Here is a 125,060-nt window from a genome sequence, read left to right as displayed (position 1 = left end):
AACATATTTCATGAATTGGCTGTATGAATGACTGCTCTCTGAGATACAAACAAATAATTTGAATTGTAGGAAATAGAGTGTTTTACCCTTTAATTGATTATATCAGTCAGACATTGCCAATATATTTTGGCTTTTTTTCTTTCTTTTTTTTTTTTGACAAAATCACCTCTTTATTGTCAAAGTGACAACTGATTTCAACTAAGTAATATTGATTTTTGATGATTGTTTTATAAAATGAAGAAGCGAGAGAATCCTTTATGTAGGCTCTGTAGTTAGCTAAGCTAGCATGCTGTCCTACAGTCTCCTGCAACAGTTGATTTTTTTTAATACACCTGAGGGAAAATTAGACTTAAGTATGACATAAGATTTGTGTTTTTTAGAGGCACATTAGATATGGGAAATCTTCGAAGGACTGTCTGGACTTGCAGTTGAAAGGTTGCACGTACGAAAGTGGACATGAAGTGTTATCTTTCCCTGTTCTGTTCCCATGTCTGCTTTTTGATTTGCTTCCCTATCTAATGTTGCTCCCTTGTTGTGGTACAAGCTAGAGTCCCTTTAAACAAGATTATTGTATCAGTGTTGAAGTTTATAAAAACAGGATTACGGATTATGACTGCACAAGTCTTGTTATTGAGCGCTGGTAATTCATTGTTTTATGACATTCTTGTTTTCAGCACACAAGCATTCAGAAACAATTGTACATTATTTAAAGCTGCATTAACTGGTATAGCTCCAGTGAAGTAATGTATGCATAGTAACCCCCTCAAAGAGATGATGGATTGTTGTCCTACCTCTAAATCATTTAGTATTAACTGTGTAGTAGTGAATAGCTACAGTAAATGTGGGGCACGCATCTTAGCTCTTTATGCATCTGTGCCTCAGTGACATGCTCCACTGCTCCACTTTCCCCCCGTCTGGAGCCCCTTCAGTAAACCTGTCTTAACACAATGACACACAAACACCCTCCATGTCCACGTTGCTCAGTCTAACAGTCTATTTCCCTCTCTCTCTTTGTCCTGATGTTGTTTTAGGTCTTGTGTTTGTATTACACTATTTTCTTTTAAAGTACTGCTTTTCAAAACTAAACTCCTTTATTATGAACCACATTCTTGGTCAAATACAGCAGGAAATACTAAAACACTGTTAGCCTAAACGAAAATATTGAATTTGATGGGGGCAGCTGTGCTGTGTGACCTCTGTGGGAAGAAAAGCCAGTGTAGTGGGAAAATTACCCTTGATGCCATCATAGGCTTTGCCACATTTGACTTTGGTGAACCTGGTAATTACATCAGTGTTTGACCTCTGTACACCTCCTGATTTACATCTATTACCAATGGCCAGAGCTACGTGTCCTTCAGACCTTAAAGAGATTACAATTCAATGCAGTCAGAGGTTTAGATGAGTCATTTTTTAATCTGAAAGGGTTATCTCTTGTTGGCCTAAGGGACTTGTTGAAATTTCCTGAAAACTTGTATCCTCGTGTAACTAAACAAGACTAGGTTAAAACCTAGTATATGGCTGAAATGCCAGACTGAATTGTGTGTTCTGGCAGAGTGGTGTGTGTTACTGTGTTGTCCCTAATATCTGTGGGTTGAGAATTGAAGGACCCTTAAAGTTCAAAACATAAAGCCCTGTCAGCAGGAAACAGCTAACCGGACACACCAGATTGACTGAATATATTTCACACTCATCTGGGAATGCACACATAGAAAGCGCTTGGGAAGGGCAAAATTTTTCAGAAAATCTTCAGAAGGCAATTGGAGGAACATTCTGCCCGCCACATTCATGATGGGCTATCAGAGTGACAAATGACGTAGTACACTCTCTCAAGTACGGTTCAGGACTTGCTACCTTAATGCCAGACCTTTATGTACAATTGATGCAGAGACGTGCAAAAACAACCTCTGTGCCAAGGCAAGCTTTTGATGTGACGCTTTTAAGCTTGTTTTAAAAAGAAATATAGCCATTTCCGATTAAACTACTGCTTTACTACAACTACATCAGAGCTAACAGCTACCACTGTTGCAGCCCCTGGATAAACTGACAAACTGGAACGATCGCATGCCCATGCCGAAACAGAGCAGGAGACGAGCAAAGAAAAAGAGATGTTGTCCAGTTCTGACAAAACTGCCTCTGTGGCTAAATCTGAGCTAATCACTCCACTAGCAGGCTGTGTACACAAGCACTCACAACTAACTCTTTCCACATAACTATCACAAACTCATGCTGAAGCAGGTCGTCAGACCAACGAAAACACCTCTGTCACGAAAAACTTTCAGTGTTGCCCTCAGCTCTTGTTTTAAAAACACATGTTGTTCAGTGTGGCTAAGTCTGAGCTAATCACTCCACTAGCAGCCATTATATACAAGTATTCACACAAGAAGTGACCCTTTCCCCATAACTATCACATAGTTATGCCGAAGCAGGTCAGCAGTAGAGCAAAAACACCTTTCAAAACATATTTTCATTCTGTATTTCACACAGAAACGAGGCCCATTTCCAGTAAAATTTATGCTGTGCTAAAGCTATATTTGAGGGAACCACCACGGTGGAGGTAGTCAATACATTGAAACCCTCCCCATAGGGCAGCTCTGTATGTATGCCTCTATTTACCACAGTGGAAGCAACCATTACAGACAACCTTCTGTACCATGAAACCCAGTCCATAGCGCAACTCTGTATGTATGGCTCTGAAAGTAGCGTCACTTAGTCTGTCAGTCAGAGACATACAGAACCATGTAAAGGGCTGACCTCAGCAGTAAGCCAAAAATGCATATTTGGAATCTAATGCTGTGTTTCAACCTCGGAAGTTGGATGCCAGAGCTGAGAGTGGCATTTCATCTAAATCAGTTGGGTTCCAGTTAGTATAAATGGGCTGCTAAGGGTACTGAAGTTCCATTGAGCTTCAAAGTCGTGATCCAGTCTCATGGGGCATTTGAGATGATGTGTCCAACTTGCATCTCAAAATTTCTGAGATCCAAGATTGATTGGAACATACCATAAAACCTCTAAAATCTTAGTGTAAATATCAGTCGAGCACACAAATTTTTCTCCAATAACAAAAGAAGTATAGAGTTAAATCCTCACAGAACTGTAAGTGTTATTTAGTTGCTCAATTACTATCAGAATTGCGATTGGGCTACAAAAGTGGCTGCTACCCAAAACTGCCCATTTTACAAACTCTGAGCTCAGAGTTTCTGAACTTTTGAACTTTATTACTTGAGTCAAAGATACCCTCACTAAAATATTTATCCATCTAAGTTAAAGCTGCTCTGTCATACTATTACTTTAGTTAAAATACTGGAATACGTGCTACTAATGTGTTACACTTGATCTATTAAGAAAGCATTATTGGTCGATTTTTCACACCTCAACGTTCAGACCAAGGTCTGGACCAAGGTGTTTTATTACATTGTATATATTTAGTTCAGTTGGTTTTTGTTTCACTGTAATCATTGCAAACAGACTTGACATGGCAAACCTATGTGGCGTCGTCATCAACTGTTTAGGTTGCATTTCTCTATAGTTACATTGATCATTGATTGTTAGTTGTCCAGTGGGCATCCTTTTTTTTTTTTTTTTTTTTTTTTTAAGATTTATTTTGGGCGTTTTTGTGCCTTTATTTGATAGAGGAGGACAGTGGATAGAGTCGGAAACAGGGACAAGAGCGGGGGAGAGGCATGCGGCAAAGGGCCCAAGGCTGGATTCAAACTCGGGCCGTCTGCGTGCATGGGGCGCGCCTTAAACCACTCGGCCACCTGCACCCCAGTCCAGTGGGCATCTTACGTTTTTCTTAAAACAAGGTTGATATCTTGCAAACTTTTGTCTTCTACAAGAGCATACACCATTGTTTCACTCTGAGGTAGCTCATGGTATGTCTAGCTTGGATACGTCTGACAATATGGCTAATAACTAAATCCAACATGGAGAAAATGAATAGGATTTTGCTTCCTGAACCACACTGTTGGGCCTTATAGACATTCATCTATATTTTTTGACAACGAATTGGTTACTTTAATTAGCTAGGGAGTAGAAAAATGCTAACTTCACCATTCCATGCAATACCATAAGAAAGGCATTGCTGTAGCTAATGGTCATGTTTGCTAACAGTAGTGCTACGATTGGTTAACTGTTAGTTAGCTACCAGAGATGTATGCCTTTCCTTTACCATTTAATGAGAAGAGTGCCTTTTTTCTTTCTTCTAAAGGCCGGCTCAGACTACAGGGATTCAGCCAGATTTAAGCCTGACTGCGACGTCGCAGCTCGTCGTCGAAACTCGGGCCGATTTTGAGAGTCGGGAACGTCAAACTGTCTTGTAGTGTGACATAATTAACGACACGTTCAAGACTCCTTACGACTCCTCACGACCATGATTCAACAAGACTAGCATGTCAGAATTTTTTGTACATCGTCGTCTAATTTGACACCCTGACCTGACATCAACGACGCGAATCCTGACGTCTAACAACAGGAGAACATTTGCTCTTTATCTTTGCATCATCATTTACAAGATTTACCACTTTTATCCCCTTTTATTTCCTAAAACCATGTGAATTTTGTTTGTTTTTTTCATGTTATCACATGCATACCTTAAGTTCTATCTGAAGGAGAGCCAGTCCATATTCTCCTCCTTTTGATACATCCATATTTATTATCCATAATCCAATCCATCATTGCTTCTTATTTTAATTTTTTGAGCAAAAGACCGCTACAATCACACGTTGTAGAGGGATTGACACTCTTTGGCCCGCCCCCCGACAACCTGTGATCTCGCACTCAGTTGCGGAGACAGTGGTGACGTCAGCACACGCTGAGCGGTCTGGATCACTCTTGTAGTGTGGCCAGGCTGTCGGCCAAGATGGGACAAGATTTTGGTCGCATAGTCTGACATGGTGCCGTCGTGAACGACCAAAAAAATCGTGTAGTCTGAGCCGGTCTTAACTTTTTGGCAAAGTAAATATACAATTTAATTGTTACATGATGTTACCATTGTTGATTTATTTTGTCTAGGAGAGCTAAATGCCGCCTTGTGTGTGTACACAGGGCTTATAGAAGTGTGGTTGTGAGATATAACCCATGACGAGAGGACTGAGCCTTCTTTTATGCTTTGTTAATAACAAGGTAAGCCATATTATGTTGCTTTATTAGCTTGGTAAAACATGAAATATTGAGGAGGCTAACACGCTAAACCTACAGTAGCTTATGCTAGTTATGACTCAGAATTTATGTCCTTACATTTCTAATCCCAGTGAAACTCAAATATTAGCTAGGAAGTTACATAATGCTAATGTGAGTTTATGTTTGTGACAAACGGGTTATAAAATATGACAGTTATTCTCACCTTTGTCTTATCCGAAGCTAATTTGTCAATATGACAGAGGGCTGTATTTTTCAAATGTGACTGTATTTACCCGGTGTGACATGCAGGCTAGCTAATCATGCTATCTGGCAGCAACAGTTGAATTTTGTTCTAGCATTATACAAATACTTAAACTCAGTATTATTTTAACTCTTTGAGCATTGGGTACAACCATATTTGTTTCAGTGACTTGAATGTGTTCTTACCCATGATGCTTGGTCATTCTGGGTTTTTCGTTGCTCCATTTCTCTTTATGTACGGCATCTCTCTCTCTGCAGGCTCTTTCTGCCTGTAATGGAGGATATGATCATTCTTATATTTATCATGAAAAGGTTCAGGATCAAAGAAAAATGACAACAGCAGTTTATTAGCTTGTGATTGTGTAAGCTAGCTGTTGCCATGCTGTTTAAGGTATTGTTTGCTGTAGCTGCGTGAGTGGCTTAGCACGGCTGAAGGGTTGGGATGGGGGTTGCTGAGAAGACTGCACTTAGTGTCAATTAGCAGCCGTGAACTGAAGAGCTCCATCACTTTCCCTTCCATTCATTTCTCCATTTAAAAAAGGGCTGGAATACACTGTTGTTATGTATCTACCACTTAATCCACACACTGCCGCCTGAGGCGAACCCTAAAATAATCACAAGAGTGATTTCAAATCAAAGGCGCAGATAAGACTCACACTACCTCCCTCACTCTCCCACACATGAAAAACAGACATGCTCTTGTTTATGTGTTGATATTTGTAGACTGGCTGGAAATATTTCTTGTGTATTCAAGTCTTTTCTCACCAGCCTCTTGTGTCTTTTTTTTTGAAAACTTAAGAATCCAAAGTCTTGAGACTGATGAGAAGTGGACTCTTGTTTTTGTTCTATAGTTGAAACACAGATTTAGTCCTTTTAAAACTGAAGACTTCATGGTGAGTACTCACGGCTTGATTTTGTTGGAGAATCTCTGGCGCAGGACGAGAGCGATGGTGGTGAGGACCACCATTGTGGTACACATGGTCCTCAAATCCACCCAAGGATCTCTGGCCTCGGGACTGATGGTGGTTCAGAGCACGGCGACTTCTCCCATTGAAAGGCTTGAGTGGTGAAAAAAGGCAGAGTGTGTGGTGTAACACTCCGACTATTCCTGTATTTCCTCCTGGCTGTCACTCACGATTGGGGAGATTAGCTGAGAGGATTAGCTTGGATCAGGAGCGGGTTGGAGCTGGCGGGGAAGGACTAGGAGGTAAACAGAGCATGCTGTGTGCTTCTGTTTTGGAGACAGCCCAATCACATCACATTACGTCAACTTGATAAGATAAATAACCTTAAGATTGACTTTTATTGGAAGGAAAATGTCAGAAATTTGCCAAAAAGTGCCTTCAGATTTGAAGATGATTAACTAAAGTTTAGAGTTAGATAAGGAAAAGTGAGAGCATGGTGGAAAAATGGGGCTGTAAATAGGTACCTCCAGCATCTGAGCCACTTATACTTAGCACTGCTGACTCAAGCAGACAATACAGAGCACTAGGCCAAGAACCAGATTAGAGCAGATATACATTTAAAAGGATTTGGCATTGCAGAAGTAAACTCACATGGTTTTCTAAGTATTTTATTTAAAAATGTAATCAAACACAGATACAAAGGTGAGTTATGATGAGAAAAAATGTTAGATCATCCGGATTAACTTTGAAAAAGTAAAAATGTGTCATGGAGAGGAATGACAAAAGAAAACATTAAATGATTTTAAGAAAGTACATCATCATAATGGCAGTTTCCAGCTGTACACATTCAGTAGAAGGCACATCCAAGTCAAATGTGACCTCTTAAACTCTGCTAGGTTCATGATTGTATTCCTGTCTTTGCTCTACTCTCTAAATGGTTTGGTCCTTTACAAGAGTATAAAATACAAGAAGAGCCTTGATTTACACAGCTGTCAAAGGGCATGGTCCTATCTATGATCCACAGCTCATGATTATCTTAGATTACACTGACCTGTATATTTTCAGATAACCTCTGTTAAGACACATCAGAACAGTCAATCCCTCCCTTTCAAGGCCAGAAAACTTTAAAATCTCTGGATATTCATTGTCCAAAAAAGCCCGACTCAAAGCTTCACCCAGTTGAAGCCGGCAGCTTGTTCCAGCCCACTTCCTCGTAGACGGCTGTGATGCTGCAGCAGACTGTAGCCAAGAGTTTCGTCCACGCTGCGGCCACCTCTGGTGTTACGACCTCTGAAAACGCTTCTCCCAGGACTTCCAGTATCACACCGCTGAGGATCTGGGCGAGACACAACAAAATGTCGAACTTCAGACACATTTCACTAAAGGTAAAGTCTGGTATTTAGGGTTCTGCAAAATTTGTTTTATAGTGAGAGAATAAGATTGATACAACACTCTTATATTTATGGTTTATATGAAACAAAGGCAACCGTGTGTTGGTAAGCTTGGCCCAGCATTAGGCCTTAAAAATAAAAAGTAAACACTACTTTCTGATTTGAGGCCTAATTTGAGACAAAAATGCCTCAAACGGTAACATTACATGCCTTCAGGTGTCCATATCAATAGCTTAGACCAAGATGAACATTGTGAAACATGTCCACACTGTTGTTTTTTATTTGGACTTTCTAAAGTGTGTTCTATTGAGAGGAGTCTGGCTGCAGACCTCACACCTCAGACTCTTACATGCCTCTATGGTAACAGGCAGCATCTGTCAAAGTAGAAGGGACATAAATTGCCTGTACAATGTTTCAGAGGCTGTTTTTTTTAAATTATTAATAAACAAAGTCTGGCAGTTACATTTACCAAATCAAAACATTGCAAACATTACAGACTAAGCAACATTTCATAGATTAAAAGGAGGAAAAAGGTCATGAAGTAGACACATTTTAGAAGTAGTTATGCCAACGGTGGCTTGATTTAGCTTTAGCTTTAGCTTTAGCTAAGTGAGCTCAAGCAAACATAGACATAGCTAATGTAGCTTTGGTTGCTTTAGCTTTAGCAGTCTTAGTTATGTAGCTACATTACTTTTTTTTATTGCAAGACATACAATACAAAGACCAAGACATGTAACAGGACAGGATTTACCACTTTTGGGAAAGATGAAAAACAAAACAAAAAGAGGCTGTTCTTTGTGTTTGTGTGTGTGTTAGTGTGCTTGCAGATTTTCTTTGTGAGAAAGTTATCAGGATAGTCAAAGTGATTAAAGGTGGTCAGGTAAGAAGGTGAGAAATAAAGAAAGATATGGAAAAGAGAGGTTGCAGCTATGGTGAATTTCCAGATAATAGAATGTAGCTACATTACCAACATAGCTAAAATAGCTTCGTTAGCTGTAGAATTAGCTACTTTGCTATGTAACTGGCATAGCTTACATAACTAACATAGCTTTGTTTTCTTGAGCTATATTAGTTTCTAGCAGCATTACCTATGTAGCTAAAGTTGCGTTGTTAGCTTTAGATTTAGCTTTTTAAGCTTCACAATATGTGCAGCTTACTAGCTAATTTAGCTTTGTTGGCTTTAGAATAAGCTGCGTTAACTGCATTAGAAGGTTTTCATGAACAGCAACCTTTTTTCCAGTGAGCAGACTGTTTATGTGGCTTTAATAATCAATTTTTTATTTTTTGATAAGGTTGTGCTGGTCAGGGTTTTGACTTTTAACTTTTGGTAGTCCAACCGTTACCTTAACCCTTACCCTAACACTAAGCAAAGTTCAATCCAGTCTTATCTTGAAAGTTTTTGCGTTTATTTCCATTCTGACAGCTGAGGCGTCTCTCTGTAGTAGTCTGAAAGGGGGGTTGTCTGAGCTTGGTGGTCTGCAGCCGCACTGTCTTGTATCTATCAGGGATGCATGCATGTGATTAGCCAGCTAAAGTTGGGTACCTCCATAGTTGGCACCAGAATTACTTGTTGGTTGACTTAATTCTTAATAGATTTTGTTTTTTATCAGTGCAAGCCCATGAGCCCAGTCAAATGCTCTAGGAATGAACGATATTGGATTTTTCCAATATCTGATATGTCGATTAAGTTTAGCCAATATCAATACCAATATTTAGAGGAGAGTTTAGAGTTCAGACCTAACATTTCAGCCCTGAAAACACACAATTTAAAGTTAGAGGACAAACAAGTTAACATATTTTAGTCCTTAAAATGCATTTTAAATTGTACGGAATGATGATCAACAAAGAAAAGAACACTTCAGCTGACAGAGGTTTGTTGGTCCAGCCAAAAAATCCACTAACGTATTGGTTTGTATGGCAACTGTTTACAGCAGATATAGGCCCATTTTATAGCCAAATATTGGCAGAAATTTTCATATTCGCAGACATGACTATCCTTTTTTTGTAATTGTTTATGGAGATATTTTTCCGACCCAGCAGTTGTTGAAAGTAAGCTAAAAGCAAGACACGTGTGGTCCTTGTGCTCTTGGTTAAAGTTAGCAGCACTTTGGAAACAGTTGCTATCTAGCAGGACTTGTGTGTAGGTTCAAACTTAACTTTAACAAGGCTGTACATGGTCTGCTCACAGCTTTAGTGTCTTGTAAAAAAAAAAAGTGTATTAATAATGCTTCATTAGTTTTTGTTCACAGCTTTGGTTTGTGGCACATCTGTGGATCATTTGTTGATATTCTTGACTGCAGTGTTGTCAAAAGTATGCCCCCTGGTGGTAAAAAGTTTGTAAGCAGCCTTAACTGTTAAATATACATTTTCTAATTTATTATTTAAAAGACTTATATAAATGCATTTCACTCTTTTTCCCCAGCAGACTTTACCTTAAAGTACACAGGATCCACCTTGTGTCGGAGTGCGTGGGCCTTTCCAACCAGCTTCAGCACTGAAGCCACCCTGTCTGAGTTGTCGAGGCTCTCCACAAGAGTATTGATTGCACTCATGACCCTGTGAGCGTGCTTCCTGAGCTGGGCACTGCGCTCCAGCTCCTCCGGTTCCTCGATGTGCTTGAACTGGCTGAAGTACTGCTTGGATGAGGGGAAGTTCACAAACAGCCTGGAAGGGAGGAGAATGAGCGATATGAGTACAAGCAGCTGCTGCAAAGCTCCACTAATCTCACCGCCCTCTAGCCTGCCACAGCTCCATCATGCAAAACCCACATTCATTTTTCTTTTTTTTGCTGGCAAGATATCAAGAGTAAACAGCAGCACTGGCATTTGAGTGTGGCATATTTGAGCTTGAAATGTTTGCTTTTAACTTTTATCTTTGTATGAAGTGGTATGTTGTCAATCTGAAAATCATGGAGGGGAGAACATCCAGCTGCAGAAAAATTATGACACAATATGACAGAATGATAACAGTTATTAACCATAATAGCTGTTAAAACTACAAATTTATTGTGTAGAGATAATGAGGTGGGATTTCCTAATTATCTCGTCGATACTTTTGCACATCTATAGAACCGAGCTTGTTAAGAACCAAGCTAAAAGTGCAGTGAGGCCTGTGTTAATGGAGGAACACCTGCAATAATCAGTAATGCTAATGTGACTGTGCTAATGATTAAATATTTTAATGCTGTTTTTCCCATTCTTTAAGCATATTGGTGTGCTCTACCCTACAGTTTCATTTTCCTTTTGCTGCCCTGAATATTGAACCTTAAGTTCTTGGCATATTACATTTTCTACACTTTTGCAGTCTGATGCTACAGTCATTTCAATTAATTTTTTCTTTCATTAATCTACACTCAGTACCCCATCATGACAAAGGGAAAACAGAATTTTGGAATATTTGCAAATAAAATAAAAAGACAAAACTACAATATTAAAATGACTTAAATAGTACTTAGTTGAAGCACCTTTGGCAGCTTGGAGTTTTTTGAATATGACACAAGCTTTGCACACCTGGACCGGGGGAATTTCCACCATTCTTAAGACATTCCCAGAGTCGTCCCTAAACCCCTCCTGCAAAACATGTTTTCACTGAGGATATCTCTGGACTTTGCTCCATTTAGCTTTCCCTCAAACCCAACCATTCTCCCAATCCCTGCTGCTGTAACACCCCCACAGCATGATGCTGCCACCATGAGTGATGCCTGGTTTCCTCCAGACATAATGTTTAGAATTGAGGCCAAATAATTCAGTCTTGGTCTCTTACAGTCTGAGAGTTTTCAGGTGTTTTTTTTCCATCTTGCCCAGATCGGTGGAGGGCTGCAGTGACCGTTCTCCTTCTGGAACTTTGTCCCATCTACAGACAGGATCTCTTGAGCTCAGTCAGAGTGACCATGGGGTTCTTGGTCACCTCTCTTACTTCGCTTCTCCTAGATTGTTCAGTGTGGCCGGGTGATCAGCTCTTGCAAGAGTCCTGGTTGTGCCGAACTTCTTCCACTTGAGAATTACGGAGGCCAATGTGCTCTTTGGAACCATCAGTGCAACAGAATTTTTTGTAGCCTTCCACAGATCTGTGCCTTGCAACAATCCTGTCTCTGGGCTCTGCAGGCAATTTTTGCTCTGATATGCATTGTCAGCTGTGAGGCTTTCTATGGACAGGTGTGAACCTTTCAAAATCATGTTCAGCCAGTTAAATGTACCACAGGTGGACTCCAATCAAAGTGTAGAAACATCTTAGCAAAGATCAAGAGAAACAAAAGGGGCCTGAGCTAAATTTCAAGTATTAGTGAAAGGTGTCTGAATACTTTTTTGAAGGTAATGTTTCAGTTTTTTCTTTTTAATAAATCTACAAAAAATTCTACTTCTGTTTTCCCTTTGTCATTATAGGGTACTAAGTGTAGAATAATCAGAGAAAACATGAATTTGAGCGACTTTATCGTCAGGCTTCAACATAAGAAAATTGAAAAGTAAAGGGGGTCTAAATACTTACACTGGTTAACCCTGATGTTTATCAAACAGGGACAAAATCTCATGAAGATAGCTGGAATTCCTTCTGATTGGCCAATTTTTGAGTATGAATTTTTGTTGCTTAAATCAGGCTGCCTTTTGCAATGCACTTCACATCTCTCCATATTGCTTCAGTTACAATTTATTGTGCAGCTGTATTCACAGCATCAGATAAAAGACTGTACCAGATGTTTCTCCTGAGGGCCGATGTAGCTCACAGCACTAACAGTTTATGCTTTGGCTTTGAGAAGCTTGTCATGGTTTATTCAATGTAATCTTGTGTTCCTATATTTGTAAAAGTTTTGTCAAAAGCAGGTATCTTAGAGATAATCCCTTCTGTGTTCGTTGTAAACAGTTAACAAAATGTATTTCTAGAGTTCCTGTAAACCCACTGTTTGAAAATCTGCTTATGAATTAGAATTAAAGGAGATGTTTTTGTGAATTAGATACACTCTGCAAGTTATCTTGGCTTTATTTTTTCCTTCCTATACCTGAAATGCCTGATGTGCCAGCTGATCACCAAATCTTTAATATATTCTTGATCAATCTCATACAAGGTCAAATATTTCAAGACATTTTTTGTGTCAGTCTTGCGATGTGACATGGAGCCAATCAGCCCATGGCACTGCTGGGGTGCTATGAAGCCCCTCAGACCAGTTGGCTGGCCAATCAAACACAGTAACACCATGTTCAGAAAACTAGTTTATGGTAGTTTTGGCTTTGCTGTGGGCAAGCCCTGCCAGAAAAGGAAATCAGTATCTCTGTAAAGCTCAGAAGATGTAAGTAAGAAGTGCTCTAAAATATCCTGGTAGACGACTGACAGCGTTGACTCTGAACTTCATGAAACACAGTGGAACAAGAGCAGTAGATGACATGGCACCCCAAACCATTACTGACTGTGGAAACTGACAACACTGGACATTCCATCGTCTTGGATTCTGGGCCTCTCTGATCTTACTCCATCTGAGACCCTGTATTTCGAAATGATATTCCAAATATACTTTCATCTGAAAACAAGTCTTCGGACCACTGAGCGTGACCCCAGTCTAGGCGAGACACTTAAAATGTCCGTGGTCCAGGATTGGCTTGACACTGAGAAGAAGCCACTTGAAGCCAGTTTCCTGGACACTTCGACGTGGTGGCTCTTGATCCACTGGCTCCAACCTCAGTCCACTCCTTGTGAAGGTCCTCTAAGTTCTTGAACCTGCTTTGATAGTTCTCTGAAGGCTGGAAAACTTAGGAAACCTTAGCAAGTAGGACTTTTCTACAATATTCTAATATTTTGAGTTAGTGGATTTTAGATTTTCATCATCTAGATTGAAACAAAAATGTGTCGGAATATTTGACTTCTCTATGAGATTAACCTAGAATTTATGAAAGTTTAACTTTTTGAAGAAAATCACATGATATTAAATTTGTTTGAGATGCACCTGTATATGCCTGACACAACAGAACAGCTGGGCAGAGATCAGCTGAACTCCAGTTAAATGGCAGCAAAAAGAGATGGTACATGTGAATCCTGAAACATCCATTCCAGTCCGTGGGTGGATATGAACTGTAATGACTACATCCTTTGAAATAGTGTCTATTTTCACAGATAATGGAAGCATGAATGACCTGTCAATATAATTGCAATGTATGAGATATAAAAAAAATCACACTCTGTACAGTGTAGCTGAGAAAATTGCTCAAGACATTCTTTAGATCTCTTACTTGCAAGGGATTAACATAAAGCCCATCAGTTCGAACTTTGACCTATGACCTCTTAAGTCCAATCAGTTCGTCCTTGAGTCAGAGTGGACGTCTTTGCAGAGGTTAAAGAAAGGCTCTTAAAGCATTCTTGAGATACCACATTTACAAACAAGGGAAAAAATGAGGTCCGTGACTTTGACCTATGACCTCTTAAATCTGCCTCTTTCTTAACTCCAAATAATTCTATTCTCATTCATATGAAAAGAATGAACATGAGGTCCAATGGCCTTGGTATGTGGTCTCCAAAATCTCATCAGTTCAATCATCCCTGGGTCAGAGTGGACATTTGTTCCAAATATGAAGACAGTCCTATTGAGATATCTCGTGCACAAGTTGGGTACAGATGGATGAACGGAATGTGAGGAAACATAATGCTTCCAGCTTTAGCTTCCTGAGGGCTTTTGTTACCAGCCTCAAGTAGACATCAAAGGCACAGCAGCTTTATAAAATTTCCGTATTGGCTTAATTTTTTGTTGCCCATTCAGCTCTGTCACGTCTCTGTACTTCCTTGTAGCGAAATGACAACACCCTACCAATCCTTTGAGAACCTTTTTACAGACTCAAAGTCTCAACAGCAATGCGTTAAACTTGCACTAAAGAAGTTCCAGAGAAAAGCAGAGTGGTCCTTTTATACTGTCTGTGGTGTTTCTTTTGGCTCATGTGTTTGGGTGGTTCTGCTCTGTGGCTCTTTTCATACTGCAGAAAAGAAATTAAAAGACGTTAAGGACCATGCATGACTTGTAAAATTCAACAAAAGCTGAAATTACAGCGGGCGAGGTGAAGAAAGAGGCATGTCACTGCCTACTCAGGCCACCTTTGGCCAACTTGATTACTTTTTATTATTTCATGCCTTTGATTGCAGTTATGGCAACTGCAAAGATTTTTTTGTTCAAGTTCCAGGTCAGATATTATTTTTTCTGACTCACGCTGTGGGAACAAATGTCCCCGTTTGACCCTCAGAGGTGTCAAGGAGAATTAGCAAAAAGGAACTTAAAAAACTTGCCCCCTCCCTCATTCTGGGAAGGAGGCCAGTGCATCTGGTTGCTGCCTGCCTATCTAATCCTGGCGTCTCATCTCCCGCTGTCTCTGCAACAGCGAACACAAAAAGGAAGCAAATATTTCTCTGTTAGCGCTCAAACATATGGCTGGATTTTTGGAGGTTTCACTTGCGAGTTTAAACATTTGGAAAGGGGAGGATGATGGATGACGAGGAGGTGTCTTAATCTCTCCTCTCGGGGGTGGAGCAAAGTATTCTGACTTTCACTGCTCCGAACTAATGAGGAGCTGCGGCGTTTAATCTCCCAGTAGTGTAATTGCGTGACCTGTGGTTGCATATAAATAGCCTCATTACTATTTGATATGGTCATTGGAGTCTTAATCCTTTCTTATCTATTCTACAGGACTCATTGAAGAGCAAAACCCGGGGAAAGTTTCTAATTTTCAGAGCTTTAATTTTGGATCTTATCTTGCACCTTTGAGTGCCTAAAAGCCAAATTTACCATGGCTGTCTTATCGATCCATCCTCATTCCTCAAATTCCTCAAGGTTACAAGGTCTTCGTGCAGGAATGTGAAGGAAGGAAATATGAGGACATGTTTATCATAGAAAGAAGAGTAGTGAATTAAAGATCTTTAGCTGCAAATCCCTGATAGTGAGACATCTGTGGGACATACATTATTCTGCTGATGTCAACTGTGTAAGCTCTGAGTTTTCTATGCTACCCTCCCTCTCAACTTTCACCTCCTGCAATCATGAAGGATTATTCAGGCATGCGGTGTCATGCGGTGAATCTCATCACTTGTGAAAGAGCGTAAAAACCTCCATGGCAATGTCTTCGCATCCCCTGAGGATATCTGTTTTAGGGAACAGTTTCCCTTCACTGCAAGAATCTTGCAACATGTTTAAATGACTATTGAAAAACATCCTTACTGTAATAACACTCTGTCATGTCTTTATTTCAGAGAGAAGTGATGTAGACGCACTGCTGTAGGTAACCTGGCTTTGGAAACATGACTTCGTCCAGAGGAGTGAGCCCTTTATGTGCCAAAGATGTCAGCCTGATGGATTGTAATATTTATCCTTTTGACTCTATCACTTGACAAACAAGATTTAAGAAAAGGGAGGTGGGGATATCATATCAGATTATATGCCTTAGGCAGTCCAAAAATTTGTCAACTTAATGGGATTATTCAAATATCAAAGAGCCAAAGTTTGGGCTGCAATGAAAGATTTTTTAAAGGTCCTAGGAGGAGATTTTAGTTGGCTATCCAACCAACCAAAATTGATAGTGATGCTGCAAAAACAAGACCATTAGCGAGAGGACTTTTTCATAAGTATTTTTAATGGCTGTAAATGCTGCCACAGGGTAGGTGTTAGCGAGGGAATTAGAAGCCTTGTTTACACTAGTTATGAAACAAAGTGAGATTCATAGTGTTGCTGCTATTTGACCTCATAAAAGCAATTAAAATCATAAGCAATTATAACTATAATTTATTAAGTGAAACTCCTGCCTGGGGGTAGGTGTCCTAGAAGTAGACACACTATTTGGCCACACCTGGTAATTATAGAATCCAGGTGTTTCAATCAGACCTGTTAGCACAGGTGTTTACAGTCAAACACCTAGCCATGCAGTCTCCATTTGCAAACATTTGGGAAACAAAGGCTGTGTCCGAAACCACTCACTCCTTCCCTACTCCCTATCCACTCTATAGTGAGCAGCATATAGTGGACGATACAGTAGACTCAACTGCAAAACACAAAAATGATTTCGGACACTACTCCGGCCGCATGCAATGATGTCATCGCCATCTCACAGTTAAAACGTTCAGCAACAACGGTTCATAGGTTTCAATGACAACGGCCGAGGATCAAAATTAATGGTATAATTTCACTGAAAACTTATACTAAATGTGATGTGTTTTCCTCCAAAAAATAAAAATACCAATAGATAAAAAATCTTGTGTCTTTAGTGGCAAAATAGAGTACATTTTTGTGTGTAATGTAACTTATTTTTGCATAAAGATGATGATCTCATGTGTAATCCTCAGAGTTAACTCCGTTTTAAATCCTTAACATTTTCTTACAGATTTTGTAAAAAAAACAGCCACTGATAAGTCATCAAAGGTCTCACAATGGAGAAGTACACCAACAACAAGAGAGTGACTTTACATGTTGTGGCTTATTTTGAATTGTTCTGGTCAGATACTGCTCTCCAACACTCTGCTGTTGTTTAAGATGACTGTTGAAAGGCATGGTCATATCAATTATTTATCACATGTTGTGCACCCATGCATGTGCATGAGCAATCATATCGTGCCAAAGCAAACCTCCTCCATCTGTGCTCAAGCCAATGCTCATATAAGTCAAACAAACTGCACTTTAGTGCTCAAGCGTGCTTGGGCACGGTATGGACTACCTGGTGTGAGTGTGTCCTAAATTGCCCACAGGTGCCTGGTTGTTTGTCTCAATATGTCAGCCCTGTTACTGACTGGCAACCAGTCTGGGTTGCACTCACCCAGGGACAGGTTGGATCAGCTCCAGCCTCCGTGACCTTAAATAAGTCGTGTGGATGATGGAAGGATTGTTGAGGCACTTTCTGTTCTTGGTGTTCCCTGTACACATAGCCTGCTATAACTGTGTTTAAAACCAAATCCCATCCTGTTTTCCCTCCACATTTTTGCTCAGAAAATGTGAAAATCAGACAATAATGGCAGCACGTCACTTCATCTGACATTTACCCCTCATTGGCACCAGATTGAGATATCAATAACAATACAGAGGAAAAAATGATCTTGTTGCTGATGATCTTATTTGCTTTTTTAAGGTCAAATTAAAGTATCACTGTTCATTTTAGTCTGTTTAATAACCCAGAGAAAAATCCCCACAGGAGCTTTAAAGAGGCAAAGATGTGATAAATGTTGATGAAAAGTCACAAAATATATATTTAACTCTATCGTCACAGTTTTGTGAGATGTCCTGCCTCCGATCAGTGCAAAGGTGAGAACAGACTGTGTGTTAAGATGAAATAAATGTGTTTACTATGGTAAAAATATCATTAGTGTCATCCTAACTCTGTGTTCTTTTCATTTGAAACATAAACAGCAGAGTGGAACTTAAAGAAATACCTGACTAGGATGGCCACCCCAGCATCATCACAGTTCTCGTAGACTTTGGCCCAGGAGTCCTGGATCATCACCTTCTCCTTGTCCGTCAGTGGGCTTGGTCGCTCCAGGTGGTCCACCTCTCCCTCTCCCTGCATCCTCTCCATCTGGGAACACAGCTTTGCCTTACTGAGCACGTGCAGAAGCCAGGGCTGATTACAGTAACCCCCCCTGTGCTCTGCTTTTAAAATAACACTCTATTTCAACCCTTTTTCCTTGTTTATGCCTCTTTTGTTGAAAGGAGAGGAAGCGAATCTGTTTCCCTTCCCCCTTTTCCCAGTGAGAATATTTGCTCTCCACCTCTGAATCTCTGCTGAGCGAGAGTGTGTGTGAAGAACAGGCGGAAAAAAAACACAAGAAAACACACGCAGCAAATGAGGAGGAGCTTCTGTATATTCTCTCTTTTACACTCTCTCTTCCCCCTTCTTCTCTCCCTCCTTCTTCCCACCTCACCTTTGTAGGTGGTGTTTGATGAAAAAGGAGACAAATCCTTATTAAAAAAGAGACTCAGATATGTAATACATGCGGTGGATAAAATGCAAGATTATGACGTTTAAATAAGATAAAGAAGCCCATCTCTCTGACCTTTTCTCCCTCCATTGTCACCTTTCCAGTTCATCAGGGAGATTAACCTGTAATGATATTGAATTTCTCACAAAGCCTTGCAGACGTAAACGTTAAATACACTTCAGAGACTGCAAATTAAACAGCATGACGTCCATCAGAAATAGGGCAGGCGTCATTTGCTTTTGATCTGTGCGTCTAACAAGATAAAGGTCGCATCAGGGAGTTTTAAGTCCATTTAGCTTTACTTTACCTGTTTTATAACATGCACAAATCCTAAGAGAAAGCCGCACTGCACTTTTTCAAACACATATACTATCAGTGGACCTTTATCTCTATTTGGACAGTGACAGTATGACTTCTTAGCCAGGAATTTTGGTGTACAACTGTCCAACAGACAAGGGCACAGTCTTCATATTGTTATCAAAGTGAACACTGAGGGGATATTTATTACCTGTGTGAGGAGGTGCAATGTACACCAGGTGCCAGCAACATACAGAACCGTGTGAAACATTGACAGAGTCTCTGGGAGTGACCAGAAAGGGGAAAAACAGGGAGTAAGGTAGACACTTGCCACACCTGCTGTTCAACATTTCACCTGATTAAGGGGTTAACGTTAACCACAGGCCAACCAAGGCCCTCTCAGTTCACACCAACAATGCTACTGTTGGTTTTGTTTTACCACGCATAAACATGCATCAAACCTGTTTACAATTAGAAAAACATAACGGTTAATGATTAAAGATCAGTTGACTGCAGGCTGACTGATGCAGTTTGCAAAGATTTATGATTGTTTCTTCTGTCTACACTCTCAGAAGCATGCCCCGACTGCAGTAAATATGAATCATGGTACCTTTAGATACTCCTCAGAAGATCTGAGCTCCCATAAACATTAGTTTACTACATCCAAAGGCATGTATTTCTACTGTAGTTGAAGGGTTAATGAGTAATGACATCTAGTGGGTGTCTGTTGTAATAGCCTGATGCTTTAAAGGGAATCCTGCACATTAAGACATTGTGCAGGCCACTCACTAACATTCACTCTGGGGTTCTGGAGGTAGTTCTTCACCAGGAACCACATACACTATACTGCCAAAAGTATTCACTCACCCATCCAAATGATTGAAATCAGGTTTTCCAATCACTTCCATGGCCACAGGTGTATAAAATCAAGCACCTAGGCATGCAGACTGTTTCTACAAACATTTGTGAAAGAATGGGTCGCTCTCAGGAGCAAAGTGAATTTCAGCATGGTACTGGGATAGGATGCCACCTGTGCAACAAATCCAGTTGTGAAATTTCCTCGGTCCTAAGTATTCCACTATCAACTGTTCGTGGTATTATTACAAAGTGGAAGCGACTGGGAATGATAGCAACTCAGCCATGAAGCAGTAGGCCATGTAAAATGACGGAGAGTCAATCGCTACATACCTCCAAACTTCATGTGGCCTTGAGATTAGCTCATGAACAGTGCGTACAGAGCTTCATGGAATGGGTTTCTATGGCTGAGCAGCTGCATACGTGTTCTCTGGAGTTACAAATCATGCTTCTCCATCTGGCAATCTGATGGACGAATCTGGATTTGGTGGTTGCCAGGAGAACGGTACTTGTCTGACTGCATTGTGCCAAGTGGAGGGGGGATTATTTTGTGGGGTTGTTTTTCAGGAGCTGGGCTTGTGAAAGGAACTCTGAATGCTTCAGCATACCAAGAGATTTTGGACGATTCCATGCTCCCAACTTTGTGGGAACAGTTTGGGGATGGCCCCTTCCTGTTCCAACATGACTGTGCACCAGTGCACAAAGCAAGGTCCATAAAGATATGGATGAGAGAGTTTGGTGTGGATGAACTTGACTGGCCTGCACAGAGTCCTGACCTCAACCCGATAGAACACCTTTGTGATGCATTAAAGTGGAGACTGAGAGCCAGGCCTTCTCATCCAACATCAGTGACCTCACAAATGGGCTTCTGGAAGAATGGTCAAAAATTCCCATAAACACACTCCTAAACCTTGTGGAAAGCCTTCCCAGAAGAGTTGAAGCTGTTATAGCTTTCAAAGGGTGGACCGATGTCATATTAAACCCTATGGATTAAGAATGGGATGTCACTTAAGTTCATATGCCAGTCAAGGCAGGTGAGTGAATACTTTTGGCAGTATTTTGTATGTTTTAGGTCGTTGCTGTGTTGGAAGACAAAGCGACAACCAAGACCCAGTTTTGCTGCTGACTGCTTCAGGTTTTCTTGAGAAATCTTTACATTTCCTCCTTTCATCATGATTCCTTCCATGTTTACCCTGTCTGAGATGCAATGAAGCATCCCTAGATCCCTTCTATCTCCAAACTCAAGCAACGTCTCTATGGTAAAGAGCTCTAGTTTGGTCTCATCTGACCAAAGGACATGCTTCCAACATGCATAATCTTTCTCCAGGTTGTCCTCCGCCTTCTGCAGTGTGGCTTGTCGGTATCTCTTCTGCAGAAGTAGAGCTTTTCTTGGTCCATTCCTGTGCAAGGCTCTTGTGATTGTCTTCTTTCAGGCTACAATGCCTGACTTGGCTAAGTCATTCTCTAGGGTCTTGGCAGTTGTTCTGGGGTCTTTAGACACATCTCTCACTAGTTTTCTTTCCAGAGTCTTTGAAATCTTTCTCTTCCTACCTCTGCCAGGGTTGCTCTGTACTGTGTTGCTTGAATTTTTTGATGATAACTCTCACACAAGTTCTAACACTTGAAAACACTGGGATAACGTAGATCCTTCCTGCATTGTAAGCATCAACATTTCTTTTTCTCAAGTCTACACTGATTTCTTTTGTTTCTGCCATCATGTTTTTTCAAGTGACAGCTCAAAACCCTGACTGAAGTTTTTATACTGTGTGTATATTAGTAACCTTGCAAAGCAGATGGATTCGCCCGTTTCCGTGTTTCTCACTGGCGAATCCATCTTGCAAAGCTCCTGTCTGAACTGTTTGGGCCTGGTGACGTAAGCAATCAGCAACAAGAGGCTGGTGCAGATATGGCGGAAGACATTAGCGTGGATGCTGCTAAAGCGCCAGTTTATCAGAAATTGACAACATTTCTTCTAAAAAGAGGAACAAAAAAAGAGTATTGAGTTGTTTTCTTTTCAAAAATGACAAAAGTCATGTACTGACATGTTTACAGTTGCTATGGTTTGTGTTTAGTTCTGTATGGAGTTTACTCCTCGGTAGTGGCTATGTCACTTGTTTTATTGCTCTGATTGGCTCGTAAAGATGGGACAGACAGAACGTTCATCCAATCACCCTCATAGTTTTTTTTTCAAAGCCTCTGCCCTTTCCCAAATGCTGTGTATGAGAGGTTTTCCAGATGGATGTGTGAAAAAAATCCATCTGGCGTGCCAGGTTAGTAAATTAGAGGATAACCCTCAGTTTTAACTTGATTTTACTAGCTTTGAGCATTACACAGTGTGCTATGGCTTGACAAAAAGGTAGGTTCCAAAGGGGGATAATAATTCTGACCCAGTGGTTTTGAGTTTTTGTGTAATAATAATGTTTCTGTGTGCAAAGTAAAATAATGTTAGTGTTGAAATTAAAACCAGAATATTTTGGGAAGGCTGTGTTGAAAATTCCATGCTCTGTTTATCAGCACTTTGAATAATTTTTAAACCTCCCTGTCACAGTAACTGGGGTAAATGTGTTACATAACATTAGCGAGAAATCTAGTTTATTTTAGCCTACATAAGCTGTGATTGAATGCAATGGTTCCTTTTCTTTCAAGCCCCCCTTACTTGTATCTAAGAATACTGTCATAAAGTCAGTTTTAGTGCTGAAAACATAACGAAACATATATCCAGTGTGTCAGATGACACCAGAATTAGAATAAAAACAGCTACCTGCTCTACTTGAAGGAAGAAAAGAAGAACATACATAACACTGGAGGGGTTGTATCTGAAAGCTTGTGAGAGTGAAGGCAAACATTCAATGTCATAAAAAAGACAGGCCTGCTGTGACAATATAGCCAAAGTTATTTTAATGAAACTAGAATAACTGAAAATGTTAGGATCTTTCCGTCTTTTTCGTCCTTTCTGTCAGTTGGTGGCAGTAATGAGCCTCGTAGCTGCTGAGCCAAGCGTCAATGAACACCAACGAAGAAGAAAGAAATCCTGTGTTGTGTACAAGCCAATCTTCAGGCTGCAGTGCTACCTAACGGACAGTTGTCTCCTGTTTGCCCGTGACTTATTTTTAACACGAAGTATTAATTGTAGTGTCTACGTCTGGCTAGCATTTGTACTTTAGCTAACTCATGCAGCACGCCGTAGATATACAGGTATAACTAGCTGATCTACCAGGCTAGTGAGCGGTATGTATAGCTAGCTAGGTAACAGACCATAACGTCACGAGAGGAAAATCGACATCAAAGGCGGTATTGGGCTGATTAAAGGTGTCTTTGCTTTACCTGTACCGGGGATAAACCAGCAGCAGTGACAGGATGAACGTGGCTAAAAGTGGATACCGCGTTTTTTCAGCAAACTCCTCCGCAGCATGCACAGAATTGGCAAAGAAGATCACAGAGTAAGTGCTGCGTTTCATTTCTCATATTTTATGACTAGCTGATAGCAGGTAACCAAGCAGGTGGCAGGTGAAAGGAGAGCTTTGTTCTCATTGAACAGACTAACAATAAGGACGTGTACCCTTTTTTCAGTGACGCGCTGCTGCAGTTGTTAAAGCCTTTGGGAATATCAATGAGCAGCAACTTTTTGGTGCAATGACAACTGCATCAGGTAACATATGGTGGACTATTTCTATGTTACATATAATAACGACACGTCTAATTCCAATAAATATAATGTAAACATATTGATTATAGAGGAATGCTTAAAGTTGCTTTTATAGTTAGAATCAAGTGACACTGGTAAGTTAGTGTTTTTGATTGGCAAAAATTGCAGAAAAGCATGTGCACACTGTCTAAATTGCGCAAATGTTTAGGAATGTTGCTGACATTCACATCCTTAGGCCATTTAGACAGGTTTTCTCGCAGTTATGATTCATTTCTCCCCCTCGCACCGGTTTTATGACACGGATGGTTTTCGTTTCTGTTTTGTTGCTCAGGTCATTTTAAAAACTATTTATCTATCATAATAAAAACAGATAAAATAATTTTGAACACGTGTATCAACAAGTATTGAACCTTTGGACAACCCTTTATGATTGAATGATCAATTTGATATGTGAACGGGTTAAACTTTGTTTTTAAATGGAGATCAACTCCTGTGCACTGTATAAATTACCCATAAACATTGGCCCATGTTCCTAATATTGAAATGCAAGTTAGAAAGGGATCCTGTGTTTTCCAGAACATGTTTCATGGACTTAATACTCTAATCTGCACCTTTAAAATAAAGTAGACGTGTTCTTATAGCTTCCATTATTTCGATACTGTTAATTAGGGCTAAAAACCTTGTCATGACATTAAGTGAATGGTGATACATGATACATAACTTGGTGCCGAGCCAAATCTATGTGGGCCAAATGCTACACAGCTGCTTTTAACAGCCAGCTGCACAATGTCAACATGCAGATGGCCTTAAAAATGTTTTCTAAAAAGTATTCTTGAATCAAATGAATGAATGTTAGTCCCTGTTTATTATGTTTAAATCAAATAGGTCATCTTGTGGTTAGCAAGCATATTACTGTTTGTAGTTCTCACTGTAGACTAGGGCTGGGCAATTAATCGAAAAATTTGATGACATTGCCATATGGCCTGCTGCAATTTTCAAATTGCGAAAGGTGCAATAATTCTTTAACCTGAAACTTGGGCCAAAATACCAGTTTTAAACTTTTTTTTGCAGCAGAGATGTTATGCATGACATATTATGTAGTCATTCAGGTGCCATTTTTTTAGATTTGTCAAAAAAACAAAAAAAAAAACCCCTACCTTCTTCATTTTTGTACTTTTTTTCTTATTAAATATAAGAATGACTGCAGTCAATGCAATAGTTGATATCCAATTTTCAATATGATGTAAAAATTATCAGAATTAGACACTTTTAAAGAATTTTTCAGCCCTTGTTTAGGAATAAAAGAAAGTCAAGGAAAAATCATATATGAAATCGCAATTGCAATATGGGGGAAGAAGAATTGCAATTAGATTATTTTACAAAATCGTTCAGTCCTACTGTAAACTTTAACCAAGTTTTTTAGCCTTGTGACTTGTTTTCTTTTTATCCAAATCAACACAAACTAGGGATGCAATAGGGCTGAGCCATATGGTTAAAAAATTGAATCTCTTATTTTTTTTCACACAAAACTAAATTTACTATATTAATCTTGTTTTTCTCTTTGTTTTCAAATGAAAAAGGAAAAAATTCGAACATGTTTCTTTCACTTTTATCAACAACAACAACAACAGCATAATAATAATAATAACAATGTTTTTTAATGTTTATTTGTAACAAAATTGAACTGAATGTTCCTTTAAAGGTCAAAGTGTAAGCTGTGAACTTGTCTTTAAAAGTGCACTACACAGGGTTATTTAAACGAACATTCAGACTCTGAAAGTTTTTATCAGCTTAAGAAGCAGACAGAAAGTAATGCTAAAGTCTCTCCATGTTGTATGCAAGTAAACAAGAGCATCAGAGGAATATTGATTATTGTATTTGATTTCTTGTCATCTCTACTACAGAACCAGTGTTGAAAAAGAAAAAATATGTTGGCAAGCATACCAAAACTACTTTTAATTTCAATTTCTACTAAAAGTATTCAGAATGAATATGATTATTAAAACTGAGCTGAATGTTTTTCTCTTTTTGAGAACACTGTTGTTACACATTAGCAATATGTAAGGAAAAAAATGGATCATTTTGTTTACAGGGTTGCCAGAACTAACATAAAATTAAAGCTTCTTACCGTAGCTTTAACTTTGGTATAACAACAATGAAGTTTAACAGAAAATCTCGATTTTCAATTTTCAAAATCTTGATTGTCCAAAAACCCAATTTATCGATTTAATTGATTTATTGCCTGGCTCTAGGATGCAAGATATTTGGAATATTGCACGTATCCAATATGCCAGTATGAACAATTGTATTTTATCTGGTCAGAGGTTGCACAAGACTTGAGTTTTTGATGGACAGGGTTATAAAAATTCTGTCATACCGTTTTACAATCCGTCGTTAAAATGTTCTTTTTATTCTTCATGTAACTAAGTAAGATGACTTTATAAGAAACATTCAACCTATGGGTGTTTTTTATAGACTTCGAAAGTAAAGATTAGCACAGAAGCACAGTGTTAATTTCTCATGCCATCTTTTTTAATGCAGTGACAGTGGTACACAACCCCATCCTCAAGCAAGCAGATATTGAAGTGTGCCTTTTAAGATATCATTAACTGTTTTAAGATGTTTTCAAAATCAAGATGCAGTAGTTTGAAGACCATAGCTGATTTACAAGTTATTAAAAAGCTGCACTTTAGAGAGCTGCACGTTTTTTGCCTGTTCTGCAAGATTTCTGACCATTGGTGCAAGCTGAAGCAACGTGTGCCAAAAACTGACCGCCTTTGACCTATCTACTTCCGGTGTTAAGATTAATAATGAAAAGTGTTGTTTGTTTAGGTAAAGAATAATCTATCATGTCAGACCTCTGATCACTGGAAAGTTTGTGTGTGCAAACTCATAAATACTTCAGAGCATTCACCACTCTCATCATCATCAATGTTTTACTCTGTACGAGGCTGTCACTCTTTTTGTAATAAGGTAAATTGAACAGAAAGAGGACATAGGAAGACATGGTCCAAATAGAACCAGGATCAGATTTCAGTCCAGCGACCAGTGCATTGAGGACTCTAGCCTCTGTACATGTGTGCCTGCTCTACCAGCTGAGCTAGACTGATCCCAGTAATGAACTTTTTAAGCTAATATCTGCAGGTACTGATATGTTGTGTTTCTAACATAAACTGTATAGGTAAAAAAAATCCTGTCCTCCCCTATATCTTACTTGAAAATATATCAGTATGTCTTAAAAACTTGATATATTGTCTAGCCCACAGGTGTCAAACTCAAGGCCTGGGGGCCAAATGTGGCTCGTGGTACAGTTGTATCTGGCCTGCGAGATCATACAATCTTTCTCTTATAACTGGCCCACCAGTATGAGGTCAGCAGATTTCCTCCAGCAAATGTGTAAACTGAACCTTGATGATTTAAAGTATCCTTGTTAAACTATAAAGATCTGAAAAAGTGAAACGTAAAAGAAGTTACATAAAAAGTCAGGAAGGTGGGAAAAGAAATTAATGTTGTCATTTCATATTTTCAATTTTGCATCTCACAATTCTGACTTAAACTTATGATTTTGACTTTTTTCATGTTTTGACGTCAAGATTTACAATTCAGAATTCTAAGTCATATTTTTACCTTTTAAACGTGTGATTTTGACTTTCTGTCTCATTTATTTGCCTTTTGAAAACATTATTTTGGCTTTACATTTCATGTTGAGGTTGACAGTTTATGTGTAAATGTTGGCCTTGTTAGGCTCTTAGGTAAGGCCTACATTCAGAATCTCCGACTGACTTTCACAATCCTGGCCTAACTAGTCCCCAGGAGTTCTCATCGGAGCAAATCTGGCCCTGGACTTAGTATAGTTTGACTCTCCTGGTTTAGCCCTACTATTAATCATTAGAATAAAAGAGATTGAATTAAAACAAGTATTTGCTTATCAGAAATTTAGCCAGCTTACCTGGTTGCCTGAAAAGACAATAAAAGAAAGGTTTGCTTAAAGTCATATTTTTATGTGTGGAAAAGTGTACAAGTCACATTTTTTTCATCTTAACATTTATTTTTTTTCTCCTCTTCACAGGCGGCTGGGAGTTGAACTGGGGAAGTCTGTAGTCTATCAGGAATCTAACAGAGGTAAATTTTGACTACACGGGAAAAACGCACAAGTTTTACCATCAAAGGAGCATAGCAGATATTCTTTTGTGTTAACAGGATATTTTTAATCAATATAGGCTGCATAGTAGACTGCAATTTCATTGTCACTGAAGTAAAAAGAGGTGATTTATAAGTTTATGTATTTAGTGGTGAGGTAGACGTTGAAGATGTACAGTTACTGATAATGTATGAATAACCAGAAAATGAGCATGGAAATAACATTAAGCTTTTCTAAGTTAACACATTACATCCTAATTGTTCCTTTCTAAACAGAAACACGAGTTGATGTGAAAGAATCCGTCCGTGGACAGACTATCTTCATCATCCAGACCATACCACGGTGAACGCAGAAAAGCATTTTTTATTTGCACTGCAGCAGGAGTATTAAACTTAAATATTAAATGTTCTTTTTGTTCTTCTCTTATACAACCAGAGATGTCAACACAGCCATCATGGAGCTGCTGGTTATGGCCTACGCCCTCAAGACATCCTGTGCAAAGAATATCATAGGAGTCATTCCCTACTTTCCCTACAGCAAACAGTGCAAGATGAGGAAGAGGGGGTCCATTGTTAGCAAACTGTTAGCCTCAATGCTTGCTAAAGCAGGTAAGGAAATCCAAAGAAGTTTTAACCTCTTAATTTTTGAGCGTTTAAATCCATCAGCGACTGTGCTGTAGTTTGTTTGGACTTAGTGCCACTCATCTGTTTTTCACCTTGAAGGATTAACACACATCATCACCATGGACCTGCATCAGAAGGAGATCCAGGGCTTCTTCAGCTTTCCTGTTGACAACCTGCGTGCCTCCCCGTTCTTGATTCAGTACATCCAAGAAGAGGTGATTGTTTGATTCAGATGTCTTAAGCTTGGCTAGATTTGAGTCTGATTCTAGCCTGATATTTTTAGCTGCAGTTGCAACTGATTACACATCATTGGTCATGCAGGGCACAGGGGGCATGAATGCCAATCCCAGCACGATTGACTGCTCCTGACTAGTCGGATGAATTTCTAGCATGTTTGAAATTTTGGTCCTGTGACTGCATACTCTGATACGAAGGGAGCAAAGACATGAGCTGATTCCCAATCTTCAGGACTTTTTTTTCTTAATTACACCCATTTAAACTGTCAGCACTTTGACAACAGCAGGCATACCTGATCACAAACTATGGATAAGACAAACGTTGCTGTGTATAATTTTTTTTATCCCCTTGAGATGAAAACATCTGGGTTCATCAATTGTAACGTGCTGTGCTATCAGTACAGTATGTTGTTAAAACGGCAGAAATCCTTATTTTTGCACCAAAATATGCACAATTTGTTGTCAGAGTGGAATTTGAGGGCTAGATCAGCTGATAGCCAGATCTAGTTTTCACAATTCTGTTTCAATGAAAACAATACAACACAGGCTCTTCAACATATGTTTTATCGTGATGTTGTTCTTGTTTTTTCTTTCATAAAATTCCACGATTACTAGTTAAGTTAGTTAGCTACTTGAACTGAGACTGCTGATGTAGCTTCTGCTGTTATGCAGCTACCTGCCCCAAGATTGGAGAGAAATCAGAAACCTTCCAGATGATTCATGGATTTTTTCATTTTTGCCCATAAAAGGTTATGGGAAATATGAGACGTTTTTCCAGTCACGGATGACTTTTATCATTAAACTTTAATTTCAGAACTGACCTACATTACTTGTTTTGGCGTCTTTAGTTTTCAGGGGTGTGAAGAGATCCTCAGCCATGAGATCTTGCGAGATTGAAATGTCTTGAATCAGTCACTCATCTATCAACTGTTGGCTGCATGCATCATCAATAAAACTTTATCTATGTCGCGCAATGGGCCGTTGTATACTGCAGTGGTTGTTCTTAGCAAGTCAAACTAGGGTTGAAACAATTCCTTGAGTAATTTGAGTCATGGTATGACAAAAATTACTTGAGAAACTTAGCTGTCCTTGGTTTAAGCATGGATATCTTGCTGTGCATGGCTCAGCATTTTATACAGAGCGTTATTTGTGTGGCACAATACACTTGCTTTCACGGTTGCCAAACTTTTTCTGTCATGCCCCATTTGGCAGGTGAAAATATTTTCAGGCCCCCCCTGCCCCGCACCTTACATATCAACATGTAAAAACGTCACAATATTTGCAAATAAATTACTGGGGTTTTTTTTAGAATTTACCACAACACTAAACCCTAAAAGTTTCAGTCATCAGCTGGTGTTGTTTAGCCTTGCTGCACCCCCCGTCATGACCCCGCGGCCCCCTGGGAGGGCCCGAGGCCCACTTTGGGAACCACTGCCCTAACGTAATATGTAGTAAAGATGATGTGCAGCCATCATCATGACATGGCTATCATGAAAGAGGAGAGAGAAGGTGTTGCAGCGATCCTAAAAGGTCCGTGTGCTGCATCTTTTACGCACTGTCTGTGGCGTTATGGCAATTATAGCATTATACTGACATTGTGGTGCAGTGTTGGTAAGTTAAAGATGTGGCTCACTATAAAATGAAAGGAGATTTGATTTTAAGGGCTGTTAGAATGCAGTTTGAGTCAGAGTTAGACTGTATGTATAGAAACTGTAGTGGTAATTAGTTTAAGAGGGTTAGTTTAAACATTTCTGAATGGACCTGCATTGCTTTGCATTTGTGATTTGGAGAAAAGACACATTTACCCATGTATTTGTAAGCAAAGTTAAAAGTAGAGTAAAATGTCATCTCATCTCGTGTCGTGAGCTGAGTGTCCCGTCACACCCCTAGTATTTGCTGGGTCACAAATTTTTGATGTAAAATAATAGATCCTACACGGCTATCCATATGTTTACGTTCCCTGGTTTTCCTGTGAAAGTGAGTAAATTTTAGTCTTTTATTCTAGTTTTGAACTTACTTAATTCCTGTACTCATTGTTACAAAGTTAGTTTTCCAAGATAATGAGTTAATTTCTCAAGATATGAATTTTCATGTCATCTTGAGAAAATGGAGTAAAAGGAAACGCATGTTTAGACGTCCTTCTGTAATGATGCATGCTTCAAACAGGTTTGTTCTGTCCTTTCATTTTGTTCTATCATTTTTTTGTTCCACCTGAGCTCAAACCTGCAAAATTTTTCATCTATTTAATTTAAAAGGTTGAAAATGTTAAAAAGTTTGCCTATCTCTGGGCCCTGGTGCAAAGTTGAGCACCACTGCTCTAACAGACTGCTTGGCAATGCTTCACCTCAAACACTGGTAAACAGCTAATATTTTTGTTTTTGCAGGTAATCTTTCCTGTACTCTCAACCCATCTGTCAGATTGGAACACTTAAACAACTGTTTTCTCTGTCTAACAGATCCCTGATTACAGAAATGCCATCATTGTAGCAAAGTCCCCAGCAGCAGCTAAGAGGTAACTGATGGATTAAGAAAAAGACATACATCCTTTGGCTTTGAAATGATGTAATTAAATGTTAATGCAGTCCTTAAAGACACCATTAAACATTTTTTTGTCATGAGCGCTATCTGTCTTGTCCAACTAGGATGACTTAGTTCTCATTTTCTTCCAGGGCTCAGTCATATGCAGAACGCCTGCGTTTGGGTCTGGCTGTGATTCACGGCGAGGCTCAGTGTTCAGAGTCGGACATGGCCGACGGACGACACTCCCCACCGTGCGTACGCAACAACACAGGACACACAGGCCTGGAGCTGCCTTGTAAGAAAGAAAACACATCCTTGTGTTGTTTTTCATATTTTCTTTGCAGATTTGTTGATCCAGATTTAACCTCTTCTGTTCATATCTCTCTGTTGCTTTTTATGTGTCACATCATGATCCACTTTAACGACTTCACTGCATTCATAATTCAAGCCTAACACAGCTCTTCTTTATGCTAACCTGTTTGAGGATTCTGCTGTTTTTCACTCACGCTATGAAACCATCCTCCGAGAAGTTGTTTTTTGTGTTACTGCATGTTTTTAGTTCCACAGACACTTCCTCTCTCGCTGCATCATCCACAAGCTGAAACCTCCTCGCTTACAGAGAGTGGCGTGCTCAGTCATCATATCATTGATTTAAGATATTTGTTTACTTAAAGTAGCTTTGTGATCTATGATAGTTTTAACATTTGCAGTGTTTTAACCTGGTAAGACCATTTTGATACAAAAACATCAATTAACTGTGTCATTGGCAAATGACTCCAAAAGTATTTACGTCCAGTATTCACTTTATTATTTAGTAAATATATTTCTATCCTTACTTGTGTTTCTATTCTCACCCTTGACTTAAAAAATCCTCTTTAAAAATCCTCTTTTATGGCATCAACATTAAGAAAATTTAACTAATTTTATATGTAATGATGTAGATTGTTTTGATCTTATATATGTTTACCTGGCAGGAGGATTTTCCAAGTCTTGGCATCATGTGTTTGTCATGTCAAATATTTGTGCATTTTGTGTTAACGTGGTGTTTATTTGTTGGTAATAGCAGGCAAACAACAAGCTCCGTTCCCTGGCATAGAGCTCCCAAGTACGACCGTAAACTTAACTCCACACCTGACTATCCAATGAATCCTCTTCAAATGGCTCCTCAATTTGTGCATGTGAAGAAAAAAAGGGGTTTGTGTTGCATCTTGTAAAAAATTCAGTCTGGATTCAGAAGAGGAAGCCGGTTGAAAATGTGTTACCTACAATCAGCTACTATTTCCCCTGTATTAAACGCTTTAATTTGCATGGCATACTTGACTTTCTCGTGTTTCTGCACCTCTTCAAGATTCCAGACCGATGCTTCTACAAGATGTCCAAACCGCTCTTTGTTTTGTTGTGTTCTGATTTTATTTTAAAATCCATAAATCAAACCAGAACCATGCCAAACATGTTTTTATGTTTTCAGTTTAATATCTGGACTCATCTTGCCAATCAACACATGGTGCACCCATACCAAACCCGCTCTTTAAAACCTGATTAACATTTGGTCATAAGTGCATGTGAAGAGAATTTAAAGCATGCTACTGAATCTAACATGAAATGAAAGAAGAAACACTGAATGGAATGATTTGTATGTTTCTGCATTTAATTCAAGCAACACAAAAAATCAAAGGTTTAGATGCTTCTTCAATGATAGTTCCATGTGTAAAAGCAGAACTTATTTAATCTGAATAGTGCTATTATGCCTTCTGGAAACCTGGTTTGCTGATAAATCTTTAAAATGAATCATATATCAGAGAATAATTTCAAATATTTGAGTTTAAATTAAGCTCAAGATATCTGACCAAACATTTCTCAGGTAGCTTCTTGCAATTTGGCAGAAATTAAAAAAAAAAAAGAAACACATTTTTGATAAGAGTGTGTACTGCTGTCAACATGGCTTCTCGCTGTTTTTGGTTCTAAGTGATAACAGTCTGATTGTGACTCTCCCAGGTGCTCTGATGCCGTGCGACTCACGGTATTCAGCAAAGTGTTCTGCAAGGCATGCTCCTCTTCTCTGCTTCTTTCTACTCTTTTCCTTCACAATCGGCTTCGCTGGCTGATTGTTCACCTGTTGATTGTTTCCTTATACCCCTTTGGATGACTACATTTACATGCACTATGATACTGAAAACACAGCTGCGTTTTGGTATACTCAGTTCAAATGCCAATGTTTGAATTTACAACACAGTGCTTTTTATATATGATTTTAAAATTTAAAATATGGTGATATAAGATTTAGAAGCTCTGAAAAGGCAGAGTTTTCACCTGCACATGTATTTAAAGCTCTCCGGAGGAGTTTGAGGCTAGATATGAAACAGACACTAATGAATATTTAATCATTTTTCAAAGTTAAGTGTCAAAGTTAATCTAACAGTACGATCACTTACAAAAGATGGAACAGGCATATCCTCAATTATTTTTTAATCTTTCATGGGGCTACAGTCAAGATGAGCTTAACATAACAAAAATAATTAATTAATTTTTTTACTTTTTTACTGTTTAGTTCCTTTAGTTGAGTTTGGTGCCTTACAAGCCTTCTAACTAGCTTGAATTAAATTGCCTCTCCACTTCAGCCATTTAGCCACAAACTATAGACATCATAGTGCCAGCAGAATACATATAAGCATACTCTACAGCCCGTTTTTATAAACTGTTTGTATGTAGACACTAGCAGTCATATTTATGCAGAATTCAGTAATATTACTGTGAGTTGACGTGAGTTATTGGCTTCTCACGTTGTCTTTGCCATTTGAAGTGCTCTCTGATTGTCAAGAAATGTGTGCTGCCTATGAGGGGAAGGGCAACAGCTCTCTATGTATATTATGATCGTGCCCTCAGAGACCTTAGCCAACCAAACGATGTGATATTCCTTTAAGGATACAAAAAGTAACCCAGAGTAATCTAATTTCTTAGTTATTGTCATTTTAAATGCTGCCAGAGTAGGAGTCATACGATGTGATTTTCACCAAATAATCTTTATTTATGAAACAAATATTTACATTAAGTTAAACATTTGACTTTTAGAAGAAAGTAGGATGAGTGAAGAGATAACTGCTTAGAGAAGATTAGATGATAGGCACCACTTTCTCAAAAATCGACACACACTAATAGTTCCTCACAGGAGCTTTAAGTTGCATCATAATATTTAATTTTACACCAAATTCCAATACAGTTTATTTAAACTGAAAAGCCTGCCTACATTTGAGTTATGACATTATTTTTGTTGGACAAATGCAGCTGTTGTTAATCAGATTCTTGCGTGCATGTAAACTTAGTCCTCGGCAGCAGTGATGTTTCGACTTGATGACCGACCCCAGAACGTTGGCAAGTGTGTATGAAGAAACCCTCATCAGTGCTTGTCGGCCACTGTCGTCCTGTGTGAAATCCGATCGTTCTGGTGCATATTGGTTCATATGCAGACTGCTGCCACGCTGCCTGAGGGCCTGAGGTCGTGTGTGTCCAGGCAGTTTTTAATCCTGATTGGGTATCCTGGGCAGAAAAACCCTGTGCTTTGATTTTGCATGGCATGTGCTCTACCAAGTTTGGCATTTGAGTTTAATCTCTCAGGGGTAGGTGGGGTACAATGGGGGGAAATACTAAAAATGTTTCTCTTTTTAAATGAAACAAAGCTGCATTATTTAATCTAACACAGTTGCTTCAAATAATTTACACCGTCTGATGATTTGGCTTGCAGATTTGCCTAAATTGCAGAACATTTTCTCAACCCATTTTACCCAATCTACTGTTTAATTAGGTGAAATGAGCACACATATTCTCCTCATGGTGCTCCTAAAGGTGACCAGATCTGCTCTCTTTTTAGTGATGATGGCCAAGGAGAAACCTCCCATCACTGTAGTCGGAGATGTGGGAGGCAGAATTGCAATTATTGTGGTAAGATGATATGAATGCTCTTTATAGCCTTCTTGGTTTTGATATGTCTGTGAGCTGTCTTCTGCCTTTGCCTATTGAGGATGTAATTCATTTATAAGGCTAATAAAGGGATTAAAAATGATTTGTTCATTCAGTGTAATACTGTAAACAAACACTTGCAAGATTCGACCCAAGTATGCCTAGCATTGCTGAGAGAAAGTTTAAAAACGCCTGATTATTTTTTCATGTCTTCAAATGATTTTAGTAATGTGTTTTCTGCTGTTTATGCCTGTTGCTTTTCTCTGTTTTTCTGTTTTTCTGTTCTTCTGCAATAGCGCCCAACTGAACCAAGACACCATGAACCAAAGAGAAAAGAGGGTGGTGTAATTTTGTCATTTTTACCTATAATATCCCCCCCTCTCTTCCTCAGGATGATATCATCGATGATGTTGGAGACTTTGTTGCAGCTGCAGAGATCCTGAAAGAGAGAGGAGCTTATAAAATTTATATCATGGCCACACACGGCTTACTGTCAGCTGACGCTCCACGTCTCATAGAGGAATCCGCCATCGATGAGGTTAGACCTGATCATGAATATTTTGTGCTTCTTACACAAGTAAAAGTGATTATTGTTGAGTTTTAAAATAAAACTTCCTCGCCATCAAAACTGAAAAATATCAGAAACAAAAACTCTTCTTTGTGAAAAGGCAGCACTTCCTTTTTTTAAGAGGAGGAAATAAGTTGTACCTATCACTTCTGTGACTACCAGATTCAACTTTCACTTCCTAAAGGCTGTCTAAGCTTTAAAAAAGAGTGTAGATAAAGGATTACTTTATCAAACACAGTATTGAGCAGAACTTTCAGGCATGTTTGAGCCAAAACTTGAGGCATACAGTGAAGAACTATCAAGGCTTTTGAACGTCTGACCAAAAAAACGAAATAACATTTTGGACTTGTTTTAGTCACCCTGAGGAAAACCAAACTTACTTAACAGGATTTTGTGCAAAAGGATCAATTTAGGCACCATTAAGGCACTGGTGCAGTTTAAAAAGTATCGATTTAGCACCGGCACTGGAGGAAACCCAAACCATGACTAACCCTGGTCTCAGTAGGTTAACCAAATTTCTGATACTTTTTGATACTAGAGTTTTAGTTTTAAAATGCTAAAATCTGTGTTAATGTAGAGGCATTAAGACTAAACTGTCTCTCTTTCAAGATACCATTGTTTGGAAGAGGAATTAATAAATTAAAATTCACAAGCAATTGCCAATACATAATCTAAATTGCAGAGAAAATGTGGGCAACATTTTGGTGCAGTTTAGAAAGTTTGCAGATGTTTGCTTGCAAGTTTGCAAACAGCAAAGTTCCTGAAATTGGCTGCCAAGGGCTTGTACTTTTATTGTCATTACATATAAACAGACTATTATTATTATTATTATTATTATTATTATTATTAAATTGTTTAGTTTTATTACTTGTTCAGAGTTTTATTTGATTACTTTTTAAAGACTTATGTTTTAGCCTCTTAGGCCTTTAGGGCAGAGAATAGAGAAACTCAGGAGAGAGATATGACTAAGAAATGACATGCAGGAAAGGAGGTATAGGCTGACTTCCAGGACAGCAGTCTTTACATGGGTGTTTGCACACCTAACCACTAAGCTACCGGCCCCTCATAGTACTGAAGTTTTAATTCTGGTTTTGCTACAACTCTAAAGTGCTTTTGTGACATTTGGACCCTTAGGTGGTGGTGACAAACACCGTCCCCCATGAGGTCCAGAAGCTCCAGTGTCCCAAAATCAAGACCGTGGACGTCAGCATGATTTTAGCCGAAGCCATCCGTCGCATCCACAATGGAGAGTCCATGGCGTACTTGTTCCGCAACATCACCACGGACGACTAGACTGAGAGAGTGAGGGCTGAGGTGGGTCTGATAGTGGCCGAGGTTTCATGAGCTACTGTATGCACTGTATCTAGTTTCATGAGCTACCGTATGCCCCCCACCCCAAAAAAAGCATTGTTGACTGACCCCTACTAAAAAAAAAAAAAAAAAAAAAGCATTGAAAGAACAGCAAAGAAGTGAGCTTTGGTGCATTTAGCCACATCTATAAGCCTTCCCTTGTTTCGCTGTGCTCTTAACTCCTGACTTTGACATCAGAGAATTTTTATTTAAACATTGCTTTGTATAACAGTATGGTACCTCACACTAAGGACTGACCTTCAGCTGTAAAAGACTGTTTACCTACAATGTTCCTACCACCCTCTTGATCCCGTCCATTGGACACTGGGATTTTTTTTGCTTTTTTTCTTTGCATTTTATGGGATGTTTTGGTGCAAACCAAATTAACAAGACTGTAAAAACTCCTGCTTATTGATGCCTAAACTTTATTTTTATGCAGCTTTATTGCACCATTTATGGGAATGTTTGGAGTAAGACAGTATGTTTTAACATCTGCAGAACTACAGATCTTTATTTCATATTGTAGATATTGTAAGGTAAATTAAATCCAAAGGTATATTATTCCTTATCCTCAGTAGTATTAAGACAATAATTAAAAAGAAATAACGCTGTTATTCATCTGCCTTTGAGATTTCTGCTGCAACCCTAGTATAATGGGGGTTAATGTAATGTAATTTCACTGCTCAAAGCACCAGTTTACTTAAATTTCAAGAGAAAGATAAATGATATAAGAGCATGTTGGACAAGCTCAGCATTTTTCACACCAGTAAATAAACACATTTTGAACACCAGTTATTTTGCTCAAACACAAACCCACAGAAAGGGGAAACAAAGATCATGTTTGCAGTGGTCTCTGTGTGTTTGCTGGTGCTGTTTTAGAAACACTACAAAATACTCTAAGCAGCAAAGTTCTCAGTCTACTCTCTAATGTATTGCACCACTCAAACCTGACCTAACCCCAATAGCATCATCACCGTCCTTTATGAGTGCTATACCAGCACCTGAATGCACCCTGTAAGTGGACTTTACTTCATCCATTGTGCTTTTATTTTACTAAGATAACTGACAAAATTCCTTATGCTGGGCTGCTGGGGTAACTTTTTGAGCTGACAGCTGCTTGAAAAGATTAAATGTGTTCTACAACAGACAGTTAATGATTTTAAGTGCATTTTATAGTAAGTTGGCAAAGTACCTGCCAAACTCATGGAAAGTCTTAAATGAACCCTTTTATTTGAGCTTGTGCACCTTTTTCTGCTGTCTGAGTTAACATCTAAGTGTTTCTCGGGTGGAAAGTTTACTTCTATGCTGATTGAGCCTTTTGCTCAGGGATATATACTCTTCAAATAAGCCAATGCACAATTATTTGTTTAAATGTTTTTGGTCCTGTTTGACATGTTGACAGGTGTTTGAGAATGTCTTCCTTACATCAGCAGTCCTTCACGGTTTTCTTTTTTAACCTTGTTTTAAATGCTGGATTTCTTCTAATTTGTTGGTGTTGGTAAAAAGTTAGAGGTCACGTGTATTGATGCCATTGCTATGCAGGCTCGAACCCCCCCCTCCTCTTTATTAGTATATTTCCAGATGTCATGCTGTTGCTCCCTCTGGTGTCTTTATTGAGGATGTATAGTTCAGACATTTAGACCAGTCTGTCTCCATCTATGTTGTTTGTCAATATGTATGATAATAAAAAAAAGTTGCCTCTTTTTGTGCCTTGTTTCTACATGTTTGTATGTGCATGAACTGCTGAGTAGGGGTAAGAAAAAAAGCACCTTATATGTTATGTAACTTGTGTCCATCATGAGAGCTTTTTGTGTTGAAAACCACGATAATTTAAAAGTTTATACACCATGTTTATTTAATCGTTTTGTAAATTTAGCCATCACTTAAATCTTGTAAAAATCAAAAACATATATTAATGGTTACATATAAAACAGACATTTTAAACTTTAAATTCCTGAAAAGGTCTCTGAATTTCTAAAATAAGCAATATCCCTCTTAATGCTGTTTTTGTTCAGTATTACCTAACCCCATCGTTAAAGACCAATGTTAAAGCAGGAATGTATCTGCAAATGTTTGTCTGATATTAAAGAAGCTTGAACAGAAAGGGATATGAAAGAGGCCAATTACAGTTCATCCCCTTGATAGACATCTAATTTTTCTATTTGTAGCCTAAAGCAGTTTTCTTTGGACCCCCCCAGCTCCCTCAAGACCCACATGAAAAGAAAAAGTGACACAATGCTGTCAAAAATCAACACCAATTGTAATTGTTCAATTGATAATAAAAGCCTGCTCATGTTTTCTTTGGTGTTCATGACCCTAGGTAGGGAACCAAAGGCCTGTGCATGGCACACATGCTCACCAAATTTCAAGTTTCTGTAGCCTTCTTAAGGACTTCTTAAGCTTTCTTTAGCCTAGTTGTGGAAGATTCAGTAGACCTCTAATTGAAGCTTTAAGAACCATCAGTCAGCTTTTTGCATTATAAATGTATGAGAGAGTATCATCAGCATACAGCTGGATACAGACTGGCAACTAAAAAATTATTGGCGATGACAGTCCAAGATACTTATTTGAATGTCCTGGTGTGAGACCTCTAATTGTAGCTTTTAAGAACCAACAGTGGACTTTTTGCTGTATGAAGGTACAAGAAGGTATCATCCGCATACAGTTGAATACAAACTTGCAGCTAATAGTGTCTGTTTACTCTCTGTACCAATACTTTTAAAATCATTTAAAAAATGATGGACTTCCTTTTTATTTGGCGATATGGGCCAAAGAGACTTACTTGTAGGTCCTGCCGTAATTCATATTCTTACACAATATCAAGTTTAACATTAATCATGCTTCAGGTACTGAATCTGTAATAATTCTGTAATATTGTGTCAATGGGTCTTTTAGCCAAACTGACTAGAAAATCTACATCATTCATACCAGTGTGTCACTGGGCAGTTCTCTTTCATGTTTCATGGCTGTACAAATTTTTAACCCTTGAAAAAACTACTTCCTTTTGCATGGCAAACAAAAAGTCATTTTTACCTTTCATAGTGGAGTAAGGGGAACTTCCTTGGAGTTATCTCGTCAAATTAGAACATGATTCAGTTCATTAGAGTGGATTCATAAGGGATGGTTGGTGCTCTAATTAAGCACATGAAATCTTGTTTGGATATGCCAAAATTCAGCTGAGTGCTGACTCTTCAAATTTATGTGGCAAGACAAAATAGCAACAGTGTGTGTCATGTAATATAAAAATCTTCATTCTTGTAAGTGTATCTTCACCCAGTGACTCTATTTAAAGACTTAAAAAACAGTTTTACAGTAGCTGGAAAGAAGGTAACATAATTCAAAATTGTACATAGATTGGTCTAACATTTTGTAACATCTATTACTGCAACACTTGCACACAGATTTTAAGGTAACATTTGCACATCATAGCAATTAAGTTAGCATTTTGGAGCCATGTACATATTTATACCTGCAGATATTAAAGGAGTTTAAAAAAGATTGAAAGTTGTTAAGGTTAGTTCTGTTGTGATGGTCAGAGACCCTGTACTTGTTCAAAACTTCTCAGGTTTTAAGCAACACTGAGGAGCTTTGACCAAGTCCAGGGTCAGAGACAGACTCAAAACAACAGTCCTTGTGGTAGAAATTTCAGCTGTCAAATAGAGTAAAGCTTCTGTCAATCTTGGAGCAGAGTTTTTGCTGTTCCGCTACCTAAATGGAAAGTTGAGCTCGCACCTGAGGTTTAGAAAACAAGTCCTCTTCTCTGTATCCGTTGGAGTGCCAAAAAGAGAGATGTGGAGACAGTTGTCAGTTTTGACAGGACACAAAGAGGAACCAGAGATTTGCTAATCACAGGTCACTTCCTTGTCATATTCTGGGGAAAACAATGCACCTTATTTATGAACTTCTTGGAAAGAGGAAGCATACCTTTTGGTCCCTCTCTGGGCCTGTGTGGCCTTTTAACAGACAGGATTTTAGAAACAGTACATACGAAGAGTTACATAAGAATGTTACCAGTCAACAGGTTTAATTTTTCTTGGAGTCATGGTAGGACATACCATCTTCAGGTGTTTTTAAGTACCTGTATTCCAAATCAAGCCAGGTCAGAATTGCTATTATTTGTGAGAAGCTTTTCAAACACAGGGAATTTCTCTTTGTGTTTCTGGTTTAAAACAGGAAACTGAAAACTAGAACTACTGCCTAGCAGTTATTTACTACTGCGACCTCCATGACCATTGTTGGTGCTCTGCTGTATGTCTTGTAATGCATGTTAGTCCAGAGCAATAAAAACAGACTGAAATTTCTTGCATGTGCTCACATGATAAAGTGTAGTGTTCAAGAGGTTACAGTATGGTACAAAGTTCCAGGGACCTCGCAAATCTGACCAGTTCATTGTCAAGTCCCAGTGCCAGTTTGTGCCTAATTTGACAGAAGTACATTCTTGAAATTTTCAGCTCAAGAGATTTGAGCACATAGTAACCTTGCACCTCTGAATCCATCCCATTGTGCCAAGTTTGAAGATAATCCTTCAAAGCAATCTTGAGATATCATGTCAATAAGTAAGGGCTGAACACAAGGGCCCTGTCCTAGACCTTTGACCTAAAACCTCCAAAATCAAACCAGTTTATCCTTGAGTTGGGCTGGACATAATTGCCGAGCACTGACCAGTGTGAGAGCCCTATTGTATCTGTAGGAATTATTTTTTTTCTGTAACAACTTTTGCATTTTTGGGGGCCTTAACATGCTCCAGAACTGATGAAATTTGGTGGCCTGTTAGATCTCGGTAAAAAAATTCATATTCTGGTGGTTCCATTCATCTCGCTCAAAAAATAACCCCTCAGGGGCCCCAAAACCTGGTTTTCGCTGGTATTCAGGAGCCCCGCCCACAGGTTTGAGCGACATGCATGAAACTTGGTACACATAGGTTTTATGACTGGACAAACAAAAAGTGACATCATAAAGGAAAAGTGTCCAAATTTGGCCGTTTGTCAGTCAATTTACAGTCCTCACTTTTGAACTAACTAGTCAAAGACAATGTCTACATTTCTGAATGCATCGGTTGCAGTCATGTGATTGGCTGATTTAGATAGCTGCATGAATGTGTAGTTAGACAGGTATACCTAATAAAGTGACCACTGAAGTTAGCATGTAAAGTAAGGTTTTAAAGCAAATAAACATTCATGTACATGTTAAAATCAAGGGAGGCAGAAAAGTAGCACATTATTATCCATAATTGTAAGATCTTTTTAAAAGCTTGTGCTCACATGGAGGGAATATTCATTCTTTGAATGAGCTGCATTGTTGGTAAATGACCACAAGGGGGAGGTACAGGACAATGCAGAAAAGAGACAGTGAGGTATTAAAGTTTATACTTCGCTTTATGTCACAAGGTTAATCCACTTTAATATAAACACTGCTTGTAAGGACTTTATTACATTAGAACTAACTCAACACTTAAAACACAGACAGGTTGCTAAGGTGAGGTTGTTTTTCAGCCTCTTTTATAACTTAGACTTCTGTCTGGACCAGCTCTCAGGAAAGAAAGCTGACATTAGTTTAACACATTGACTTATTAGCATTTGAAGCGCTTTAATTTCATCACTACAAAATAAAACTTAAAAAATAAATACTAATAATAAAACAGGAATCCTTTTCATTTAACATTTGCATGTATTGTAGTCCCATATTTTGGGCTTTAAGTTGTGATGTCTGAAGCTTCAGTTTAAATCTATCCTATTAAATAATTGCAGCAGGGCAAAGATGAATGTGTCCAAATTCTAGGCTTAAGCAGCTTGCGTGTAAATGTGGAGAAAAGCTTATTTAAATTCATACAAGGAAAGAATAAGGCTCTCACATATTCATATAGTGTTTAATGGCAAAAAAAGGAAAATAAATGACATTTTTACAGGATGTAGCAACACAAAACTTACTCCTAAAACACAGAGAGACAAAGAAGACAAGAATTCACCACAACATTTTTCATGTGTTGGTATTTAAAACATACACCCATCTGTTGTTCACTTTATTCTTGACATATGTAAACAGACTTTTGCATGAATAAGCATCACAGTTATTGCACTTTTTTACCATCATCATGAAAAACATAAAGTCTCTAAAAAAGAATGGAGCATTTTAAGCTTTTACTGCATGGTCAAAATTATTATTTTTTAACATTCATATAAAGCAAGTGCCTGTTTACTTTCCCCCTTTTTCACTACATTCTTCCATGCCCTTAAGCTGATTTCTTCATAATGTGTCTGTCTTTTCCGCAGCTTCCCTGATGCTTTAGAGGAGTTTACTCCTTAAAAACATCACACTGTCTCTTGTTTTTTTCACCAACAAAGCTCCGTCAGTCTCAGATCCAGCAGCTCTCCTCTCCTTAAGCCTCTTTTTGTGTCTTTACGAGATGAGGCAGCTGTTGGTCTTGTTCAGCATCGGTTGTTTGTTGTTCTCTTTAGGTAAAGTCTCCCGTCGTCTGCACAGCGCTGGGCTCAGCCAGCTGGGCAGGTTTGCCTGCTGCAGCAGCTCCCTGAACGCCTCCAGCACGTTCACGTTGTCTTTAGCCGACGACTCCAGGAAGCTGTTGTTCCAGTCGAGCTCCACCCGGGACAGCACATCCTCGCTGGACACCTGGCGCTCGTTGTGGCGGTCGATCTTGTTACCTATCACCACTATCGGCGTGTACTTGTCCTCTTTGACTTCCAGGATCTCATCTCGCAGACTCTTCACCGCCTCGAGCGACTCCGGGTCGTCCACGGCGTAGACCAGGGCGAAGGCGTCGCTGTTCTGGATGGAGAGCTTACGCATGGCGGGGAAGGAGTAGCTGCCGCTCGTGTCCATGATGTTGATGGTGACTTTGACGCCCCCGACATCAAACTCCTTCCTGTGGAGCTCCTCCACCGTGCGCCGATGCTTGGGCTCAAAAGTGTCTTTGAGGAATCGCTGGATTAGGGCTGTCTTCCCCACTCCAGCGGCTCCCAGGAACACCAGACGCACCTCTGTCTTCTCTTTCATTTTGATAGACATGCTGCTGCTAAAAACACCTGAAAGAAACCCTACTCTCTCTGAGATTTTCTCCTCTTTTTGTCTGTATTTTCTTCTCTAGATTGATCTGTTGTGAAGCAAAAGTGTGTGGGTATGCCTGTCAGGCTGCTCTCTATTTATCTACATACACAGCTTCTGCCCCTTTTCTTCCCAGCCAATCAGACAAGGGCAGTTTCTCCCTCTCTCTCTGAACTTGCAGCAGACAATTTCATACACTAAAGCAAATCAAGTAAGGGTAAGACAAAGAAGTGACAGTGCTGACTTGTTTATGTGCAGTTCTGAAACATCCAGCTGGGTTGTCTCTTCAGAAGTTAAATGATGCTGCTACAGTCTTTGAATAATACTTTCTGTCCAGAAAAAATCTATTTTTCTCACTGGTAATCCACGATATGTTAATTGAAAGTCAAAGCTGAGAACCTAATCTGTTGAATCATTAAAGGGTGCTTCCACATCTAAATTGTTGGAAGTTTCTTCCAAAACAAGTGGGCATTTCTTCTTTAGGTTCATTTTTTTTGACAAATGGAGTCCAAGCCAAAAACGCTTGGAATTATCTTCCAACTTTTTCCTACCCTCATTCCCGACTTAATTCCCTTTATCCCCTTCCAATTTCCCCTTATTCCACACTCACACTCTTTATTTCCCATGCAATTATTCTGCTTTTATTCCTCTTTATTCCCATCCTTATTGCAATCACAGCACTGAGTCTGAGTGGATAGGTCTAAATCAGGCTTGCCCATCCAGAAACACCAATTTTACTCCATTCTTCTCCACAAAAATGCTCAAGCTCTGTCCAGTTGCATGGGGATCAGGTATGAGCAGCCCTTTATTTAAGTTCAGCCACAAATTTCCCATTGGATTGAGGTCTCCGCTTTGACTGGGCCGATTCAGAACATTCACCTTGTTGTTTTTAAACCATATCTATGTAGCTTTTGCTGCATGCTACAGGTCATTGTCTTGCTGGAAAGTAAATCTCCTTCCAAGTTGTAGTTCTCTTGTAGACTGAATAAGATTTTTCTCCAGTATTTTTGTTTATTTTGCCACATTCATTTTACCTTCTACCTTTGCAAGCCTTCCAGGGCTGGCTGCCTAGAAGCATCCCCACAGCATGATGGTGCCACCACGGTGCTTCACAGTGCGGACAATGATGTGCAGTTGGTGTCAGCCAAACAAAACGTCTTCTCGAATGCCCAAAAAGGCAGATTTACACATGTGCCATAGTCCTTCCAGTTCTTGATGATGGATTTAACTGAACTCCGGAGGATATTCAGTGCCTTTTAATTTTTTTGTATCCATCCCCTGACTTATACTTTTCAATAAACTTTTTTTCTGAGTTGCTTGTAGTGTTCTTTTGTCTTCATGGTGTAATGGTAGCCAGGAATACTGATTAACCAGTGACCAGACCTTCCGAACACAGGTGTCTTTATACTACAATTACTTAAAGGGATACTTCAACATTTTGGCAAATTCGCCCATTGCCATAATTCCTATAGTCTTAGTAATAGGTGCGTTACCTTCAGTTGTCGGTGCAAGCTATTTTTAGATTGGCGCTGCCGAGTTTGGACCTGCTGTGCCAACTCAATGTAAGCAGACGGTATTCCGGCTTTCCCTCATCAAACTCATCAAATACACAATCCAACAACTCCAAAACGCTCTTGTGGACAAGTTGTGACATGTACATTGACCACGCTATGAAATAATAATGTATAATTATGTAACATTACGACACATGAAGCAAATACTCTGAACTATTTCTTGAGTAAACCACTGGGCGGAGTGACACAGTGCAGCAGCCATGTCTGGAGTGTAGTTCTGGCTTTGCATTTAGCTTTAAAACATCTCCGTCTCATAATGTTCCATAATTATTTCATGAGTGTGGTGAATGTACATGTCACAACTTGTCCACGAGAGCATTTTGGAGATGTTGGATTGTGTGTTTGATGAGTTTGATGAGGGAAAGCCGGAATACCGTCTGCTTACATTGAGTTGGCACAGCAGGTCCGAACTCGACAGCTCTGATCTAAAAAATAGCTTGCACCGACAACTAAAGGTAACGAACCTATTACTAAGACTTATAGGAATTATGGCGATGGGCGAATTTGCCAAAATGTTGAAGTATCCCTTTAAGACACATTTACTGCACTCAGGTGATCCCCATTTCGCGAATCGTGAGACGACTAGCACTGATTGGCTCGACCTCTGTTGAATTAGGTCAGTCACTTTAAAACGGGGGGTATTTAATTATTTTACCTTACATACTTTCATTTGATGGACATTACTTTGTAGAAGTCTTCACTTTGATAGTAAATGTTTTTTTTTTTCTCAAAAAATTTTAATTATATTGACCATGATTTTTAAAATCAGTTAAAGAGTAAAACATCTAAGGACGTGAATATGTTTCAACGTAAATGTCTACATTAATGCCTTTAGATCTGCATTCATCCTAAAGCCTGTGATTTTTCTTTAGATGTTTTCTCAGTAAACACTCAAACACTAACAAAAAGAGTGGCCTCATTATCCCCATGTGAAACTCTGCTCACATGTCAGAAACTGAGGAGGCAGGGGCACATGTTCTGATGTTCCATCCCTGCACTCTCATGTCGCCATTGTGATGCAGTTGTTTACATTACAATGACTTCATTAAACTTGTCTTTATGTAACGCACACATCCTGCTTCAACTATTCATACAATGTGATTCAACCCTTTCATGATGTGTTTAATGTCATCACGTTGCTGCTTGGATTAAAATATCTTCTTTGAGAGACAGTTTTATTATCCACAATCATTCAGTTCTGTTCCAATCTGCAATGAATATAACACTTCAGTCTTCATTATCAGGTCGCTCACATGTTACCCTTAAACAGACTTGTTGCTATGCTTCCAGGAATCCATTACCAGAGCTGAAAGTAGATCATGAGTAGAAATGTGCGCCTTATTAGAGCCACCTTTCATTACTGAGACAAGAACGATAATGGTAGTAATGGGGCATATCGGCTAATAAGGCAAATTGAAATCTCGTCTAATGTCTGCATATTTCACTTCTTCTTCACATGATGTGATTTAACATAATGGCCATGATTTTATGTTTATGTTAATTGATTAGGGCAGTCCAGTGTCACCTACAAGTGGGGGTGAGTGACCATGTCTATATTTGGGCTGACAGCAACAAGCCCTGAGACTGAATGGCGATGATTAAGAAAAGAGTAGTACAAACCGGTTACTAGAAAAACCCATCATTTATGATATGTTTTTCATCTCCAAATGATAAAAGGATTGTAAAAAAAAAAACCTGTAGTTTTGGGTTGAAATTAGAGAGGAGAAAAGTGGAGGAATATGAGAGTGGTGTTCCTGCTGACTTTAAAGGGATATTTCAGTATTTTTAAAAGTTGAGTCATATGAGGTATTTAGCGGCAGTAGTGGTATAAGCCTCCCGTGACATCAGTGAGCATTGCTTCTTTAAGAAAGACTTGCTGGTTGTACCTGCCAGGAAGCTAAGCCACACAGTGTAACAGATGGGTACAGTTTTTCCATGGAATTTTGTGAGCTTTTGGTAAAAATGCTCCACAAAACACTGCTGGCTCAAATGTCCTCTATCAAAAACTTTTGGAGCATTTTATTTTTTTACCCAACTTTGATATTTGAAACTGCAGTGCACTGTAAAACAGCAGCAAACAGAATATTTAAATAAATTGATTACATACCTACTGTATGCTCCTGTGGCTATATTTTTCATTTTCAGTGTGAATTTGTGCATATCTTATTTAAAGCTGAGAAAACCTACCTTGGTTTTTGCTGTCATTCATTTTTATTTGTATGCTTGAGTTGCCGCACAACATGATGTTACAGTCTCATGTTGGATTTCTCAGTGGGAGAATACTAAGTCAGGACTTTCTGACCTCTGGTTTCTTGCCCTTATCTCTCTGGAGACCAAAATGGGATCAAACTAAAGCTCAAGGCCCCTGAGCAATTCTGCTCCATCTCTGACAGTCTTCACTTCATTAAAGCCAGGTGCAAGGCGGAGGCAGCAGTTTCTTTCCAGGTCAGGTTTTTCTACAAGAGGGCATGAAAACAGGAAAAAGGGGCAAAAAGGTTGAACTTTTTTTTTTTTTTTTTTTTTTGTAAAGTGGCTTTGATTTGAACAGATTTAAGTTTTAGACTGTTTTAAGCAAGGTAAGTTTATTTTTAGAGCAAGATCCATATGATTGTCAATCTCACAACCCCTTCTATTATTCACAATAGAACATAAACAACATATCAGATGTTGAAACTGGGACATTTTACAATTTCAGGAAAAATAAGAGCTCATTTTGAATTTGATTATTCTCAGGATTGAGAGTGCCTTTCTAGATGTTTGAGCTGCCCAGGCCATTTGCACCAATTCAATCCTTTACCATCTGAAATGCAGGCTTTTGAATTGTGTGCTGATAACTAGCTGGATGGTCTCCTCTTAAGTCTGAAGGACACAGCATTTACAAAAATGATTCAAAATTTTGATTCATCTGACCACAGAACAGTTTTCTGTTTAGCCTCAGTCCATATTATATGAGCTTTGATCCTGGGAAGATTGCACATTTCTGGATTGTCTTAACATATTGCTTCTGCTTTGCATGACACAGCTTTAACTTGCACTTGTGGATGGCACGGCAGACTATGCGAACAGACAAATGATTTCTGGGAGTGTTCCTGAGCCCATTCAGTGATTTCCAGTGCAGAATGCCTGTTTTAATGCAGTGCCATCTGAGGGCCAAAAGATCATGAGCATTCAGTACTGACCTTTAACTTTGTCCCTTGCAAACAGAGATTTCTCCAGATTCTCTGAATCTTTTGATGATATTATGAACTGTAGATGGTTGGATATTCCAAGTCTTTCAATTTTACATTGATGAAAATGTTTCTGAAATTTTTACACAATTCTTAGATGCAATTTTTCACAGATTGGTGAGTCTGTGCTTATCTTTACTTATGAGTGACTCTGCCTCCACCTGGTTTTCCAGCCTTTTATTGTTTTCTTTATTGAGATATGTTACTGCCATGAGATTCAAAATGAGCTAATATTTTTCATGACATGGTAAGATTTCTCAGTTTAAATATCCAATGTGTTATTTGTGTTCCATTGTGAATAAATTAAGTTTATGAGATCAAACCATTGCATTCTGTCTTAATCTACATTTCCCACAACGCCCCAACTTTTTAAGAATTTGGGTTGCAGATGTGGAATCTTCAGCAAAAACAGCTGAGAGACACTAAAAGGCAAAAAGTGTCTACAGTAGCTGTTGATGTGCCTTTGGATGCTTCATAAGCACCAGGTGATCCTTTCTTTTTGTAAAAGTCTTAAAACGATCACTTTCAGTTCAAAACAAAAACAGTGATGATAGACAAAATAACCCCAGTTTTACTTTAATGTTCAGAGAGGTTTTTATGAAACATAGTTATATAACTGTTTCAGTTTAATGGTCATGCCTCTTAATGGCCTACAAAAGTAAACAAGACTGTCATCTAGACGACTATGGTAATGTAGTTCATTAAGGCACCACTGCCATCTGGTTGGATTCAAACAAATTAATTCCCCACACGCAATCAGGAGGAGTCTGTGTTTACACTTCCTCCGGCAAAGTTTTACCTTGAGTTGAGGCTTCTGTCTTAGTTAAAAGGAATCAGAGGGAGATTTTATGTTGCATAACACGACACACACATGAACAGCATGGAACCAGAAAGACATCAGACGTACTGGTTTTCTAAAAGAGCAGCTAAAATCAGAGTTCATCACAGTTGGTTGAAATTTGTGTCCACATTAAGCAGCCATCCTCTTTTTTATTGGCACTCTTTTTTTTTTAAACTAGGGGACATAAGCCATTAGTTTACACAATATTGTACAGACGTCCTAAAGTTTCCTTAAAAATGTGACACTGCTACTTTTATCAACATTTTTTCAATGTGATATGATACAGTCGTTTATGGCACAATCAATTCCAAGAAGCTATGATATCCAATATGACACAATATATAACATCACTGTTTATGAGACTGCCCAAGAAGATACGATACAATAGGCTACAATGATATCTGTGCAACATACAAAAACCATATGGCTTCATTTAGTACAGTGCAATATGGGACAGCCAAAGAAGGTACAATACGATACAACACAGTACAATATGACATGATTTAGCAATGTACTGCACAATACAGCCCGAGATTGTATGATACAATATTATACATGACACAAGATGTAACATGAAACAACAGGATAGGATACAACTAATACAATACAACACAATTTAGTACAGTATTGCACAAGCTGGGACAACACAAGTAGCTTGGGTTTGATAAAGTGTGACACAGTTCAACAGTAAAACGTGATAAAATACAGTAACGTTCAACATGACACAATAAGACCTAAAACAATAGGATGTGATAAAATGTAATACTGTATGTAATGATACAGCTGAAGACATTACCTTACCTTAGCTAACGTTAGCTAATGTTACCTCACGATACTTAACATAACCTAACATAACCTTACATTATCTTACATTATCTTATATTATCTTACGTTAGCTAATGTTGCCTTACGTTACCTTAGGTGACTTTATGTTTTCATAAAGTTACCTAATGTTACCTAACGTTACCTTGTGTTACTTTGCTTTACCTTACACTAGCTTACATTACCTAACCTTACATTATTTGACTTTGCTTTACTTCATTTTACATTACCTAAGGTTACCTTAGATTACCTCAGGTAACCTTTATGCTACCTTAAGTTACCTTATGTAACCTAATTTAACCTTACATAATGTTACCTTACATTACCTTGTGTCCATGTGATACTTTATATTACCTCATGCTGCCTAATATTACCTCACACTGCATTACCTTAAGTAACCCATGATTACCTTTCATTACCTAACGTAACCTTATGTTACCTGAAGTAACCTTATGTTACCTCAGGTAACATTATTTTACCATGTGTTACCTTATCCTACCTAGCTTGCATTCCCTCATGTTTCCTTACAGTATCTTACCTTACGTCAACTGACGACACCTAACGTTACCTAGTTATTTTGCATTAACCTACAATACCTTACACTGCCATACCTTACATTAACTTATGATACCTTATGTTACCTAGCATTTCATTACCTAACGTAACCTTGTAACCTGAAATTACCTGATGTTACCTTATGTTTCCTAATTTTATCATGCGTAGGTAACATAAGGTAGTTTATGTTACCTAGCATTACCTTGCATTACCTTACGTTACCTTACATTAACTTACCTTACGTTAACTTACTATACCTAATGTCACCTAGCATTACCTTGTATTACCTTACGTTACCTTTCATCATCTTACCTTACGTTAACTTACGATACCTAATGTTACCTAACATTACCTTGTATTGTCTTACGTTACCTTACATTATCTTACCTTGCATTAACTTCGATACCTAATGTTACCTTGCGTTACCTCATATTACCTTACGTTTCCTTTCATTATCTTAGCTTACATTAACTTGCGATGTCTTATGTTACCTAGTGTTACCTTGCATTACCTTTTGTTACCTTACCTTACCTTAACTTATGACACCTTATGTTACCTTGCATTACCGTGTATTACCTTACGTAACCTTTCATTATCTTACCTTATGTTAACTTACGATGCTTTTTGTTACCTAGTGTTACCTTGCAGTACCTTACGTTACCTTACCTTACATTAACTTATGATACCTTATGTTACCTAGTGCTACCTTGCATGACCTTACCTTACGATACCTAATGTTACCTAGCATTTCATTACCTAACATAACTTTATATTACCTGATGTTAACTTATGTTGCCTAATTTTACCATGCATTACCTTATGTTGCCTAGCGTTACCTCGCATCACCTTATGTTACCTTACATTAACTTACCTTACGTTAATTACGGTACCTAATGTTACATAGCGTTACCTAGTTTCCATGAAATACCTTACATTACCTTACAGTACCTTACGTTACCTTAGGTTACTTTCTGTTACTTTACAATACCTTAAGCTATCTCCCTTTACCTTATGTTTCATTGCAATACCTTTCATGACAATTTATTTAATGTCTCTTACATGGAATTTTTTTTTTGTCTTCAATTCTGCATACACGTTACTGCCTCCACTGTTTCTTAGTTAATACAACAGAAGGAAGAAAACTTTACTTTATAAACTTAATTGTAAACAACCTATACTGTACCCATTTCCTCCTTGACCAATATACGTTGTGTAATCCATAATAAGCATGTTCTACATGATAAAACGTGATAAATGATTAAGATAAAAACACCATGATGATAGGCTTGGGTGTCTTAAAAAAAGAAAAGCTCCAGCATCAGGAGATGATTCATGGTGATATTTACTTGAGTGTCACAAGTTTTACATAAGAATAGTTTGTGTTGATTTAGCTGGGTGTGTGACTGTGCCACACTTCAAATTCAAAGTGTAACTGATCTACTTGTTCTCCTTATTACCGCTTAATGATATGTAACCTGACTGTTTCACAAACTGCCAAAAGGTCACAAGTCTATAGTTTGTACTCAGAGCACAAACTTGAAATACTGTTGAAATTTAAGTAAAAGATATATGGCTGGTGTAAATTCACACAAATGCACTACAGGCTGTTATAGAGGCTGACCCAGAAACATGGCACCATGCTGTAAAGTCATTTGATCTTTACAGCAGAGCTAAGTGGGCAATTTAAGGACTGTGCACTTGAGTGGAGGGTATGATGAAGCCTGAACAGACACAGGATCTGCACACTTTGTTTGCCCATGGTGTTACGGCAGGGTACCTCAGTAGGCTATTAATCCTTTTCAATTGGTTTGTATAGAGCAGAATAAGGGAGAACAGCTTGTTCCCAATAAACTGCACAGAAGAACAGCTGGTTTGTGCACAAGATGTCTGTATTGTATACTCCAATGCTGTTTCTACTATAAGCTATCTGTAATTTCATTTTAATGGTGGTCTTATTATTTTAAGGAGAATGAACAGTTACAGTAATATTACCTGACGAAGACATAATACAGAGGTCTCACTCTGCAGACAGCTCCATCATCATCACACTCAAAGCAGTGTGACAGAACACAATAGCCTGGATGAGTGTTCGACTTGACAGCCCAATTTTGAATAGATCTGACCTCCTGGAGACTGTAGCGTTGGCTATTATTTTAAAATGAAAGGCTAGAACCTGTAACTGTTGCTTTACCAGGATCCAGTGTGGCATGTTTTTGACCAGTATTCATACAAAATAGCTTATTCTGTTTTTTTTCAATGGAATGATACATAACAGAAAGGATACAAGTTGTATTTACTTTGCTATAACCTGTTTATCATAGTAATAAGAAAATGATGATATATGTCAGCAGTGGTTTAGGTGCAGGGTAAATGCAGGTTCACAGAGTAAACCCACTTATGTTTCTGTCTCCATATCGTATAATCAATTCTAAATCCCCTTTCTTAATATGGTAAAAGTTATTTTTTTTCACTTATATAGTCAGATGCTCATGGCTTTGTAGAACAAAAAGACGTGCTATGACTGGGCATTTGGAAGACGGGAAAATGAAAATACAGATCGTTCTCAGATTTAAGGGTCATTCATGCTCTGTGTACGTACGAAATTATGTAGATCAGTGCATTTTAAATGTTACAACCATTACAACCTTGTTACTTGTGTGTAGCTGTTCAATGGGGTAGATACTGACAATTATAGTCTCACCGAGCTGCACAACTTTGTTGCTGCTCTGTATGCCCCATAGACTGAAAAAGGATTGGTCCGTCTTCTACCCAAGTGTGCTCATGTGCTCTGTTCCCAGGTGAGCTAAACTCATAAATATGTTTAAAAAAAAATTCAAGCACGAGGATATCAATACAAGTTTTTGCACCAGCAATGTAATGTTGCAGTGCAAAATTGTGGCTTATGTTTTTTAGATATCAAATTTAGGTCCAATTAGTACACAATCAATCAAAACATCATGGCAGACAGAGGAAAAACCCTCTCCTCTTTTCTTCTTTTCATATGAATATTTGTCTCTAGCCAGTGTGTAGTTATTTTTGTCTTTAATGTGATATTAAAGTAAAAGAGTAAAAGAGGGAGACAGGCAACAGGCAGCCCAACACATGTTCAATGATGGCAAATGGTAGTGCAGTGAATTAAAACAGCACTGACTTGATACCTGTGTGTAAAGGTGCTGTTACACATGGACCAGAGGAGAGATGCAGAAATCTAAGCGTATCTTCTGCCCTAATGTATTTCAGGATAGCTTAAAACAAACTTCAGCAGCGTTACCAACAGTATCCAGGAACAAAAAATTACCCCAAGCCATTTTTTAAAACCAGACCATAAGCATCCATTATTAAGCTTCAAAGTTACGTATTTCGATACAGAATCTAATAGAGATTGATTCACTTTCAGAAACGGCCACTAGTGGCAACTTGAGAAACTGCATGTTTGCTTCATTTCTCAGTTTTGGAGCTTGATAAAAAAAATGTAATCTTTGTTGAACATATTTTATGCATATTGCCACTGCACAGTTTCACTGCTTATACTCATTATCATACCTTTTGATCACTATCATTTTACATTCACATCTTTACATGTATGTCATTTGAAAGCACAGAAATGCCCACTAGTAACAGCCCACTAGTTCCTCATCCTTGCTCTTGATCCATCCTCTCCATGTGGCTTTGTGACTTCGGATGTACATGCAGGCTGTTTTCACAAGTGTAAATTCAAAGCTCTAACTTTGGCAGTTCCAGGTTCTGTGACATTGTCCTTTGCATCTGGAACATCATGTCCTGGATAATGAGAGGTGTGGTTGGGAAGGAAGAGCAGCCGCAGTAGCCACTGCTTTCATTACGCCTTGTTATCATAAAGGCTGTTTTCTCTGCTGAGGTAGCATCAGTTGAACTAGGTTTAAAAGATTCCTATTGCTATGTTGTCTCCTCACATTAATCTATAGCTCCACCATATGTTTTTTACTTATTTTCATGCATTTTTTTAAATAAAAGTATTTCTTCTTTTATTCAGAACAAAATCAATAATGTTTTTTTTTTAATCTGTCTTTTCTAGGTCAACAGCTGTGTTATAAAGCAGCTTCTTGTGCTTATCCTGTTGCTGAGTGAAGAAGGGCATCCGTACCTTGGATCAGAGGTGTACAAAGAGATTTTCCATTAAAGAGAATGCAGCTGCAGTGAAGCAGAAAACATTATTGAAGTGTGTTTAAGGACTGCGTTGTGCAACCTGTTGCTCTGAGAGAAAAAAAGAAGAAAAAAGCTTTGTAAAGTGGAAGATAATTATCTAAAGTCTGAGCTGAATGGTGGGCAGACAAGTGCACTTTAGAATATTTTTTTTTGCATTCAAAACAGGACTTTTACATTACATGTTAGTCAAACTAAAATTGTGCTAATGGAATTTCATGAAACTGGACTAAAACTGTTAGATAAGTTGGAAAATAGCTTTTTTGTATCTATACTGTACATCTTAATTGAACCACATTAGACAACACAGTCTCCTTACGTGGCGTTGACCCTGTTTAACAACATAAATGCTAATTGTAGCAGGTGAGGCATTGTTGTCTGCCTGAATTTATCACTATAAGCTAGAGGTATGGCTTGTACCATCTTCTTTGCACCAAAACTAAAGCAGAAAGTATGTAAAAAATAAACAGAGCTGGAAAGTTGGCAGAAAGTAACGATAGCGGTTACGTCACTTGTTTTGTTACTCGTATTGGCCCGTAGAGATGTGACAGAACGTTCATCCAAACACACTCGGAGTTTTTTTCTAGGCCTCTGCCTTTTCTCAAACGTCTCCTATTGAAGCTTTCCCAGATGGATGTGTGAAACACGAAAAAAGCTGGATGGATGTGTGAAACACATCCATCTGGCGAGTCAGGTTATATTTTTACCATTTAACACACAAATGGTTAGCCAGTTGCTTTATTTGGAAGCATAGTTAACAGGAAAAAGGTTCATAGTAGCCAGCTGAAAAACATTCATCAATCCACTGATCTACCCATCCATCCATTATCCAACCGCCCAATTGTTAAACAATTAAATGATCCATCCATCCATCCATCCATCCCATAACCTAAGAACATCTGTCCATCTGTCTGCCAATCCAGTCAGCTGACCATAAATTTAATTGACTAATCAGCCTCTCTGCAAGTTGTCCATCTGTCTGTCCATCCATCCATCCATCCATCCAGTCATCCATCCATCATTGATCCAACCAACATTGATCATTTCATCTATCCATCCATCCATCTGTTCATCCATCCATCATTGATCCAACCAACATTGATCACTCCATCTGTCCATCCATCCATAAACCTATTCACCAACTAGAAAACTAACCAATCATCATCCATCCATCAACTAACCAGTCAGCATCAATCCATCTATCTATTGATCCATTAATTTATCCGACTGTCAACCCTCTCGTCTAGACAGCAACTTAGCCAACTACACACTTTATAGACCATCTAACCTCCCAACAGACTTACCACACCCACAGATAATCTGTGTATCATTCATTCACTAGACATGTGACTGATAATTGAACTACAAATATGTTAATGAAAAACAAGTCATTTTTCATTTATTCATTCAGTTATCAATCACATATCAACTGAATAGATGATACACCGATTACAAATAACCCAATTTGGCATAAATTACAGGAAAAGAGCTTTGCCATTAATACACTAAACTCAGCTAATGTGCCCTTCAGGGAAACGTGAAGTCCTACGAGAGCTCCCCATTGTCCTTAAGACCATGGCAGACATGATGTCCTTTGTGCTTATTACTGCATGGTTAAGAAATTCCCAGCACCCTTCAAATGTTGTCAGAGGCATCTGGGTGTAGTCAGCAGCAAGTGTCTTTTTAATTGGAACATCAGTTTTATTGTTTCACTCTGGTTTCTTCTACAGTTCAGAGCCTGTGTGTAGCTTCCTTGGTGAAAGCCGTGATGTAGCGAGGAGTTTATTAACCTCATAAAAAAGGCTGGAGATGCTTCTCTGTACCTCACTGACACCTCTGCTTTCATAATCTCTTTAAATAAATATCATTGTTTGGCAAGGTTGCAAGAACATTATTATGCTGTTATTGAGTTTTGGAGATGTAGACCCAGAGGGCAGCAAATGTAACTAGATTTCTTAAAATTATGGATTTATTCAGAGAATATCAGCACGACTCCCAGGCAGAAATGTGAAATTATATCCACATAAGGCATAGATTTTTCTTTCCTGCTCTTGGTGAGTTCCTTGGGGCTAGAGGTAGGAGTTGTTGTTGTGTATTCATTTGATTTGACCCACTTTTACATGTCCAACTCAAAAAACATACATTTAGTACAGTGAAGAAGTTTTTTGCCTTCCAGTATTTCAGTTTCAAACATGGCCCGGTTGGTATTATTGTGTATTTGCTTGCCATAGACTTGTAAAATGAGAGCTAGAAAGGGAACTTAAGCCATATATGTCATGTAAACTGAAAAAACATTATGTGATTTCAGACCTTCAGATAGGGACACTTCAGCTGAACTCCAAATAAGGTCATGATGCAGCTGGATCTTTCCCTTGTGCATCATTCAACTCCATATAATGTGATTAAAAATGTGAAAATGTAAATAACACCACTGAACACAAAAGCAAGAATTACACTAATTTAATGGAAAAAGTTTGTTCAACAAAGTTGGTTGTCATTGGCATTTGCCTCACAAAAATGCTACTTCCAGTCTTCTGCCCTTTTGCCTGTGTGTTTGCTGGTTTTAATATGGATATGTGTGTCAGCACTTCCACCGTGGGCGATTGCACCCTCAGTGTGTGAGAAATGTAGCATATTAATTACCTGGAACTTTTTAAAAGAATCTATCCCTCTTAGAGCTCTTTGGCAAATGCTGACTTCCTCTTTGGCATGACAGCTTAGCCAAGCTGAAGTAAAACAGCAGATGCTGTCAGAATGATAAAATGGGCTAGCTGAGCATCTGATGCATGCGGAGACTGACTGGCACATGTACAGATATATTAGCACTCAACTTTGACTCTAAGTACATTAGTGACAGCAGCAGCCTTAGGAAGATGATTGATTGGCAAATGTGGTGCATTCATGCTGCTTTCTTTTGGTATTTTTACTGAAGAAATCGGTACAACTTTTTATAGAGATCTGTCAGGACATAAGACATGGAGCAGTCCTGGTCCAATCAGGACGTACGATTAACATACTGCATATGCCAGCTGCTAGGTAACCTGACACACAACAGCGACTGTTTCATATATGCCATAGAAAGCATTTGGGAAGGGCAGGACTCTTCAAAAAAATTCTCAGAAGGAAATTGGATTAGGACGATGGCACAAAACGAGGTTGTATGCATGCACATCTCCCAAATACGAAAATGCTGCCGAAGTGCAAGAACAGCTCTAGTTTGATTAAAGAAATGTGGCACAATTCTGATAAAACAACCGCTGTTCTACGGCTACGTTTGAGCTAACTGCTTCAGCGGTAGTAACCTCTGTATACACCAGCTTACAGTGCAGCTAAACACACCCTCAACTAATGCTGAGGCAGGTTGGGAGAAGAATATCTTTTCCGTTATGAAAAGCTTTTAGTTTTGGTCTTTGTGCTTTATTTTAATAATGAAGTGGGGTTCAGTTCTGACAACAATAGCAATTAATGACTACTAATCACTGCATAGATGGAAGACACTGCTATTGGTTTCCAGTACAACTAAACCCACCCATAGTTAGTGCCTAGTTTTCTTTAAATGATGCTCATTGGTCCAAACACTGTTCAGTTCGGCAAAAGTGTTGTGGATTGGAGCTTTTTAAGATGGATTTGCCTGAAGACAGAGATGGAGTCTGGCAAATTCATCTGCTTTGCAAGGCTAGCTTTCAGGCAGTTGCTACGGAATTTATTGTACTAGCTACAGTAGCATGATATTGCTTAAACTCAAGAGCATTGGTTGAAATTTATGTCTCAAGCTGACTAGTTTCGAATGAAAAAATAAAGAGACGTCTGGTTGTAGACCGTTCATGTGAGACGCCATCTGTCAGAGTGGAAGTACATGCTAAACTTTTGTAAGAAAACCAGGAATAAACTTCGGTTTAGGGTTTGGGTAAAGGTTAAGGTAAGGGTTAGTATATCAAAACTTAAAAGATAAAGACCTGACCTGCAAGACCTAATTAAAAAACATTTAATGAGCTGGGAAAACAGTCTACTTACAGGAAAAAGTAACCTGACACCCAAGATGGATGTGTTTCACACATCCGGGCCACATTACGGGCCATTCAGAACAACAAAACACGTGACGTAGCCCCAAACCAAGGAGTAAACTCCATAGAGCTGCATAACACAGACCATGGCAACTGTGGACATGTCAGTACACGACTTTTGTCATTTTTGAAAAGAAAACAACTCACTGCTGTTCTTTGTTCTTCTTTTGATGAAGAAATGTCGTTGAGTTCTGAAAAAAACTTATGCTATAGTAGCATCCATGCTAAGCTCTTCCGCCATATCTGCACCGGCCTCTTGTCGCTGTTTGTGTGCGTCACGACTCTGCTGCGCCCAACAGTACCGCCCCTGGATGCTGATTGGTCCTGTCACTTTCTAACTGGGCCCAAACGATTGAGATGGGTGCTTCGCCATGTGGATTTGCCAGTGAGAAACACGGAAACAGGCGAATCCAGCTGCTTGGCAAAGTTAGGAAAAAAAGCTTGTCCCCAGTAAAAACACTCAAATGCAGCAAAGGTAGCTTACATAGCTCCGTTAGCTGTGTAAGCTAATGTAATTATGCAGCTAGCATAGATCAAGCTTAGCTCACAAAACGGCTATGAAAGCTACATAGCTCCGTTAGTTTTAGCTATGTTTGCTAAATCTTAAACTAGCCAGTGTAGCTATGTTAGCTTTAGCTAAGGCTAACAACGCTAAAGCGAGCAACCATTTGTTTGCTTTTATTAATCATTGAAGAGGTGAATGTATCAGAAACAGAGTCAAAGTTTAAAATATCCGGGGCTTAGGCCAAACGTGGGAGGGTCCATAAAAAGTACAGCAAGTAAGCAACATACTTTTCACCATCCTGAAAGATTAAGGGCTTTTGAGAAAAAAACATTCAGAGCTTAATACCTGTTTCCTTCCTCAGGAAAAGACAACAAGTGATGAGTGGAAGTTGGTGGTGAAATGAACTGCTTATTACAAAAGTTGAAGTTAAGCTTGTGCACCATATGTTTAAAGCTTCCATCATTCTGAAGAAAAATCCTTGTTACTCTTGGTAAATTATTAAGTGCTGTGTTTGGCAAACAGACCTTTGAGTAAATCTTGACTTAAGGATAATTTAATTTATCCAGGACCACAGTTCCTTTCATACAAAATATCAGCAAAGGAAATATGGGCTTCTGATTAAATTTAAAGGTTGATTTATTCTGAAGCATAATTATGTGATAAGAAAACAGTTACCTGCATTGCATACCAAGTAGCCTGGTACTTCTTCTACTGCCACTTTACAACCTTTAATCCAACATTTTTCACATCTGAATTATGTTTAAGCTCAGCAGAATTGTAAACAAATACTTTCAGTTTACACCAGGCTGAATTTTTTCTCTGAAAGCTAGAAAACACATAGACATTGTTTCAATCTTTTGTGTTATGTTAGCCCATGTGCACCCTATCATATGAAACACAGTGTGCATATATTAGCATAAAAGATACATTTTATGCTGTGAATATGTATATGACCTTTACCATACTTTGTACTGGGGGCTTATCAGTTATTCACAAGTCTCAAAGCCATTGAGAGAAATGAGATATAAGAGACAGGCATGCATTTGTCAACCACTGTAGTTCTATATGTTAAAAAGGTTTCCACAATGACCCCACATGTGTTTGCCTGTGTGGGCTCTGAGAGTGATCAGACTGGGAGTGAGGTAGAACCCAAATGGATTATATACATGATATCCATGTGGGCCCCACCTGTGTGTCTGAAGAGGAATCTGACCAGGCCTTAGGTTGTGCCCAACTGGTGAGAATATGGACTCAAAGTGGTTTTATCTGTGGGTTCCACACTAGCTCAAACTGTGTTTGCCCATGTGGGCTTTCAGAGGGGCCAACTGGGCTCAGATAGGAAACAAAGGGGCGAATTATGTGCGACCCATGTGGGCCCCACCTCTTAAGAGGAATCTCAGTGGGCCTTGGGTGGTGTCAAACTTGGCCGAAGTACAGGTTCCAAGTGGGTTTGTCAGCTGGTTCCAAGATTGACCCATCTGTGCTTGTCCATTTGGGCTCTAACTGGGGACCTAAAATGGAAGTTAATCTGAGACCCATGTGGGCCCCACCTTTGTATGTGAAGAAGAATCTTACTTGGTATAGATGGGGACCAACTAGGCTGGAATTTGGGCTCTAAGTGGGTTTGTCAGTGGGTTCTCCTGTGGCCGCACCTGTGTTTGCCCATGTAGAATATAACTGGGTTTAAGTGGAAGCCAAAAGGTTAAATAGTATAAGACTGTTGTGGGCCCAAACTCTGTAAGCAAGGGAGAATTAACTAGGCTGGAATTTGGGTTCCAAGTGGGTTGGTCAGTGGGTTCTCCTGTGGCCCCACCTGTGTTTGCCCATGTAGGATCTAACTTACTTTTAAGTGGGAGCCAAAAGATTAAATAGTGTAAGACTGTTGTGGGCCCAAACTTTGCGTGTGAGAGAGAATCAACTTGGCCGGAATTTGGGTTCCAAGTGGGTTTGTCAGTGGGTTTTCCTGTGTGTTATTAATATGGGACCCATGTGGGCCTTACCTTTGTTTCTGTAGAGGAATCTGACTGGGCCATAGGTGGGGCCCAACTGGGCAGTCCAAGTCCATGAAATTTGCAGTCCAAGTGGGTTTTGTCCTGGAGTTCCACGGTGGCCCACCTGTGTTTGCCCAAGTGGGATCTTCCTGGGTAGAACCCAAATGAGTTCATAATGGGCCTATACCTATGTGTCTGAAGAGGGGTCTGCTGGGCCCATGTTACTGAATCCATTTGGGTCCCACTAAATATTACCCAGCCTATCTGTAAACCCCATTTGCCCATGTTGGCCCAAAGTGTAACAGTATGCTAGTTTTGCATCCATGTTCAGCATTTTCATTAAAAATATCTGGAGTCAGTGATACATACAGTTTCTCACCATTAGCAGTGTAGGTGTAGTAATTCATATGCATGATCTATTGTTAACATCTTGCAAGGTCTGCATTACTTCCTCTTAGGCAGACTGAAAGCATGTGTTATTCCCTTGAAAAATCTGGATGCTCTGAGGCTTTCTAAGATTCAACTAGCAGTAGAAAATTGAGAAAATCTGATAGAGATTTATAGGCATATCATAGAAAAAAGCCTCACCTTGTTAAAAAAGGAAGTATAGAGTTCCAACTAGCCTTCTGTCAAAAACAGACCCCTTTCTTTAAATTCAGTATGACTATTAAGCTAACTCCATCCTCCATTTTCCTTTCTGCTGTTGTATCTTCAGAGTCAGGGTTACTGCTGGCCAGCTGTCCACTGTCTAGCCTGATGAAAAACACAATACTGTAAAGGGGAAATAAACAAAGCAAACAAAATTATCCAGTTACAGCAAGCTACCTCTGCCTAAGGTGATTACCACCTATGAATAAAGTACTCCATATTTAAGGTTGTCCTTTGTTGGTATATAGGTCAACCGTATAGATGGCGTCACCCCAGTGCAACCGTTATGCTTTAGATTAAGTTTACATTTAAACGGTGCTGTGAGGCCAAGGCAAGCTCTCTTGATGTGTTATGAGGCCAAGGCTCTCATGTTGTCAGTATCTACATCATATTTTTTTCCCTTTGTCAAATGATGTTAATGCTGAATTCAAAGAAGAACATTTTCATCTGTTCTATTTCCTTGGGGAGGTGATAAACCACCTTTCCTTTGCTGTGTACATAGTCATTTTAACAGTCAGACTGAAGAAAGGCAATGTGACTCAGTTTTTTTTCCTGTAAATTTCTCATTTTCTTGGTCTAATTCCACCAGGCCTGCCATCATAAATGTATCATCACCTGTAAGTTAGCAATTTATGTCAGGTATTATGAGCTAGTAAGCAAAGATTGTGTACTAAGATTTGTAGTACTATTATATTCTGTAATATTCCACAAAGCACATCCATTTTTGCTTGCATCTAAAGTATGAATTCTATTCAGTCATCTCTCTTTTATTTTAAGCTGGGGCCACAAAAATGTATTTCAGATCCAAACTACAAACTACAAGTTTTCTACTTTAAATTAATCCCCTTTGACTCTAATGCACTTTGCCATCCTTCTCCGCCAAGCCTCCATGCACTTCTCTCGGGATTCCCCTCAGCTCCGGGAAAAGGAAGAAAATCACATGGAGCCAGGTCTGTGAGTAGGAAGGTTCTTAAAGGAAATCAGACGTAAAGAAAATTTTTGGCACGCCTTTAAAATTATCACAGCTTTTTATTAATAAAGCATTCGGACTGCATGAATTAGCACCAGAGCATTTTTTAAATAAAAAAGGATCTATTTTTTTCTAGGTCAGACTTTACAGTTGAAAAGCCAAGCCGAGCTTTCTGAAAGCCATTGTTTATTTCTAAGAAATACTATTTGTGTCGTACTGTGTATTATATGTGATAAGAAGAAAGGGGAAAAAAAAATCTATCTGCTCTATATCTGGAGAGACACATTGAGTCATCTCTCTTTTGTTATGAGCATTATCACTTTGACTATCAGAATGAGCAAAGGCACAACTGAATGACCTAATTTTTCTGCTTATCTCTGTTTTTCATGGCCAGTAATACCAATCATTTCATTATAAAGCTATTGTGACCTGAAACTATGCTACCTCCGTTGTGTGCTTTACGCCTTGGGCAGGACCATATCCAAAAATTAGGTCCAAAAGACAAGTTTAGGGGCATGCCACCCCAAAGAATTGTTGTAACTTCCCTTATCTCAATACATGCATGTGAGCTTTTTGTAACTAAACTTAAGAGGATGCCATAAACATCAGACCTGAGGTAAAGCAGGAAATCTGATGTGTGATGGGGTGCCTGTCTCTCACATCCAGGTGAGGTATCTGTTCTGCCGAAATGGCTGTTTCATGGTGGGTATTTAAATCACTCACGGTCTGGGCCCTGCCCCAGTACCACTTTGCCTTGGGAGACCCTATTAGGAGCTAATGCCCCCAACAACATAGCTCCCAGGTTCATAGGGCCACACAAACCCCCAGGCTGATTGGTGAAGTGTCAGCAGTTTTGTGGGCCTTGTGCCGGACCATTGAGGTGAAGAGGGAGCTGAGCCAGATGGCGAATCTTTCAATTTACCAGTCAGTCTTCCTCCCAACTCTCACCTATGGTCATGGACTCTGGAGAATGACTGGAGATTGGAGATTGCGGATACAAGCAGCCGAATTGAGTTTCCTCACTCCTCTAAGAGTGGCTGGGCTCACTCTTAGAGGTAGGGTAAGGAGTTCAGACATCCGGAGAGAACTAGGAACAGAGCCGCTACTCCTTCACATTGAAAGGAGCCAGTCAAGGTAGTTCCGACACGTGATCAGGATGCCTCCTGGACGCCTCTTTTTGGGGGGTTTCCGGGCACGTCCAGCTGGGAGGAGACCTCGTGGAAGACCCAGAATGTGCTGGAGGAGTTATTATCCTGTCTGGTCTGGGAATGCCTCAGGAGGAGTTGGAAAGTGTTGCTGGGGAGAGGGATGTCTGAGTTGACTTGCTTAACTTGCTACAACTGCGACCCAGCCCTGGAAAATCAGAAGAAGATGGATGGATATAATTATATTACACCGTACACAAAGTGCTACTCTCAGCCACATATGCTATGGTATTTACCACAGGTTGATGTCCATTAAAGGCCTTCCTCAGACCTTAGATGATATAGCACCAGCCCTCAGGGAAACCTTGTGTCAGACTTCAGACCAAAAGGTTTCAGGAAAAAAGTTGTCATCGGCATGTCCTCTGCTCCATCTTTCTTAACCACGAATTCATTATGGATCAAACTCTGACCAGAAAAGTTTGTTCTACACCCCATTAAAGAAGTGTGATGGTGCTGATACACAAAGTGGTGCCTTTTCAGGTTAATAATGTCTTTTCAGATACACTGGGGAGATATCTCATGGTACAAGGGACACTTATTAAAGAACATATCAACCTGGTTAAAGTATATGGCCTGGATGATGACAATCCATTATTTTTTGAAGACTTATTCTTTCTAATAGCTTAATTTCCAGGCAAAATAATGATGGTGGGCTACTTTAACTACCTTTTGGCCCCATCTTTTGATTGTTTATCTGGAACAAGCACATCACATTCCCACAGTAGAAAGAAAATTCATTAAGGACCTCAACCTGTGTGACATATTCGCATATTGATTTTTAAGAAATGTTCTCAAGTTTTACTCCCAAATATTGTTAACAGCATTGTTTTATCTGATCACGCCCCCACTTCATTACTCTTCAAGGATTCACAGTTAACGAAAGGACCCTCCAGATGGCGCCTCCATCCTAAAGTGGCTGCATGACTCCAATCTGAAAAAATGTATAGGTGTGCATATCGACCTTTACATTGAACACAGATCAAACTTCTGCAGTAACCAGGTGGGAAGCCTTCTGCTTATATTACAGGGCAAATTATTTGCTTTACTAGTTCAACAAATACATTTAAACAGAAAGTGAATGAATTAGATGTTAGAAATCTAGAGAGAGAGAGACCAGCATTAATAACTCTGCTCAAATCAAGCAGAAACTCTGAGGAATCATCATCATCATCATCACCATACGTCATCAGTGCTTTTTAATATGAGATCTGACTCCTGACTTTGAAACCTCTGGGTGTCCCAGCATGGACACCATACACAGGTAATCCCAGACCAGAAGCATTACTTCCAATCCAGTGATCTCACAATTTTTCACGATATCTTACAATATGTTTTTTTTTTTCTTTTAGTACTGTTCAGAACTTTTGAGAAGGGGCTCTCATTTAAATGATACAGTCAGACGTTTTGTCCCAAAGATCATGTTAGGTTGAAATTGTGAGTTGTTTACCTCAACACTGCAGAGAGGACAACATAAGACCCACTCAGTGCAATGCATTCACAACTTATGTAACATACGACTGCAGGGTAAATTGAGTAAGAACTCCATTGGGGTGCTGAAGATAATTATTCCTGAAATATCTGTTTGGTTAAAATCTTCAAGCCTGTTTTTCCCTCTGGGAAAGAAAAACACACATTATCTTATTTGCTGTTTTGAAGGCTCTCTCTCAAGGCCTCCTTCAAGGTTAAGCCATTCTTCAAGTGCAGTAGATAACGTCAGCCCTGTAACCACGGTGGTTAAATTAGCATCTCCATGACTGAAATTGAGGGCAAAAGATGCAGACATTTCAGATGTTATAACCCTTATTTCAAATGAGTTTTTTCAGTATAAAGTGGAAAATAAATGCTACTGCATCGGCAGTATTGCGATGCACTGGACTGTTGTGGTGAAAAGGGAGCTGAGCCGGGAGGTGAAACTCTCAATTTACCGGTCGATCTTAGTTCCAACCCTCTCCTATGGTCCTGAGCTTTGGGTAAGGACTGGTAGAATAAGATTTTGGGTTCAAGTGGTTGAAATAAGATTCCTCAGGAAGGTGGCCTGGCTCAGCCTTAGAGATAGGGTGAAGAGCTTGGACATCCAGAGTGAGCTTGAATTTGAGCTGCTGCGCCTTTGTCTCGAATTGCGCCAGCTGAGATGGTTCAAGCATCTCATTAGGATGCCCCCTGGTCGCCTCCCTGTAGAGGTCTTCCAGGCATGTCCAACTGGAAGGAGACCCCCTGGTAGACTCAAGACTCACTGGAGGGATTATATATCTCATCTGGCCTGGGAATGCCTCAGATTCTTCTGATAAGAGCTGAAAATTATCACTGGGGAGAGGGATGTCTGGGCTGACTTGATTTGCCTTCCGCCACAGTGACCCGGTCCTGGATAAGAGGATAACTGGGCCATGTTCATCCCTTCCTTGTAAACATGATATCTGAATAATGCTTTGGGGGGTTTTCTTCAAACTTTCCAAAAAGTTCCACTTTGATATAAGAAATAGCTGATTAAATTTGGGTCATAGGTCAAGGTCACTTGGCCAGATGATGTCTGAAGAACTCTTATGGGATTTTCCTCAAATAAAGCACAAACTTCCACTGATGCAAGGAAGACCAGATTAAATTTTGGAGGTCAAACGTCAGGATTACTGGGCCTCATATTCATCCCTTGTTTGTGGACACCAAGTGCTCACTTTGAAACAGGGATTTTTCAATAGATATTAAAAGTCCAGATCATTGGGCTCCTTGCATGTGAACACAATATCTCAATAAGGCTTTGAGAGATTTCCCCCAAACTTTGCACGAATGTCTAGTCTCACTCAAGGTTGAGCTGATTAGATTTTGGAGATCATAGGCCAAAGGTTAAGGTCATCAGGTCTTAGGTTAATCCAATGTTTATCAATAAGACTTCTCAAAATAAATTTCCTCAAATGTGGCCCAAATGTCTACTTTGACTCAAGGATGAACTGTTAAGATTTTGAGAAGAAAAGATCTTTGGGTGTTATGTTCATCCCTTGTTTGTAGATACAACAGCGCTTTTAAGGATTTTCTTTGATCCCTGCAAAAATGTCAAAGCTGATGCAAGGATAAACTGTTTAGATCTTGGATTTCAAAGGTAAGGATCTTTGGGCCTCATGCTTATCTCGTGCTTGTGAGTCAATATCTGAAAGGACATTTGAGGAATTTTCTCTTACTCCTGCAAAAATGTCCACTCTGGCCCAAGGGCGACCTGATTCAACACTTACATGTTATTTACCATGGTATCTTATGAGTAGCTCTCAAATTCATCTAAAAAGAAGTGAAGAAAATCCAGTGTGTAATTTCACAACAGTAGACCTTGGAGTTGCAGAGTTATGAAATTGCTTCTCGGTAGACATGGAGATGAGACGAGAATAAAATAATTGTCATACATGTAAATAAGTGTATGTTCAGATCTTCATAAGATGTCACCTTGGAAACAACTGAGTCCTTATGTAATCACCAAAAGTACATAATAAACATGCTCTTTGACTTGTGCTGTACTTTCAATAATCACAGAAATCACATGTTATGAAACATGATTGCAATGAAATGTTAATTTCAAGAACTATTGGAAAAATACAATGCTAAATACGTACTTCTTAATGATTTACCTGTGCTTAATAGATATAGTGTAGTCAATAATTATCTATCAAATATAACTGCATTATTGATCAACAGCTACAGCAATAAAACATGTGCCTTATATTCCACAAGCTGCCAACTTATTTTGCATGCAGTTGAGTGTAGTCATGGGTTTATTTACTTTAAGGTGATGATACTGGGAGTGAAGGGCTGAAACCTGAACATCCTCAGTTACATAAAATAATTGGAAGATTACATAACTGTCCAGGCTTTGATGTTAGAGTATTTTGTTGGTGCTCCAGCAGCAGAAATCCACTCTTACTGCCAATTTAAAACATTCACTGATTACTGGTTATATTTCCTATTCCCACTCACAGTGAGTCACTTGCTGTGACTCAAAAAATAGTGACCATTACTGCAGTGGTTTTAGCTGACAGCTGAAATGAAATAATGGATTTCTTAGGTTGAATGGAGATACAATGATAAAGTAGTGTTAACAAACATAAAGAGGGTTCACTGTGAGGAAATGTCAAATATTTGCATTACTTCAACATAATCTTTTTCACAACAGACATTTCGACCCATTTAAAGACAAAGAAGAGCTGATTTAATACTTTAATCCTATTTCAGACTAAGATTGGGCGATAATACTACTGGAACTACTGCATCTTAGGGTATTTAATAAAAGCCACAGTATCCCTTAAATTACCAGCATGATAAAAGCTGCTGTGCAATGAGTGCAACACTCGAGTGTCACAAGATGGCACCACCCTATGGTCAAAAACTAAACTGTAAAAGTGCAGCTGGTTATAATGCGACCTTTAACGCTCATACTAAAAATGCTTAATCCTTCTCTCTGGATGGTAACACAAAGTGTTGGACACAGTCCATAGTCAGTTGAGCACCCTACATGATCCATGTGGTGTATGTGAACATTTCATACATAACATGGACAAAAGTTTTCGGCCACACCTGTTAATTATTAAATTCAAGTGTCTCAATCAGACCTGTTGCTGCAGGTGTAAGAAATCAAGCAACTCACCATTTAGGCTACATAGCCATTCTCCATTTATAATAATTTGTGATGCTAAATCGGTCATTCTGATACCAAAAGCTGAAAGTTAAAAACCTGACCTGCAGAACTTGATTACAACATTTTTAACAAAGCATAGTAAACAGTCTGCTTACAGGAACAAAGCTCATTCTCCATAAAAATGTTCTAACGTAGCAAGCATAGCACACATAGCTCCATTAGCTGCCTAAGCTACATAGCTAATGTGGCTAACATAGCTAAAGCATGAGCTCACAAAGCAGTATGTTTGCTAAAACTCAAGTTGACAAAGCTAATTAAGCCACATTGGCTTATATAGCAATGTTAATTATGTGCTAGCATAGCTACGTTAGCTTTATCTAAAGCTAACGTAGCTAAAGTGAGCCACTGTTAGTGTAACTACTTCTAAAACTGGTATATACAACATTTAATCCCACATTAGAGATGTTGCATAGTCTGTAAAGTTTGCAGGTATTTCACGAATGTGACTGCCAGACTTTGTTTATGAATTAAACTGAAAAAAAAAAAAAAAATCTAAAAAGCTGTACAAATTACGGCACTTCCGTTCTGAAATAGTGTCTCAGTTAAACGGTCTGTGAGAGTAGCTGTCAGAGACACATGGTCTACAGCCAGACTGTCTAAAAAAAGGCGATAGTACATGTTTGCTAGAGCTGGATTTGACATACAAGTTTGAGGGGATCCAGGGTTCTAACTGAGCTAAATGTCCAGTACTGCTATGGTGAAGTCTTTTTGCCTTTGGTATAGATGCATTAGCAGTGGCCCTCTGCGAGAGCCGACAACAAGCAGAGACTAACATGGCCGCTAGCTTGACATGCTAACTCATTAGCACTGCACTGTCCTGACAAGAGGGAAGGAGATGTCAATCATGCCTAACCCACAGAAAAAAATCACCTGTTTGGGTGAGTGCGTAGGATTAGATAGAAGAGAAGCTACTTTCACTGTCTGTAGTTTTTAGTTGGATGATATCAGCATGGAACTAAGCTTGCCTGTGAAAGAAAGTAAAAAAGCCTCACCATGTAAGATAAGAAGGCTTATCCTTCAGTGTTTGGACAGTAGATGAAAGGATGTTACTTTTATTAGAGCTAAATTATAAAATTGAGGAGATTAAAGATAAAAACAAAGCTGACCAGAATGAATCCCTGATTGAACAAGTGGTGCTACAGCACCATCCAGTGGGAGAAAGCGGTACTGCAACCGACAGTTCAGGCATGCTTACAATTCAACATTGCATGAGTCCAAGGGTTTCTCACTGATTTTCCTTCTCTTGGGTGTGAATCAACTATATTTGTTGAATTTCCTTTTTTTGGAAAAGGTACAGAAGTCATATGTTAGATATGCAGGAAAGCGGATAGAAACTACATCAGAAGCGTATCATGAAAAACATGAAAAAGTCTGTAAAAAGAGGAGACATGATCTATAGTATGTCGATCTATGATATATGTTATCATGTATGGACAGCAGCGAGACCAAATGGTCCTCCCCTTTATGCAGAGGCAGAGGAATTCCACCCCAGGATGGAGTTGCAGGAAGAGACACCTGAGGATGCACCCAAGAGGAGAGAGACCACAGGGAAGATCTCCGGCAGGTGAGTTGGAGTCCACGCTGCACTGTGCTCAAAGACACAGATTAAAAAAAATAGGCTCAAATGTAGCAGAGCTTCAGATACTCTGACTTGAGACTCAATTCAACCCCCAAAACAGCTGTTCTTCATTTACCATGATGCAACTCAACTACTTCCTGTCTGTACCACATAATTTCTGCTAACTCTCTAGTCCAAACCTCACAAAACACCAATATAAAGAGAGAGCAGAAGTCATCATTTAGAGTTAAAGCAACACCCAAGCATTTATAAAGCTGTAGTGGTAGTTTTTTCTTTGCTACCTTTGCTTAAAGAAAGACCACCTTTCTTTAGCACATTTTGGCTTAAAAATAAATTTTGAATCAAACAGTTACAGACACTTTAAAAATGGTAAAGGTCAGATTTCATCAAAACAGAGAACAGAAACTTGTTTTGAAGGAAGTGAAAAGAAGGTGGTAATTTGACAACATTGTAAACATGTGAACAAGCAGGAACATTTGAGTATAAGATCTTTTTTATTAAATTTACAGCAGTTTGTTGTAAGTCTATAAACACAAGAGGTGACCCAAGCAAAGTTACAGCTGAGAGAAAAAAATAAATAAAAAGAGAGAAACAGGCTTTAGACAGGACAAACAACACTGATTTTTTTTAAAGCATACAGTGACATTACAATCAGCCATAAAAGGCCACATCTCAGTGCAAATATTCTTGAGTTTGTAGCAGCCATTACAACACATTTATTTGTGCATAACTTTCTGTAAAACTGCATTTCCACCAAGCAGTCTGGTGCTGTCGGCTCACTACACTTCATTGAGTACAATTTTTTTTTGTGTGTTTCCATAGTCAGGTGCTGGTAAAAGTACCAAAACAAAAAATCTTCACCATTTTTGTCAATCTTCCATTGGGGTATTTATCTGCACCTAATGGGTGAAGCTGGACCTGCCTGCAGTCCGTTGACTGGTAAAAATAATCATCACTACATTTAAGACGACATTAATAATGAATAAATACAAGACACACCTGGATCTGTATTGACTTAACTGCACCTCTTTAAGTGGGCTTTCACATTAGGCACAGTTGTTTTGAACCGCACCGCGGTATACATGTAGCTGGTTTACAAACCTGCCAAGGAGGAGAAAGAAGTAGAAGCTGCCATGGAGACCACTTGGGTCATAACCTGAGCGAAGGTTGTTTTTGTTGTAACCCGGCAAAAAAGTCCATCCTGCAGCCATGGATGATTTAAAATCACTTTTTACGATGCCAGCATCGTTGCTCTCTGTATCTGCACTTCCACATCTACAAGAGGCCGGTGCCATTAAGGTGGAAGACATGTTGTGTGGATGCTGCTAAAGTGCCAGTTTTATCAGAACTTGATGACATTTCTTCATTAAAAGAAGAACAAAGAACACCATTGAGTTGTTTTCTTCTCAAAAATGACAAAGTCAGGAGCGCAGATGGTCGAGTGGTTTAAGGCACTACCCATGTACGCGGGCGGCACAGGTTCAAATCTGGCCTGTGGCCCTTTACCACATGTCGCTCCCTGCTCTCTTCCCTGTTTCCGAGTCTATCCACTGTCCTTCCTCTATCAAATAAAGGCTCAAAAATAAATATTTAAAAAAATAAAATGACAAAGTCGTGTCCTGACATGACGCTATGGTTCACGTTATGCAGTTGTCTATGGAGTTTACTCCTCGGTAGGGGCGCAGCTCGGTAGGAGCTACGCCATGTGTTTTGTTACTCTGATTGGCCAGTAAAGATGTGTCAGACAGAGCGTCCATCCAAGCGACCTCCAAGTTTTTTTTTCCAAGGTGCCCTTTCCCAAATGCTGTCTATGAGTGATTTACCAGATGAATGTGTTTCACACATTCATCTGGCGTGCCAGGTTACCACTTGGTCACACCCGAGACAACCTCCCCAATTGGGCCTGCATTTGTATTCACACTAACCAAAATGAACCAGACTTAGGGCTCAAGTGCCCTTGGATCCCTGGTGTGAAAGCCCCTCACGATTGTCTCGCACCATGCCCGAGTGCAGTGTTTCCTCAGGCACAGTCACCGCTTGTCATCATAAAGTGGGGATGGGTCCTGAGGCTGGACCAGTTGAGACCCACTGCTCTGTACTTGAGCCTGCTTGCCTTCACATCTATGTACCATGCCCATATTAATCAAGCCCACCTCTTGGGCATGGTTGCTGAATATGTTTGTGTTCCCAAATGGATCCAGACTTTGGGGGTCAAGTATGCTCTGATCCAGCAGTGGGTCCCTAAAATGAACAACCCTAACAGCTTTACACTCTCATTTTGAATCCTTGATATGCTACTTGTATATCAATTTTGGAGCACACATTCATGTTTATATAAAGTTCAATAATTGTATCATTAATTTTTAAGTTTTCTCTCTTCTTTCCTCCTCTACTCTGATAATCCAGTTGAGAACCCCATAAGGTCTTAATCAGCCTGATAATAACTAATTAGAATTGTAGAAGCAGGATTTTAACAAAAGTTTGACTGTTAATATGGAGGCCTGGGATTTATTATCTATGCTACACCCAGTCAGAAGAGGGAATCAAATACCTTGTTAGTGCAAACATACTTGCCCAGTAAAGCTGGATCAGATTCTGATGTTCTGAATCTCTAAAAAGAGCTAGCTCTCCTATGAGCGAGGCTTGTTGAACAGTGACAGTGGAAACGCAAGCAAGATCAGGATTTACAGTGCAAAGTCCTACCAGTCTTTGCTGAACCAAACCAGACTGCTTGGTGGAAACGTACCATAAGGTGCTAAAGAGTCGTAATCAGTATTTACTCCCAGCACAAGTGCAAATATTCAAAATAATCTGACAACATGAATTTACAAAAGTAGCAGCAAAGGTTTGTTTTCTTTTAGTGCAATCATTTTTTCTCTCTCTTATTCTGCTTTTGTTCTTCTTAAGTGTTTCGGCTATAACGAGCACTGATTGTGTGGCGTTATCATGCAATTGGGTTGCACAGAATAAGAGAAAAGTTCATACAGCTCTAATCGATCCTGTTGTCCTGCTGCTGGAGTCGCTCGAAAACGCCGTATGGAATACACTGGTTCCACATCCTGGATTTAGACGACAAGGAAACAGGGAGAAAGGTGAGGAAAAAAATACTTGAATAAAGACTGAGATGTATAATGAAATAGCTTCCAGCTGATGTTGACACACGTGTTTTTTTCACCTCAAAGTCTTCATTTGTTTACATTTCCTCAGACTTGCACCCAGGCTCTGCGCTCCAACATCTGTGAGCTTGTTGTACTTCACACTGAAACCACAAAAGATGACACTTTAAATGTCTTTTTAAAGTGAACTACTATCTACAGTTACACCCACCAAACATGCAGTCATGGAACATCTGATCAGATAAACAGGCTTGAAAACACACAGAAAGGTTAAATTAAAAAAAAAAAAAAAAAAAAAGTGACATATGTAGTCTTACTCCAGTTCTGTGAGGGACGTCATGTGTGGCAGGACAGCTGCTAAACTCTCCGCCCCTTCGTCAGAAATCACATTACTGTAGAGACTGGAAAAGGCGGAAGAATGAAGAGGGAAGTGAAAATGTGTATTTAAAAAGAGCCCTCTCTGGTGTTGTGTAGGTATTTGTGTCCATATGTGGGTATGTTTCCATTACGCACCTTAAACAGTGCAGTTTGGGCAGATCCCTCAGGGTTGTAATGAGTTTCTTCACCCCCTGGTCTCCAATACAGTTCTGTGACAGCCTAGAAACACGAGAGGGAAAGGACACATCATCAGAAAATACTATTAATTACATAAAATCACAGCAAAACGTCTCAGTACACATATAAGCAGATCTAAACTTAACTATTTTACCCAAAGTTAATTCATCAGTGATCAAGCACAAAACTCATAATCATCAACTGTATATTAATATGGACAATGCCCCTCTATCTCCTTCTGATGAACAAAAATAAAGCCAAAATGTCACCTTGATGGACTTTGACCCATCACACTGTTGATGTTATTAATAGCCAAGACATGTGCAGATAGGATCTGGCCACTGGACCCAATGGAACTGATACTTTGCCCCTTACTTATTGACATACAGTATGATAATGCTTTCTTAGGTTGGCACAGTCTACAGTAGATTCTGCAGAAATCCTTGTGCTGTTTTTAAAATTTTTATTAATTTATCAAAAGCCTTTGTTCCTGTTGTCCATGTTGTTTTAAAAAACATTCTGCACTGCATTGGTTTGTCAGAACAATCTGTTCATCAGTTTGAAAATGATTTATTCAACAGAATGCAGTGTGTGCAGGCTGATGGCCTTCCTTTAAATGTCTTCAAGTTAAAAATAGAGTGCCTCAGGGCTCAGTCTTGGAACCACTGTTATTCACACTATATATTAACAGCAATTTTCATTTATATGCTGATGACACTTTTATCTGTTGTCCCCCTCCTACACAGCATCAGGATCTCTGTCACTTACAAAACCATAACAAAACCAAGCTTATGGTGTTTTCAAATTCAAAGAAAAGGTTGCTGAGAACCTTCCTTCTTCTGCAACATGTCAGGGTGATGTGATTGATTTTGTACCATCTTATGACTACCTTATTTTATTATTTTTTTTAATTCATGAGGGCCAGTCTTTTAAGCTTCATATTGAGCAACTGGTAAAGAAGTTAGAGCTTCAGGTGGGTTTTAATTTCAGGACTAAGTCATGTTTTTTTGTTTACTGCTAAGATAAGACTTGTTTCTGCCACTCTTAAGCCTCTGATTGATTACAGTGATGTATTATATATGCACACATTTTCAATAGCTGCGTTTGCATTTCAGTTTTTTTGTAAAATTAAAGTGATATTTCTTAAATTTTTTTTTTTTTAAGATTTTATTTTTGGCCTTTTTGCCTTTATTTGATAGGACAGTGGATAGAGTCAGAAACAGGGGAGAGAGCGGGGAGAGACATGCAGGAAATAGTGCCACGGGCCGGATTCGTGCCACGGGCCGGATTCGAACCCGTATATGGCATGCGCCTTAACCACTCGACTACCGGCGCGCCAATATTTCTTAAATTTTGACTAAGTACAATTCCACTTTGAATATGTTTCCATTCAAGGCAGTTTTGGGCATGAGCCTCGCAATTCTCATAAAATCTTATCTCGCGTGAATCCGCTGCAAGGAAGCTGGGTGCTCAAAACCATTGTGTGTTGGTACTGTTATGATCACATCAGCTGTTGCCTTGATAATTTTGAACAAAAGACGAAGGCAACAGATGATAGTTCAGAGGCACAGTCTGTATGTATGGATGGCAAAAGCCACGTATAAGGGTATAAGTATGATGTTAAGAAAAGTCTCATCTCCACTTCTGTCCACACGTACTGCGCCATGTTGTCTTGGAAGGACTGGTCATGTGACACCATACATCACATCCTGTGACTTGTAAAAGGGGAAAAGTATTTCCGTTACACTTTTGCAATATATTTCTATATTGAAATGTCTGGAAAAACCTCCTCATGAGAGCGTAAAAACTTGATATTCGAGAGGTTTTTCAAAATCCAGGTGTTAACATAACCAGTTTTTAATTGCGCTATTTAGATTTTGCGCATTTCTAAGGGTAATGGAAACGCAGCTAATGACTTAAATCTTTGGATACCAAAAGGTGATCAAATAGTCATGCCTGCGGACTTGTTGCCAAAACAGAGCAAAAAAGAAATAAAAAATCATGACAACGGCCAAATTTGAGCAAAAAAATTGATCACAATGGAAACCACTCAAAATTTGACCAGGGTGAACATGACTCAGAATTTGACAAAAAAGTCATGACCTCGGACCTGCCAATAAATTTTAGTAAAAAAATCAACCACAACTGATATAGTTTTTTTCTGGACCTCTCACCAAATTTCATGAAAAAACATGATCCACTAATTGACAAATTTTAGCAAAAAATTGACCACAACTGAAACAATTTTAAATTTGACAAATAGGGCTTGACCTGTCACCACATTTGAGCAGAAAACTGACCTCAGTGGAAACCACTCAAAATTTGACAAAATATAATGACCTCAGACTTGTCACCAAATTTGACATAAAAATTGACCTTTTTGGAAATGACTTAAAATTTGACCAAAAAGGTCATGCTGGTGACCTGTTGCCAAATTTGAGGAAAAAATTGACCACAGTTGAAACCATTTGAAATTTGAGAAAATATCATGACGGCAGCCCTGTCGCCAAATTTAACAGAAAAATCAACCTTGTTGCAAAAATGTCTCAAAATTTGGCAAAAAGTCATGATCACGAGTTGGCAAATTTTGAGACAAAAAAATCGCTCAGGATGCAAACTATTTTAAATTCGACCATTAGGGCATGACTGTGGGCCCTTGCCAAATTTGACCGAAAAATTGACAGATGTGGAAATGACTTAAACTTTTACCAAAAAGTCACAACAGCAGACCTGTTAATTTGACAAATGCCCCATCCGTCTACATGGTGTAGTAAGGAAGTGCTCTTGCACTCCCAGGTGGATGTTACCCTGCTGTCTTAATATACAGTCTTGTTTTAACATGCAGAAATTTTAAGCTGAATTAGACAAATATTGAGGTCAGCAGTCTGCTGTGAATAAACATTCTTCATATCAACTCAGTCATTAAAGACACATAAACTTACATGAGAATCTCCAGGCAAGAGAGTGAGACAACAGCATGGGCCAATTTCTCTGCTCCTTCGTCCCCGATTTTGCTGTTTTCTAGACTAAAATAGGAGAAAGGATTCTGTCAGACACTAAAGAAATAATGCATAAAAGCAAAGAGAGATGCTCTGAGTGAGTGCTAGAAGTAAAGGTGTATATTTACTCCAAGTGCTGTAGGTTCTGCAGAGAAGGCAGGAGCTCCCACAGCTTAGGAAGAGCCAGGGGACCATTTTGTGGGCCAAACCTTGTGGAAAACATAAGGTCATCATTTTCATAATCCTCATCATAAATTCAAATCAACGTATCAGATGTCAGAGTCACTTACTCTAGCTTGTGTAGCTCTTTGACAGCTGGGACTCCCTCTGAGAAGATGGACTCTGATAAGCTGGAACTAAAAGTAAAGACACTCTTCAGCAGCCAGACACAGATAGTTTAAACCTAGCATTGTGTAACTAAGTTCATGTGTTTTAAGTATATTTGAATATTACCTGTCTGATAGTCTCTTGTTCATATGGATGTTCACCAGCTTATCCAGGTGCTCTATGTGGCGCACCTGTGTGACTTTCAAAGGGTGGATGCTGAATTTGGAAACCGCTCCTTGTAGGAGTGTTTCCTCGCCACTCTGCTCTAGCTGTTCCCATAATGTGATGACATCAGCAATGCATGCTCTGAAAGACACAGAGGTTGACATAGCACTGATAAAACATCATAGCTCACTGATGAGAGAATAAATAGCCCGCTTAAATAATACCAGGGAAATTTACCTTAATTTAAGCTTTCTAACTTTGTTAGTTAAAATATTAGTGCATTATCACATTTAAGCTAGCAGAAGTACCTATTTTAACCTATACAACAGGTCTTAAATGTGGGCAGAGGTAGACAAAGCAGACTCTTTATCTACAGCGTTAAATGGCTAGAGCTAGTTTAACCTAGTATTTTGAATAAAAAGTTTGAAAAAAGGTAAGACCAGATTTCTTACCTGTTACCTGCTGAGCTAACACAAAGCACACAGCCTTGTGCCAGCCCAGCATCCAACACAGATAACAATTTATCAGTTTTCATATAGTTTATAAAGACTCAGTGTGCCATATACTGCATACTTCTCTACCAAATACTTTGAGTGCGTTCAAACTGAGTAGTATATTCAAAAGCAGTGTATGACTAGCACACTCAAAAATGTCAGACGACAGACAGTTCCACCCTCAGCTAATGCCATATTGGTGATGAAGCGGACAAATAATGTTAGCTTTTAATACAAGTTGAATGAATCCAATAGTGAGTTAAAAAAGTGGTAAAAAAAATTCCATTTATAATCACCTAACATCTGTTAGGCATCTGCTTTTAAAAAGGAGGAGAGGAATAATAGAGACGGTTAAACCGTGTCACTTCCTGTTCGTGCAAAATGGCAGTGCATGATTCGAGACGGTACTAACCCGCTGTGCGTAAGTACTTTGGACTGCATTTAAGTATACTGTATTACAGTATGCTAACCTGCAATTTCCACATATGACTACTGCGCCACGCCATGGGTTTGGACTATTTTACCTTTGGGGCTTAATTTATAATCCTTTCCGGTATAAGTCCATGATATTATTGCTTCTGCCACTGGGTGAGTACATTATGAAGTTAAAAGGTTAATGTTTGCTTAAAGGATCAGTGGTTTTATGCAAATTCTTTGGCTAAATATCCCCAAAAGTTTTCTCATCAATGGCGCCGTTGTAGCTCTGCGACCCACTGACTTCTCTGTGACCCTTTGCTTTCACTGCAGGATGAGACGTAATGTTGATATAGTGATGATTTACAATCAGGAGTCCGTGCATTGTGTTGTATTTTGAAAGAACCGGATATTCTACACTTGTGACTTCCTTTTTGGAGCTTTCTGATAGACGGGTATTGACGCGGTTTGGCGGCAGCCGGTGCTGAAAATAGACCTGCAGCGTATCTCGAACAAAGCGGAGTGAATTTGCTCTGGTCTGGAGCACCGGCTGTGGAAAGGCTCTGATAGACTAGAAAGGGAGCGATATTTTACGCAGTATGATTCGCCGGCAGATCGCAGTGCGGTCGCGGTATGTGGAAGTTGGAGGTAACAGAGGTATGTGATTTGAGACACACTGTCTTTTGCAACATTAGCCTATGTTGCTGGAGTAAATTTCTAGAATCAAGAACTGGGTGGCTTAATTTAGAATTAGCCTAACTCTGTTAGCATCAGAGGTTAGCTCACGTCCAATAGGAGCTAAAATTACCGCACTTGACTTCTTCTGTCCCACAGTGGTAAGTCAGTGATTTTTGCAATTTTAATGTGTTTGGAAAGATTCTCATTTGTAACTTTAGTGTTGATTACTTGAGAAATTTCTAGGGTTAAGACCTGAGAGGCATTAACTCTGATAGCATCCAAGATTAGTTATTTGCATCTGGCTACTTTTCTTTTTTAACTTAATTTAACCTTTCAGTAGTTAGCTAACCAAATGCTCTTGGAAGCGGTTGTTTTTCTACTTTAGAGTGTAAACTTGTTAGCTGGATATAAAACAGCCAATGTAAGACTGTAAATTAGGGTTACACAGTGTCACATATTATCCGGGGCAACCGTTTTTAATACTAAGTTTGTGTGTGCTGAGCAGGACACACAACACAGGACACCGTATTATCAGTGTGTTGTCACCTGTTTTCCAATTACGTCAGCTTTACCTACAATATCTAAAGCCACAAATCCTCCTGAAATAAGTTTCATTTATGGATAGTTTTGTTCAGTTTACTCATAAAAAATGTTGATCTCTTGTCTCATATTCATCTTTTGATGTCAAACCCAAATGTTTTAGGTCTACAGCAAAAATAAAGGATATGGCCTCACTGTTCCAATACTTTTGGAGGGGAGAGTATCTAAATTATTCTCAGCTGGAGGTTGGGATCTTTTATTTTATTAACATGAAAATAATGCAATTTTGGTAAAGGTTTTACTGAGGGAAAAGTTTTTGGAAGAGGTTTATATTAGGATTGCAATCAAGCAAATTATTTAAATGTGTGTTGTCAACCTGTACCTGTATGAGTTGATGTTGTTGAGCCCAACCAGAGCTCTCAGCCCAGAGATCTGTATCCCAGAATCCTCCAGGTTTAAACTGAAACTTCTTCCTTCAAAACCCCTCTCCAGAACGTTCTGAACACTGTAGACATCCGATGGGTTTAATGGAACCCCACGAAATGTGATGACGTCTGGAAGATTGACTGTCAGGTGAGCAACCAACGGCATGCTGCTACTGTCCATGCTACCATCACTACGGGTAAAAATTGCTTCATAAATATGATGACAAGCCTCTAGGACCTGGTCAGGGCTCAGTTCACCACAGGAAATACTGTCAATGTGCTGTCTTAATAAAGCCTGCTTGTTTTCAATGATATCTCTAAAGACTGTCTCAGAGTATGAGTGAAGTCTCTTCAGTTCTGTCCGGTTGTCGAACAAAAGCCCGAAAGCAAATCGTTGAGTGAGCTCAAGCTCCTCTTTTAGAGGTCGTCGACGCACCTTGGAGCCAGGTTGGAAAGGGAGGTTCTGGAGGAAAGTACGGTCCGTTACAGACCTGGGGAAACAGAAAGAGACAAAGAGTTAAGGAAATCCAGAGAGGATTTAACACTGATGCTGAAAGAGAAAATAAGCTTGGGAATGTTGAGGAATTGGCTGTTTTATTTCTAATCTAATATGCATTAAATTCATGTTATTAGTTAAGACCTTTTTACCTTGAAAGAGACAAATGGACCCCTGCCAGGAAACTCTGAAGGAATGGGTTTGCCCACGAGGTGATAGGATCATCAAGTCCATTAGAAGTTTCTATGTCTTTCCTTTCTCTGTCTCCAGTTTTTCGCCCTTTTCCAGTTTCTTCTCTTGGCATTTCTTTTTCCTCTCTGTCCTCACTTGAGACAACTTGCTTCTTCCTCAGATGGCAAGAAAGGAAAAGCCCTGTTCTGTGGCCGAATGCCCTCAGTTTGGCAGATATGGTACAACTTTTAGGGAGGATGGAGGAAAATGATTTGACCCCCTCCCAGGCCAAAGAACTAAGCTGGGAGAACAGCTCTCTCTCTTCTGTTCTGGAGATACTACTCATCTCCTGTTCATCTACTTCATCCTTCCTCTGCTGTTGTTTTGCTCTGCTTGCTCGCTGGGTTCGAGAGCGGACTTGGGAACTGGACTTTTTCCGAGAACTTCTTTGTTGGCAACTTGCCTCGGTTTCTTCAACAGATGGACTAGATGTCTGATCTTCACCCAGTAGGGAAGAGCTCCTACGGTCCTTTTCTAACTTCAGACGAAGGACTTGATGGCACAGTCCGGTTAAAGTCCTAGGCAGTTCCTCCAAGCTTTTTGCCTCTTCCACAACAAAGCAGACCAACCGGCATAGTCCCGGATTCCAGCAGAGGAGATTTAGATAGCTGCTATTTTTTAAGTAGTCCAAAGCAGATTCTCTGAGGGTAGGATCAGTGAAGTACTGGGACATGTATCTGTCTACCTCTATGGGAGTGAAGCCACACATTTCCATCAGGCTGTCAGCACGTCGGAGTAACTGGTTGGCGGTGCCTCTTGGTCGGGTAGACAGCAGAAGTGTACAGCCTGGAAGGAGGACTCTCTGGAGGATGGCAGAGTACAACTGTCTTACTGTGTAGACCTGTGACTTACTGTCTTTCTGCAAGGATGCCACCAAGTCTTTTTCCTGAGTCTGGAGAAGCATTTCATAGTCCCGTACTTCATCAAACCCATCAAATATGATGAGGACACGCTTGGGGGTGGCAAGGATTTGGGTATACACCGCTTCAGGGTCCATGCAGGAAGGGGCAAAGGAGGAGTAGTTCAGCAGGAGAGTTTGAAGGCTATAATTGGGTTCCTTTAGAGTGAGAGTTTTACCATCTAACAAGAAGACAAAGTCAAACTGGGGGAAGCAGTTTCTAGACCAATCAAGACACAGCTTTCTGATCAGGGTGGTTTTTCCCATGCCAGTTTTGCCAAGTAGCAGTAGGTAGCGTTTGGGGTTGTATCCATTTAAGCCTTCAAAGATCTAGGAGGAAGGAAAAACGAGGGTTCACCTTAGTTGTAGCCGGTGATTTTGACAGTGCTTTTGAACATTTACTTGCCATTTATGCAATAAAATAAGTCCTCTTTTGTATCAAACTGGAACATGTTGTTAAAGTGTTACCACTACTTTACTAATCAAAGTTAAACTTTTACCTGACCGCGCTCTACCAAGCTCCTTTCCCGATCTGTATTTCCCATAATGACTGTCTCCTTGTCAAGGGATTTGTTTGTAGTTTTTCCAGAGTGGACATCTCTCTGGCTCACGTGCACATCCACATAATGAGAGGTCAGGCTAAGGCCTTCCTCCATATCCTGGCAGGTTTGGCTCACATGGGCTTTAGCTTCCTGGATGTAATCCTTAACACTCTCTGAAATCAAATAGAACACAATGTGGAACCGTTTCTCCACAAATTACCAACTATATCAGAGTTAAGAAGTGATAATCTACCTGGAATATCAAGGACGACAGTGGGGGACTGTGGTTGAGTGGATTCCTTGCTCGTAGACATCGCTGTAATAAAGCATGTCATGATATTTGTTACATGGTTATACATGGAAAGGATCATTGACATGCAGAAGGACAGAGAGGTGACTGAGACTGATACACACCACTGCTTGGAGAGAGGGGTGAAGCAACAGGGGGAGACATGGCTTTGCTTGCAGTGTCTGACAGAGATCCTGGTGGGGATGAGCTCATCTGGACTGGTGCTACTGCACCATTCACTACAAAAACAATAGAAGCCAATTTACAAGCTTGCTACAAGCTTCATACATTCAGCAGCTTTAAAAGTGGTTACCATGTTTTTGCTTAAAGACAGAACTTAAACTATAAATGTAGAACAAAAAAGGACACAAGATTAAGAGATCTCACCTGGAGAGAGGGGTGGCACTTGTTGTTTGAAGGGTGGTGATGTAGCTGGAACTACAAGGAAATACGGGTCACATTAATGTGTAATAGTATATGTGAAATAAACAAATAAATAAAGGGGGAAGTAAACAGAGGAGATAATATGAATTTGATTTTTAACACAACCATGCATTAACCTCAAAACAGGGGAGGCTGCTTTGACTTCTATACCATCGAATAAATGCCCTGCCTACAGACGAGTGGCTCCAACAGTAAAAACCCAGATATTTCCTGAAACGATCCTATCTTTACGGAAGACTTTTTCAAAACAACGGCAATATATCATTTTCATCTCCGTGTGGACGGGGACTTATGCTTTATAGAGCAAACTCATTAAAGATCACTAGATTGGAAACATCCTTAACAAAACTGTTAACTCAGTGTTTGAGTATTCTTCACTCACCGAGTATGTATGTTGGTGAAGTGGCTGTGTTGGGAAGAGGCAGCCCTAAAACTGGAGGTGAGAGACTCAGCGTCTGAACTACGTGATATCCAGGAGCCTCTGGGATGGTGATGAACTGAAAGGAGGGGTGGAGGCGGACGATTCTCGGGGGAGTAGTGGGGGTGGCAGTTATCTCTGCAGAAGTTGGCTCTGATCCTGTGTCAGTGCCTGGAAAACAAGGAGTGACAAATTCTCACACATTTTCTGCCGATAAGCTTTTCGAACCTTGAGGGTATCAAAACTGGAAGGTTTAATCAGGAAAAGAAGCTGATAGATTTACTTTTAAATGAAAGAATGTGTGCCATGACGGACTATTGGGTGCAACGTTTATGAACACTTCATTCGACATACACGTTCTTCACACTCAGAATAGCATCGGTGAAAAGCTTCACAGCAATTTGAGGAAGTTGGAGGTTAGAGTGCTTTACATAGTTTGACCTCTGAAGATCTTAAAAATCACACTTCCTGTTGAAAATCTGCTTTCACAAGCCACCAAAAACATCAGTCAAACATATTCAGTGGTCTTGGTGCTACACATTGGTTAGAAATCTCTTTCTGCATTCCAGTAGTTATCTAATTGGAACTAAAATACCCTTCCTTTATATATGACCCAGATATGTACAATAACCTACAATGTCAATGCAAGCAATTTCCAGCCAGATTTTTTGAAACATTTTAAATACAGTTACAGCAAAGACTATTTTTTAAAACTGTCTTAAAATTGTGACTTCTTATATTAAAGAGCCTACCCATCCAACCTTGGGGTTTCATAATTTCACAGGAGAAACTGCAGAAACTTACCTTTGGTGACAGTGGACTCTGTGTCTGCCTCTTTGGTTTTCGGTCGTCCTGAAAAGAACAAACATTGGAGTGCTGTTATTCACTGAGTTTTACATTGTTACATTTTTGCCATACAGTCTATGTAAAGCAATGTTTTCATCAACCCAATCATAATGATGGAACAGAATACATCATAAAGTCTGCATTATGCTTTACAGTGTTGATGTTTTAGGCTTGTTTGGGTCAAAAATAGAGGCTGCAGTAAGTTGTACATGTGGCCAGTAAGCTGCCTGAGGGCATCATCAGGGAGGAAGGAAGATTGACACAACCCCTGTAGGGTTCTGGATGTCCTTGGATTTTACCAGGAGCGTAGGAACTTAATCAGTTGAAAATTTTTTTTAAGTCCACAGCTTTAGGGCAGAGTAAGGGATGGATGTGGTGAGTATACATGGCCTAGAGTGCGGCCTGGATGGAGGCAAAGTTGCCACACATCCCTGAGTGTGCTGTGGGCCCTAAAAACAGCCGACATCCTCTGGGTGTATTGCCAAGTTTAAAAAAAGAGATGCTGTTGAGTTTGACCTTTGCTGCTGTAGACTTATGTCAAGGTCAGAAGGTCTCCAGCCCCTGGCTGTGGCACATTGCACCCTAAATACCTTAAACATATGCATGACTCTATGTCTCTATATCTCTATGTGTAGCTCCTATGAGGAGGGGTTTTGAGCTGGTCGAGGAACAGACTGAAATATAAACTTTTTATGAGCTACACTGTGTGAATCGGTATGAAAAATTCTATCTCTATATAGGGATTTTCTTTAAACTTAGCATAAAAGTACATTCTGACTCAAGGATGAGCTGATTACATTTAGGAGGATTAAGGTCAAGGCCACTGGTCCTTATGGGTATTTGCTTAAAAGGGGAATTTCTTCAAATTGTGCTCCAAAGGTCATTGTTCCAACTGTTCATTCCTTGCTTGAAAACATAAATGTTTTGGGGATTTTTGACAAACAAAACTTTGACAATGTGATTTTTGCTCAATGTTCATTTCTTTCTTTTGAATAAGATATAGTTCTTCAGACCTTGCACAAATGTCCATTCTGACTCAAGGATAAACTGAGCTGACAAGCCTTTGGAGGTCATAGGTCAAGGCTACTCTGTCTCATATCAATGCAAAGCTCAATGCAGTATTTCAAGAATGCTTTGAGGGTATTTTATTTTCTTTTCACAAACTTTGCACAAATGTCCACTCAGGCTCAAGGAAAAAAACATTTGTACGTACAAGGTCAAGGTCAAAGCACATTAACCCCTCATCTTGGCCCCCTACTGTGCTTTTCTTTTCAAGCATTTAAAGTGTCTATAAAAATATTCACCCAGTTGGATTTTTTACCCCTTTATTGATTAAAACAAGAAAAATATTTATTTAATGTCAAAGTACCCCCACAACATGATGCTGCCACCACCATGCTTCAAGTAGGGGTGGTGAGTTTGTGGTGATATGCAGCGTTTGGTGTCCGCCAAATATACTATAAAGTCTTGTCTGATGGCCATAAGGCCATTGTCTGCATGGTGCAATGGTAGCCAGGAATACTGATTAACAAGTGACTGGACCTTCTAGACACAAATGTCTTTATACTACAATTAAAGGAGGTGAATATTTATTGCAACCACTTATTTTACATTGAATATTTTTTCTAAAAAAGGGATTTGTAAAACAGTAAGGGGTTGAATAGTTCTTATAGGCTTTGTATGTACATTACAGAGGCATATATTGTTTGTGTTGAATAAACCCTTCTAAGTAATGTTCAGGGCAAAATCAGTAAAGAAAAATGGAAAAAAGAAAAAAGGGTTAGCACGTTCTCCACTGAGGGGCACCAAAAATCATCTTCGGTCATAAAGTTCCACATAGGAGCTTTAAGCATTTATTTAGAGAAAAATAGGGTAACATTTCAACCCAAACCCTGATAAGCACTTGCTTAGTGCTAAAAACACACACTCAAAACATCCTAAATCAATCACCTGCTGCTCTTCGCCTTTTTGGCCTGGATGGTGTGTTTTCATCACACTTCTGTGGCCTGGGAACTGGAGGAGACAAAAAATAAAGCAAATATAAAAGCATGTTATTAGCTATACAAGCATATACATAACCATGTTGAATACAAATAAGCATGCATATCTTACTCATGCATTCAGAATGTTGTGTCTTCAGTACTAAGATACAGTTTTAAATGACATGAGCGTGTGGACTGTGCTTTTTACCTGTTAGTCTTTTCCTCTTGTTACTGGTTTTGGCCGTTTGTTTGGCCTCCTGTCCCTGCTGTGGGGGTCTGTCAGGCCTGGGTGGCTCTGACGGCGGCTCTGTTGGCATGTCAGCGTCACCTGAAGTACATGAAAGAGGAAGCAAAAGAAATCAATGAAGCAACTAGCAAAAACTGGCTTCTGAGAAATGCAGCTAGTATTCTTATGAATGTAAGTACTGAAGCAAATATCCTGGAATAGAAGCATGTTTTTATATCTGGAGTGTTTAAAAAAGGAAGTTGTAGAGATAGTGAAAAAAGCAACACTAACATCAGTGAGCGTGATCTGTAGCTGTTTGCTTTACTTCCCTGTGATTAGAATATAAAATATCCTGTGAAGACTCTGGCTGGTAATTAACACTGTCACTGACTGTTAAACATTTAAACTAAAATAAGGGAATATACCATGTATTTTCATGTTACATACATAATGCATGGGTGAAAATTGATTTTTTTATTTTTAAGTAATTCAGAGACTAGGAAATGTATAATGTCATATTCTACATGGTAAAATGTCAAACAACATCTCCCTCCTCCCTCTCTTTGCATCTTCCTCTTCTTTTCCAACTTCTCTCTATCTAAAGCTTCCTCTTCCCTCTCTCGGCACACTTTTTCTATTCATTCTTTCCTTATAAAACAATCTGTATCTCCTTCTTTCTACTTTCTTAACATCCCACTTCCCTCTCTCTGCATCTCCCTTTTCTCTTACATACCCCTCTTCTCTCTTTCTCAAGCTCCCTCTTCCCTACCTCTGCCACCCTCTTCTCTTTCTGTGTCTCACTCTTCCCCTATTCCTTCTCCCTTTTAATTCTCTCTCTTCCCTCTCTCTGCATCTAGCTTTTCCCCATTTCTGCATCTCTCTCCTCTCTTCCTCCCTCTTTCCTCTCTGCATCCCTCTCTTTTACTCTCTCTGTATCTCCCACTCTTTCTGTATCTCCTTCCTCTCTTCTGTCTTTCTTAAGGTCCCGCTTCCCTCTCTCTCTCTCATCTCCCTTTTTAGTATTTCCTCTACTCTGCTTTTCTCTTTCTGCATCTCTGTCTACTCTCTTAAGCACCCTCAGCCCTCTCTATTCATCTCTCTTTTTCACTCTTTCTGCATCTTTGGCAGAGCTCATGGTAGATCAATGTTGGATTGTTAAGTTTCTTGGAATAGCACTGGTTAAGAATATGGCACAGTACAAATAAAGATTAATTAAGCTTAAAGCTCCTTTGCAAAGCCTCAATTTTTTTGGTTTTGCCCCCCCCCCCCCCCCCCGTGGACAAAGTAGTTCCTCTTTCTCTTATGTTAATGTGCATGTTATAAGCTATTAAACAGTTAAAAGAAGAAATCCTTACTGGAGTTGTCTGGTACATCACCGCAACTCAACCATGAGTTGAGAACATCTGTGTCTAGGTTAAAAAAGTTCATAAAGTTGATTAGACGACTGTTGTCTTCATTATTGAAAAAATAAAAAGGTGTATTTTTGTACAGGCCTTTATCACACAGTTCATACCATAAATCAGTGAAGTTCTCTAAGCTGCGTTTGTTTCTTACCTATCGTCGAGAGGCAATCATCGACGTCATTTAAGAGCTCTGGAAAAAATTCTAAAAAGAAATGAAAGAGCATGCTCAGACCAAAGGTTAGCGTTAATGCAGTCATGCAGGATATCTGGGTCATTATGTAGTCCTAAAAGGATGGGAGTGGTTTGAAGTTGGATGACTGTCAAATTCCGTTGGTTTAAGTCTAAATCATTCCTTTAGTGATCAGGAAATAAAGAAACCTTTAAGGCATTTCTGATGTTACTGAATGTTTACAGAACAAAAAACAGCACCCTTTCATTCAACAAGTATGTGGATCAATATAGAAGCGTCCTACTGAGCTCCTGTTAACACATATAATTGAGAAAGAGCTAACCTAGTAGTTCTCCCAGATCAGGAAAAAGAGAAGCGTCCATCTCCAGTTCTTGCATCATGGTACCTGAAAACATGCCCATAAAAGAGGTAGTTATTTGTGTTATCAAGCTTTGCACATGTTGTCACACTTGCAGCTGCAGAATTTCCTCATTCTTCAATGTTGTTGTAAGCACATCACATTTTGGTTTGTTTTTCTTTACACCCTGTACCGTGGTAGGCAACTGGAAGAGCTGGAATTCAAGATTTTGTAAATATTACTGAAGGAGTTGTTGCATGTTTGCGCTACACTGCTCAGACAGCAAGAAAATGCAGAAAATATGATGAAAGTTTGAATAAAGGAGCAGTCAATCTCAGCAGGCTCTGAGTCATTTTCTGTTTGTTTAGCTAAGAGATGATGAAAAGTCATGTTAATTATCCATAGGATGTCAAAATAAACCAGCTTTAGGGGTAAAAATCTTCCATGATCAGACAAATCCTTGTGAAAAGGACACTTTTAAGTGCAAACCTCATTTCCAGAACAGCTGGGACGTTGTGAAGAAAGACAGAATGCTGGGGAGATGCTCGACCGAATACAGCACAATGAGATAGTTAATGTTCAAACCGATAAACTTAATTATTTTTATGAAATATGTCTGGATAATACAGACCAGTCTTTTACTGTGAAGCCATGCTGTTGTAACTCAAGTAGAATGCTGAAACAAGCAGGAAACCATCTGTATGGAAGCAGATGTTGCCCCAAAATCTACATGCATCCCAGTATTAATGGTGCCTTCACAGATGTGCAAGTCACCCATGTCATGAGCACTAATACACCCACACATCATCACAGATGCTTTCGAATGTTGCATTCATGTAAATTTAGATGGAACATTTCTTACTGAGCCTGGAGGACTCAACAGTCATTATGTCCAAACTCAATTTCAAATGGACGAGTCAGACCACAGCACACTTCTGATTTTGGGCCGTCCATCTCAGACAAGCTCAGGTCCAGAGAAGTTGGCAGCGTTTCTGTATGGTGTTAATATGCAGCTTTTGCTTTGCCCAACAGAGTCTCAGCTTAGATTTGTAGATGCAGTGATGAAATGTGTTAACTGACTGGCTTTCTAGGCCCACGTTGTACAATCCATCACAGAATGATGCCGGTTTTTAATACAGTGCTGCCTAAGGCATCAAAGGTCACCAACATTCAGTGTTGGTGTTTGCTGAGTAGGTGCAGAGATTTCTCCAGATTCTCTGAATCTCTTGACAATATTATGGACTGTAGATGGTGAGTGATCCAGCACTATGTACTTTGGTCATTATTCATTGGTGAAGACAATTAAATTAATGGTGATCATGTCAATGATTGGTTATTTTTATTGCTGATGTTTATTGTAAAAAAAAAAAAAAAAATCTACACACCACGTGCATAGCCCCATCCAATTGGACTTAAAGTTCAAACTGATGCTTCCTTCTGTCTCGATCTTTGCTTGTGTTGCCTTTCAGTAATATTTCAGGTGGTTTTGAACATTTACAACTTTCCCAGCCTTTCTCTGTCCCTATCCCAACATTTTTGGAACATGCTGCAGGCATTAAATTCAGAATGTGTGTTTCCAAAAACAATAAAGCTGATCAGTTTACACTTAAATATCTTACCTTTCCGCTGTATTCAATTGGATAAACATCAAAAAGGATTTGCAAATCACTGCATTATGTTCTCATTTTAAACAACGTCCCAACTTTTTTGGTATTTGGGTGTATAAAAATGATCAAAAATAAAAGAAAAGGCAACATACCAATGCTGTTAAAGACTTACAACATGAGCATTACTTTATTAAGTATGTGTATGTCTCACATTTCCACTCTTTACTATCTTAAAGCCAAAGAAGCGAGCCATTTGCTCACTTCTCTCAGTGACAGCTTTTAAAGGTTCTGTTTGGCCTTTAGCTTTTCATGTTTGATCACAAACATTGTACACATCCTGTTCAAAAGGGAAACTGCCACCACAAACAATTATGAGGTTAATACAGGCTACAGGTTATATGCAAATACTCTTGAAAGTACAATGAAACACATTAGTAGTTTTGTAGAAGAGAATGTGATTCTAATGATATCAAATAACAATTATCACATTCTCTGTGTTACATAAGACATGGGGACACTTTAAACAGTAAATTATAAAGGCAATACAGCTAAAGTGAGCCACTGTCCGTACAACAGCAATGGTATCTCTATGCAGGTAATGAATGACTGCTGGCATTTTGATTTTTAAAGGTGATAGGTTATAAAATATGTTATTTAAATAAAAATCCTGCCTGAAGTAACTTTTTTTATGAACAAGCTGTAAAATGTTAATAATTGCCAGATGAATTCCCCTTTTTGAGTTTTGAGACAGTGGTTGAGACTTCACTGATTAATTTTTAATAGAGTTGACCTAGTGATTTCAAGAGGACTGCTGTATTTGAAAAAGACAATATTATTGTGTTTTTAGAGTCTGGGTTTGGAAATGACCCAGAAAACTGCTTATCAACCACAAGTTTAACACTCCAGGTAGGTCCACATGGCAGTTGCAGACTTCCTTTACTGGCTACTACAGTAGTGGGTATGATGTATCACCTCATCTTACAGTGTAGCAGCAGGCATGGACATGTCTCAGCAGGTTTTGTAGCTCCATTCCCAGCTGCCAGAGCTGACCAGGTGTAGCACTTAACCTAACGGCCTACAGTCGAACCATCTTAGCCAGACACATAAAACGCTCCCTTGCCGTACTGGTACAATGGCACAAACCCATTGCATATATGGTGGCCTTTCAGCTTAGATCTAACAGTGCAACTACTCACAGGTTAGTTTGAACCATCAAGTCTCGGAGTATGCCACACCCTATCAAATGGAGATGCTGTTTCCTGTAACACCCAGAATACCATCAGCACATGCTGTACAGACAAAGGCAATAGTATGCACTGAATGTATGATGCTTCTTTGATTTCATTGACCTAGAACATCTTCAAACCAGACGATTTAATAGCTGTCAAAGATGGTAGACCTGTCACAAATGCTTGTTTATCCAGTTTGATTGGTAATAGTGATCAGTTAGACGTTTGATCTGGTAACATGCAAACAAAAGATTGGCTGCGCCTCTGCAGTTTTGAGGAACTTGCCCATGTTGATGCAGCACCATGTTGGATCACAATTTAAACCCACACACAAAACATGGGTAGAAAAAAACCCAAGAGTAAAGAAAACCCCTGAATAATGCTAAATTTCGACCTTAAATCAGTGGCAAACTTTGCTACATGTGCGTGTAACCACACACACCCATCTTTGCGCATGCATGTTGACAAATCACTTTCTTTTTCTTTCCTCGGCTGGAAGCCCCCTAAAATACCACTCAACAGCCCCTACAACGACCTCAGGTCTCACTTAGTCATGTAATTTCATAAAGTGTGGGATGTTTTGAAAGTTAGACCCACCGTGCACACGCGCGTAATGGAGATTGTGCACCGTTTACGCATCGAAGTTTGGAGCGCTATTTTATCTGCACCACCACTCTAAGACAAAGGAGGCATAAAATCCTGTCGCACTCATATTAACTTAACTCAAATTAAGTGTTTTCCATTCTTAAGATGTTTAAACAAGTTCATATTCAGTGAGAAAGCAGCTTTTCATACTTTGCATCTATTTTTTAAACTAAAACTTACCAGGGCTTAGAATTAATGTAGGTAATTACCTAGACATTGCAAAACGTCTCATACTCATAAAAGACAAAAGGAAGACCCTCGACATATTTTCCAAGCCTTGTTTGCCCAGTTTGGATAAGTGCGCACAAGCCACCAAATCAAAGCAGAACCACATTTACCTGGCGCTGGATGACGCTCACGATAAAGAGCACCTGTTGTAATATATCCCTGTGTCTCAGTCAGTGTAAGACCAGCCGTCACTGCATGTATCCTCAGATGACCTGATGGTTGCATCCAGTCTGTGCGCAAACCTACGCTGTTATACAACAAACTCAGCATTTACTTTCACTTTCTTTCACACCGTGACGCCAAGCGGAGGGGGGTTAGATGGCAGCGATGGGGGCAACAGAAGCAGTTTCACTCTAGGTATGCATAGTGGAGAGGTCAGCAAAATCATGGTCCACCACAAAGTTTAGCTGTGATAACCATATTTAAATGTGATCCTGAATAATAACCACTCTTATCAAAGCAATGAAATAGGAATTTTGTTGCTGTAGTACTATACAGCATTTTTCTAAATGTAAACCCCTTTTCTTTAAACAAAACTAACTTTTAATTGGTAAGATAAAATGTGGGTAGGGACACAGAACTAAATGACTAAGAGAATTGTTTTCATACTTCATAACAAAGCCAGGAAGTGCACGAACATCAGGATGCCAGAAAGTACAGTAGAAAGAACTGAGATGACTTTAATGGAAAAGTAAGTATATATAGTAATTATGAAATGAGGCAACAGAAAAAAGGGTGAAAAGTGGCAATAAAGGGCAAAATAGCAAAAAATGGTTAAAAGTGGGATAAAAACAGTGGAAAAAATTAGTTAAAGGTGGCAAAAATGAGCAAAATAGTGGCAGAAATTGGCAGTAAGCTGCAAAATTGGTTCAAAGTTGTAAAAAAAGGGCAAAATATTGGCTAAATGTGGCAGAAATAGCCGCAAAAATTGGTAAAAAGTTGTAATATAGACTCAAAGTGGCACGAACAGCAGGAAAATGCCCCAAAAGTGGTTAAAAATGGCAAAAAAGGGTGGCAAAAAGGTCATTGTAGTGCAAAAAAATGGGTTCAAAGTGTCAAAAAGGGCAAAGATCAGCAAAAATTGGTTTAAAATTGTAAAAAGGGTAGCAAAAATTGAAATTTAGAGCGGCAAAAATTGGTTATAAGTGGCAAAATTGATGACAAGTGGCAAGAAAAATGGCAAAAAATTTGTTAGAAATGGTATTAAGCTTTGATCCACATATAGGGAACCAATCTAGGGCCAGACATTTTATTCAGACAGGTATAATGGTAGGAAAAAAATTAAAATGGGAATGGAGGAACTCAGAGCCCTCTATTCATGAGTGATTTACAGAGCAGGCAAAAGTAGCATCATATGAAAAAATCTTTTTGTGTTGTAATGACAGAACTAAGAAATATCTGGTAAAATGTGGAGAATATTTAAAGTACATCAGTACTGTGGGCGGACCGTGGAGAGCGTCTCTAATGCTGATTTAAATGATAAAATGAATCATGATGCACATCATTTATGGAAGATGCACTATATGTCTGTAACTTTTATTTTTATTTTATTAATCTTTTTTCTACTTTTTTTTGTCTTTTTGTGTCTCTATAAATTGTACGTACCATACGTATTTGTAGGTATGTACATATGTACGTGTGGATGTGTAGTTACATATAAATCACCTTGTTATCTATATGTGTCATCTGACCAAAATTTGACATTGTTAATGAAAATTCAATAAAAAAACAAATTATTAAAAAAAAGAAAAGAAATGGTATTAAGCTGAGATGAGGGGTTCAGAGTGGCTAAAAGGGAAAACATTTGTTAAAAATGGTAAAAAAGTGGCAAAAATTGGCGGTAAGCTGCAAAAAATGGGGCAAGATGGCAAATAAGGGCAAAAATAAGCAACACTTGGCTAAAAATAGATGATTGACAAGAGGAATTGCAAAAATGGGCAAACAAGTGATGAAAAAGTGTCAAAAAAGTTTTATATTAACTTAACTCAAATTAAGTGTTTTCCATTCTTAAGATGTTTAAACAAGTTCATATTCAGTGAGAAAGCAGCTTTTCATACTTTGCATCTATTTTTTAAACTAAAACTTACCAGGGCTTAGAATTAATGTAGGTAATTACCTAGACATTGCAAAACGTCTCATACTCATAAAAGACAAAAGGAAGACCCTCGACATATTTTCCAAGCCTTGTTTGCCCAGTTTGGATAAGTGCGCACAAGCCACCAAATCAAAGCAGAACCACATTTACCTGGCGCTGGATGACGCTCACGATAAAGAGCACCTGTTGTAATATATCCCTGTGTCTCAGTCAGTGTAAGACCAGCCGTCACTGCATGTATCCTCAGATGACCTGATGGTTGCATCCAGTCTGTGCGCAAACCTACGCTGTTATACAACAAACTCAGCATTTACTTTCACTTTCTTTCACACCGTGACGCCAAGCGGAGGGGGGTTAGATGGCAGCGATGGGGGCAACAGAAGCAGTTTCACTCTAGGTATGCATAGTGGAGAGGTCAGCAAAATCATGGTCCACCACAAAGTTTAGCTGTGATAACCATATTTAAATGTGATCCTGAATAATAACCACTCTTATCAAAGCAATGAAATAGGAATTTTGTTGCTGTAGTACTATACAGCATTTTTCTAAATGTAAACCCCTTTTCTTTAAACAAAACTAACTTTTAATTGGTAAGATAAAATGTGGGTAGGGACACAGAACTAAATGACTAAGAGAATTGTTTTCATACTTCATAACAAAGCCAGGAAGTGCACGAACATCAGGATGCCAGAAAGTACAGTAGAAAGAACTGAGATGACTTTAATGGAAAAGTAAGTATATATAGTAATTATGAAATGAGGCAACAGAAAAAAGGGTGAAAAGTGGCAATAAAGGGCAAAATAGCAAAAAATGGTTAAAAGTGGGATAAAAACAGTGGAAAAAATTAGTTAAAGGTGGCAAAAATGAGCAAAATAGTGGCAGAAATTGGCAGTAAGCTGCAAAATTGGTTCAAAGTTGTAAAAAAAGGGCAAAATATTGGCTAAATGTGGCAGAAATAGCCGCAAAAATTGGTAAAAAGTTGTAATATAGACTCAAAGTGGCACGAACAGCAGGAAAATGCCCCAAAAGTGGTTAAAAATGGCAAAAAAGGGTGGCAAAAAGGTCATTGTAGTGCAAAAAAATGGGTTCAAAGTGTCAAAAAGGGCAAAGATCAGCAAAAATTGGTTTAAAATTGTAAAAAGGGTAGCAAAAATTGAAATTTAGAGCGGCAAAAATTGGTTATAAGTGGCAAAATTGATGACAAGTGGCAAGAAAAATGGCAAAAAATTTGTTAGAAATGGTATTAAGCTTTGATCCACATATAGGGAACCAATCTAGGGCCAGACATTTTATTCAGACAGGTATAATGGTAGGAAAAAAAAATTAAAATGGGAATGGAGGAACTCAGGGGAGCCCTCTATTCATGAGTGATTTACAGAGCAGGCAAAAGTAGCATCATATGAAAAAATCTTTTTGTGTTGTAATGACAGAACTAAGAAATATCTGGTAAAATGTGGAGAATATTTAAAGTACATCAGTACTGTGGGCGGACCGTGGAGAGCGTCTCTAATGCTGATTTAAATGATAAAATGAATCATGATGCACATCATTTATGGAAGATGCACTATATGTCTGTAACTTTTATTTTTATTTTATTAATCTTTTTTCTACTTTTTTTTGTCTTTTTGTGTCTCTATAAATTGTACGTACCATACGTATTTGTAGGTATGTACATATGTACGTGTGGATGTGTAGTTACATATAAATCACCTTGTTATCTATATGTGTCATCTGACCAAAATTTGACATTGTTAATGAAAATTCAATAAAAAAACAAATTATTAAAAAAAAGAAAAGAAATGGTATTAAGCTGAGATGAGGGGTTCAGAGTGGCTAAAAGGGAAAACATTTGTTAAAAATGGTAAAAAAGTGGCAAAAATTGGCGGTAAGCTGCAAAAAATGGGGCAAGATGGCAAATAAGGGCAAAAATAAGCAACACTTGGCTAAAAATAGATGATTGACAAGAGGAATTGCAAAAATGGGCAAACAAGTGATGAAAAAGTGTCAAAAAAGTTTTATATTAACTTAACTCAAATTAAGTGTTTTCCATTCTTAAGATGTTTAAACAAGTTCATATTCAGTGAGAAAGCAGCTTTTCATACTTTGCATCTATTTTTTAAACTAAAACTTACCAGGGCTTAGAATTAATGTAGGTAATTACCTAGACATTGCAAAACGTCTCATACTCATAAAAGACAAAAGGAAGACCCTCGACATATTTTCCAAGCCTTGTTTGCCCAGTTTGGATAAGTGCGCACAAGCCACCAAATCAAAGCAGAACCACATTTACCTGGCGCTGGATGACGCTCACGATAAAGAGCACCTGTTGTAATATATCCCTGTGTCTCAGTCAGTGTAAGACCAGCCGTCACTGCATGTATCCTCAGATGACCTGATGGTTGCATCCAGTCTGTGCGCAAACCTACGCTGTTATACAACAAACTCAGCATTTACTTTCACTTTCTTTCACACCGTGACGCCAAGCGGAGGGGGGTTAGATGGCAGCGATGGGGCAACAGAAGCAGTTTCACTCTAGGTATGCATAGTGGAGAGGTCAGCAAAATCATGGTCCACCACAAAGTTTAGCTGTGATAACCATATTTAAATGTGATCCTGAATAATAACCACTCTTATCAAAGCAATGAAATAGGAATTTTGTTGCTGTAGTACTATACAGCATTTTTCTAAATGTAAACCCCCTTTCTTTAAACAAAACTAACTTTTAATTGGTAAGATAAAATGTGGGTAGGGACACAGAACTAAATGACTAAGAGAATTGTTTTCATACTTCATAACAAAGCCAGGAAGTGCACGAACATCAGGATGCCAGAAAGTACAGTAGAAAGAACTGAGATGACTTTAATGGAAAAGTAAGTATATATAGTAATTATGAAATGAGGCAACAGAAAAAAGGGTGAAAAGTGGCAATAAAGGGCAAAATAGCAAAAAATGGTTAAAAGTGGGATAAAAACAGTGGAAAAAATTAGTTAAAGGTGGCAAAAATGAGCAAAATAGTGGCAGAAATTGGCAGTAAGCTGCAAAATTGGTTCAAAGTTGTAAAAAAAGGGCAAAATATTGGCTAAATGTGGCAGAAATAGCCGCAAAAATTGGTAAAAAGTTGTAATATAGACTCAAAGTGGCACGAACAGCAGGAAAATGCCCCAAAAGTGGTTAAAAATGGCAAAAAAGGGTGGCAAAAAGGTCATTGTAGTGCAAAAAAATGGGTTCAAAGTGTCAAAAAGGGCAAAGATCAGCAAAAATTGGTTTAAAATTGTAAAAAGGGTAGCAAAAATTGAAATTTAGAGCGGCAAAAATTGGTTATAAGTGGCAAAATTGATGACAAGTGGCAAGAAAAATGGCAAAAAATTTGTTAGAAATGGTATTAAGCTTTGATCCACATATAGGGAACCAATCTAGGGCCAGACATTTTATTCAGACAGGTATAATGGTAGGAAAAAAAAATTAAAATGGGAATGGAGGAACTCAGGGGAGCCCTCTATTCATGAGTGATTTACAGAGCAGGCAAAAGTAGCATCATATGAAAAAATCTTTTTGTGTTGTAATGACAGAACTAAGAAATATCTGGTAAAATGTGGAGAATATTTAAAGTACATCAGTACTGTGGGCGGACCGTGGAGAGCGTCTCTAATGCTGATTTAAATGATAAAATGAATCATGATGCACATCATTTATGGAAGATGCACTATATGTCTGTAACTTTTATTTTTATTTTATTAATCTTTTTTCTACTTTTTTTTGTCTTTTTGTGTCTCTATAAATTGTACGTACCATACGTATTTGTAGGTATGTACATATGTACGTGTGGATGTGTAGTTACATATAAATCACCTTGTTATCTATATGTGTCATCTGACCAAAATTTGACATTGTTAATGAAAATTCAATAAAAAAACAAATTATTAAAAAAAAGAAAAGAAATGGTATTAAGCTGAGATGAGGGGTTCAGAGTGGCTAAAAGGGAAAACATTTGTTAAAAATGGTAAAAAAGTGGCAAAAATTGGCGGTAAGCTGCAAAAAATGGGGCAAGATGGCAAATAAGGGCAAAAATAAGCAACACTTGGCTAAAAATAGATGATTGACAAGAGGAATTGCAAAAATGGGCAAACAAGTGATGAAAAAGTGTCAAAAAAGTGGTGAAAGATTTTGCATAATTGGGCACTAAGCTGCAAAAAAAGGGGAAAAAGTGGCAAGACAAGTAACAATATTCATTCATTCATTAATTCATTCAACCTTTATTCAATCTCGAAAAATCAATGAGGGTATTTCCTTATTTTCAATGATGTCGAGAGTACAACTAATAAAATGCATTAAAAATGGATACAAAGAATATTTACAATATAATTAAAAACAGTTAAATTCAAAAGCAGATTAGTTCATTATCATAGTTTTAAACTGACCAATAGGAACAAGTGCTTGCAGTTTAAATGTTTGCTGTAAAGCGTTCACAGTGAACACAGCACAGAAGCTGAAAGCAGTTCTTCCAGATAAAGTGTTTGAACTTCAAGCATCAGGAAGTCTCTGGATCTTGTTGAGTACTGATTACGAGACTGATTTAACAGAGATGTGATATATGATGGCATTTTACCAAGTAAGGCTTTAGAAATGAATAAGAACCAGTGCCTGTCACATTTTACAGTCAGGGGTGCCCAGCCCACCTTTTCATATAAAGTGCAATGATGGGTGGAGTAACGTTTACAAGTAATAAATCTGAGGGCTGAGTGATAAATGGAGTCCAGGGGTTTAAGAGTGGAGGCAGAGGCGTTTCGATAAACAACATCGCCATAATCTCAAAAAGATAAAAAGACAGCTTCAATGATACGTGTCCTACTTAGCAATGGGAAGTTAGTTTTGTTCCTGTAGAAAAATCCAATTTTTTGTCTTAACTTGCTGGCCAGGGAGTCAATATGAAATTTGAAGGTGAGTTTTTGATCTGACCAAATACCAGGATATTCATACTCAGATACTCTTTCAATGCTGTGTGCTGTTAGAGTGGCGATATGGGCATTAATCTGAAAAAAAAAGGGTTAAAAATGGCAGAAAAGGGCAAAAATCAGCAAAAATTGGTTAAAAATGGCACAAAAGGGGCAAAAAAGTGGTAAAAATGGATGACAAGTGGCAAGGAAACTAACTTTTACAGTAAGGAAGGCAACATAAGTACAGGACATATCCATATTGAAGCAGTACTAACTCACGTCTTATATGAGTAGAAATCAAATTCTCCATCAAGGCTTCTCATAGAAATAACTAATATGCACACTACATATGTAATATCAGTCTTTCACAAAAAAATGAATTTTATTTTATGCCATTTTTTTGAAATATAAATCAGCTATTTTATGGATTTATTTTTTCTGTTTGAAGTGTAAGTAATTTAGCCCTTAAAACAGAGATTAGGGCCCACTTCCTTCTAAGTTTTATAGGAAATCCACACATTTAAAGAAATCTGCTACCAAAGTTGCACCTCGGGTTATAAACAAAGGAGTTGTCAGTTCAGTTTTTGAGATCTTAAAGACTCTTGATTCCCTAAATGTCTCTTTCAAAGCTCATCCTGCATACACGGACCTTAGTGGACTGACCCCAAACCTCTGTGGAAGGCCAAAACACGATTTACAAGTCAAATAAAGTCACTGGATATAAATCCTATCTGAGTTCTCTGATGAAAGGCAGTTGCTGCTTCAAATTTTTCATTCCCCTGTACTACCACAAGACTGGTTATTCTTAGGGAAATCAGAGGGCAGCCACTCTTAGAACAACCCAAAATGAATAATTAACAACAGCAAAAACCCACAACAAAACAAGGAAAGAAAAGGAGAGGGCGTTTCGGCTGTATTGGAAAGTACTGGCCCTACCTGTTTGCAACTGCCAATCAGATAATCTGTGCCACAAGCTTATGTAACGCAAGCTTCCTCTTTGTTTCTACCCGTTGTCTCACTTATGATAGCAGCGTATTTTATTAGAAAAAACAGCCGTTTGAACATAAAGTGTGCCATACTTGTTGTATGCTGTTATTGTAAAGCTGTTACATTAGCTAAAGTTAAGAATAAATGAATCAAATTAGCATCAATTCTTATTAGTGCTCAATCAAACCCACTGGTATTAAAGTCAGAACCATATAATCATGTCATGAAGCGGTAAACGCTGCTGCACCAAGCCTTGTTTTGGATGAAACATTCCTGTCTTGTCAGCTAAGCATTGTTTACTCTGATAGCAGGTTTCCCACAGCAACGCAGCTGTTTGGTCTCTCTTCAACCCACACAACAATCATCAGTGTAAGAACCAGGACTGTGCCCGATGGTGGGGTTCAACAGTCTGCAAAGGGTCCAAATGTTTAGTGAGACTTGTTCAACTTTTATGGTGGAGTCGTGGTATCCCAAGATGCATAATGAAAAGAAGCGGCCAGTGGTCACTAGCCTATACCACCTACAGTGCCTGTGAAAAGTACTGACCCCCCTGGATGTTTGACCCTTTTATAAATCAGTCATGGTCAATATAATTTGACAAAAAATGTATAAAAAAACCCTCTGTAATGTCAAAGAGTAAACAGATTTCTACAAAGTGAAAATAAATGATTGCACTGGTGAATCAGTATTCCTGGCTACATTACACCATGAAGACAAAAGAACCCTGAAGCAACTCAGCAAAAAGGTTAGTGAAAAGTCTAAGTCAGGGGGTGGAGACAAAAAAATTTCCAAGGCACTGAAAATCCCCTGGAATTCAGCTGATTCATCATCAAGAAATGCAATGAATACAACACATGTGTAAATCTGCTTAGATCAGGTCGTCCCCACAAACTGAGTGACTGAGCAAGAAGAAGACTAGTGAGAGAGGCCGCCAAGACACCAATGACTACTCTGAAGGAGTTACAAGCTTCAGCAGCTGAGATGGGAGAGACTCAGCATACAACTGTTCCACACACTCTTCACCAGTCAAAGCTTTATGGGAGAGTGGAACAGAGTGGTTTGATGAGAGCAAAATGTTGCTTTTTTTGGCCATCAGACAAGATGCTATGTTTGCTGGATGCTAAACACTGCACATCACCACAAACACACCATCTCCACTGGTGGCAGCATTGTGCTGCAGGGATGCTTCTCAGCAGCCGGCCCTGGAAGGCTTGTAAAACAAAATTGCAGTGTCCAGATGTGCAAGCCTGAAGAATTCCCTTTCCCTTTCTTTTTGCAGTGTCCAAATGTTATATATCTTTTACAGTGGACCCAGAGTATCCAATAATAGACGTTTGAAAACAACTGAGCAGGCAATGGTGACTCACCAACTACTCTACACCATTGTGCATTATGCAAAAACAAAAATCAGCCTTGGTGTTATGTTCGCTTTAACCTTTCACATCATAGGCCTGAAACCAAGGCCGACCCAATCACTGCCACAAGACTGTTGCCAAGGTTTTTTTCATCCTGTGCAGCAAATATCAACCTGAAAACACCAAAGCTTTGCCCAACGGCATCTAGAAGGACTGTACAAATATGTCGTGTGAATTATATTATATTCTATCATGTATTTTATGACATAACAGAAATGATGTTTCTTCGGAACTAAATTTCAATTTACAGGAAACTAGGGCAGTGCCCCAAAACAGGTTTTACCATTTTGTAACGGTGTTCAAGTGTGTAATGAGTATTATGTCTGTTAAGATAGGGCTTTTCTTTTTTGGCATCCTTTGTTTACTTGTGATACCAGTACGTGACTCAAAATGAAACTGAAACTAAGGCACACAATGCCCAGACCCTATCAGGATTAAAAGGATAATGTGACATTACTATTTTGGACCGAGTCGGCGTTTTGGAGGAAGTCATGTAGGGGAAACGAAAAGTAAAAGGACTCTCAAATGGAAAAGGTTTTCCCCTAAGGTGGGGCTATGCTCAAGCTGCAAAGACATCAAACTTTCAGCACTTTAATAACTTCATGTAAAAGAAAGAGTACAAGGATCAGAAAGAGGACAGAAGTCAAAGGAGAAGCATGTCATGGTTGTAAACTTACCCCACTGTGAGTTCACCTCATCTTCTTCCCCTTTCTTCTCATTCATGTCTGCGCTGCCATCCTGGATGGATGCTTTTGCAATGTAAGAAGTCTTAGATACACTTTCTGTGCTATCTGTTACACCTAAAGTCATGCTTAGGTTTGTTTTTGGGTAAAATGAGCTCTCTGGATCATCACTACATGTGTCTTCAGGTATATCAAAAGAAAAATGCTGAATGCTGAGGTGATCGCCATTCGGGTCTTCTACGTTTGTTGTCATTTCAGCAACCAAGTCGACATTAAAAGCATCCTCCAGCCCGTCTCTGCTGTAATGTTCTGTGTCTGCAGATGTGTTCATACCTGAGGCATGACCCAGCGCCCAAGAGGTATCAAAGTGATCCGTGATGGATCCACCTATCATGTCCTCATAAGTAGTAAAGCAGAAGCCTTCAGTAAAGCTAGCAATCTCTGCGTCTGTGCTTAAAAAGTTGTCTTCATACCAGTCCAGTGTGCTGCATGCAACGCCAATCTCCTTTTCCTCTTCCATATTCAATAAACTACTTTGAGATTTAGTGCCTGTCTCTTTATTTTCACTAGTTACACAGCCAGTAGTGGTATGAGGAACCAAAGCCTGCAACATCCTCCGTCCTTGATGCCAGTGCTGCCACAAAGGGACAGCTATTCTCCTGGCTGCCTGCTCTAACCACTCCTTCTCATCTTCTGAAATCCCCTCAATCAGTCCTACATTATCACTTTCTATTTCCTGCAATGATTGTGTACATTTCAGCAGTTCTGTTGATTCAGCATCCAAGCTGCATTCATAATGATCAAGGTAGAATTCATCAAACATTGGATGAAATTGAAGCCCCCCCATTGGGTAGTTGGGCTCGTCCATTGATGACTCCCAACTTTGCAGGTTGAAGTCCAAGTCTGTACATGTAAATGTCCCACATTTCCACTCCTGGTTGAGCTGGCTTTGGTCGAAAGGCCTGTTAGTCTTGGATCTTTGAGAGCTGCTTTGATCGCACAGTGGTCCACGGGATGAAGTAAGACAGTGCAGATTCAAGGTCTTGCCGTAGGCCTCTGAGATGATCCGCTCCCTCACCAAATCCTCCATTAAGGCTTTTATCTTATCAGGAGAAGCCAAAGTCAAAGCCAGTCTCACTTGGTCCAAAACCTCCTCAAACTGGGCCATTGTAAGCCTCTATCCCCCAGACAGTGATGAGAAACATTAGAGCCAACAATAGTGAAAATGATTGAATTGTACTTCTGTTAAGAATCACATTGATTTTATCCAGGAGGCGTTCTCACTGGAGAAGGAGGAGTTTGTATGATTTGAGGGCAGTTCTGCATTGAACAAGTCTTTTATTTTTTTTTTTTGTGTGTGTGGGAATGTATGTGAGAGTTTTCGATGGCTGGGTTGCAGAGATGTCATTAATAGGAAGTGAGGACACATTATGCTTACACAGAGGAACAGGGGCAGCACTTACCCAGTTATGAAATACAAAAGGATTCTTTGATTAATCCTGCCTGTAAATCACTTCCAATACGCATCAGCTTGAGTTTGTGTCCCTTTTATGCTGTTGTTGTTTGTTCAGTTACATGGTTAACATCCAAATGCTGCTTTTTGTTTGCCCTAAATACACTGAGGGACATGTCACAACACTTATGACATATATATATACATGATTTTAATTCATAGCATGTATTAGTTCATCATTAAGCTCCTCTAAGTATTCATTATCAACTGATGTTGAAAAAAATATTTTCAAAATAAGAGCAAACAGGTTTGATGAGTTTTTTTTTCTGGTCTGTGTTTGCACACATATCCTTGCACATTCATTGCTACATCAGTCCTAATGTCCACTATGTTAATCCTGCAGGAAGAGTCCTTTGATTTTCCTGCAATTTCAACTGTTAGATAACAATTCACCGAAATCTGTCTTATGTTTTTTCCCAGTGAAAGACCAGACGTCGATTTTGCCAACATAAACAGTTTGCTTCCTTCCTTCCTTCCTCACTGTCTGTAATGCCATTTGGGGTTTCCAAGAAAATTAGTGTCTGATTGCTGTCCTTTAGTTCACTGTAAGTTTCAGCTTTACTGAGCAAGCAATCATGACCCAAATTTCCTACAATTTTCAAGTAATCATATTTAATTAACAATGAAGGTGGAAGTTTTTACTTTATTTGGAATATAGTGTGATCAAAGAAAGAGACAGGACAAGCACGTCATTATGGAAGCCCTAAACAGATATGCATGCACAGATTGTATTTTATTCTGTTTTATGTGATAAGGTGTAAATTTTGGTTGTTTTCTAGAAATTCAGAGAAACTAAAACATTTAAGCAAGAAAGCCAGATCTGTTTTCCTTAGAAAATGAGTTAAATAGGTTTAGATCTCAAGAAAATGACTAAAATGTACATGTTATCATGGAAAAACAGAGTAAAATAAAATGTAAAAATGTATTTTGGCTTCAGCCCTCCATAGATCATGGACTTTAAGATGCAGTTTTTCTCCTCGAACACCTTCGCGACCCACCTTTGGGTCCCAACCCAGCAGTTGAGAACCACTGCCCTAGACCATGTTTACTCGTAACATCCACACCTTACTCCACCCTAAAGTTGTGAACTTATTTTTTTTCAGCTGATTATTTTCACATACCCCTGATAATATGCAAGGACATCCAGAGCAAATCCTCTTTCTGGCCTGATGCTGCCCTAGGACGGCACACTCACTTCTACGCCTTACCTCAGCCTCAGTTTTTGGCCCAAACGTACCTAAAAGTTCTGCACAGTACTGTATATCAGGATTTATTCTATCTAATTTAGAAAAAATTAACTCGATAGATACCATTTTTGATCATATAACACATAATACACAAAAATAAAATATTCTAAAAACTATTGTTTTTTAAACATAATACTGAACTGCTCATTTTTCAGTCACAACTGGACAGGCCAAAACACTGCACAACTAACAAACATACAACTAGGACTGTCAGCATTAAGCCACTCCTTATCTCTAGATCAACACGTCAATAATCTGGTTTGTTCTTGTTTTTTTCCAACTCAGAAATATCAAACAACTCAGACACATTATCTCTACAGCTCAGATGGAGATGGTTATTTACACATTCATTTCCTCCTGTTTAGACTGCTGTAACTCACTTTTCACCTGTCCTAGTTAAACATCTATAAATCGTCTACAATTAGTACAAAACGCTGCAGTACTTACCAAAAAGGACACACATCACACAAATTCTGTATTCTCTCCACTGGCTTCCTATAAACTTCAGAATACATTTTAAGATTCTTGTGTTTACTTTTAAAGCCCTGCATGGTCAGGCACCAGCCTACATTACGGAGCTCTTAAAACCTCACTATCCCAGCAGGACTCTTCGGTCCTCTGATCAGGGTCTGCTGGTTGTCCCACACTCCAGACTAAAAACTAAAGGTGACTGTGCATTTAAGGTCATATATATATATATATATGATAATATATAATCATATATCATATATGAATCATCCACTTCATATCTCCCTTCATATCTCCCTCAATGAACAAAGAAACAACGGTGGTGGACGGCTCCTATCCCTGCGCTGCAGGACAGAAACATTTACAAAATCTTTCATACCATCAGCAATTAAACTGTATATTTCTGAAGTAAACAGAGGAGACTCCCAGACGATTGAATTTCCCTTCGGGGATAAATAAAGTTCTTGTATTGTATTGTATTGCATTGTATATAAATTAACTTATTATTATTATTATTAATGCATTATTATTATGATCTAAAGTCACCTGCACCTTGTGCTAATTAATCTTTCATTTTCATCACCCCCTTATTTTCTTTTTAAATTCCTTTTCCATGGTTGAGGCCATTTAATAATCTTTGATGTACCAGAAGCTCCTTGATTTCTTTGAAAATAAACTCAGCTCTGTACCCAAATGTACAACAATCCAAAATCAAATAAAGAAAAGTTTAAACACAAAATAGTGGGATTTCCAAATGCAACACAAAAGGGGGCAATTAACTCTTGAAATCCTGAGATTGGTTGTGACTGAAAAAAAAATTGACAGCCCTACATATATTTTTTACATTATTCAGTTACTTGGTATTAAATTAGCGACAGCCCCTACAACACAGGTTGTCTGAAAGTGAAAGACAGAAAGGTGACTTCTTAAAATACTCAAGGGTCAAGATTGTCTGTCCTTGGAGTCCAGATATTTGTACTTGATATCAACTGTAATTTGGTCCAATTATTGAGAGCAGTCAGGGTGCTTTGTATTTTCTGCTTATTTTTTTCCCAGTCTTTTTAATTCTAGTTGTTGACATTATTTTTTTGAGTATTTGATCCAGCCTTTTTGGTTTGGTTACTATCCCAAACCGCTTCATTTTTCAACAAATACTATTTGATTATGATTGAATAATCTAAGAAATTTGGGTCGTGATTGAGGAGGTAGTGGTGGGTCCTGATGCTAGACCATTTGAGAACCACTGCCCTAGATAAGTGCATAACATGGCCACTCTGTTAAATCTGGTTGTTTTCTTTGAAATAAGTCTGTATTTGAAACTAAACCACTGTCATCAACAGTCAGTGCCATTAAAAATGAAGTCTGGTCACCATCACACATCAGACTTCAACCGTCCTAAAATAAAACATGAGCTAAGTGAAACCTCCAGTGTTGAATATGAGAAACAGACTGTATATGTGGCTGCTTGTCTCTCAGTGGCATGCACATGTAGTTTCACATGTGCTTTTTAGTGAACTACGTAGGAACTATGAGCTTGTAGATACGGCAAATAACAAAAGCACACTCCCATACATATACTTGACAGATCTGACCTCGTTTAACTGTGTTCACATCAGTTTTACTCAGACTGTTCTCACAGAGGCATTACCAGAGACAAATGATGGCAAATACAAAAAGTGTAGATTATAGACAAGTAACATGTCATATGAAAACAGATGAAACTAAATGGCCCTGTATGCATCGTTTAGTGATTCTGAGAAAAATGACAGAAAAGGTGCTTCCATGTTTGTTTATTTATTTTAAAAATCATTCAAAGAAAGCATTTTACACAAGTTTAAGAGTATCAAAATCAGCTGTTTATAAGGTACAAGAAAACAAGCAGGCGAGGGAGCTACACTTTTTTAAGTGGTCATAAAGAAAGCTTTGGTGAGCATTTTTGCCATCCCTGTATAGGGATTTCAGAGCCAGGAGAAATGCATTCACAGCCATTCAAATGCTCATTAACACGAGTATCTTATCAGCCAATCACATGGCAGCAACCAAGCAGCACTTAGGCGGTGGTTGGTTGTCTTGTGGGGCTTTTCCACAATGACATTTTGCCACGCCCATCCAAAACCAAGCCATACTGATTTACTTTTCCATCACCAGTTTGGACACGTTGGGCTATGCTGTGCTACACCAAGAATGGACCAGCTCTGGAACAAGGCCCGACCACACCCGTCCTACCTTGGAAACACCAAAGTGGTTCGTCATCATTCGGCGACACCTCGCAGACGTGTTTAAATAACAACTGCCAAACTTTGAAATACCTGCCAAGATGACCAATAGAAGACGATGAAACTTCGAAGTAGAACACAAACAGTGGTGTACATACCTAAATGCAATTTTTGCTGCAATGTGATTGGCTAGTTAAATATTTGTGCTGATGTGCAGTTGTACAGGTAGAACCAATAAAGAAACCAGTGAGTGTAATAGTGTAATCATGCTTCAACCAGTTAGCTTGTTGCTGATAGCAACAAAAAGGCTGTGTAATGCTAAATAAATAAGCATCTAGATAAATCAAGATACCTCTGGAAAAATAAGCTTTTCTTGGTTTCACTATTTAAAGGTTTTTGTTTTATTCATTTTAAAGATTTCTTCTGACTTTCACATTTCACATTCAGGACTCTTATTTGCTGAAAATGACAACAGGTTAAGTGGAAGAGTTAAGAACAATAAAAACACATTTTTGAAGCGGTGTCTTATTTTTTTCTGCAGAGCTGCATGTGTCATAGGTGGCTTTTTTTGGCTTAGTTTTGGCTTAAATATTACATTTTAAGACATTAACTTCAATGCAAAATTATGCTTCAAGAGTATATATTGGTGTTATTCTTACCAAACAGTTGGGTTGATCTGTAATATAGAGAGCATGAAAGTAATGCTTAACATAATTTCTTTTCATGTCATCTCTCTTTACTTTTTTCTGACATTCTTCTTTAAAGTTATATTTTCATTACATTGGGACACTTTTCTTTCTTATCTTACAAAAGACCAGCAGAATAAGCAGTTATTATTTATAGCACCTTTTCTAGAAAAGTTGATTTTGAAAGCCACTGCAGAATAAACCTCTGCAATGTGTTATCTGACCAGCTCTCCATAATCTGGCAGATGTTGGATGATAAATTGTGCGTTTCTTATTCAGTAGTTTCTACTGAAATCTCCTCATGTGATCTCTCTCACGGTTCTGATCCACCTTGAGAGCGGGTTCAGGTGGTACTCTGCTCCTCCATCACACGGTTCAAACAGTACTCCTGAATACCTGGAGGAGATGAGAGGAGAAAGGAGTCAAGGCGGTGTATTACTGATTTTCACCATCTTCCTGTAAAACCTTTTAAGTCCCTTTAAATCTGATACACAAAACCACATTTGACTCCTAACTTTAATCTCCTGCTTGTTGTTGAATTCAATCCACTGTCCTTCCTCTTTGGTTGAGCGTGCTTCCTATTTGTAAAGCGATCACTTCTTCTTTCATTACATTTTATAGAGAATTGAGATATAAAGTAAACCATCTAGTCATCAAAAATCACAAGGGACTTCACTGGAATATACGTCTTTGTTTGTCTAACTTCCTCACTATGGAAATGAGGGTAAAGAGGATGATGAAAACAGACAAAGGAGATGCTGCAGCATGGATGTTTTAGTGTGTTGTGTGTTTGCGTAAATACTCACTCTGAACAATCCTCTGGTAGACTTGAGCAGCAGGAGAGTCAGGAACTACGTTGAGGAAAGATCTGCCCTCGTCACAGCTTCGTGCGATCCTGGGATCGAGGGGTACCTTTCCCAAAAGTGGCAGATTTAAATCCTTGCACATTTTCTCAGCGCCCCCGCTGGTGGGAGGGAAGATCTGGGATGTGTTCTACAAAGACAGGACAGAAAATCTAAGTTACACATGTATCAATAGATACTGTGGGTATCTACGTTTGTTCAGGTGTGTCTGCCCCTTTTATGTCTGACCTTGCATTTCGGACAGACGAAGCCGCTCATGTTCTCCACCACTCCGATGATCGGCAGCTTGACCTTCTGACAGAATCTGATCTCCTTTCGCACATCCTGCAACGACACTTCCTAAAGAAAGAAAGAAAGAAAGAAATACAAAATCTTATTCAGACTTATTGGAGACTATCTGCAGTTTCATGGTGAACATTTTTGGTGCATTTGATTCCTGTTTGAATTTCAATGATTGGAACAACTTTACGACAGAGCTCATAAGATTATATTAGCATCATGCTCTGAGAAAAATTAAACAAACTGAGTTTTGGTCATCATCTTACACCCATCCATTAATACTTAAACTATCAGTCGAAATGATAATAATAACTCATAATGTATTAAACATGGACATAGATTAAGTGAAGTCACTCATTGGTTTCTGAAGCCGAGCAATTATCTTCAGCTACCTCTGGATCAACTTGGGGGAAAAAAAGAGGTAAAGCTGAGATAAGCATTGAGCCTCAACATCAGTGGTTCCCAACCTTTTTGGCTACGAGCCCCCCCTTATTTGTAGCGCAGAGGAGCTGAGGACCCCCGGGACCCACACAAACAAAAGGTGATACATGGATGTCAAAAATCAACACCAAATTTAAAAGTTTTCATTGTTCAAATCTATATAAAATAGCCCTGCACAAAAATTTTCTTATCAGAGACCTTTGAATGAACTATTCATAAGTGTTTTATCATGATTTCAGGTACGAGTGAATCTAATTTTGGCAGCCCCAAAGCAGACAGAGCACTCCCCAAAATCTCTGGCACCATCCCAACCTGGACTCCAATTAACACATCTTTCAGTCACCCTGCCATAACCCTAACTATGCAAATTACCATACACATCCCTTTCCCACACACAACGTTTGGGAAAGGGCAGAGGCTTTGAAAAAAAATCGGAGGGTGATGGGATGAACGTTCTGTGCGTCACATCTTTACAGGCCAATCAGAGCAACAAAACACGTGACGTAGCCCCATACTGAGGTGCACTGCTACCGAGGAGTAAACTCCATAGAGAGCTGCATAACGCAAACCATGGCAACTGTTGACATGTCAGTGCACAACTTTTGTCGTTTTGGAAAAGAAAATTACTCACTGCTGTTCTTTGTTCTTCTTTTAATGAAGAAATGTTCTGATAAAACTGGCGCTTTACCAGCATCCACACTAATGTCTTCTGCCATAATTGCACCGGCATCTTGTTGCTGCTTGCCCGAAAGTACTGCCCCTCTTCGCTGATTGGTCCTGTCACTTTCAGTTCAGATGGAAGCTTTGCAGATGGATTCGCCAATGAGAAACACGCAAACATGGTGTATCCATCTGCTTTGCAAGGTTAGGTTTCAGCTTGATCTGAATTTCTAGCACAAAAAGTACCAAAATCCCCAATGGGGAATTTTTTTTTTACCTGCAGAACTCAAACTGGATCATATATGGCAGTGGTGTCAAACACAGTAACAGCAGGGGGCCAGATTTTGATTTGAGGTCTAATCTGAGGGCCTAACAGGGTCAAAATTTAAAAATAAACTGTCAGCATTATTTTCAGCAGTGATTAATTAATTGGGGGGGGGGGGGGGGCCCCAAGCACTGATGATAAATGACTGAGCTTAAAAATGTCCATATTGTAAGTTTAAAGGCTCAAAATCTCAGGTTAAAAGTCAATCTCATAGGTTTAAGTCATAATTGTGAGATGCCAAATTGAAGAAATGAAATGAAATAAAATTTCTTTCCCACATTCTGACTTTTATTTAATTGTTTTAAGTCTTTACTTTTTGCATTTTTTATTACTGAACAAGATATTTCAAATCATCAAGGTTAGATTTACATTTTTATTACTGGACGAAATCTTAAGACCTCATACAGCTGGGCCAGTTAGTAAAAAATGATATGATAATGCGGGCTAGCTTTAATTGTACCACAGGCCAGGTTTGGCCCCCAGACCCTGAGTTTGACACCTCTGCTTTATGGGATAATTTAGAGGAGAGATGAGCTGATGTGATCCTGGTATTGGGCGGATCCAGACTCACATAACTAGATCAAGTTTTGCTGACAATTAGCAGATCCATAGGGCTAATCTTTGAGGCAGATCAATGCTGCTCACTTTTACGTTATCCTATGTTTATGACCTCCACATATTCACTCTAAGACTCTGTCCTTAGTTTCTCCAATCAGCATGTGCAAACCATGGAGAAAGCTAACAACAAAGGCTAAACAGTTTCAATGTGATTCAGGCTTGTTAGGCCAGACACTTCTTTAACTACAAGCAATGTATGCGCAGTTCAGGTTTCATCACAAGTTTAAACAAATAAATGGGTCAGACAAAACAAAATGAAACTAAACACAAAGCAGTTACATTGGTGGATGCACTGCAGTCTGGGGGAATTCCAATGATGGTTTGAAAGCAACAAAGATTTTAATCTACAGTACAGTTTGTCACTATCAAAAAATATTTTCTTAAGGAACTCTACAAGAACAAATGAAAACATTTATCAGCCAAGTTAATGATGGAAGGGATTAGCTTTACTGCAGATACCTGGAGCTATTCTACAACAGCAGGACTAGGAGGCAAATGTTGGCCAAAGGAGCTAGCTCTAATGCTACTGATCCAATGTGCAAATAACTCCTGGAGAGGGTCTACTTTCAGGGCCATTCGGGGACGCACCCATTTCTGTGGTTTGGTGTGGCAACTGCCATCAAGGAAATGCTTTCAGTTCTCTAACTTACTGACTTTTTGAGCTAGCAACATGAAGAGCCAAGGAAAATGAATGAATCACAGCTTTAGCTGCTCTCCTGAACCCCCGTTGTGCTGAACATACAGAGCACCTCTGTGAGGGTTCAGAGAGTGACTGTAAGTGGGACAGATTTTTGGGCAGGCTGTGGTTACAATTTCAGTTAATACTAATTTATTCATCTAAACTTGTTTTGCAAATTTGAACAAAATGCTATCTTGCACATTACGAATTCCCAGTCTCAGTATTCAGTAAGGGACAGGGGTTAATTTGACACTGGTTTTAGTGTCAGCAGATTTCCAAAGCCCAGAATTGGATCAGTACAAGGCTAAAATGATACATCACTAATTTAAGCTGAATTCTTAAAGTTTTTTTCAGTCCTATGATCTGATTCCTCAGGTTTTTCTCTGTTTTCCTGTGATATGATGGTTTTTATCTTGTGTAATATTGTTGAGTTCTCATGTACAGTATAAATAAAGATTAAATAGACAAGTAAAGACAAGTAGAAAAGGGCTTGCTGAGTGAAGAGAGTAAGGATACAGCAAAGACACAAGATGCTACAGGAAGGAAACGGTAGACCAAAAACATGAAAGACAAAGGATTAGCTTGATCTGTTTCCCCCCTCCTCCTCCTCACAGCTGCTATCCTGTTTCTACTGGGGGACAAAACTCCCATGTCTGAATCAGTGGAAATGTAGGGGTGTAAGAAAACAAATTAAAAACAAACAAATTGATGCTGCCCAGACTGGATCCTGTGCCCAGGTACTTCCCAACCCGTATGTGGTTAGTTTTGGCTTAGTGAGAGCTGAAAGAATGAGGAAGTGAATCTTTGGCTGTCTAACCTCATGAGACCCAGCCTAATTTAGAAATCAGGAAGTGCCTTTTTCTTTCTTTTTCAAAGAAAGTTCATCGAGTGTAATTAAATGGCTTTAGGTGAAGGTATCAACAGCTTACGAAAATATGTCATGGTGACATTCAACAACAGAGTACAAGGAGAAGTCATTTCTGTCGACTCTACTGTACAGTTACTGGAATTATTATGATGATCAGATATAGACACTGTAATATCAGCTCATTTTTGGCATGACTCTACTTGATACTGATGATAAAACAGCTGTAAATGGTAAACAGTTATGACTTTGTGCGGCATTTTCAAGTTGTCCACACCTACCCACTCACACACTGATGGTGGTAGCTGCTATGGAAAGCTGCCGTCAGTGTTATCCCATTCATGCACATTCACATGCTACTGCAGCAGTGAGATTCGTTGCAGTTACAGTTGAAACCAGACGTTTACATACACTATATAAAAAGGCACATAAACTTTTTTTTCTCACCGTCTAACATTAAATCAGATTAAACTTTTCCTGTTTTTGGTCAATTAGGATTACCAAAATTATTTTTATTTGCTAAATGCCAGAATAATGAGAGAGATCATTTTTTAGACAATTTTTTATTATTTTCTTGAGAGTCAGAAGTTTACATACATTTCATTAGTATTTGGTAGCATTGCCTTTAAACTGTATGACTTGGGTCAAATGTTTTGGATATGCTTCTACAAGCTTCTCACAATAGTTTGCAGGAATTTTGGCCCATTCCTCCTGGCAGAACTAGTGTAACTGAGCCAAGTTTGTAGGCTGCCTTGCTCGCACATGCCTTTTCAGCTCTGCCCATAAATTTTCAATGGGATTGAGATCAGGGCTTTGTGATGGCCACTCCAAAACACTGACTTTGTTATCCTTAAGACACTTTGTCACCAGTTTGGCAGTATGCTTAGGGTCATTGTCCATTTGGAAAACCCATTTGCATCCAAGCTTTAACTTCCTGGCTGATGTCTTGAGATGTTGCTTCAGTATTTCCACATAATGTTCTTTCCTCATGATGCCATCTTTTTTGTGAAGTGCACCAGTCCCTCCTGCAGCAAAACAACCCCACAACATGATGCTGCCACCCCCATGTTTCACAGTTGGGATGGTGTTCTCGGGCTTGCAAGCTTCCCCCTTTTTTCTCCAAATGTAACGATGGTCATTATGGCCAAAAAGTTCAATTTTAGTTTCGTCAGACCACAGAACATGTCTCCAAAAATTAAGGTCTTTGTCCCTGTGTGCATTTGCAAACTGTAATCTGGCTTTTTTATGTTTCTTGTAGAGTAATGGCTTCTTCCTGGGAGAGTGGCCTTTCAGCCCATGTCGGTACAGGACTTGTTTGACTGTTGATAATGACACACTCTCACCAGCTTCAGCCAGCATCTTCACAAGGTCTTTTGCTTTTGTTCTTGGGTTGAGATGCACTTTTCGGACCAAAGCACATTCATCTCTGGGACACAGAACCCGTCTCCTTCCTTAGCGGTATGATGGCTGGACATTCCCATGGTGTTTATATTTGCGTATAATTGTTTGAACAGATGAACATGGCACCTTCAGACATCTGGAAATTGCACCCAAGGATGAACCAGACTTGTGCAAGTCCACAATTTTCTTCCTGATATCTTGGCTGATTTCTTTTGATTTTCCCATGATTTTACACAAAGAAGCAGTGTGTTTCAGGTGTGCCTCTAAATAACTCAGATGTTGTCAGTAAACCTGTCAGAGGCTTCCAAAGACATGACATCATCATCTGGGCTTTCCCAAATTGTTTAAAGACATAGTAATCTTAGTGTATGTAAACTTCTGACTTTAAAGAACGTAGTAAAAATTGTCTGAAAAAAATCCTTTTCTCATTATTCTGGCATTTAGCAAAAAAAAATAATTTTGGTAATCCTAATTGACCAAAACCAGTAAAAGTTTAATCTGATTTAATGTTAGACGGTGAGAAAAAACAGTTCATGTGCCTTTTTATATAGTGTATGTAAACTTCTGGTTTCAACTGTAAGTGTCTTATTCTAAAAAGTCAATATGTGGCTGAAGGCTGAAGGGGATCAAACCCCTGACCTTCCTGGAGGTGTGCCCATTGCATTTCTCATCTGACTGCATCAAAATACTGTGAAGGCATCATCACAATTCCAAGGTATCCATCTTGCAGGTGAACAGTTGCTAAGATAACTAAGCAAGCGTAGCTTATTTGCTATTTAGAATCATTTATATTATTCACAGAAGTAAATTTAGACTTTTGCGATGCTTTAATGCAAATATTATGAATGCAAATATCACAGCTGATAAAATCAGCTATCAGCTGCACAGCCCCTAAAACACAGAATATAAGTATATATGAAGCCTAAGAATATACACACTGTATACCATCTAGAGGTAAGGATTTAAAGAAAAAGTTGGCGGTTGAGCTGCCTTAATTATTCAAATTATTTTAATTTGAGGTGATAAGGTTCTCAAACTAACTTCATCTATGGTTGTACTCAGATCTAAACCAAGGATTAAGTTGAGGTCAGACTACATGTTTTCGCGATTATAGCTTAATCTGACAGTTGTAGGGACTTGGGATGTGTCAGCCCAGAAAATCTATGGTTTTATCTCATGTAGTGTGTCATAAGCCCTATTCACATGGGATTAGTATTACCTACGGACCTCTGGTAATTATCAATAATCATTCAGGATTATTGTTTTTTTAATCCCTAGCAAATCTGCCATGTCTGAAATTTGAGTAAAAATTTCAGGTGATATTACCTACCATATTTTATGACACACATAAGTCCACATGCAAAACTTTTCCCCTGCAACTGTTAAAATTTTGACACATATGAGATATTTTAGAGCTTTCAGTTAATTTCATCTTTTCTTGACACATGACTTTATTTTTTAAATGTATTAATTCAGACTGTACTTTCCAAGTGCACCGCTGCTCTCTTAATAGGCACGGTGCTTCTGATCTGCCTCCTACAGCTTCTCTTTACCTGTGCCTGATCTTAAATCAGTATTATTAAGCAGTACCTTTCATGCAAAACACAGTTTTGGTTTTCAAATGTGTTGCTCAAAATTCAGGGATAAGGCTTCAACAGGTGATCTGTATGAGGTGAGTCGTTGTTGTGTTGTGATCTGAAATAATAAGACGCAGAATAACACCAGCAGTATCAACTGTAGAAAACTTTTCATAGATGACAAGAGTTGTTTCTACTTAACATTAGGAGAGTCATTCTCTCATACATTAACAGGAGTGATGTTAAGATACTCCATTTATTTTCCTTCCCCTTCCTCTCCGTCTGATCAGATGCAGACACGCACAGGTTACAGATAATGCAAACTGGGAGGGGAGACTGATTACTAGTTTATTCATCATGGACAGCCTGCTACAGATTGTAAAAATATAAAACTCTTTGGCCCATGTTATCCATTGTAAACTCTGGTTGAACGTATGTATAGGATAAATGAAATGTCACCTGCAAAACACATGCACGACAATGCATTTTTGGATGGAATTTAGAAATAAAATTCACTGTGTGTTTTTTTACTGCTGTTGTACAACAACTCCATGTTTCCCTTCAGAAACATCTGTAAGTTCAAGGACATTACAGACTCAGCTTACCCCGTGTGAATGCACCACATCAAACACCGACGTAAGGGGTAATTCTCAAATTATCAGGGGTCACCAGGCAAAACTTATCCCATGCTAATAGTACTACAGCAGTTCACAATTGAGGACAAGTCTGAGCCTGACACCGCAAAATCAGTGTATCATTTGTCCATTTAATATTTGATTGACAATTGAATAACAAATAAATGAAAAATGTCTCATTGTTCAATTTTCAGTTTTAAAAACCAAATCAAATAATGAAAAAATGGTTCATGTTCTTGTTTTCATTTCTGAAAGAAAGTTAAATAATCAGGAAATTATTCATCTTTCTGACTTTTGCCATTTATGTAGGGATCAAAGAATATTATATGAAAAAACAGCTATAAGCACTCAATTTGATTTGAATACTGATTTGCGTAACCTGGTGCAGTAGTTGTGCTCAGAAAAGCATCCAGAGAATCACATGCCCATTGCTGAGGAGTTCATGCTTCCTGTACTGTTTTACAGGAACACAAATGCTGACACCAAATAATAGGGTGCACTCACACTAGGTAATCCGTACTGTGCCTGGATGCATTTAAGCCTAATAATTTAGTGCATTTGACCACTGTGAGTACACACTTCCATGCTTGGACATGGCACACTTCCCTGGCCAGGAAGGATGTGGTGGACCAAAACATGAATGCAAATGATAGAGCAGGAGTGCGGGAATGTGACTGAACTTGTTGCTAGTTGCAGGAAGCGGGAACTCCTCAGCAATGGGCATGTGATTCTCAGGCTGCTTTTCTGAGCACAACACCTGCACTAGGTTATGCAAATGAATATTAAAATCAACTGCTTGTGGCTGTTTTTTTATATTACATTCTTTGATCCCGTCAGCAAGGAGGTGGTGAAGTCATGTTCTGGGCCGGATTCTTCAGGAGAGAGAGCTGGTAGGCCCCTTTAGGGTCCCTGAAGGAGTGAAAATGACCTCGGCAAAGTATATAGAGTTTCTGACTGACCACTTTCTTCCATGGTACAAAAAGAAGAACAGTGCCTTCTGTAGCAAAGTTATCTTAATGCATGACAATGCACCATCTCATGCTGCAAAGAATCCCTCTGTGTCATTGGCTGCAATGGGCATAAAAGGAGAGAAACTCATGGTGAGGCCACCCATCCTCCCATGACCTCAACCCTATTGAGAACCTTTGGAGCATCCTCAAGCTGAGGATCTATGAGGGTGGGAGGCAGTTCACATCAAAACCGCAGCTCTGGGAGGATATTCTGACATCTTGCAAAGAAATTCCAGTAGAAACTCTCCAAAAACTCACAAGTTCAATGGATGCAAGAATAGTGAAGGTGATATCAAAGAAGAGGTCCTTTATTAACATGGAACTTGGCCTGTTAAGATGTTTTTGACTGAAATAGCTTTTGATTTCAGTAAATATGACCTTCTAATGCTGCAATTTCAACACATGACCATTTTCAGTTCTTAACAACTTATAAAATGTTTTAAAACTCTGCTGTGCATAATAATGTGGAACAGTGCATTTGAGGTTTTTGTTTTTTTTTTAAATTGTTATCATTATGAAGTTTGTTCAAAAACATCTGAATTATGCTCTAACGGCTGATGACTTGAAAAAATATTCTGTCTGTCATTTTCATTAATATTCAGGAAATAAGAGAAAAATATTATTTACATAATAATTTGGAACGCAGTGTAAAGGCTTGCATGTCTGATTTTTGTCCCGCTTTCTATGATTTATTCAGTTACACCAGTGATGTTGAACACTAAGAGCACATGTGCTCTGCATGCACAGCAGACACAAATGGGAAACTAAAGGAAGAGTGATGAAGTGAAATGTTTGGGGGAAATAGTTTCAAGCTAACGTAGCATCATTGCAACATTTGGATAGACAAATAAATATTGTATCACACTGTAAATACAGTTGGTTTATTCAAAGTCTTCTTTCCTCTCTTCACCAACACACTGGTCACAGTGACTACCTCTGTGTGGCCTGCCATGTCAGTCAGTCAGGCCAGCTGAGTCAACATTACTGTTATGGTACTGAATGTAACTGCACCTTTTAAGTACACAAACTCTTAACATAAAATATGTGTGCCCCTGTCTTAAAAACATTTAATAAACTTACATACAAAGGTATCTGCGCAAGCCTGCAAAAGTACAGTGATACATGTGGTCTATAACCTGCAGTTTAACAGACTCTGAACATCAGAGGTGGAATCCTTATAAACACAGTTTATTTCATCTTCTGGAGAACTGTTCTGTGTTTTAGTGAGGAGCTTTCTACATTTTATTGCTTTTATTGGGTTTTGTGTAAACAAAAACTACTAAACATCCTCAGATAAAATCTTAACATGGTTTCATGTTACTTTTTATAGTTACTGAAACAATGGGCCTTTATGGCTTTATGATACTACATCAATTATTGAGAAAGACACTAAGACTTCCATAAATCATACCTCTGAGAATGAACCACTAATCTTTTATAAATTATTCTGTAAGTGCTGAATGAATTCACCGTAGTTACAAGTTGGTGTTAAATTCAAAACATTTTCCATGTTGCGTGCTTATTTTATCAGCCTTATTGTTTCTCAGTGTGCCATGAGTAAAGATGTCCTTCAATTTCTCCAAACAACACATGGTAATGAAATGAATTTAGATCTGGGTTGAAGATGTATTAGGCAGGGGGGCTGATGACAGTCACAGCAGGAGTAGACGTTTTCTAGTTATGTCTTGAGTCAGAGATGCAGTTCTCGCTTTCTTTGTCTGATTCTATATTAGTTGTTTTAACGTAACTTTCATAATCACTCCTCAGAGGTGTTAAAAAAATGGCCAGATGTTTGTAGTTAACTCTAGGAAATGTCATAACCTTCAACTAGAAGTTAAATCTGGGTGCAACAGAAGATTCAAATGATGTTTGCTGGTGGAATTTCCCTTTAGAGGGGTTTCAAATACTAGAAATTTAAATGAAGTGATTGTCACGGGTTGCTTTTCTAGGCTTGTGCTACCTGTGGTGTAGTGATGATGACCGCTCCGTCGACGTGAGTGGAGCTGAGGTACTGGACGATGGACAGGTGTTCGTCTGAGGTGCCAGGGGGCGTGTCCACGATGAGGTAGTCCAGCTCCCCCCAGTCGACATCCCTCAAAAACTGCTTGATCATCCCTGATGTTAGGCAGATGGCACACAGTTGTAATATTATGGCAGACATGGAAAGATTAGCAGGCTTTTCACACACACATACGGACAGAACAATACCATTCTTCTTTGGTCCTCTCCAGATCACAGCATCATCAGGGCTGCTGAGGAGGAAACCGATGGACATGACGGCCAGGTTGTCATCCACATACTGCAACAGAACAACATATGTTAATGATATGTACAACAGAGAATGACTAAAACCAGGGTAATCTCCCATTTAAAAATGGATAAAAAAGACAGATTGTCATATAAAGGCAGTCCTATCTCTTTTAACTTAATTAATCCTGGTTGGAATGAAACAAACCGAAAGACCACAAAAAGTTAGGCTTGTTTGTCATTAAGTTTACAACATTATGGTGGATGTGATTAACATGCATTACATTTTTCATCGTTCTTTTTGTGTGATCAATTTATAGCAATTAAGACATTATTTTGAATGGTAAGAACATAAGATATGTGTAAATGAACTCACCACGGGTGACCAGCCTGAGCCGCTCTGGTGGACCTGCACAGAGAAAGAGAGAGAAACCATAGATTACTGTCCTGCTGTGAAGTAAAAGGAGATCAGTACTTGACTGATGGAAAAGCAGATATCATTGGTTCACAATGAGGCTATCAAAATAATATTTGTACTGAAATCACCTATCACATATATGTTTATACAGAGGTCTTTTGGTGAGAAAAGAATTGCAGACATATTTTCTTATTTAATCAATGAAACACTTAAAATAGGTGTTGATTTTTTGACAACAATTACTCACTATTTTCTGAGTTGGAACTACTGCCCTTTATAATGTTAGAAGGAATCCCAAACTGGGCTGATTTTGATGTCTGCTTATCCACTTAGCTTTATTTTGTTTTATTTCTTTTAAGCTTTTGTGTACTGTTGTGATATACTAGTATTTTATTTTCAAGTTTGTGTATGCATCTTGATTTCTGCTTTTGTGGAGCACTAAGTTACTGGGTGTCTTATAAGTTCTGCATACTTTAAGTTACTATCTTTATTATAACAGTATTTATATCCTAGTCAGATCTCACATATCTGCTCACCTGTTCTCCTTCTAAACCCATGATCCGAGGAATGGAAGGACCACAGATATCTACATCCAGCAGGGCAACCTGAAAACAGCAAAATAGGTGAGACATTATGATCTGATGAATCCGAGTTACATGCAGAGACTAAATGAGCTACACCAGATAATAAAATAATTAATCCGTTAAATGCTTGGTCAGAGTAGCTATTCAGGAAGTCTGGCTTAATGCTGACAGTCATAACTGACTTATGAGCCACTTCCTTTAAACTCTGGGAAGCCTACATAGTAAGGTGTTGTGGTATTTATTTATTGTTAGTTGGGAGTTATGGCTTGTGATTCTGTAACTTGCTCCTCTCAAGAATCTGGTGTCACTAACATGTCTGCTGTTGAATATGTTTGCCTGTTTTTGTCACCATTGGTGGACTGTAAACCTAAATACTCCTCTGTGATAAAGTTGTTTCAACCTTGAAGCGTATTATGATCAGGCCAGGTCTACAGTGACCCCTAGTGGCATTTTGTTGTCACTACAGAAAAATGTGAAAAAAAGCAAGCTGGAAAGATGCTTTTGAGAGAATGTGATCATGTTGCACACAGGGTTTGCTTTTTAATCCATTGCCGTTGGTTCTGCTGCATATAAAGTAAAGGAAAAAAAAAGATTACCTCCTTTGTGCTGTCACTTGCAAGTGCATGAGCAAGGTGAGCGCTGAAGGTGCTTTTCCCCACTCCCCCTTTTCCAGACAACACCAGGATCTTGTGTTTGACTGTGGACAGCTTGTCTCCTATCTCTGCTATGGCTGGGGATGAGACAGGGTTTTAGAGGATGAAGCTTAGATGCTTGTGAAGCTTGAGCACCAGAAATATAAAGAAAACAAACAAATAAATTAAAGGTATGTCAAGATAATTTGAGTAAGTCTTCTCACCAGGGTCGGGGGCCTTGGTGGCTCCAGAGGCACACAGTTTTTGGTTGGGACATCCCTCACATGACGACGCCTTTCCTGCTTGCTCACTTTTTGTTCCTGGGCAGTCTGGAGGGGGATAATCAAGATTAAATATCTGAGTCTATATTAGAGTACCTTGAACTTAAAAAAAAAAAAAAAAAACACAAGCTCAATTGTTTTTATTTCTTTTATTATTCCTGCATTCCTGTTCCTAGTGGTTCGATGCTGGTACTGTAAAAAAGAACCTCATAAACTCTTAAGTTTAGTCATGCTTAGTCATGTTATACAGCTTAAATTCAGGAATTTGGAGAAAAGACAAATACATAGAGGTTTAAAAGGAATACATATATATATATACATATATATATATATATCAGATACAGCGTGATTCTGTTATAGGGAATATCAACGGTTAAATATGTTTTATTCTCAAGAACTACTAAGTATTAACTGTTACTTATACGCCCTGTTCTTCTGGGCAGTGAAACAATTCCCCCTTTTTTTAACTTCTAGACAGAATATTCAATAAAGATGTTTCTAAAAAGTTAAACAGCATTCCTTAAGCTGGAACAAAAAAAAAAACAAACAAACAAAAACAAAAACAAACAAACAAACAAACAAAAAAAAAGAACAGAAGAAAACTTTTGTAAGCCTATCTGATTTCCTGGGTTGACTTGACATCATAAAACAAAGAAACAAGACAATGTTACGTTTACTGTCTTAACTGACGACTTTTTACCGAATGTGTTAAAACTAGGTCCGTTGTGATTATTAGCATTGATCAAAATTAACTAAGGTCCACAATTAGACCACAATTTTTTTTCCAGTTGCTATTAATTGTGTGAGTAATTGTCCTTTCAACAAACATTGGCTAAGTCACTGTAGGGTCTCCCTGATGATGCGATGTAAAATAAGTCCACCACTGCTCCTAAATGCATCTTTCCACTCTAAAAAACTCACAGACAGTTTGGTGGACAAGACAGAATAGCCTACCTCTGCACCTTATGTTATCCTACAGTTACCTTTTTCCTGTCCCTTTATTTCCAGGGGTGGAAAATACCTAATAACACTGACTCAAATTACTGTAATTGAGTTGTGTTTTGTTCACTATAAAGCAGGTCTACCTATAAAGCAGGTCTGTATCCAAACAGTCATACAATTTACCTTTGTTTATAAAAGTAGAAAAATCCAAAATGACACAACAATAACAGCTTTGAATGCAAAATAGTGACGTTTTAAAATATAAGGATGTGATTAGTCACATTTAACTACAGAAATTCTGAAACTGATCACGATTTTAACTTTTTATTTTTAATTAAAGATTAAACACACCTACTTAACTAGTTAACCAGCCCTAGTTAGACATTTTGGATTATTAAGCCTTGACAGCATAGTAAAAAAAACGAAGAGGGATTATATTTTCAACATCTGCTGTACAACTGCCACAGACGATTTCAGTTAAACGTCACCGGTGAACACGGTAACCCCTCAAACCGTTACACCAGCAAACAAGTAAACACTGTGGTCAAAATTCACGTAAAACTATAACCTTTGCTTCATTAGACAGCTGTATTGTATTGTAAACTGCCGGTGTATAATTCACTAGTTTACTTCATAACAATCCATGCTAATTCTAACAAAAGAATTCAAACTCATGAACACAACTTCAAGACTTCCGAGCATGCGAAAAGCACGAGTAGGCATGATTCAGCAAAATTTCAGGGAGCAGTAATAGTACTGTGTCGGTTATTAAAATGAATACATTTAAAAAATATATTTATTGCAGTTTGAGACACAATAGCTACACACTTTAGCCTTTATCCGCTTAAGTTACATTCCTTCTGTTATGATATCGATTCGTTTCATCAACTTAATAACTGCGCAGTTCTGCTCTATGGTTCAAATTCGGCCCAGATTTGACTTAATGACCCTACTGTGTACGTGCATATGAGTACTGAATAATATTCCACCCGTTCCATGACCCTACTTGAATAAAAACCCTGAAAACTACTGAATATGACAGATAAACTAGTGTGTTGTAAACACTGATGTGCGTCACAGCAAAAGAGAGACGTCTCTATGAAACTAAACAACAACCAAACAGTACTGGACAACTTAACATAAAGACGAACCAGCCGGACATGTAATAATAGAGTGGAAATATCTAAATTAAATAACTCACGCTCAGGTGCATTGTCTGGTACGTCTGCCATCTTTGCACGCGTGTCCAACTGTGTTAGTCTTCCCCCTTGAAGGTTCCTCGTGAAGGTTCCGCATACGCACATCGTCTCACGAGCAAAGAATCACCAACCCAAAAAAAAAAAAAGTTTATTTTGCGAGTTATTAACTAAAGCTTCATTTCACGTAGTAGATGGAAGCCACTGTGGAAGAAAAGAGATTGTATAAGTCAGCTCAGTGAAACAGTTCGCAAAAACAAATCTACTGAGCAGAGTCGGCCCGAGGCATAAGGGCATAAGCGGCTGCTTGGGGCCCCGTCGCAGCCAGGGGGCCCCCAAGAGCGAGGAAGTGAATATTCACGAGCAGTTCAGAAGCAAACTGGAGTGAGGTAAGTCAGGTTGTGGAGGGGAATGAGGTGCTGAGAGTAAAGGTCAGGAAGTCGATGTTAGTTTAAGTCGATGTTTTACATCGGGGGATTCATATAACGCTGTTTTTGTTTGTTTTCTAAAGTTTGCTGATGAAAACGACTATTTACATAATGTTCTTGAACGCACCACACAACAGTCAAACAGCGTCTCTGCACTAGTTACAGACATGCTAAACACGAACTAGAGTCCCGTTAAACTCCTGGTTTTCTTGAGTTTCTGTTACCAAATGACTCCACACTCATTTTAGTCCTTTCTTGGCAGGAAGCCGAGCTGTGTAGAGTGTAATTGTTTTTGTAAGGACCGGGAGAAAGGACATAAAGAGGATAAA

General features: G+C 38.9%; 5 protein-coding genes across 7 annotated transcripts; 1 reads left to right on the top strand and 4 right to left on the bottom strand.

The window, feature by feature from the left end:
• Positions 1–6,938: 6,938 nt before the first annotated feature.
• On the bottom strand, positions 6,939–19,184 carry LOC121503535 (cytoglobin-1-like). The gene is made up of 5 exons (XM_041777994.1): positions 19,107–19,184; positions 18,674–18,720; positions 18,053–18,195; positions 10,108–10,339; positions 6,939–7,620 (listed from the first exon to the last, which is right to left on the bottom strand). Exons 2-5 carry the CDS (start codon positions 18,686–18,688, stop codon positions 7,456–7,458), a joined length of 555 nt encoding a protein of 184 aa, XP_041633928.1. The 5' UTR covers positions 18,689–18,720; positions 19,107–19,184; the 3' UTR covers positions 6,939–7,455.
• A 3,596-nt stretch (positions 19,185–22,780) lies between these two features.
• On the top strand, positions 22,781–38,491 carry prpsap2 (phosphoribosyl pyrophosphate synthetase-associated protein 2). Of its 2 annotated transcripts, XM_041817414.1 has the most exons (11): positions 22,781–23,190; positions 27,466–27,518; positions 27,813–27,879; positions 27,973–28,145; positions 28,260–28,375; positions 30,853–30,908; positions 31,066–31,211; positions 31,980–32,021; positions 34,782–34,852; positions 35,262–35,408; positions 36,573–38,491. In XM_041817414.1, the coding sequence occupies exons 1-11, from the start codon at positions 23,108–23,110 to the stop codon at positions 36,729–36,731; spliced, it is 1,113 nt and encodes a 370-aa protein (XP_041673348.1). In that variant the 5' UTR covers positions 22,781–23,107; the 3' UTR covers positions 36,732–38,491. The 2 variants fall into 2 exon arrangements, with proteins under 2 accessions (XP_041673348.1, XP_041673349.1); XM_041817415.1 differs by lacking the exon at positions 31,980–32,021.
• A 4,149-nt stretch (positions 38,492–42,640) lies between these two features.
• On the bottom strand, positions 42,641–43,891 carry LOC121503661 (ras-related protein Rap-2a-like). Its single transcript, XM_041778175.1, has one exon. It carries the CDS (start codon positions 43,809–43,811, stop codon positions 43,185–43,187), a length of 627 nt encoding a protein of 208 aa, XP_041634109.1. The 5' UTR covers positions 43,812–43,891; the 3' UTR covers positions 42,641–43,184.
• A 28,288-nt stretch (positions 43,892–72,179) lies between these two features.
• On the bottom strand, positions 72,180–103,704 carry ciita (class II, major histocompatibility complex, transactivator). 2 transcript variants are annotated; one of them, XM_041817362.1, is made up of 22 exons: positions 102,515–103,704; positions 88,683–88,745; positions 88,322–88,372; positions 88,123–88,176; positions 86,750–86,869; positions 86,510–86,572; positions 84,518–84,565; positions 83,678–83,884; positions 83,239–83,289; positions 82,977–83,090; positions 82,816–82,878; positions 82,521–82,735; positions 81,044–82,350; positions 80,353–80,886; positions 77,806–77,985; positions 77,643–77,708; positions 77,481–77,561; positions 77,296–77,379; positions 74,312–74,395; positions 74,116–74,199; positions 73,858–73,941; positions 72,180–73,741 (listed from the first exon to the last, which is right to left on the bottom strand). In XM_041817362.1, exons 1-22 carry the CDS (start codon positions 103,686–103,688, stop codon positions 73,672–73,674), a joined length of 4,797 nt encoding a protein of 1,598 aa, XP_041673296.1. In that variant the 5' UTR covers positions 103,689–103,704; the 3' UTR covers positions 72,180–73,671. The 2 variants fall into 2 exon arrangements, with proteins under 2 accessions (XP_041673296.1, XP_041673297.1); XM_041817363.1 differs by lacking the exon at positions 102,515–103,704 and adding an exon at positions 92,517–93,121.
• A 3,822-nt stretch (positions 103,705–107,526) lies between these two features.
• Positions 107,527–124,425, bottom strand: nubp1 (nucleotide binding protein 1 (MinD homolog, E. coli)). Its single transcript, XM_041817364.1, has 10 exons — positions 124,309–124,425; positions 122,109–122,213; positions 121,849–121,982; positions 121,205–121,273; positions 120,627–120,659; positions 120,212–120,302; positions 119,964–120,118; positions 109,742–109,852; positions 109,457–109,643; positions 107,527–109,046 (listed from the first exon to the last, which is right to left on the bottom strand). Exons 1-10 carry the CDS (start codon positions 124,409–124,411, stop codon positions 108,994–108,996), a joined length of 1,041 nt encoding a protein of 346 aa, XP_041673298.1. The 5' UTR covers positions 124,412–124,425; the 3' UTR covers positions 107,527–108,993.
• Between the last annotated feature and the right edge of the window lie 635 nt (positions 124,426–125,060).

The sequence above is a fragment of the Cheilinus undulatus genome, linkage group 21, assembly GCF_018320785.1.
Source record: "Cheilinus undulatus linkage group 21, ASM1832078v1, whole genome shotgun sequence".
Lineage (NCBI taxonomy): Eukaryota > Metazoa > Chordata > Actinopteri > Labriformes > Labridae > Cheilinus > Cheilinus undulatus.
This window is presented reverse-complemented; position numbering and strand designations above follow the sequence as displayed.

Coding starts and splice junctions, on each gene's coding strand:
- LOC121503535 (XM_041777994.1), bottom strand. Junction 10,340..18,052: donor GGGGTGGCCATCCTAGTCAG/GTATTTCTTTAA, acceptor CCTCCCTTCCAG/GCTGTTTGTGAACTTCCCCT. Junction 7,621..10,107: donor TGGATCCTGTGTACTTTAAG/GTAAAGTCTGCT, acceptor TGTCTCGCCCAG/ATCCTCAGCGGTGTGATACT.
- prpsap2 (XM_041817414.1), top strand. CDS start 23,108: ATGAACGTGGCTAAAAGTGGATACCGCGTTTTTTCAGCAAACTCCTCC. Junction 27,519..27,812: donor CTATCAGGAATCTAACAGAG/GTAAATTTTGAC, acceptor CTTTCTAAACAG/AAACACGAGTTGATGTGAAA. Junction 28,146..28,259: donor CTCAATGCTTGCTAAAGCAG/GTAAGGAAATCC, acceptor TTCACCTTGAAG/GATTAACACACATCATCACC.
- LOC121503661 (XM_041778175.1), bottom strand. CDS start 43,811: ATGTCTATCAAAATGAAAGAGAAGACAGAGGTGCGTCTGGTGTTCCTG.
- ciita (XM_041817362.1), bottom strand. CDS start 103,688: ATGGCCCAGTTTGAGGAGGTTTTGGACCAAGTGAGACTGGCTTTGACT. Junction 82,879..82,976: donor ACCCCTCTCTCCAAGCAGTG/GTGTGTATCAGT, acceptor GCTTTATTACAG/CGATGTCTACGAGCAAGGAA. Junction 77,709..77,805: donor AACAAGAGACTATCAGACAG/GTAATATTCAAA, acceptor CTTTACTTTTAG/TTCCAGCTTATCAGAGTCCA.
- nubp1 (XM_041817364.1), bottom strand. CDS start 124,411: ATGTGCGTATGCGGAACCTTCACGAGGAACCTTCAAGGGGGAAGACTA. Junction 122,214..124,308: donor ACCAGACAATGCACCTGAGC/GTGAGTTATTTA, acceptor ATCCCCCTCCAG/ACTGCCCAGGAACAAAAAGT. Junction 120,303..120,626: donor GCTCAGGCTGGTCACCCGTG/GTGAGTTCATTT, acceptor GTTCTGTTGCAG/TATGTGGATGACAACCTGGC.